Raw genomic sequence first — 144179 nt, 5'->3', positions numbered from 1 at the left:
AAACGACCAAAAGCCAACGCTAAACGCCAGCCTTTTTTTTGTATCGAAATATTCCAATGCCTTTCCAGGCATAAACAAGATTCTGCGGAAATACTACTCCATGCTAACGTGTAATAAATGCCTGAACAAAGTATTACCTGATGCACCAAGGGCAACATACAAACGTAACATAAACCGATATCCTAGTACATTCTAAACTCGACAATAAGCACTCAACACAACCACATCCCTGATCTCGTCCCAGGTGTAAGGCGTGCAATCATTTGCAAAAAAAAGATACCACAGTTAAAAGTACTGCAAGCGAATTCGCGTGTCACAAAAACACACGATATAATTGCATATCGTAAAATTGTTGCCTATTTTCTAGAATGTTCCTTCTGTAATAAACAGTACATCGGAGAGATGTTGCAGTCAATGAACATAAGGCTATATCCCCACCGGGCAGATACAGGCAAAAACCACGCGAAAGTAGTTTCCCAGCATTTCAATCACAAAAGGATCATTAGTTCGAAGAAATTAAACTACTTGCTCTCCAATCAGGCTTTAAATGTTCAAGTGATAGAATATATAGAGAAGCATATCTAATCTACTAATTTAGAACACTGGAACCAGCAGAAACAACAATTTCTCAAAAGGACCAAAAGCATCCCTTAAGTTTCCTCTGTGCCATTACTAGTCTGGAAAACGATCCCATATGGCATTAATTGTACAGTTTAGAACGCCCCAGTTTGTTCACAGCACCTGTACGCTGTACCCCCCCCCCCAACTCCCCCTCTGCAATAGCATAAGCTGCAAGTGAGTTTCCAAGCATGTTACCGTCTTATCACTTCCAACTTTGGTTGGCCATTGAACCCTTTCTTCAGGACCTGACAGATGTGGTTCAGTTGACCTGTGGTCTTTGTCCTTCTGTCCTCCTTGTGGTATGCCTTTGAGAATTGTTCCCCTTCATCCGTATTCTTTATTAGGACCCTTCGGAATGCCTGTTCCTTTTCAAGGAAGGCGTGTCTGCATCGAACTTGCTTTAGGTGCTGACTCATCATCCACTCAACATTTTAGTTTTTCCTGGTACTGCCGCGTTTTATTTTCTTTTTCAGGTCAGGGGACCACTGGTTCCAGGCTGGGAAATACACACGGAACGAACGTTTTTTTCACTCCTTGACCTACTTCCTCCGTCCCCCGCCCACCCTCTTCCCTCCCCCTAGCTAGGTTTTCTACTTCAGAAGCAAAAGCGTATGTTTGCGCTGCCCAGACAAAGACAAGTCCACTTGTGGAAACGTTAGCTGAACTTGCGAACTGAGGCCTTTGTTCAGGGCTCTTTCATAGCTAGAAGCTAAATAGGCTTAGCATACCTCTTGTAAATAGACGATAAGCTCAGCCTCCAATTCCTGTGTAGGCGGTTTCAATCTTTATCTGAAATGGCTTCATAACAATCACCACAAAAGCTGGAAAGTATCGGAACAAACAGGAAAAGGGACAGAAGTGAATTGGTTGGCGCATACAAGAGACAACGCCGGATACGCCCTCTTTCGAGGAACCAATAACGGTTCACTGTGGCAAGAGCTCTGTCACGTATAAAAAGGTTCGGTTTGTGGTCAAGAACTAGTGACTCGAGGTTATCTCAGGAAGTTGAGCTTTCTTGCCGCGTCTTGAAAGTTTAACATTCACGGCAGAAATGCGCATTTTCGTCAAGGTCAGTGCACTGCTCAGATGTATACTTTTTTTTTCTAGATTAAATGGGAATCTTCACGTCATTGGAAGACTTGATTAAGTGATGACCCTAAGCGCAGTTCTTTTTGAGACATTACTCACATTTGGACGCTCGTTAATATATTTCCTAATTTGGTTTGTAGTGCACAACATGCCCCGCAGAGATGCGGTGCTACGTCTGCCATGGAGAGCACCACGCCTATTTGCAAGTTTGGAATGTGGAACCAGGGGATATCGTAAGTGCACCCTCACCCTGATTCTGGTCACGTGGATATTCTAAATATCTGAGCAAAGGCACTGTAATTCAGGACGCTAATTGCTGAACCCTGAATTGCAGCCGAACACCTGACAGAAACCTTAGGCACATTTAATCATAAAAAAAAATCACATTTCCGTTTCGTTTGAAAGAGTGTGCGTCAAGGAGCCAGACTTCGTTCAAACTATTCTTTCTTTCGAGCTAATCATAAGCCGTTAGTGTCTTTTTTCATTCCGATCAATAACAGCCTGGCTCACTTGAGCACCACCATGAAGACATCAGAGTCTGTGATGTGTTATAATTTTTATTTGTAACCCATTTCAAATAAACAACAGAAAAATATTCGGGACAAAAACGTTACGCGCTATACAATCTGCTCTTTCAGACGAAGCTGAGTCTTCCCTTTAATTATTAACTTTTTTTTCTAGTGTTCTTCGCTCAACCCTGGTGCACCTGCGTTTTTCCCGAACTCTGCAAACTGCCGCTGCACACGGGAGACGACTTCAGATTCAGTGAACGGGGTAAGTACTCGGTTTAGTTGTGTTTTTGTCACCTGTCAAACGCTCAGTGGTCATTGTTTTGATAGATTTAATGACAAAACAAAGTGCTTGCATTAAGTGGCAGAGCTAGGCTTAGTGCCTTTTCTTAGAGGCCTTGATTGTGACAGAACAAGCTGCGCGTCAGGTCGGAATGGAAGGGCTCCCTGGACACTTTTGTAAATAAAGTGGGATAGCGGTGATGATATAAATGAGCGCGATCGGGGCCGCAGCTAGTGCTGCTAGTTTCCTGTTCTGCTTTTTACGCTTTCTTTTTTGCATGCCGAACATAGTGGAAACTGTAGATAGGACAGTGTATGAATTACGCTGCGGGTATTAATCGAGATTTCTAAGGGAATGGTTCTGCTTTCCAGGCCGAAGTTCTCACCGCTGTCGATCAGGGTCCGCGAGGGACTCCGGGCATCGATAGTAGTGGCAAGCCCCCTCTCCAGCCGGCTTACCACCTACACATCCAGCCCGTCTTAATTGTCGGTTATCCAGGCCAGTTCATCTTTTCAAATCAGCTCCGTCCAGGTGGTATGGTGGACACGACATAGGAGGGCCTGAGAATACTACGAATTCCTGGGTCGGGAGCGAGACGGCGCCCGACTGCGAAGCTCTCCAAAAGCTTCACCGTGGTCTTCAAAAGGACGTCGGACGTTTTCATCCTAATGGACGCTACCCGAAGGCACACATTCGACCGTCAACAGCGTCACGTGCAGATCGAAAGAAGGTGCTGAATTTAAAGATGCATTGTGTGTCGTAGTTTTAAGGCATTTTAATAAACTCTCGTATTTTTTACTCTACCCTTTTGTTCCAGTGTTGTCTAGGCAGCCCTCTTGCTCCTACGTTTTTCGTTTGCATGACCTGAATGTTAAAAGAGGCGACATCATTTCCAAGGAAGTGAACGGAAGTCGATGAACAAACTCATATAGATGTCTATCGCTCCGCCATCCTGCACCTGTATATTTTCACTTAAATGTCGCATGTTGATGAAGCCTCTTAAATGTATTAACGAAAGCCAAGAACGTGCCGAACCGCGTAAGCCTTCTAGTGGCGGTATGTGGACGGCAGTAACTCTCTTATAGAAGGCTACTGAAAGTGCCGACGAGAGAAGAGGTAACAGAGTTGCTCATTTCTTCGATCCGCGCACTGCTCTATCTTGCCTGTGGCATGAAAGGCTTCCAACGTGCGGCGCCTGACATATTCGCCGATGCGCATAAGCTGAACGTGGAAATCTTTAATTATTATGTGGTGAACTGCGAAGCAAGTCCTTTTCATGTTCCGAAAAGGTGCTGCCCGCCAAGAAAAAAATCCTGCTGCTACAATTCCCATACAGTTTTCTCTGAAAGTTCCTGTCATTATCTATAGCACGTGGCTTAGCGGCTTTCCAGGAAAGACCCTGATCCCAACTCTGCTATCTTCTTTCACCCTTTCCTTGATAGCTGAACCTCACCTTTTCATGCTTCAGTCACCGCCGATCAGCACCGGCTGACTATGCTTTCTATCCTCTCTTCCTCAGAAACCTGTTCGTTGTTCCGTTGTGACCCTGTTTACAAGCCCCCTCACTCCCCCTATGAGATATTTCCTGGGATCCATCCTGATCCCAGGAAATCCTGATTTGTCCGCTTTGTCCCTATCCTGCTCCCTCTCTAGGCTCTCAATCGTCCCGAAGCCGTTCTTCACCATGTGGAGGGTGCTTCTTGTTTCGAAGACAGGGTCCACCATTTTGTTTTCTCCACATCGGCCACTTGTCTCCTCGGCCTACCATTTTCCGCTCTTTCCAGCTCCATTTTCCTTTCCATGGCAACCAAACGTGACACCAGTGAGGCATTCTCCGCATCTGCTCTTCCTAGGTGTTCCCACACCATACAACAACGGGATACGGTGAAAACGACCCCGGTAAAAAAACTTCCTGGATAAAATGTCCCCGCGAAATACGTCCCTGTTTGCGAAGTAGGAAACAAATGCCCCCGAACGGGGATGAAGCCTTGAGCTATAGGACGTAGACAGCGTTTCCCCGTGGCGAGCTACAATGACGAATGATGTAAGTGAACTTTATTACAGCGGTTTCACCGGTCGGCTTGGAAGTGACCGCGAACATCCAACTGATGCGGACGTTCATAACAAAAAAAAAAAAAAAGAAATGCAGTGGTAATACAGTGACAGCGCCTTGTCTTTGCTTTGTTTGCTGAGAACGTCGAGCTGACCTCCGGCTTTACCAGGCCAGAAGCTTGAAGCGCTGATTTAGGGTGGCCATGATGCACCACCGGTTAAGCCGGGTCCTATTTACACCATCAACACCCTTATCACCATTCTTACACCACCATCAGAGAAAGGGTTGAACCTCGTCGGTAGAAAGTCTGGGAGGTAATTTTAGTGACGTCTTCTGCTTTGGGCTGTTCCCCAAGACTGCCACGCGCCGATCCGCTTGCACCAAGCTTATCAAACATGTCTTAGTGATTGCTTAACGAGATGCGGAGTTCGGAACCACGCAGCAAAACCAGCCATGGCTTTCACTATGCTTTTACGCAGTTCTTGTAAACATCTCGGGTGCCCACAGCATACAGGTCCGAAATGACGATTACATTTAACTCAAATTCAAGAACTAATAGCATAAAATGTGTCATTTTCTTTTTTCATATGAGTTTCGGGAGAAATAATGTTTAGGGCCAGTTTTTGCTTTGGGACGGTTTTACCTACACCGCGCAACGTCTACACTTGGAACTGGTTATCCGCCGCTTCTACCGATTTGCACCGCGACTCATCAAAAGTCACCCACACCTCGCATTCCGCGCACTTAACCTGTATCTTTTTAATCATGTCAACGTATAAAAACTTCAGACCTGAATTTAGCAAATAACAAATTTAAAAATAATTTAAACACGGATCATTCCAGCAATGCCGAGTGACCAGTTCTAGTAATGTATCCGCTGTGACACACAACTCCTTAGTTTACAGGCAACTGTAACAAAATAAAGAAGCAACTCCTCCTCCATTTGGTGCTATCCTGTCGTTCCGCTGTCTCCAGAGCACCTTGTCCCGGTCATCAAATGGGGAAGTGCCTAAAGGGAGATGGATAAGATAGTGCACATAAAATAATTTTAAAGGAAGCCAGTTTGTCTGGGGGCGGCATGCACAATACCAGCGCCGATCCCTGAAGGGGCTGGAAAACACAGACAGAAAGGTGGACAGGTGCCGGAAGGTGAGAGAGAGAGAGAGAGAAAGGGTTGTAGGTGAAGTTTAAAGAAGCCTACGATCTAAAACGCAAAACAAATTACCACCCCAATACCGCTCAGGCGATTGCGCTAGCACATTGCACATCTTCCTTATCGGAGCAGAATTTCAAAAAGATTAGTGAAGGATTACATGTAAAGTATAACCTTAATAACTACTTATGATCACGTTGATATGATGAGCACAACCTAAATATGCGTCTCTACGATATTATAGATGATCAAACAAAATAACAGCCCTTTAGCATGTTTGTATTTGTTTGCTTAAAAATTTTGAACCCATCCTAACCATGAATTTTGAAAAATTCATAGTTAGGATGGGCAAAAGCTTCAGCTGGCAGGTCGTTCCAATCTTTTGCAGTCTGGGAAAAGAATGATTTGAGATGTGCACAGATGGATGCTCGAGATGTGTGGACGGCGTTCGGGTGACTAGTGCGAAGTGAAAAACATGCTAGGGTGATGATGGAATGACTCAGAGGGAAATTATAAAACCCGTGGAAAAGTGAGTCTGGCCATTTTACAACGGGATTCAAGGCTGGGCAGGTTAGCTCCTGCTTTCAATGATTTTGCGCTCGTATAATATGTGTAATCCGAAAAAGCGAATCTTATGGCGCGGTTTTGAACGGACTCGAGTGTTTTAGAAAGGTTATTTTGTTGGGGGTGCCAAATAGAGCATGAGTTTTCCAGTTTAGGGCGGATAAGAGTTAAATAAGCGGAAAGTTTTACTGCAGCCGGTGCTAGACGAAAGTTGCGTTTCAGCAAGCCAAAAACACGGTTAGCATCGTTTATTATGTTAATAATGTGGGTGTTCCAAGAAAGGCCCCGTATTATGCTGATTCCTAAATATTTATATGTGGATGCAATAGATATCGATGCGCCGCAAATAGTGTAGTTTGGGACAGGGTTACGTTGACGGCGATGAAATGAGATTATAGTTGCTTTATTAGCGTTTAAAGACATTAGCCAGTTAGCCCACCACTTCTCCCCAAGTTTTAGGTCGCATTGCAGACGGTCAGCGTCTTTGTTGTCAGTGATGCTCCGGCAAATGACGTAGTCAGCGGACACACGAACAATAGGAGATAGATTATTTGGAAGATCATTAATATATATTAAGTATAATAGAGGACCTAATACGGTACCTTGCGGCACTCCTGAGGTAACGGGGGACATGGACGATGTGTTGTTGTTAGCAAATACAAACTGTGTGCGATTAGCAAGAAAGTCGCGAAGCCCGTTAAATACCAGTGGGCTAAGGTTTAGGCGAGAAAGTTTTAATAAGAGTCGTTGCTGGGCAACATTGTCAAAAACTTTTTCAAATCTAAGAACACAGCATCTATCGATGTGTTAGTATCCATTCCAGAACTGATATCGTTAGTAGTTTGGTCTGTGGGATTTAACGTCTCAAAGCAACTCAGGCTGTGAGAGACGCCGTAGTGGAGGCTCCGGAAGTTTCAACCACCTGTGATTCTTTACCGTGCACTGACATCGCACAGCACACGGGCGCCTTGCTTTTCGCCTCTATCTAAAAGCGGCCGCCGAGGCCGGGATTCGATCCCGCATCGTTGGAAACAGTAGTCGAGCGCCGTAACCATTGCGCCACCCCAGCGGGGTGATATCGTTAGTAAAGAGAGCTAGCTGGGTAGATCAGTATAGGTTTTTCAGAAATCCGTGTTGACAGTTGTGAAAAAAGTTGACAGACTGCAAAAAGTTCATGAAGTGTGAGTAAATTACGTGCTCTATTAATTTAGAGGAAACGCTAGATGTTATATCGAGCTGCAAGCGCGCTTCTAACAATCCACGCGTTTCAAGCCTCGAGTGGCAAGTATGGGGGCATCTCACCCCATCTCAAAGGCGTGCCAACCGATTAAGGAAGACAATGCGGAAATGATGATCTGGTGGTTAGCGGAAAAGTAGTTTGCGCCGTCTTAGCCTAGACACCATTCATATTTGAGCTATTTTAGCAATACTGTCACGTAGTGGTGACAAGGCCGTAGACACCAAAAGAACACATAACTTCAGGTTACTGAAATTAACTCTTTATTGGGCTTACTTGCGCCCGCAAAAAACTAAGCGATTTGGCGGCGGCGATAGCAGAAAACGTGCTCGTCGATCGTCGAACAAAAAATACTCGTCTCACTCGTCAACGCTCAATTTAAAGACTACTCGGGACGATCTAGATAACGTCGCAAAATGCTACTAGCACAACCTGGAACATTGTAGAAACATAAGCAAGTGATCAGAATCTTCGAGAGAGATATCGGTGCATCGTTCGCGACAAAGAAAGTGATAACGCGTCGTATCGCAACAACGAGCATGACCAAATACGAGATAGAGAATTGATACGCGTGCCAGAATCAGTGATAAGGCCGCATGCCGGCGGCTGTTAGAAAACAACAAATACAGTTTTGAAGGTTTCGCGACATTACTCTCCCCTTAAAAATAACCTCGATGTTCCAAAATAAACAAAGCAACTTAAATAGAAACATTACAAAGTGTAAAGACCACAGATTCTTTAACGCGCATAATAAGGCTTCAGACGAACAACATTCACGATTTCTGGGTGCTCGTGTCGCCGTTGTGATGCTGTCGTACCGTCGGGAATGATTCATAGTCCAGTTGTCCGACGCGGCGAAGGGTTCTGTATTGCCCAAAGTATCGACGCAGAAGCTTTTCACTTAGTCCACGGCGGCGAATTGGAGTCCAAACACACACTCTGGATTGTACTCTGAGAGGCGTCGTCGTAAGTTGTATCGTCGGGTCACGTGTCGGTGCGCTGTTGGTCTTTAATACGCAGCCGTGCGAGCCATAGGGCCTCCTCTGCACGCTGCAGGTAGGCGACGACCCCGGTCAGACGAGCAAGTTTAGTGTCACTTTCAGCGAGTGCACTCAACCTCTGAAAGGTCACTTTCGGGGTGTGCTGCTACACGGCAAAATGAAGTGTCATTCGAAAGTGATGGCGATGACAACGGCTCTTCAAGCAAGAACAAAAAAATATTAGTTTCTGCATCTAAAAGCCTTAATATACAATTTTCTTGTTATTATAAATTATGTGGACTATTTATTTGCGATTATCAACAAGTATTGTGCAATTTCGGGGATTACTAAAAGGCATGGCAAAACGAGACAAGCCAGGAGCAGATCGATCAGGGCATTTTGAAGCATCATGGCGTCGCGCAACGACGATGTTTCTGTTTCTGCGCAACAGACAGAACCTGATTGGAAAAAAGTGCTCGCGGCATATTTGTGTATTCGTGCACATCGTCACTCTCAACACAGAGCCTTGCAGCCATCGACGAACAAGCGGACAGAATAAGGGACATTGATCAACAACTGCAAGTGAACACATTCTGCATCGTCGCTCTCGCCGCTGGCAGCTCGTCCACAATACAGAGGGAACGGTGGGCCTTTGAGAGGAACGAAAGGTGGTTCGAGGAAACATTGCCCAACTTAGGCGAATTCCACTTCAAACAGTGCTTTCGTGTGTCGCAGAGAACCTTCAAATACTTGGTGGAATCGTGCAGGCGTGACTTGTCTCGACAGGACACGAACATGCGGGTTGCAATATCAGTCGAGAAGCGAGTGGCCGTCGGACTGTACCGTCTGGGGTCAACCGCAGAAGATAGAACCATTGCGCATCTATTTGCTCTCGGCCGGTCAACCGTAAACGAGATCTACAGGGAGTTCTTCAAGGTCCTCCTCGAGAATCTGGAGGTCAAATGGCTACGAATGGTACGTCGCGACGAGATGGCAGAGCACGTGCAACAGTTTCATGCTATTCAGGGTTTCCCGCACGCCGTCGGCGCCCTTGACGGCTGCCACTTCGCGATTTCGCCACCAAAAGACCATGCTGCCGACTACTTCAACTACAAGGGGTGGTAAGTTTTTTTTCAATTATGATCTCTTATTTTCAACCAGTTTGATTTAGATTCTCAAAAAGATAAAAAGAAGAGCCAGTTGCATGATTTTTCGTTTGAGGTTCTGAAAGGAAATTTTACCTGTGCAGTCAATTCCCTAACTAGAGTTATTTTATAGAAATTTCATCAAAATGTAGAAACTCTGCAACATAAATTTTATGATTATTGATTTAGTTGTAGAAAATATGTCTGTGTACACGATGAAGCTTATTTTTTTTTATTTCCATGCAGGCACAGTATTATCCTCCTGGCACTGGTTGACCATCACTACCGCTTCCGTCACATAAATGTCGGAAGCCCACGACGCCCATGTGTACGGCCGCTCGCGCTTCAGAAAAGTGGTTGAAGGGGAGCTGTTTCGTTCTCCTGTGGTGCTGATAGGAAACACACCTGTGAAACCAATAAGCTTGTGTGACCAGGCGTTTCCGCTCACAGCCAACTTGCTGAAGCCGTATGCAAATGCAGGAAACGGCACTCCTGAAGCAGCATTTAACTATAACCTCTCCAAAGCTAGGAGAATTGTAGAAAATGCTTTCGGACGGTTGAAAGCTCGTTCACGTTTTGTTCTCAAAAGAATGGAATGTAGGCTACAAAATGCAAAGCAAGCGATCCGGGCTGCCTGCTTGCTTCACAATATTTGTGAAATGTTGAAGGACAGTGTTGAGCTGCAGTGGGAGCAGGACGCCAGTGGACATGATGCCATCAATGGGCAACCATCTCACATCACCACAGTGAGTGATGTACAAGGCGAAGTGGTGCGAGATGCTCTGGCCAGCTTTTTCTGGAAGCAAGCACAGTTCACAACTTGACGGGCTGGTAGTCAATGATGCCTGTGTGTGCTTCTGCGATGCACAGGTTTGCCTAAAGGCACATTCACGTTTTTGTCACTGTATTGTGGCGAGCTGCCAGCGGCGAGAGCGGCGATGCAGAATGTGTTCACTTGCTGTTGTTGCTCATTGTCGCTTATTCTGTCTGCTTGTTTGTCGACGGTTAACTGCAAGGCTCCGTGTTGAGAGCGACGATGCGCACGAATACACAAATATGCTGTGACCACTTTTTTCCAAGGACCTCCTCCAGACAATGGTGTTGGCAGGTTCTCATGACTCCTTGCATGACAATTCAGGGAATGGCACATGAAGCAAAGATACTTGCCTCAGGACAGTTTTCTCTGTGTAATGTCATGCCACTCCCTGCATAACATGGTGTGAAGCTCACTAGTGTAATAAACATTTGAAATGATTTGCCCCCTTACAGCTGGCTACATTTGTTTATTGACAAGTTTTTCGAGGATGTCGATGAGCCGGTCTTCACGTATGGCAGCACGTTCTTCCAGAGCTAACTGGCGCTCCTTGAGCGCTCTATCCTTGCTTCTCTCTGTTTCTGCTGCACAGCGTAGCTGCCGTTGCTCTTCAAGCAGCTGCTGGAGGGCAGTTTGGACAGCCAGCCCCTTTGCAGCAGCAGCCCGCTGCCTTTTAGGTGCATGAGGCAAGCTTGCCGCATTGGGGCTCTCCACTGCTGAAGGCAGCGGCGAAGCCGTCGTGCATGGGAAGTGCTCAGGCTCTTGTGGAATCGCAGCTGGAGAAGGCATTTCTTCATTTTCATGACACACCGCGTCTGGTTCCGCGGACTCCCTTTCTGTTCCCTCCAGCATGCTGAAGAAGATCTGAAACAATACACATGTTCTGCGTTAAAGTAGCAGATATGGTTCTACATGCAGATGAAGGGTACTGTAATTTAAAAAATTTTGAATCGCGGCATAATGGGGTTTCCTTAAGTATTGCATGATGTTACTTAGTATGGGCTGTATACAGAGAAAGCTGTTTTGTTAGTCATTTTGCACACTTACTCCACACAAAAAGTTACCACAACTACACACCTGCTCAACAGATTCGTTCTCGTTCTGACTGCAGCCTGATTCCTCCATCAGGGTGCAGTCATTGACTGGCAGGGAGCCCAGAAACCGGTGTATGTCCCAATAATAAGGCCAGGAAATACCTCCTGACCCTGTAGTCTTCCCACGGCTGATAAATCTGCAAAGAAAAAAGCATAAATTGTGATCTACACCGCTTGACCTCATGGACTATTGTAAATGAAGTGTTAGAAAAATATGGAAATGTGGCAACCTTAATGCATGGACTGCCCTTATTGCTGGCTATTAATTTCTGAATTGAAGATGTTGCTGCAATGTAACGTGTAAACAAGGGAAGGAACGTTTGCATGACAAAGGTTTCCTGCAGTTCCATGTTCAGGGAAATTTATGAATGCATATACAAGCAGAAACACCTTAGATAAGTTGTACATACAAGCAGGCGTGAAGCACTTGTATTTGCCGCGGTCACTCGGTGCCTATAGCAGTGGATTGCTGAGCCCAAGAATAATGGAGCATTTCAAAGCCGTAATCGATGTTGAGTATGCCCGAGGGTGATTATGACCATGATAGAATATAGAAAATAGGCTAGCTGACCACAGTCTGTGGTGTGCAGCTTGTTCAAAATCACGCAAAATAACACGCGGGAGCATTGCATATCATGCCAATCTAGGCGAAAAAATAAGCTAGCTGACGCATGTGTCTGGCTTGCACGTGCAGCGCGCGAGGTGACAGAATATAGAAAATAGGCTAGCTGACCACAGTCTGTGGTGTGCAGCTTCTTCAAAATCACGCAAAAGAACACGCGGGAGCATTGCAAATCATGCCAATCTAGGCGAGAAAATAAGCTAGCTGACGCATGTATCTGGCTTGCACGTGCAGCGCGCGAGGTGACCGAATATAGAAAATAGGCTAACTGACCACAGTCTGTGGTGTGCACCTGCAGCATGCGAGGTGCGCGGCTTGTTCAAAATCACGCAAAAGAACACGTGGGAGCATTGCATATCATGCCAATCTAGGCGAGAAGATAAGCTAGCTGACGCATGTATCTGGCTTGCACGTGCAGCACGCGAGATTGCATCAACAAACATGGAGACAAGATTGCTCAAAACCACACAGACGTTTACGCGGGAGCGATCCAGGAAGAGGGCTTAGTCGGGCTGGTTTGTTCATATTGAACGGAACGACGAAACTGCTGACAGACGGGATGCGAGTGAAGAGACAATGTGCCTCTCTTCGCCCTCGTCCCCGTCTGTCAGCGCCGTTTCGTCGTTCCGTTCAGCAGAGGCGATGCAAATCATGCCATTTTATGAGAGCGTTCAAAATATAAAACTCACCTATATTTGTTGCCCAAGTTTTCTATCTTTTTTCACTTCCTTTGCTGTTTTGATAATTCCGGCGACTTGCAGTTTCTCGGCGATGGCCGCGTATATCTTTGCATTGCGCTTCGTGCGCCGGAGGTCGCCGAGGCTGTCTTCCCAAAGCCTTATCAAGGCATATGTATCTGACTCCGACCATGATGTCCGCTCTCTTTTTTCCTCGGCCGCTGGACAGAATGCCATCTTGTAGTCTGCTAGAAGCACGCTGCCTGGACAGCAGACGGAGCAACACTGTCCAAACATAACTATTCACGGTCGCCGCCATGAGAGCCATCATAGCAATGTCACTGCGGCTGCCCGACGACTATTGCAGTTAAATGTAAGAATACTGATTGCAACTTTTGCTATATATATACCCTACGGTAAGTGCAAACAAACTTTAAAAGTTCAGAAAGGTAAAAAAAATTAGTTAGGTGAAAAAAAATGTTGTTTTTATTGGCAACGTTGCACTTTATTTTTTGAAAGCTGCTATCGAGATTACACACTCGCCTGCCGGACAAAGTGAAGTGAGCATGGAGGAAGAATTCCTCCATGGAAATGAGTTCCCCAAACTCACTTTGCGCTGAGTGTGTCCGGCAGCGAGTGTCATTAAAGTTCATCGTGTGACACGACGCGAATGACACTAAAGGCGAGTGCACTCGTTGAAAGTGACACTAAACTTGCTCGTCTGACCGAGGTAGAAGTCAAAGTTGCCCCCCTTGGTTACGTGCGGCAGCATTGCGTCGAGCGTCGTCGTGGGCTCCCTGCAGTACACAAGCTTGAACGGGGTCGCTCTGGTCGTCTCCTGGAGGGCGTGTTATACGCGAAGATCACGTACGGCAAGATGGCGTCACAGGTCTTGTGTTCAGCGTCGACATACATGGCGATCATGTCCGCGATCGTCTTGTTCAGGCGCTGCGTAAGGCCATTGGTCTGGGGATGGTATGCAGTTGATCGTCGATGGCTTGTATGACTATATTACAGGATGACTTGCGTCAACTCTGCCGTAAATGCCGTTCCCCTGTCCGTGATGAGCACTTCTGGGGCGCCGTGTCACAAGAGAATTTGCTCGGCAAAAAATTTGGTAACTTCTGCCGTGGTACCATTGGGCAGTGCTTTTGCTTCGGCGTAACGGGTAAGGTAGTCAGTGGCCACGATGATCCACTTGTTACCCATAGACGAAGCTGGAAAGGGGCCGAGGAAATCCATCTCAATTTGTTGAAAGGGCCGGTCTGGGGCCGGGATCGGGTTTAGTAGTCCTGCTGGTCTGATCGGCGGCGTCTTGCGTCGTTGGCACTCACAAAATGTATTCTCGTAGTGGGCAACTTCGGCAGGCAGTCGCGGCCAGTAGTACTTCTGCTGGATTCGACGCAACGTGCGCGCTAACCCGAGGTGGCCTGCTGTAGGCTCATCGTGCAACGCCTGCAGAATTTCCTGCCGGGGGTTTTTAGGCACAACAAGAAGCAACGCGGTCCTGTTGGGTGCGAAGTTCTTAACAAAGAGAGCATTGCTTAAAGCAAACTATGATAAATGTCGCCTGATCCAGTAACAACTGAGTGTTTCCTTCTATAACCCTTCCGTGATTTCGACTGCTGTTGTAAACACAGGGACGATGACACTTGATCGGGGCGGTACGGTCAATTCTCCGTCGAGGACGGTGAGAGCGATGTGATTCGTCGAAGTTCTCGTAGCCGGTATGGCTTTGTCGGTCGAGTGCTTGATGAGTTTGGATCAGAGGTCGATTATCGCTCCATGTTCGTTCAGAAAATCCATGCCCAGAATCACATCGCGGGAACAGTGCTGTAGGACGACGAAGCTGGTAAGGTAGGTACGTCCATTTACTGTAACCCTTGCGGTGCATCGCCCCGACGGCGTAATAAGGTTATCACCAGCGGTGCGGATTAGCGGGCCGTCCCAAGTGGTCGTCACTTTCTTAAGCTTGGCTGCGAAAGCTCCACTGACAACAAAGTAGTCGGCACCGGTGTCCACTAGGGCAGTAACCGCGCGTCCATCGATAGCAACCTCAAGGTCGCTTGTTCGCGTCCTAGTATTGCACGTTGGCTTCGGTGTTCGATCTCTGCTTCGTTTTGTGCTGAGGTCGCGGCTGGGGCCCACCGTCGTAACATCGCCGGGCGGCAATTTCAACCTGAAGTCTGGTCGTGACCTCGTCGACGTTGTCGTCTTGTGAATCGGCAATTTAATGGCTGCGCTGTCGTCACTCATCGTCGGCGATGGAGGATCTTCGTGTTTTCGCCGTGAATCAACCTCACCTCCAAAGGTTGCTCTGTTTAGTTTCCCCTGCGCGGACTTGTGGACCTTCCGCGCACACTCATCGCAGTTACGGCTTGTCGACGCAAAGCGGACCCTGTACAGCGGCGGAGACCTGAACCGACGGTTGGGTGGCGCGATCTCACCGCTACGCAGATAGTTGTCGATTTCTTGCGGTCGCTCACCTGGGCGTGGTCGTGGAGCATCGACTGCAAATCCGCGGAGACCGATTCGTCGGTACGGGCAGTGGCGCAGAATGTGGCCAACCTCACCGCAGTGGAAGTATAATGGCCGGTTGTTCGCTGTCCTCCAGGCGCGTCGCACTTCCTGGGGCTTGGGGGTCGTTGGTAGACTTGGCGGGCGGGGGCCAAGGGGCGGCTTTCAGGAACAGCACGGTAGCGCGAGGGCTTGGAAAGGCATCACGTCGGGGCGTGGGGCGACGCAATGCAGCAGCGTAGTTCATCGCTGTTGCCTCTTGTGCTGGAACTGTCGCAGCCGTCGCTTTAAGAACGCCCAGCACCTGCTGGACTTCTTAACGGCCTACAACCGCGAGCGTCGCCACCTGGGGTTGTTCCGCTAATATATTCATAGGAATTCAAGAATGCAAAATACTAAATCACTTGCTGGAAAAACCACTCAAATACCTTCGCTATATTTTAGATGGCTTCATGATATGGCAACAAGGATCATAATACTGAAATATTTCTTCTCTGATCTTAATAATCATCACAGTGGCATTAAATCCACTTATTAAACCACGGTGTCGGTGGAAAATGGAAAACTTAAAACATCATTGTGCAGAAAACCAAAGTATCAGCAACAATACCTAGATTTTACCAATCACCATACGAGACATTGTAAGCAAACAATATTTTTTATGACAGGCGGCACGGCTAAGAATAATAAGTAGCGATGATAGTGACTACCTAAACAAACTACAATCATTGAAATCAACACTAATTCAAAGAAACTATCCCGGTAACTGCCTTAATACGGTCCTTGAGAAAGCAACCACTTTAAACCGCAACGACGCGTTCAAGAAACGATCAAAAGCCAATGCTAAACGCTAGCCTTCTTTTGTATCAACATACTCCAATGCCCTTCCAAGCATAAACAAGATTCTACGAAAATATTACGCCATACTAACGTGTAATAAACGCCTGAACAAAGTATTACCGGATGCACCAAGGGCCACATACAAACGTAACACAAATCGATATCCTAGTACATTCTAAACTCTACAATAAGCACCCAACACAACCACATTCATGCTCTCGTCCCTGGTGTAAGACGTGCAATCATTTACAAAAAAAAAAGATACCACGGGTAAAGGTACTGCAAGCGATTTCATGTTTCACAAAAACCACGATATAATTCCAGATCGTCAAACGCTACCTATTTTCTAGAATGTTCCTTCTGTAATAAACAGTACAACGGAGAGATATTGCAGTCAATAAACATAAGGCTATATGGCCACCGGGAAGATGCAGGCAAAAATCACACGAAAGTAGTTTCCCAGCATTTCAATCACAAAAGGATATTAATTCAAAGAAATTAAACTACTTATTCTCCAATCAGGCTTTAAATCTTCAAGTGACAGAATATATAGAGAGGCATATCTAATCTACTAATATAGAACACTGGAACCAGCACAAAGATTTTTCAAAAGGACCATTAGAATCCCTTAAATAAGTTTTCTTTGCGCCATTACTAGTCCAGAAAACGATCCCATAAAGCATTAATTGTACAGTTTAGAACGCCCCAGTTGGTTCACAGCACCTGTACGCTGCTGTATACCCCCCCCCCCCCCCCCCCCCCCCCTCTGCAATGGCATAAGCTGCACGTGAGTTTCGAAGCATGTTTCCATCTTACCACTTCCAACTATGGTTGGCCATTGAACCCTTTTTTCAAGACCTGACAGGTTTGGTTCAGTTGACCTGTAATTACTATGGCTCTTTGTCATTCTGCCCTCCTTGTGGTATGCTTTTGAGAATTGTTCCCCTTCATCCGTATTCTTTATTAGGACCCTTCGGAATGCCTGTTCCCTTTCAAGAAAGGCGTGTCAGCATCGAACCTGCTTTTGGTGCTGATTCATCATCCACCCAACATTTTAGTTTTTCCTGGTACTGCCGCTTTTTATTTTCTTTTTCAGGCCATGGGACCACTGGTTCCAGGCTGGGAAAAACACACGGAACGAACATTTTTTTCACTCCTTGACCTACTTTCTCTCCCTCCACCCTCTTCCCTCCCTAGCTTCTCTACTTCGGAAGCAAAAGCGTATTTAAACCCCTTCCTATGATGCTCGCCCTATGGAGACAAAGACAAGCCCACTTGTCGAAACATTGACTCAACTTGCGAACTGAGGCCCCTGTTCAGCGCTCTTTCATAGCTAGAAGCTAAATTGGCTTATCATACCTCTTGTAACTAGACCATAAGCTCAGCCTCCACTTCCTTTGTAGGCGGTTTCAATCCTTATCTCAAATGGCTTCATCACAATCGCCACAAAGGCTGGAAAGTGTCGGAACAAACAGGAAAAGGAACAGAAGTGTATTGGGTGGCGCATACAGGAGACAACGCCGGATATCTTTCAGAGAGCCAATAATGGTTCACTGAAGCAAGTGCTCTGTCACGTATAAAAAGGTTCGGTTAGTGGTCAAACACCAGTGACTCGAGGTCATTTCAGGAAGTTGACCTGTCTTGCCGCGTCTTGAAAGTTTAACATTGACGGCAGAAATGCGCATCTACGTTAAGGTCAGTACACTGCTCGGATGTAATACTTTTCTTTTTTAAATTACATGGTAATCTCCATGTCTTTGGAAGACTTGGCTTAAGTAATGACCCTAAGCGCAGTGTTTTTAGGAGACATTACTAACGTTTGGACGCTCATTAACTGATGTCTTTATTTGGTTTGCAATGCACAACATGCCCCGCAGAGAAGCGGTGCTACGTCTGCCATGGAGAGCACCACGCCTATTTATAAGTTTGGAATGTGGAACCAGGGGATATCGTAAGTGCACTCTCACCCTGATTCTGGTCACGTGGTTATTCTAAATATCTGAGCATAGGCACTGCAATTTCGACGCTAATTGCAAAACACTGAATTACGGCAGGACATCTGACAGAAACCTTAGGCACATTTAATAAAAAAATACAGATTTCTGTTTCGTTTGAAGTGAGTGTGCGTCAAGGAGCCTGACTTAGTTCAAACTATTCTTTCTTTCTAACTCATCACATGCTCGTTCGTGTCTTTTTTCATTCTGATCCATGGGAGCCTGGCTCACTTGATCACCACCATAAAGACACCTGAGTCTGTGATGTGTTAAAGTTATAATTTTTATTTGTTACCCATTTCAAATAAACAATAGAAAAATATTCGGGAAGAAAACGTTACGCACTTTTCAATCTGCTTGTTAAGACGAAGCTAAAGCTTCCCTTTAATTATTTTTTTTTTTCAAGTGTTCTTCGCTCAACCCTGGTGCACCTGCCTTTTCCCCGAACTCTGCAAACCGCCGCTGCACACAGCAGACGACTTCAGATTCAGTGAACGAGGTAAGTACTCGGTTTAGTTGTGTTGTTTTTGCACCTGTTAAACGCTTCGTGGCCAATTTTTTTTATAGATTTCATGACAAAAGAAAGTGCTTCTATTAAGTGGCAGAGCTAGGCTTAGTGCCTTTTCTTAGAGGCCTTGATGGTGATAGACCAAGCTGTGCTTCAAGTCGGAATAGAAGGGCTCCCTGCACCCTTTTGTAAAAAAGGGGATAGGGGGGGATCTGAATGTGCGCGATCGGGGCCGCAGCTAGTGCTGCTGGTTTGCTGTTCTGGGTTTTACACTTTTTTTTTTCGCATGCCGAACATAGTCGAAACTGTAGTGAGGACAGTGTATGAATTACGCTGCGGATATTCATCGCGATTTTGAAGGGAATGATTTTGCTTTCCAGGCCGCAGTTCTCACCGCTGTCGATCAGGGTCCGCGAGGAAGTCCGGACATCGATTTCCCCTTAATTGATCTGCTTGTAGCTTACGGGGGTCTCGGTTCTGGCAGTCTTGAAGCCATAGGTAGCGTAAGAGGGTTCTAGCACAGCTTTCACCCTCGCTTTTGATCACGTTCAACGTGACGCTGGCGGTAACAAAGGACGTTCCATGTCCGCCGCTATGGTTGAGGGTGGCGCTGATGAACACTCTCAAGGTTGACAGTTTACAGCCGTGTGGTGCGGACGCGTGTTCCATCGCTCTCCGATTGCACGTGGCTACCGGAAACGGACGGACTGGCGACAGCGGGAGCTTCCGAAGCATCAAATAGATTAGTTCTTTCTTTTATTAACTTTATTTAGTTTTCAGCTGGTTATGTTAGGTGCAGCCTAAAGAATAGATTTTAGCTCTTGGTCCTAGCGGCCTGGTTTTTCGTGCCGGCAGCTAGGTTTTCTTGGCGTCCATTCTTTAACTATCTTGTTTAGATAAATACCTTTTTTCTAGGCTATTGGTATTCGCAGAATTGGTTTTTAACACGTGTTTGCTAGTCGTTTCTTGTGTCTTCTTTTAGCAAATTGTATATTCTGAGAATTCGTAATAGATATAGTTCAGTCGATGAGCGCTTAAGATGTGCAATCAAAAGAAAGTAAAGTGTACTCAGTGTGAGGCGCAGGTTAATCGCAAGGAAACGCGTTTTGACTCTGTAGGTGAAGCGGAAGGCAGCGACTTTTTGTGTCGGTGTTGCGTACTGAGTGCGCGTCTAAATTTGATCAAGAAAGGGGCAGTTTAGTGTCTCGTGTGGATGATTTAGAAAATGAAGTATGTTTGTTAAGGGCGGAAAATCAGAAACTGCTTGGACAGCTTCCTCAAATTGAAAAAAAAAAAAAAGGAGCCGACTTTACCCTTGGAACCAACGAGGACGAACATTCCAATGCGGACCACGTGGCTGGGGCCAGCACTGACATGGAAGGCATAAGCAAAGTAGGTCAGGCGGATCCGAACCGTCAGAGTTATTTAGAAGCAGCTAAGAAGCCGGAAAAAAAAGAAGTAAGGAAGAATGAAAATTCCAGCGATAAGGACACAGATAACCGAAGGCAGGAGCCAACAGTTGGGAGAGGGAGAGAGAAGGCCCAGGTGCTTATCGCCGGAGATTCTAACATGAACAGGTGCAAGCGAGATATCTTGGAACGTGTAAAGGGTGATAAGAGAGTGTTGGTTGGAGCCTTCCCAGGGAGAACAATGAGGGCAGTGCTGAAAGAGAGTAAAAATAGGCTGTTGAAGAATTCCGCAGAGCGCAGTATGGTAATAGTAGCCGCGGGGCTAAACGATGTCCTAAATGGTGACGCTGCAGGAGTGGTGGAAAATTTAGCTGAGGAAGTTGACGGGATCAGGGAGATAGCACAGCAAACGCAGATAGTTGTATGCACAGTACCAGAGGTGCTAGGATTGAACAGAAAGCTGGAAAAGGACGTGGTGACAGTTAATCAGGACGTAAAAAAGTTAAGCCTGGAGAAGCGTATCGAAGTGGTTGAGGTAAACAGGGAGGTACATAAAGTAGGTTTTGGTAGGGCTTTTCAGCGAGATGGCATTCATTTTAACAGAAGGGTGGGAGCAGAGATCGGCTGGCGCCTGGCAGGCAGGGCTGTAGCTTTTTTAGGGGGCCCGCGAGGACTCCGTGCACAGAGGTAGTTAGAAGTGAAGCAGAAGAAAGTGTAATAATGGAGGCTGAGCCCCCAAAAATGGCAAAAAGTAGGTCGAGAAAGAAAAGTACAAAAAAGAAATTTAACACTAGGATCAACTACATAAACATGCAAGGAGGTAGAAAAAGAGCGAAATGGCTAGAGATAGAACAGCAGTTGAAGGATGACAAAATTGGTGTGTACGCTCTTTGCGAGACATCTCAGGGATCTAGAAGATCCGCCGTTTATAGAAGGCTACGTCTGGGAAGGGTGCAACAGAACGAGAACGGAAAAAATGGGTGGAGGGGTAGGTATGTTGATACACCAGGGAACAAATTGGCAAAGAATTAAATCATCTTGTAAAGAACATATCTGGGTTTCAGGAACAATTGCCGGCATAAGGACATGGCTAAGGGTAGTTTATTTAGGAACAGGACATCAATGCAGGCAAGAAAACAAGGATCTTGTTGAATGTCTCAGTGACGATATAAGCCAGTTTGGAAACGGGGCCAATATTATTCTACTGGGGGACATGAACGGCCACATCGACGATCTGGATGGATACACGGATTGTAACGGGAAGCTAATGCTAGATTTCTGTGAGCGACACGATCTAGTTATAGTAAATAGAGAAACAAAATGTGAAGGCCAAATCACGTGGGAATTCCGCAACAGGCAGACGACCATTGACTATTGTCTAATGTCGCAGGAAATTTATAGCAAGGTCACAAAAATGGAAATAGACGAAGAAGGGGAGTGTAGTCTGGGAAGTGATCATAAACGTATTAGTCTGCAGATGGGGCCCTTGATGAAAAGAGAAATGGAACTTAGACAAAACGTAAACGCAAAATTAAACGACGATCAAATAGCGCAGATAGCAGCAGACATAGAGGAAGCAATAGAGAAAAGCCCCATGGAAGACTGGGATTATGAACAGGTAGAACTACTCATAAGGAGGAAAATTCAGGAGGCTAAAGTAGCAAACCGCTGGAAGGGCAAGAGGAAGCCACGGAGCTGGTGGAATAAGGAAATCAGGGAAGTTATTGAACAAAGACGGGCTGCTTCAAGTTAACACCGAATGGCAAAGAAAGCACAGGTATCTCAGGAGGAAATCGACCAAAAATAGGAGTCATATCGACAAAAGAAAATTCAGGTGCAGGCCCTCGTCCAAAGTAAAATAGGGCAGTCCACCGATCGCTGGATGGCTGACATACACGATGCCTCTAGAGGCGGAGCAATAAAATTCTGGAACCATATAGGCTGGCTAGGGAAGAAGAATCAAAAAGAGCAGGTTCGGACTCAAGATTACGAGGGAAATTGTTTAAGGGATAAACGCAGTGAACTACATTACATCAGTTATAACCGAGTCATTTAAGAGCGACGATAGGGTAATCTCCGCAAATCAGGAAGCAACACAAGGTAGCAGAATACAAAGCAGCTTAGAACTGACCAATCTAAACTGGAAAAAGGCAGAAAAAAAAATATACCTAAAAACACATCTACAGGAATAGATGGAATTCCGATCAAGCTGACTAATGAACTCGGTCCAAAAAGTAAGGAAACGTTGTTAAAATATCTGGAAACAGTCATAACGAATAAGCAAACTCCGGACAGCTGGCGGCAGAGTAAAATGAATTTGATTTATAAAGGGAAAGGAGACAGGATGCACATAAAATCCTACAGGCCGATTACTATAACATCTGTTATGTACAGGTTAGCCATGCAGGCGGTTAAATTAAAGGTGCAAGCATGGGTAGAAAGTAACAAGATACTCAGAGAACTTGAGAACGGCTTTAGAAATTGTAGGCGCTTAGATGATTGCCTGTTCGTGCTTACCCAATGCATCGAAATATCTAGAGCGGAAAATAGACCTTTGTATTTGGCCTTTCTGGACATAAACGGGGAGTACGACAACGTAAACAGGGAACTCCTGTGGAACATATTAAAATAAGAAGATACCGGTTATGAAATAATAGAGTTCCTACAGGAAATATACCGGGATAATTAAGTAGAAATTACGTGGGAAGGGATAAGAAGTACAGAGGATGTCAAAGTATGCAAAGCATTAAGATAAGGCTGTCCTCTATAACCGCTGCTGTTCATGATTTGTATGATAAACCTGGAACGGAGGATACAAGACAGTATACTAGGTTTTAACCTGTCATATAGATTAGGTGGAAAGGCGGTAGAGCAGCGCCTCCCCGGTTTGATGTATGCAGACGATATTGTGCTGCTAGCTGAGAGTCTGGAAGAATTGCAAACTCTAGTTAAGTATTGCGGAGACGAAGGGGACGCTCTAGGCTTCAGTTTTAGCGCAGTTAAGTCGGGTCTGATGATTTTCAACTGATCAGGGTCTTAAAATACAAGGCCTTGAAATACCTAGAGTAGCAGAATATAAATATTTGGGGGTATGGGTAAACGAAGGATTGGCATACATTGGAAAGCATGAGGAATCACTTAAGGCCAAAGGGCGAAGGAATGCCGGGATAATGAAGCATAAGGCATTGTGGGGATACAATAGGTATAAGGTATTGAGGGGTATTTGGAAAGGAACGCCTGAGGAAATTGGACAGTAACAGATGGACAGCTAAAGTATTTAAAACCTGCACCTAAAAAGCGTTGACTCACAATGGAGGAAAAGAACTAGGAAACTAACTAGTCAGTATGCTAGTCACAAGGACGGAGAAATAAAGAGCATTAAGCAACAGGTGAAAAACACAGATGGTAAAAATTGGATACATTCGATGGAAAAGAAACAGAGTGTGGAATTATACCGAAAGTAGAAAATGCAGATCAGGAAGGAAGATTTCTTTCATAACTCAAGAGGCAGTGCCCTACTTTTTGAAGCTAGATCAGGGTGCCTTAGAACACGCAGCTACAAAAAGAAATTTAACAATGGAAATGACGCATGTGCTGTATGTGGAAACTCCAGTGAAACAATTGACCATGTTATACTCAAATGTAATGGTATAGTGTTCTAGAATTGAGAAGTGTGCCGTCTGTCGTCGGCGAGCTGGTCGTTTCAGCGATGACAGGAGAGAGGGCGCTGTGTGCAGGAGGAGCGCAGTGAGCGCGGAGCAGACAGCTGGGAGAACCGTCACCGCTAGTTCAATCGGACTCCGGAGGCGCAATAAATTGTGTCGCTTTAGCTCCCACACGCTTTCTAAATGTATTGAAACGGTTATGTTCATGAACAAAACAACTAGTTCCCTATAAAATAAGCGGCCGTCGTCAGGGAACGGCAATACAAATACAGGCAATGTAAGATACAGATTGCCGACGAACTGACAAGCAACGGAAAGATATATTTCCTGAACGTATTGGGTGCTTTATTTCTCGAACACCAGCGGGAGGTGCAATGACGAATGTCTAACGTATTTCTATGATCATGTAAATTTTTAATATTGGTTACACGGTTTATGCGGGCTAGACTGAAGTCTTCCATCAACGCTCGCACGTACTGAAAACGCAGTGAATGGTGTTTTAGGCTAGGCTAGCGTACTTTTTGCGCCACATGTAAATAGAGGTATGCGAAGATTGCTTGAAGACAGAAATTATGCCAGCGCTTACTGATGACTTTATTTAAATGTGGGCGAATACATATGAACTAGCAGTCCTACTCAAAACGAAATGAATGAATGAGAGCACATATAGCAATGAACGAAACCACATAATGGACGACGTGAAAAAAAAAAAAAAATCGCGACTTAGTGCAAGAATATGGTACAAACGTATAAAACTGTACAGAACTATATGAGAATATTAATTAACTGTGCTAGGCCGTGAATAAATTAAGCTGCTAAATTTGAAAACACACTAGAAAGGCAGAATGATTAAAGTCCTCAAACACGATTACTTGCACCTCCTCAGCTTTAGGTGCTTTACCTGCTCTGCTTTAGAGGTCTGCTCTTGGTTTAGCGACTTGCCATAAAACTCAATTGCATGAAGACGTAGAACTTCACTATGTTAAGTGTCATGAGTAGGGCAACCAAACTTGGAAACCTCAGCGCTTTGCAAAAACAAAGCAAATTCACGCATGCTATTTGCGTTAATCTTTCTTGAACTAAAAAAAAACCGTGAAAGACTCTTCCAGCGTGTGCACGAGCTTTGCAAGCTCCGAGGACGGATAAAGAAGAAAGTTTGAGATAAATTGATTTTCTTCTTTTTGTGCCGCGCACGATTTGCTTGAAATGAGATAAGAGGAGCAAGTACTGTATTTTGACTTCTTCACGAACTTTCTAGCGACATATCCTGCAATATAAGCTATGAGACGGCTAGAACTGTGCCTAGTGACGTATCTGTGGTCATCTGAAGGAAGGGAATTCAAATTAGCTTTGACGTCCTCGAGCCTTCCCTCGTCAACCAAACGGTCAAGCTCATCAATAGGATTTGAAAGAAGCTGGGTAGGTTCTCGCTTGTACGGCTAATTCCAAGTAAGGCATTTACAATTTCAGCATTACAATTTCCTGTCTTTGGGGGCTTCGCTAAGTTGTAAAATGCCAGGGCATTGACTGTCACTAAAAATTGAGCCTGCGTGGGATGATCGTTGCAGCCATTAAATTGCCTCACGATGCCGAAGAGGTTCTCTAGTTTGTCTTGGCTTAGTCTCGATGTGATAATGTATGTAAAACCGCATTTTGCAGATAAGTAGTCAACGAGGTCGACTGTGGACTGCAAAGGTACCCGAAGGCCTTCCGCGGTGCTGTTGCTTAGGAAACCATGCTTTGAGTGTATTTCGAGAAGGGAAGGGTTCGAATAGGGAAGGCAGCAGAAAGAGCGCGCAATGAGCAAGAAGAAAGAACGAAAGGAAGGAAAAGAGCATTCAGTAAAAGAAGGGGGGGGGGGGGGGGGGGGGAGTCATACGAAACGGACGGAACTGTTACTGTGCTCTCTGCAAACATGTGTTTTCCTGCTTGACCAATCATCGCTATTCGCTCAACAACGCGCCATAGTACAACAGCCAGAGCCGCAACGCGATGCAACAAAATTCACGCAAGAAACGAGCCGCAGAAGCAGACGCCCCAAGCGTTTCCTCTGAGGCGCGCGCGCTTGTGATGCGCTCCTACGGCTGACAGCGCCACCTACGCTTTTCATCGCTCCGGCGACCACGTCGCTCCCATTGCCGCGCGCCGAAGACGGCACACTTCCCAATTCTAGAACACTATAGTAATGGTATCCACCCGGAAGTTGATGCAGGCGCAATCACTGTTCCTGAAGCTCTGGGGTTTAGAGATAACAGTGGCTGGGTGAATAAACCTGCGCTGGAAACTAGGAAAAAACGACTGGAAGATTGGTGGCTTAAAAGCAGAGAAGTGACATAATGTTAGTAATGTAGGAACAAAAATTTAATAAATAGAATGATGGTTTAGTTAACCATTCTAAATTACTAATTAAAATATAGGGAGAAAAATGATCATGATAGCTATACTGCTACCACCCCGTTTCAAAGGGGACGCTCCTATATTCCATCCATCCATCCAAGGTTCGTATACAGACAACATAAATACCCTAGCAAGTAGCAGGGGGGGGGGGGGGGGGGCAGCGGCCGATGTAGCTCAGTTGCAAGAGCACCGGACGCGATATTCGGAGGTCGTGGGTTCGGTTCCCACCATCGGCACGTTGTTTTTTCTTCTACTTTGTGTTTATTTATCTTTACCCTAAACAGATTACATTACTAATTTCTGTGATTATCCAAGTAAACATTAAAAAAAAAGTACCATCCCCAACGCTTTCCTTGGCATCGCCGACTGTTGGCTTCTTTCCTTCATGTATTATAACGAGTACCCTCATTTCCCCTTAATTGATCTGCTTGTAGCTTACGGGGGTCGCGGTTCTGGCAGTTTTGAAGCCATAGGTTGCGTAAGAGGGTTCTAGCACAGTTTCGCCCTCGCTCTTGATCACGTTCTACGTGACGCTGGCGGTAACAAGGGACGTTCCACGTCCGCCGCTATGGTTGAGGGTGGCGCTGGTGAACACTCTCAAGGTTGACAGTTGACAGCCGTGTGGTGCGGACGCGTGTTCCACCGCTTCTCCGATTGCACGTGGCTACCGGAAACGGACGGACTGGCGACAGCGGGAGCTTCCGAAGCGTCAAATAGATGAGTTCTTTCTTTTATTAACTTTATTTCGTTTTCAGCTGGTTAGGTTAGGTGCAGCCTAAAGAATAGATTTTAGCTCTTGGTCCTAGAGGCCTGGTTTTTCGTGCCGGCAGCTAGTTTTTCTTGGCGTTCATTCTTTAACTATCTTGTTTAGATAAATACCTTTTTTCTAGGCTATTGGCATTCGCAGATTTGGTTTTTAACACGTGTTTGCTAGTCGTTTCTTGTGTCTTTTAGCAATTTGTATATTCTGAGAATTCGTAATAGATATAGTTCAGATATAGTTGAGGGTGGCGCTGGTGAACACTCTCAAGGTTCGTATACAGACAACATAAATAACCAAGCAAGTAGCAGGGGGGACAGCGGCCGATGTAGCTCAGTTGGAAGAGCACCGGACGCGATATTCGGAGGTCGTGGGTTCGGCTCCCACCATCGGCACGTTGTTTTTTCTTCTACTTTGTGTTTATTTATCTTTACCCTAAACAGATTACATTACTAATTTCTGTGATTATCCAAGTAAACATTAAAAAAAAGTACCATCCCCAACGCTTTCCTTGGACTCGCTGACTGTTGGCTTCTTTCCTTCATGTATTATAACGAGTACCCTCATTTCCCCTTAATATATATATTGAAAAGGAAAAGAGGGGCTCGTTATAATAGAGTTTAAGGGAGTTGACAGACTACAGGGCCATTTTTTTAAACTACACCAGTGCAGCAAAAATCCATTATAGGCATAGGAAATTTCCTACACTGGTGTAGCTGGTGTAGCTGGTAGGCCCTTACGAGTCCAAGGCAAATGTTGGGAAATTTTTTTTATATTTTGATGTTGATATTTGACAAAAATTACTTGTGTTGATTATCGGGTAAAAAATATAAATGCAAAGCCGCAGGGAAAAAAAAGTATATACCTATATTGTTACGTGATTTATTTACAGGGCGGGTGTTAGATGCGCTGGTCGTTAGCACACCCAGATCAAGCCAAACCAGCTTCCTCTTCCTCTTCAGCTTCTCCTGCAACCCCTCATCTTCCTCCAATACAGGACCACCGCGGGACGTTGCGTGACACTGCCCCCTTCGCAGACGAAGCCCGCCGGGCGAGTCAAGGTTCGTCACGCTGATAGCAGTGCTTCATGCGGGCCATGTGGACTACTTGAGTCTTCCGAGAACGACGACCTTGGGTGGTCAGGCGAGATACTACAAAGTTGACTGCGCTGATGCGTTCCAGCACAAAGAAAGGACCACTATACTGGTGCAACAGTTTCTGGGACAGGCCGCGCTTACGTAACGGCGTCTAAAGCCACACCAAGTCACCAGGGGCATAATTAACATCATGGTGACGCTTGTCGTAGCGTTGCTTGTAGCGTTCTTGGAAGGCTAAAGTACGAAGTCTAGCGAGTCGGCGAGCTTCTTCAGCCAAAGAGAAAGTATGCGCTAATGAAGTTTCAGCTGGGAGCAAGAAAGGCAAAAATGTGTCCAGAGTACTTCATGGAAGTCGAGCGTAAAGATGAAAAAAAGGACTGTAACCTGTCGTTTCGTGCTTAGCAGTGTTAAATGCGTATGTTATAAACGGCAAGACTTCATCCCAGTTTTTGTGGCGGGAATCGACATACATTGCGAGCATATTGCTAAGCGTACGATTGGTGCTTTCGGTAAGGCGATTTGTTTGTGGGTGGTAAGGAGTTGAATGGCAAAAATGGCTTGAGCAGAGACGAAGAAGTTCTTCTACAACTTCTGCCGTAAATCGTCACCCCCGGTCACTTATTAGCACACGAGGAGGCCCATGTCGAAGAATGATGGACCGTAGGAGGAAGGCCGAGACATCAGAAGCAGTGGCTGACGGTATGGCAGCAGTTTCACAGTACCGCGTCAGGTAGTCTACGCACACGATGATCCAGCGGTTACCGTTGGTGGAACGGGGAAGTGGTCTATAGAAGGTCAATTCCCGCCTGTTCGAATGGAGTTCGTAGCGGCGTTATAGGCTGAAGATGACCCGGCGGAGAGCAGGTTGGGTGTTTGAAACGCTGGCACTGGAGGCAGATGGCCACATAATGTTGAGTAGTTTGACTCATCTTCGGCCAATAAAAACGTTCCTTAGTCCTGTGCAATGTCCTGGCAAAACCCAAGTGTCCAGCCGTGGGATCGTCGTGCATTACACGAAGAACCTGACACCGAAGGTTTGTAGGAACTACCCGAAGAAACCGTGCACCTACTGACGAGTAGTTCTTTTTGTATAGTAGACCATCACGAATAGAGAATGAGGTCGCAGGATTCGGGGAACTTGCCGCATCAAAAGGCGGTGCCAACTCGCTGTCGTTCCTCTGTGCCATCTTGAATTCACCAACATCGGGGAAGCTTGTAGAGGTAGCAGCTATATATTCATCCAAGATCTCACCCTCGCAATCAGTACTTTGAAGAGGCAACCGTGACAGGCAGTCAGCGTCACCGTGTTTACGACCACTCTTAAAAGACACAGTAAAATTGAATTCTTGAAGGCGCAAAGCCCACCGCTCAAGGCGTCCACAGGGGTCACGGAGGTTTACAAGCCAACATAAGGAATGATGGTCCGTCACAATTTGAAATGCACATCCATAAAGATATGACCGAAACCGTTGCACACCAAAAACAACAGCTAAGCATTCCTGTTCAGTTACTGTGTAATTGCGCTCAGCCTTGCTTAAAGAACGGCTTGCATATGCAACGACATGTTCATTGCCACTGTGGCGCTGTATGAGGACTGCACCAACTCCGACTGCGCTAGCGTCCGTGTGAAGTTCTCTTGAAGCTGATGGGCAGAAGTGGCGTAGCACAGGTCCTGATGTCAAAATAAATTTTAACTGACGAAAGGCGGAGTCACAACCAGTAGTCCACTTGAAAGGCGCATCTTTTTGTAGAAGACAAGTAAGTGGATGCGCTAGATCAGCAAACTTCAGAACAAAACGCCGGAAGTAGGAGCAAAGTCCCAAAAAACTTCTGAGCTGCTTTAACAATTTCGGTGGTTTAAAACAAGTGACAGCTTCAATTTTTTTCGGATCAGGCCTGATCCCATCCTTGTCTACAAGATGGCCAAGTACCACTGTCTGGCGCTCTCCAAAACGACATTTCTTGGAATTGAGTACCAGACCAGCTTTTTCAATACACTCCAAGACAACCTCTAGTCGACTGTTGTGTTCACGAAAGGTAGTTCCGAATAGTACTACATCATCCAAATAGCACATACAAATGTTCCACTTCAGTCCGCGCAAAACTGTATCCATGAATCTTTCGAAGGTGGCTGGAGCGTTGCTTAATCCAAACGGCATCACATTAAATTCATATAGTTCGTCTGGGGTAATGAATGCCGTCTTTTCTTTTTCTTCCGGGGGCATGGGAATCTGCCAATAGCTTGATAGCAAATCAACTGAGGAAAAATAGGAGGCAGAATGCAAACAATGAATGGCGTCATCAATGCGTGGCAGAGGATACACGTCCTTCTTAGTAACAGCATTCAGCCTTCGATAATCGACACAAAATCGCCATGTGCCATCTTTCTTTTTGACTAATATCAAAGGGGCAGCCCACGGACTAGATGATTCTTGAATGATGCCCTTATGCAGCATATCACAAACTTCTTTTTCGATCGTCTGACGCTATGATGGGGATACACGATAGGGCTTGTGACGGATTGGATCAGCAGTCCCAGTATTTATTCTGTGCTGAATACGGGAAATGGGAATCTGTGGTGGCGAGTCTCGAAAGAAATTGAAAGACGAAGCATGTTTTGACAGAACTTCCACTAAACTGTAACGGTCACTTGTTGGCAGGGATTTGTTAATCAAGTCAAGAAATTTTGTTTAATCTACTTCTGAGCATGCGGTAGGCTGGGAATTGTCTTTGCTGAGCACTGCCACTGATTCAACAGCGTCTTCGTCAAAGTTCGCAAGCTTTAGGCCACGTGGTAATACAATAGGTTCACTAGAGCAGTTAGTCGTCCACAAAGAAGAATGGCAATTCCTGACCGAAATGATGCAACGGGGAATCAGAACATTTTTCTTCGCGCAGTTGAGAGTGAGCGGTTCAACTACAGCGTCGAAGGCATCACTGGTACAGCTTGAACAAACAACTTGTATAAACTCTGCTGACATTGCAGGAATTACTATATCGTCCGAAACAGAAAGCGTGCTAGGATTGGTCGGCGAATTTTCACACAAAGCATATTGAAAGCGAGTATTCACAGAAATGTCCCCATTGCGAAAGTCGAGGGTGGCCCCACATTGTTCCGGAAAATTGAGACCAAGAATGACATTATGTGTTGATCGACCAAGTACTGCAAATTCGGTTCGGAATGTGCAGCCGGCGATTACGAGGTTCACGGAACAGACTCTAAGTGGGTTAAGGGGTTCGCCACCAACACCACACAGTGTCGTCGCTTTATCCCAACCAAACATAACTTAATACCAAGGCAGTTTTTAAAAGCGAGGCTTATAATAGAAATGGTTGCACTTGTGTCCACCAACGCCATAGCCCGTACACCGTCCACAAAAACTTCAATTCTGTTCTTTAACATTGAAACGGGTAGAGGTATAGGTAAGCTAGAATAATTTGCGACCTCACCTCCACCGGTCGCACTGACTAGTTTCCCGGAGGTGGCGACCATCGTCGGGGAGAAGGTGAGCGTCGTAAGCGCCGAGATGGTGGTGTCAGGCTGCGGTCAGAGGCCGGGGATTCATTTCGTTTCAGCGCCGTTCTGTTCTCTTGTCGGCTAGGTGTTTCTCGGTACTCATTACGACCAGGTGTTCCTTTATATGGATCAGCATTGTCGGCGGGAAACCTTACACGGGAGTTCACCCACTGTCGGCGATACCGCCGGTATGGACGGCGATTGCGGTAAAAACGCGAAATGTGGCCCATCATTCCACAAATATAGCACACCAGCGGCTCACATTCACACGATGAGTAAGGCTCATCGTGGCTTGGGTCGAACGTTTCGTGGTCTGAATGTCGACGAGGAGGACGAGCGTGCTGGCTGTTGCAGGCATTGATAGTGGCAGGTTGTTGGCTTCATGAGCAGCAGAGCATCGGATATCCCAAGGAGATGTATCAGAGGGAGCATAACAGGCAGAAGGTGGACGATCGTCTGCCGAAGAGATTCCACTGTAGACGGATCTGCCATGACCCCCAATATCGTGATGCCTCCGAAGCTCTTCGCGGATAATCTGTCGAATTGTCTCTGCCATACTCGTCGCTTCAGGCACATCCACACTGGCGGCAGTTGTGACATTTGGCAGCCGACCAAACTTCGGGATGATGCGGCGTCGCTTTAAACCTTCAAACGTGCGTCAGTGTCGGGTAACATCAGCGGTAGTATTCAAATCATCCTTGCAGATGAGAAAACTATACGTCTACCGCTATTCCTTTGAGGAGGTGGCCCACTTTATCTTCCTTAGTCATGCGAGCATCAACTATTCTACACAGCTTGAGGACTTCTATGTAAGCTGTGCAGGTCTCCCCCGGCAATTGCGCTCGCTGAGCCAGAGTTTGTTCGGCGCTCTTTTTTCGAGCATCGGCATTGCCAAATCCCGCTGTCATTTCTTCCACGAAGCGATCGCAGGTGATAAGGGATGCTTTATGATTATCAAACCATGTTAGCGCCGTTTCTTCAAGAAAGAATACTACGTTCGCCAACTTGGTCTTTGCATCCCAGCGGTTGTATTCGCTCACCCGATTGTAGTGGGTGAGCCAGTCATCCACGTCTTCCCCGGGCTTGCCATAGAAGTGTTGAAGTTCCCGATAGGGCTATGTGGTGGTCGTTTGAGCTGTTGGCATTGGCTGCGTCGGAACATCTGCTTGTGCCATCTCCGTCCGTAGAGGGGGTAGCCCAGCTATTCTTCTGCTTCTACGGGGTAGGAGAGGTTCCGTGGTTATCGATACCCCGAACCTCCACCACAGTTGTTACGTGGTTTATTTACAGGGCGGATGTTAGATGCGCTGGTCGTTAGCACACCCAGATCGAGCCAAACCAGCTTCCTCTTCCCCTTCAGCTTCTCCTGCAACCCCTCATCTTCCTCCAATACAGGACCACTGCGGGACGTGCGTGACAATATATATACTCCTGATGAAGGCCAGCTTATGGTCGAAACATCGCGCAAAGTAAGATAGGTCCATTCGTTTCACCTGCACTACGTGAACTGGTTCACGTGGTGCTGCACTTCGGTATTCGTTTCAGAAATGCAAGATGGCGCCCTCTTCACCACGCCGTTCGTTTCATGACGTGCAGACGTCGTAGGTCGAGTTCACGAAAAGTTCAGCAAAACTGCACCTCCTCAGCGGTCAGTGCCGAAATGGTGCAGCTGCAGCCGCCGCATGAAAGCAGACGAAAGCTTGCGCTACAATGGCTTGCGTGTTATGATAAACAGTGAAGCGACCCTAGTTATTCTACTCGTCAACGAGAATGGTGCCCGTGTTTGCCAAAGAAGCTACGACGCGTGCTTCAAACCATGTCTAAGAAGTAGGCACGTGCGTGCGTTATGGTTCATGCTGACTTCAATTGCGATCAAAGTTTGTTTGCGCTTCGTGCCAGCTGCCGCATGGTATACAGAAATCGAGGCTGGTTCGTGTCAACGCTTCATTTCGATGTGCTATTTGCAAATTGATCTTATTCGGCATGTTGGCGCCGGTTGATGTGACTGGCAATCAATTCACTGAGCCGACCAAATGTGGTCGGTTTGTGTACATATATATGCATCGCATATTCATGAATGAATGAATCCTATCGCCTGTGTATATGCCGCTCAGATCAACGGCGCTAATCATCCCAAACATGAAGATTTTCAAATAGCTCATGACATTAAGTACGTCATGTGCAAATGTAGTTTATATCTATATATATTGTTACGTGGTGGCATGACAAGCGATGGAACACGAGAGATGAACCTCAAAGAAAGAAAAGAAGAAAAAAAAGAATATGGGGGACAGTAGAATGGTGAAATACTTTCAGATTTCACCAAAGTATTTCACCAATCTTTATTTTTTTTCTTTATTTCTTTCTTTGAGGTTCATCTCTCGTCGTGAGTTGCGTACCGCTCTAAGCAGGCTCGAACTTTGCTCGCCGCTGTCAGGTTCTTCTAACCAGCAATGTCCACCCGGTTGTGGTTCTTTTTTTTTTGTCTTTTCATCCTGTTGGGCCGCGGGTCGAAGCAAGGGTGGGGAGGATAACAGGTACAGCAGAGAAAAAGAAAAAATCTTTAAAGCCAAGGCCTTGACCATTGATAGTTGACCACTTCTCGCAAAAACCTCCTTCAGGCTTGGCGCTCCCATCTTTTAGTGAGAACGGCAAAACATTTTTCACCATGTGCAGCAAACACGTTTCCCCACCTGGTTTTTTTTTTCCCCGAGGTTGTTCCGCGGCTGCCTGTATTGTATACAGATGACTCCCGGCGGTCGGTGCCTTGGGTGGATGACTTTTTGGCCCTAGCCTACTCTCCGCACCTGTGTGTGTATGTGTGTGTTGTGCGTGCCCAGCTGGTTCACCTGTATGTGCCCATATTCTGTTTGTATCACCTCTTGCCAACACTATAGACCCTTTACTGCCTTTACAGCGCGAGCGCATGGGCGCTGCCATATTTGATCATGTGACCCTTCCGCCATCGCTGGCCTTCAGGCCTTCTGGTTTGACGGCTTTCGGCGCGCTAGTACTCGGCTGCACGGTGCGGCATACCCGCTATCGCTGGGGACAACGAGCTTGTAGACAGGCAATAAACTTCATGTGAATGCCTATGGTATGTGTAGGTGCTAAAAAAATTTTTAATTTAACCACGTAGTTCATTTATTGCGTCCTCCTAAATGTCTGCATTGGCTAGAACGTTTCGACAAACCCATCAGCCGTCGACTCTTTTTTTTTGTTTTGCTTTTTTTATCAATTCCCTTTCTAGTGATCTTTGTGGAAAACGTGACTTTCTGTAAAGCTGAATATATTACAAACTGATTATTCCCTCAAACTTATTTTTTTTATTTTCTTGCGCAAAGGGCGAACGCATGCTCAGAGTATGCTGGCTGAGACGCATTATGAATGTTCATTTAACATTGTGCACAATACTTACTGCTCAATATGGACGCGCGTGTAATCCCCGACAATTGATAAGATATAATTTTGTCTCCTGTAAACGTCCTGGCTTCAAAAGGCTATTACGCTGCTTGAAGGCCTCATCAGGCGCTCAGCGGCGTTCACCTGCGCTCGGGCGAAGGTGACTGGAAACTGCACCGGAATTCAGAACGCACAGTACGCAGCCCAAGCAAGCGGGAATATAAAAAAATCTTATCATGGTAAATTTCATCATTGGCCCGTGCATTAGTTTCATAAAAGCAGCAGTTATTACATGTATTTCAGCAGTACTTGTCTAAGTAAAGTTTGGTTTTGTTTGTGCGGTGTTACGTCCCAAAGCGACTCAGGCTATGAGTGGAGGACTGCGGAAATTCCCATCCCCTTGGGGTTCTTTAATGTGCACTGATATCGCACAAATCACGGGCGCCTGGGTTTTTGGCACCACCGAAAAGCAGCCGCCGAGGCCGAGATTCGATCCCGCATATCCTAGGGAATAGTACTTAATTAAAGTAAACAGATTCACTTACATGCCCACACTAACTTTCCTTCTCTGCGCAATCAATTCGTATAACTGCATAGACATTAATAGCAACGTCAAGGTACCTTTTAACGCCCTGCGAAAAAAACTCGGCAGCAGTGCAAAGACTCAATATCCAAAGCTGAGAAAACGTCAGGGTCGTTCTCGCATTGCCATGGCTACTGCCGGTGCTAAAACGAGCTGGGGCGTGAGGTATAGCCATTCTCTTCAATTCACAGGCGCTTTCTTGTCCCAGAAAGGAACATGAACTCGTGATACATCTCCCAGAAAAACGGTCCTAGCTCATGATGTGCATCTTATGTAGAAAGCGTCTTCTGTTCTTCCGCCAATAAACAACAGGGTCATTAGCTCTACTTCCTCGCAGAATACTTCAATAAGACAGATGACACCTGCATCAAAGCAGCGCTGTTTAAAAGTCAGCTGGTATTCTTACACAAGATACACAGCAGCAGTTAGCACTGCGCGCCGATGCGTTCCGAAGGCCAGCAATGACGGCCGTCCTAGTGGCGCCACCTGTTAGGGAAGAGTTGAACTACTCGCTGTAAACGGTCTATAGGAAGACGAACAAGATTCATGTTCCCTCAGTCTTGAGAAAGGCAGGGCTCCTGCCGAAGCGTCGACTCCAAATAAACTTGGAAACAGTATGAAGCAATTTTTCACTTATATATTGTAACCTCTAGCAACCAAGTACGTCTATTTGCTTATGCTATATGTATGTATATATATATATATATATATATATATATATATATATATATATATATATATATATATATATATATATATATATATATATACACAGTCGTGCCTCGTTAATATGTACACTTTGGTTTCCGACCAAAACTGTCCATAAAGCGAGTCATCCATAATAACAAGTCATGAATAAAAACAAAAAAGATTTTATTGAGAAAAGAGATTTGCAAGTAACGACTGCTTTTGTACATAACGGTGCGCACTGGACTCAAAATTTCACAGAACACCGGCAATTTTGAGTGCATTATCCTTGCCATTGTTGTCTTCGAAAAATTGTAGTGCAGTCTGAAGCGACTCGCTTACCATGACACCCGTGATGTTGGGCTTTGTGTTGGTCGAACTTTCGAGCACGAACTCCTCACTGCCCGATGAATCAGCGTCCGATTCTCTACTCACCGCCACTTCCAAAATGGCTTCTTAACTGAGCAAAGTAGCCGCTAAGTAGCTGATTGAGATTCTCCTGAGGTGAGGAAACAGCTGAGCTGTCGATACTAGTCCCTCGCAGCTTGGATTGACTGAGATGGCTTTTGCCACTTATATTCACAGATTTCTTCGCGCCTGCATTCAGCTCTATTCTTTTGCGTTTAACTCCCGCCATGCCAAAAGCCAGACTCAAGTTGAGGGTTACAGGCTCCTGATGCTGTGCACTTTTTTGCCTAGTTAACCTTTCTGCCTTTTCGTTCCTCTGATTCTTTTTTTGCCTTGTACTGTTTGTGTAAGGAAGCAAGGGAGTCAAGTTGGCAAGCTGCTATGCAGAGGGTTATCGAACATCCCATCTTCTTGGCGCCGTTTTTATGTGTTCCCATAAAACAAACACTACAAGCTGAAGTATAGTTTAGAAAGACAGCTAGCCGACTACGAAGAGCTCAGACCTTGTCAAGGCCGCATCGTTGACTCAAGGCGAAGCCGACATACGGACCGCCTAGTGTGCATAGTTTGGCAGTCCGGCAGCGTAACAGGGACGAAAACCAGGAGCATGAGAGGGAAGCGCGTCCAGGACGGGGCGCCCGGTCCCGGTTTCGTGTTCGTACGTCGCCTTTCTTTTGTCGCTCTACTTTGTGAGTGTGTCAACTCTCACCGAAAAGCATTACCGGCTTCATGGAACACACATTTCGCTTTGGGAAAGAACACTTCAGTTCCCACCGCCACTGTAGGCACTTGCCTTTCTTCCTGTCATTTCTTTCTTACGCTTTTATCGGCCTCTCTGTTCACGTTCAGCAGGATTTATTGCAACCACATGTTGCTGTTTTCCCGACTGCGGCGGTACTTCCGCTGCACCCAGAAATCTCTTGGTTCCCCCCGTTCGAGGTCTTTCTTACGCTGACCCTCGGTTTGCTGTGTACGTTCTTCTCCGCTCTTGCGCTCCCCCTCCCTTAGAACGGCGACACGCCCGCTTTGGTTATTTGCAACCCCACAGGACTCGTTCAGGCATCCCGCCGGCGCGTGCATTCTTCCCCTGTCCATTGTCCGGACAGCGAGTTTCCATATTAACGGGGCACGACTGTGTGTGTATATATATATATATATATATATATATATATATATATATATATATATATATATATATATATATATATATATATATATATATATACCTATATATACGCACTTTTAGCGAGAGCCGGCGATTCAAGCGCACATGGTCATGATTGAAGTATACGTATAATCAGCATGCATATTACCTTGGCCAACTCGATCGTGTTCTCGTTAACAAATGCCGTTTATTACAACGTACAGGCAAAAGCATCGCGGCTGGATAATGGCAAAACTTCGTTGTCCGGTACTACTTGAAAATATATCAAGTTAACCGGGACGTTGGCGTCGGCTAACGCGATGTTGCACACAGCCGACCGCAGCGTGTTGGCGACACCAAGGCTAGAAGAGGGCGGGGCCTGCACTGTATACCCTTCGTTTGGAAGCAGCTGGTGCTGCACCTGAACCGCTGGAACTGGTGCTGCACGCTTGCGGCACCGCCGCAGAACTTTACGAAACTGGTGCAAAGAGTGCAGTTCGGACCACTGACCACACCGCTGCGAGCCATAACATCTACGACGGGCAGCCAGACAAGTCAGCATTCCAGCAACGCCCCACGGTACGTCCTTCTCGCACCTCGATCACCGCCATCATTCCACAGTTACCGGTTCGAGGATGTCGAAGATAGGTTGGCCACTTTTGACCGTGTAGCAGCATTCAACCAATGGGACGACGAGCGAAAGCTAATGAATATGTACTTCGCGCTACAAGACTCGGCCAAGACGTGGTTTGAAAACCCCGAGGCGTCCTTTGTCAATTAGGCCGTCTTTCGCCGTGAGTTGCTCGAATGCGCGCAAAGAAAACGCAGAGGTAGCAATTCGTTCGAGGTCTCAGCAGTCAAATGAGAGCGTAGCCATGTTTGTCGTGGACATGAAGCGACTTCTCAATCGGGCCGACCCTAACATGCTCGAGGCAACGAAAGTATGGCACCTCATGCGCGGGGTGAAGGAACAGTTGTTCGCTGGCCTCATTCGCGACCCTCTAAGAACTGTCGCAGATTTCGCGAGAGAAGCTACGAGCATGGAACGTTCACTGCAGGAACGCTGTACCCAATACGGCCGTCAGGCAAGCGTAGCGGCAACACCCTACTGCGCGTCCGTGCCAGCAGCTAGGGACGAGGCATTGCGGGAGCTTGTGAGGAGCATTGTCCGCAGAGAACTGCAGAACCTCCACTTGAATGCACCACCTGCAGTGAATTATTCTACCGGGGACGTCATTCGTGATGAAATCTGGCGAGTGGTGCAGCCACCACCAGCACCACAACCGGAGCCATGCATTATGACATAGTGATGTGCTACGTCGACCTGCCCCCGAGCCACATTCATTCCGCCCCGTTGCCGGACCACCGCCTCGCTACCAGCGCTCCGTTGAGCAACAACAAGATCTGCGCCCCGTCGAGCCGCAGCAAGACCAGCGTCCCGCCATCAGCAAAGCGCACTTGTGGCGCACACCCAACACACACCCAACAGACGGCCGCTCTGTTATCACTGCTGCGAGCCTGGCCACATTCTTCGCAATTGTCCATACCGGTTTAAGAGGATTTCCACCAAACGCGCCTTGATCCCGCTAAAGCGAAAGACCACAGGAGATTGAGGAATACCTGGCTGCTAACGAGATGTACCCGAGGTCACCGCAACGGCAGTCGCGATCGTCATCACCGAGGCGTTTTGCGTCACCCAGTCGATACTCCTCCTCTGGGCAATTCAGAGGCACGTCCCCTCGACGGGAAAACTAAACACGGCGACCTCTGGGAGTGAGGCCACCACAATGTCTCAGATTAAACAGCCTCCACCCGACAATTTGACGCGACGTCCCGAGCAGCGACGACCCGATCCGACAAACGTACTGACGTGCTGCGAACGCATTGTTTCCGGGGAAATTTTTGTAATCGCCAACAGTTGGGATGTGACCGCACCTGTGGATACCGGCGCCGATTTTTCCGTCATGAGCAGCCAGCTGGCCACGGCACTCCGTAAGGTTCTGACGCCTTGGTCTGGGCCAATGATGCGCACTTCCGGTGGCCATGTGATGACGCCGATTGGCATGTACACTTGCCGCATAGAGATCTGCGGTTTTACTTTCACTGGCACCTTTGCCGTATTACAAGACTGCTGCAAAGATCTGATTCTAGGCATGGATTTTCTTCAAGAGTATGGTGCTGTTATAGACCTTCGGGAGCAGCTGATGGTACCGTTATTATCCTCCCAGGGTCGCGAAATTTCCGCTCTTAAAGAGCAGCTCCAAATCCTTCTAAGGCGTGAACGCTCCCCAGTTCCATTGCCCCCTGTGGTGCAACTCCCGACAAATCCAAACATTCCCCTTTCCTCCTCTGTCTCTATCCCCTCCGCCTCCTCCTCACTCGCCACGTCACCAGCACGCGGGCTCCCCGCTAAGCGGTGTGTGTGTGAACAACTTTTATTTCCACCAGAATGGAGGCCCCCTACTCCCAGCCCCCGGCACGCAGGCCTAGGGGACGGGGGTCGGGACCTCCGCGATTAGAGGCAGACAAATAGGTCTTGGTTCCTTGCGGCCTCTTCCGCCAGGCGGATGGCTTGCTTCTGAAGAGTTGGGTCCTCGCTCCATAGGTTTCCCAGGCTTCTCTACTAAGTATTTTGTCTTAGCCCTTGGGGAGCTAGCGCATTCCCAAGTTACGTGGTTGAGGGTCCCTCTCTCCCCACATTGCTTGCATTTATTGTCCTGTCGCTCATCTATCTGGGCGTGATAGGCCCAGACCGGGTGGATGTAATTACCTGCCTGTAGACGCCACCATGCGGTCGCCTCTTTGTTGTTCAGACGCTTATCTGGTGGTGGCACCAGTTCTTTGATTTGTCTATAATTTTCGACTATTTCTGTGTAATTTAATAAACGTTCGTTCATGTTCTGGCAATCAGACGGCTCCACGGTTACCCGGAAGTAGAGATCTCGGGCTAACTCGTGTGCCGCCTCGTTACCAGGAACAGACGCGTGCGCTGGAGTCTATATTAAGCTGACTTTTCTATTCAGCTGTTTTCCGTTAAGGATTCGCACCGCTTCTGGTGCGATCCTGCCCTTTGCATAATTGTAGATGGCTGTTTTGTTGTCACTAATTATGAATTTTGCTTCCGTTTCTACGCAAGCGAGCACTATCGCAACTTCTTCAGCTGTTTCGGAGTTGCGGCTTCTGATAGTGGCTGCCGATATTGGGGCGCCTCGGCCGTCGACTACCGAGGCTACCGCCGCACCTGACGAATTCCCACTAGCCGCAAAACGTATGCAACTGCATTGCTTTCCAGTGGCTCGAAGCGCTTTCTGAGTGCTTCTGCTCTCTTTTGCCTCCTTTCCTCTTTGTATATAGGGTGCATGTGTCGAGGAAGAGGCGAAATGGTTAGCTTAATTATCTCGGTATATCGGTGGGATGCTCGACTTTTGTTGCATCCCTCTATCTGTCTGCAGGCCTACCATATTTAAAATGGCTCTTCCTATTACTCTCTGGCTTAGCCTTTCGAGTTGCGACACTCTGACTGCGTCTGCTATTTCTTCCCACGTATTGTGTACCTCCATAGCGAGCAGCATCTCTGTTGGCGTGCTCATTGATAGGCCCAGGGCCCTCTTTATGCATTGTCTAATGAGTGCGTCTAATTTTCTTTTTTCCTCTGCTCTAAGGTTTAAATACGGCGTAAAGTAGCCTATGCGGCTTATGACATATGCCTGCATACGTCTGATCAAGCTCCTTTCTTTTAAGCCTCGGCCCATCAATGTTATTCTCCTCAATATGCCTAGGACTTGTGTGGCGTAGCCTTCCAGTTTCTTTAGTATTCCGTCGTTGTATCCATTCTCTTGAATGTATACCCTACTGAAAAACCAAAAGTTCTACAGGGCAATAACCTCATAAAATCTCATTTAATCGCATAGAGTCTCATACGGTGCACATCATTATCATAAAATATCGTACATAATTTATGATAATGTGCAAGAAACTTTGAGAACTTATGCAATTATATGCGACTTGTACGTGATTTCTTATGTGAATTGAGTGAGATTGCGTGAGAAAATGTGAAGTTATTGCCCCTTACAGATTTTTAAGTAGGGTAGTCCTAGGATTCGTATTTGATCAACCTTTGGTACGGACATTCCTTCCACTTTGATATCGAATTCTCCGATTTGCTTGCGCCTCAACAATTTTGGGTTGTAGACTAGTACTGATTTCTGCGGTGAGCACGAAAGCCCCCTACTAGCCGCGTAGTCCACTACTGTCTGCCGCTGCCTGCAGTCATCTCTCTATGCTCACATCCCTCCCCTGGTTTATCCAGAGATTGATGTCGTCCGCGTACATGCTAAATTAGAGCCCCTCAATGTTGCTCAGCGCTTTTGAGAGACCCTTCTTCGCCACGTTGAAGAGGAATGGGGAGAGAACCGATCCCTTCGGTGTGCCCCTGCTTCCTAGCTGCAATGTAGGAGACTCAATGTCTCGGAATTTAATGCAGGTTGTTCTGTCTGTTCAGAAGTCTCTTAAGTAGTTATATGGTCTGAATCCCACTCCGATCTCGTGGAGAACGCTGAGAATTGCCTCATGCCTGACGTTGTCGAAGGCTTTCTTTAAGTCCATTCCCTAGATTACTTTGGCGTCCCTAGATCGTAAGTCTATTATATCGTGTTTTAGTCGGAGCATCACGTCCTGCGTGATCAAGCCAAGTCGGAAGCCAACCACCTCGTGCGGCTACAGGTTGTTTTGCTCCATGAAACGCGTCAGTCTTGTTTGTATCATGTGCTCCATTAATTCCCCTACGCACGAGGTTAAGGAAATGGGTCTTAGGTTTTCCAATTTCGGAGGTTTGCCCGGTTTTGGTATTAGGATTACGTTTGCCGCGTTCCATTTGGGGGGTAGCTCTCCTTTGGTCCAGATTTGACGCACCCGACGCATCCTGGCCTTTTGAGGACTGAAGATAGGATAAAGTGGTCGCTGCCAAAATTTTGCTCCGAGTTATACCAATTTAGGTTTGTAACTTTTTTTTTTGTAAAGACTAGGTCTGGGGAGGTATCTGCACATACGCTATTTCCCGCTCTAGTCGGACACCCGGGGCCCGTGTGCAGGGTGAGTCCTAGTTCGTACGCGTCCTCCCACAGTTGCCTGCCTTTAGGGTCGTGTATCGCGTAGCCCCATTCTTGGTGTCTAGCGTTAAAGTCTCCCATTATTATCAAGGGATTGTTTCCTGCTGCTTTGATCGCCTTGCGAAAAAGGGCCCTGAACGTTACCTTCTTTTGCTTCGGGGTAGCGTACATGTTTAAAAGGAATAAACCTGGTTCCTCCTTTTGTCCCGTTAAAATTTCTAGCAGTACTGCTTCTATGTCTTTCGAATTGACATCGTGTTCGATTGCTGCGATGTTCCTTTGAATGAGCGTGGCGACTCGTGATTTCTCCCCCTATCACTGTGAAAGGCCTGATAGCCCGAGAGCGTGGCTGCTTTCCCCTTCTCTTGTGAGGCTATGGCTAGCGGTTTTTCACTTATTAGCGCTAGGTATTGTTGCAGCAGCGCTCGCTTACGCTGGAACCAATGGCAGTTCCACTGCCAGATGATGGAATCGTTAGTTGCGTTTTTGGCCATTTTGAAGCTGTATAATTGTTTCCTCGGTGTTTCGCTGCCACTCTGCATGGTTAATAAGTTCTGTTCTTTGCAGTTGCAGTTCAGCTGCCATTTGTTCCTGCCTTTGCTGTACCTGCTCCAGCCTTTGGTGCGTCTGTTCCTGTCTCTGATGCAATTGGTCAAATTTTTTAGTCATCTCTTCTCTGATCACATTAATTGCACCCATGATTTGTGTCATATGAACGTTTTGACCTCAGTGTGATTAGCGTCTACCTCCTTTTTAAGTGCCGCCACCGAGTCAACGTCTCCCTCCCCCTTACGTTTTGTCGGATGTGGCCTCCCGTTAAGCGGAAGCCCGCTTATGACACCAGTTCTTCCTCCCAGCCAGACAATGACAACCTTGTGCACCAGGTCACGTAATTCATGAACGATTTTCAGAAACGCATGATGGCGACGCTTAATACGTTCCGTTTTAAAACTCAAACGTGGATGAAGAGTATTTCTGACCGCGTGGCGGCGCTCGATACTCGTCATAGCAATCAAGAGGCCTCTATCGCGCAAATCCAAACGCAATTTCTCGAGCCTCCCCCCAGAGGTCATATATGCCACCGGCTACATATCTTCCGCACTCTCCGTCATTGTTCAAAATGGCGGCGATACCCCAAATCATTAAAGTATGGCAGTGGAACTGCAGGGAGTTTCGTTCAAAACGAGACAACCTGCAGCTTCACTTACATAACCTTTCCAACTGCGACACCCTCAATGTCATTGCGCTTCAGGAAACTCTGACGTCAGTCAAGCTCCGTAATTACACTACACATGAACCATCTACACCACAGACCAGGGTCGCCACACTCGTCCATCGCAATCTTACTGAGATAGAGCACCCGTTAAAGGTAGACGACGTGAACGGTCTCTTGCTGGAGCTTCTCCCCGCACACGCAAATCACATAGCCTTTTCATCCTAAATCTATATAGCCCCCCCCTCCCTCAAAGGTCCTCCTGCCCCCCTTCTTGCTGTTGTCCGCAAGACGCTATCGATAAGTTCGAACAACTCACTGCTGATCGTGGATGACCTCAATGCCAACCACATCAGCTGGGGTTACCGCAAGAGCTGTCGTAAAGGCACCTCCCTGTGGTCATTCATTAAGGACGAGGGCCTCTCCCTCCTTAATGACAGCGTTCCCCATGCGGATCGGATCCAGTGTTCAACACAACACCAGACCAGACCTCACACTTGCAAACTCATCCGCGACAGCCGATGTATCAATACAAACCACGCACTTGGTAGTGACCATTACATAATTTCCACAGAGCTCAATATCTCTTCCACTACCCCGCTAAAACGATGAGGAGTTAAGGTGGTACTCTGGGACAAATTCCGCCAGGTTCAGAGCCTAGTCCCGGACACCATCACAGACCTTTCTGAATGGACTAACACTCTCAACCGCGATGTCGCCCGTGCTACTTCCACCGTTCCAGAGCGTGAGGACACGTCGAGTGCTGATAACCGCCTTCTCCATACGTGGGAAGCACACGCCAGCCTGCAACGGCGCTGGCTATGTCAAAAGCAATAGGCCCCTCAAACGACGTATCACTGACCTTGTAGCGAGATCGAAGCGCATGCACGCGACCTAGCCCATAAACAATGGAGACAAACCTGCGGCCGCATGAGTGGAAATTTAGGCCTCAAAAACCCTTGGTACCTCCTCAGGCATCTCCTGGACCCGGGTCACACAACGGCTACCCAAAGCAAGAATGTCACACGCATCTTGCACCAACTCCCCCTCTCAGACGACGCACTTCTCCAAGCCCTTAAATATCAATATCTAACCACAACACCACCCACACCTCTTACTCCGTATACGGGGAACCCTAACACAGACCTCGACGAGGATATCTCCCCAGCGGAGGTTCGCGCGGCCATGCACAAACTCCGAACCACCTCAGTCCCCGGAGCTGACAGAGTCACTAATAGGACGTTCCGCAATCTGGACAGCTCGTCTGTAGAGGGTGTTGCGGATCTGTAGAGGGTGTTCAATCTGTGGCCAACGGGAACCCTTCCCCCGCAGTGGTCTCATGCCTGCATAACTTTCATCCCCAAGCCAGGCAAGCCTCTGGATATCAGAAATCTGCGCCCTATTTCCCTTACGTCTTGCCTCGGGAAGTTCTTTGAGCACGTTATCCTTGCTCGCCTCCAGGAACACATGGACGATAACCTCCTCTTTCCCCCCACAATGGTAGGATTCCGACCCCACCTCTCCACTCAAGATATCATGCTGCAGCTCTCAGTAGACATACTTCACCCCCGTAACACGAAGCGGACGCGCGCGGTGCTCGCCCTCGACCTGGAAAAGGCATTCGACAATGTACTCCATTCGGTCATTTTCAACGCTCTGTCGTCTCTACACGTCAGCCATCGTATCCATCAGTACATCTCAGCTTTTATTTGTCAGCGCACAGCTGAAATCACCTTTGGCTCCCTCTGTTCCCCTGTTTTCATCCTTGGCAACCAAGATACCCCTCAGGGATCTGTGCTCTCTCCGCTTCTGTATAATATTACTCTCCTCCCCATGACAAATGCTCTATCAGCCATTCCCGCCCTCTCGCACTCTTTATATGCTGACGACATCTCCCTATTAACCTCCACAGGGAATGTGGGAACCATTGAAGAGACACTGCAAGCTGGCGTAGATGTGGTGTCCTCTCATGCTCATAGGGTCGGTCTTGCATGCTCACCTGCCAAATCTGAACTTTTGGTCCTTCATCCGCATCGCGGAAGAATAGACAAAGCTCCCCCGCCTAGCGTCGAGGCCACCATTGGTGCCGTCCGCATCCCGGAGGTGGAGAGAGTTCGCATCCTGGGGATGACTCTTTATTTCTGTCCTAATCCATTATATATATATATATATATATATATATATATATATATATATATATATATATATATATATATATATATATATATATTCGAAGCATGCGTTCCAATCATGTACGTAATCATTTAGAGTTGATTTTCTTTTCTTTTTTCTAATATTTTCCTTGAATCCATTGTTTTTCTTCTCAGGTATCCTTTATTTCCCCTTTTTTTCTGCTGCCTTATTACTTGGGTGCATTTCTGACCTATTTCCTGTTGTGGCGTGCACGCTGCTGCTGCCAACAGTCCATCCTTGGCTTTACAAGCAGGAGTGGATTTCCGTTAGATCCTGTACTTGAGTCTAGGGATGAGGGACTCCTCGGAGTATCCTGCCAACCCCCTGTCTAATTCGGACGCGCCCACTTGCTTGCATGGAGGAGCCTATGGCTGTAGTGCGCAGGTCACTTATGCCTACTGGATCATGTTTCCACGTGTTCATTGGTATTTCTTCGTGGCGTGCCCTTCGATGCCGCCAACTCTCCCTCTTTGTTTTTACAAGCACCAGCGGATGACCTGTTGATCCTGTGCTTGAGCCTGACGGTGGTGGGGGCGAGGGTCTCGTTGGAGGGTCCTGAAGATCCCCTACAACGCTCTGCACAGGGGAGGGCTCTGTGCTCCTGTGTTGAGCAGAGTGCTTAAGGCATGCCTTTCAGTTTTCTGGATGTGCCCGTGACTGCAGGCACTCTTGCCTACAGAGCCAGGTCCACATGGGCAGCATGCATACTGCTATGAAATGAGTGGTGGAGGTATTTTTTTTTCTTATTCCTCTGTGATATGTTACCTTTTTGCCTTTTCTGCTGCGGTTGTCATATGAGTCCGGTATAGTGGTGCAATAATTTTTTTATGTATTTTTCTCCATCGTTTCTCTTACCCGTGCATATTGTGGTTAACATAATCTGGTTTAGTGACGGACGTCTTTCGCATCAGACTAGCTGCTGCTGGACCCAACAAATTCAAAAACCCAATCGGGAATAAGATTGGCAGGTCAGACACGCCTTTGAAGGAAACGATGCGGCGTTTATGAATAAGTTATTAAAAACGTATGTTGCAGACAACCAGCGTTCCCCACTCCCGAGCTGCGGTGGCACGCCCAATGAGGCGCTTGACGCCCCCTTCACGGAAGCAGAGGTAAGGGCGGAAATTGTAAGACCAAAAACTAAATCAGCCCCGGGCCCCGATGGGATCACCAATAAAATGCTAAGGAATCTGGACGATGACTGTATTAGTCTACTAACGGAATTCATTGGAAAAGTTCGGGAAACGAGCCAGTTGCCAGTTCAGTGGAAAACGGCAAACATAATACTAAAACCCAAACCGAGAAAATCCCCGCAATTGGAAAATTTCAGACCGATTTCCCTAACCTCATGCGTAGGGAAGTTGCTGGCGCACGTAATACAGACGAGATTAACGTGCTTCATGGAGCAAAACAACCTGTGGCCGAACGAAATTGTCGGTTTCCGACCACACTTGTGCAGTCAGGACGTAATGCTCCGACTAAAGCATGATATCATAGACTCGCGATCGAGAGACGCCAAAGTGATCCTGAGCCTAGGCCTCACCAAGGCCTTCGACAATGTCAGGCACGAGGCTATCCTCGAAGGGCTCGAAGTGCTCGGAGTAGGGGAGAGAACGTACAACTACATAAAAGACTTCTTATCGGGCAGAAAAGCCTGCATGATATTTCAAAATTTAGAATCTCCTACGATAGAGTTAGGAAGCAAAGGCACACCGCAGAGCTCAGTGCTATCGCCGTTCCTATTCAACGCGGCAATGAGAGGCCTCCCGGGTAAACTTAACCAAATCAAGGGGCTAAATTTTAGCATGTATGCGGACGATATTAACCTCTGGATTAACCATGGGAGCGATGCGAGTGCGGAGGAACGCCTGCAGGCAGCGACCGACATCATTGTCGATTACGCGGCTAAAAGGGTACTTTCGTGCTCCCCGCATAAATCTGAGTTGTTCGTTTATAACCCAAAGTACCTCCGCTGCAAGAATAGCGGGGAGTTTCATATTCAGGTGGAGGGCAAACCGGTGCCAAAAGTAGATCAGATCAGGATTTTGGGGATGGTCATTCAATCCCACGGCCATAACGGAGAGGTCCTGAAAAAAAATTAGAAAGTTACGCGATGTAAACCCTTGGGCTCTTGAGGATGGTCGCCACTAAAGGAAGAGGCTTCAAGGAGAGAAATTTACTAAAACTAATCCAGGCATACGTAATTAGCAGAATCAGTTATACGCCACGACCTACCTGGACATCAAGGCCGGCGAAAAAGAGAAGTTAGACTGCCTGATTCGAGGATGCGTTAAGAAGGCGCTAGGACTGCCCATGGGTACCGCGAGCGAACGACTGCTCGAACTCGGGGTGCATAACACGTGGGCAGAATTGGCGGAGGCAGTGCGAGTCTCCCATATTAGAGAGGCTAAGCACTACCGAGACGAGCAGGGTCCCAAGCAAAAAAATGTGTGTGGCAAAAGACAGGGCCGACCTTTCTCGCCGACCAAAAAGTGGCCGGCCGACCTTCGGCACCCGAATGAGGGCCGGCGTCGGGGATTGACGCTGACCTAACGTTGGCCGATTTTAGGCAATCGACTACGGCCCGACCTTTTGGCCCGACGTGACCGACCACCTGCCGCACGTGGGCCTGCCGTCTGCCAGCGTTACTGAATGGTCGGCCGCTCGTCTGCCCTAGCATTTTGCTGACGAAAGACCGTACGTCGGCCGGTTGCTTCCCGACGCCGGTTAGTGGCCGGCATCGCCCCTCGTGCAGGTATCATGCCATGCATTTAATATATCGTGGGCCATGCATATATAACGGGGTAGCACATACAAATGCATCAAGAAAAGCAGTAGCTTTTCCGATGCCATGAAGAAACAAAAGCTGCAGTATTTGGTGAAAAATTTATTTGTCAACAGCGTTCAGAAAAAGCTCGCGATTTGCTTTTTAATAAGCGTGGATATATGACTGCGCGTGTGCCACATATGGAAGATGGGCTTGAGGCTTGGTCTCCTCCTTTTGGTAGCCTGTCGATCACTTGATGTCTGCGACTGGTCGGATCTGCGGCAGGTTCCATCTTGGTCAGCTGTACGAAGACAAGTGTTAATTAAATATTTCCTTTTCGCTTAGACTTTTACATTGCAGGCAAATATAGGGTGAAAGGTAGAAAAAATGTCTGCTCACTGCCACCAACTGCACTATCACATCAATATATTTTATGCGCTTGACTTCATGCGACCCTACTGAAAACGCATTAGCGCAAAGCCGCAATACGTAATCAGGATCCGTGAATCCGCGAGAAAGGCGCGATCACTTTATTTTGCTGGAGTCATGATGTTGCAATTTGAAATCGTAGCGCAGTCAAACCTTATCCTCCCGAAGCGCGTTCTTGAATGCTAATGCTGCAATTTAATAATTCTAGCAAAACCAAGTGTCCGCGCTTGTAATAGAGCGCGTATGAGGGATTCCAACGCGGCTGAACAAACAGTTTCCGCGATATTTACATGAAACCTACAATAAGTTTATTCCGTAGAATAAAGCTTAATTTTCTCAAACTAGATGGAACTTTTACAGCAAAAGCGACCGGATATTTAACGATAAGTCATCTGATTTATTTTCGTTATTTAACAACCGAGCATTATTTTTAAAATTGTCTCATCAGCCAAGACGGCTATTTACACAGCCCAACTCTTAGAAGCTTATAGAACCCGTTGTAAATTTTTAAAGCTCGAAACAGGTTAGCTGAACACCTCATGAGCATGTAAGCACCAGGAAATAATCCGCACGATGAAAATACAACTGCTTGCCCAGAAAGCAAGCGCACAGAGCAAAATCAATGTGAAACGGCTCAGATCTGTGTGCATCACATATATAATTCCAAAATCCACAAAATGAACGCACTGGCTCACTTACCTTGCCAGCATACCGCATCACTCAATCATCAATTTTCACGTATAGACATCATTACAGCAGCAAAAAAGAAATAATAATAAACACGACATAAATATTGTACTCAGTCCTGGCACGAGTTTGCTTGGTAGCAGCGATGATGCTTGTACAGCTTCTGATCGCTCCTATGGCGAGGGGTGCTGCAATATTTATATCAGTGATAGCATTTGACATTTAACTGGGTTGCATGCGTCCCATCGATGTGAGTCGGATAATCGAATTTTCCGAACAAAATCAGCGCTAATACCTGTCCGGCAAGTGCACCGCCATAAAGAAGTGAAAGGCCAGCGTTTTAGTGTAGAGGAGACCAAGGACTTCGGGCTTCGGCGAAACGAGCTTCCACTGTCGCAGCCAGTTTCCAGATCAGCTGATATCGCCTCCCTGCACGATCAGCGCAAGGCGCGCACACCAATTACAAAATATGCATTTACAGTAACAAGATTCGCATAAGTCTCAAAACAATACATAATTAGTTGCAGTTCATTATCGTATAGAAAAAAATCAGCGCTAATTTGACTTACCTGATGGGTATACATGTCAGTGCATGCACTTCGATATGAAGAAGTGAAAGACGGGCGTTTTGGGGCAGAGGAGGTCGGACCTCGGACTGCAGCGAAAAGAGCTAATTCCACCGCCACAGCATCGTTTCCAAGTCGGCTCAGCACGTATTCCTGCGCAATCAGAGCGAAATGCGCACACGTCGATTATATATTAAAAAAAAAATGCACGTAGTAACAAGATGCGCATATATATACGCGCTCCAGAAACAGTTGCAGTATATTGTCGTATCGAACAAAATATGTGCTAATTGGACTTACCTGATCGGTATAGTGAGTGTCCCTCCATGTTAAAAGGCGAGCATTTTGGGGCAGGAGATACCGAAGGACCCAGACTGCAAAATGAGCCAATTCTGCCACCGCAGCCAGCCGCAGCCTTGTTTTCGAACGGCTCAGCAAGTCTTCCTGCGCGATCAGCGCCCACGCCAATTATATATATATATATATATATATATATATATATATATATATATATATATATATATATATATATATATATATATATATATATATATATATATATGTGAAAAAAGATGCAAGGAGTATATAACAAGACGAACATATGCTCCAAAACAATACATTATTATGTTCAGTATAATATCGAATCTAGCAAAAAGCTCCTCTGATCAAGACCGAAAGATCATGTATACTTACGCATCTTTTGGTGAACTTCGGCACGATGAATCTGTACAGAGCGGCTGCAATCATCAGCTGCATATATGGGCTGTTCTTTTCAAACGCTGACTGCTGCAGGAGGTTGAGACAGATTGAATTTGCGCGAAATAAAAGCGGACGATAAGATTAGGCAGTACGCATTGCGCCCACACGGAGGCTGGCCGTCGACTGAGTGACGCCGCGCATCTTAGCTCGCGCGGGATGTGTTTTCCCGCCTTTTGGCCACGTGACCTCAAGAATGGAGGAGGGGGGGGGGGAGAGAAGCTGCAAAAAGCAGCGAGAATCTCCCTGTGTGCGGTGCATGCAATTCTTTCTTTTTTTTTCGCCGCTATCTCTCTCTGCTTCGGCATTCCTGTCGCCCCCCCGCGGTAGGGTGCCTCGATGCCTTTCGCCTCCCCGTGGTTCTTTCCGCTTTGCCGCAGGGAAAAGAGATGGACCGATGGGGGGCAGCGGGTCCCGCGCAGCGAAAAGCAGTTTTCTTTCTTTTTCACGTACGCCCCCTCCCTCGTCGTTCAAGAAGCGTCGAGGTAGTTTCTTTTCTTTTCTTTTTTCTACGGCTTCTGTAGAGCCCTCGTCTTGATACCAGCGGCTGTAGTTCTTTGCATGAAAAAAATATGGCTTGGAGTGAATGTATGTAATGTTCTTTTATCCGAATATCTTCCACATAAACCAAGTGTGGGGCAGTAGAACACCTGCAGCTTTATTTAGCCAAAATAGCAAGACCTAGCTACGTATATAGTGTTCTGCAACTTTATCGGAACCGTCTTGGAAAATTTCCAAGACAGTTAAGTTGCAGAACACTGTATATTATGAGTGCTTTTGCAGAGATTACATACTCCATGCGGATTTATACTTCCCAAAGCAGTACGTGGGTTATTTAGAGCCCCTCGGGCTGTCATACTAATCGCAAACCACATTTCCGTTTTCGCGTTTGGTTTCCATCATAATGCGGCTTCTGCAGCTCGACTAAAGCCCGTGACTTCGAGCTCAAGCTGGTAAATACCGATTAAACCACATAGTAACTGCTGCAAGTTTCTGACAAAAATATATTTTGTCCATTTGTTCTAGGGATGCATGAAAATCAGTAGAAGGTCGCAGGGCAAAGTGCATCGGATCCGGATGAAAGCTCATAAAAGCTCACCGCCTCTTTTCTTGACCCCGTACGAAATGTAAACTCACGGAGGCTGCGAAACGAATTTAAGGGCGTTTAGGATTGATAGGTTTCGAGGGCACTGGCAAAAGTACTTGACGGTTAACATATAAACCTTAAAGGCACGTGATCTCTTCGGTTTACCGTGGCTTTGCTTAGGGTTATGTTATAGGTTAACTTTATGATGAGGTTGTTTAAATTCAGAGGTTACCATTTAACCATAAAAAAAATGGACAATTCGTAGGTTCGTAGCAGTTACCGCGCAAATCTTAGGCACTTAATACTAAGTATGCTTCAAACAGACAATCAGCGCCTACCAGTTCACAAATTCAAGCATAATTGTTCATGACAACTCGCGATCAACTACAGAGTGTACCATACCCGCCGCGGCTCAATTAGGCGCGGTTAAAGCGTTGTTTCAAAATATGTATAAATAACAGTTAATTTCACCTTCTGTTGCGCAATGTATAATTCTATCAGCAGGCTCAAATGATATAGTGTCAATATATATCATGCACGCGGTATAACTCAATGTTGCATAAAAATAGCTGTATCAATGATACGAATTTTCCACTTTTCTCCTGCTAAGCCGACTGCCTCATGGAACGTAGAGGGGAAACCTGCGGTATTGCAGGAGACTTTACTTTGATATGCACAGTTATTTAATGATATATTATAGCAGCAGTGAATACGCGGCTGGGGAAAAGGGGATTCGAGGAACTTTATATATATTCTGGCATTTCATACCATATTTCTGCGTGTGAGGCTGACGTTGAAGAATTTAACACAATGTAGACCACCACTGGTGCAGGAGCCGATCGATCCTTGTCATGTTGCGCGGATCCCTTTGAATTTTCTCAAAAGAACCAAAGGTTACTTCTTGCACAATGCTTGTGTTCGCAGGAAGTTACGTTCGACAGGCGAATCGTCCGGGCGATCGGCTCTTTGCGTGCCTTTCATTTTTATTTGAAAACTATCAGGACCACATTTGTGTTCTGGATAAAGACAGTCGGCCTCGGCATATTGATATATCAGGAATAAAGCTTTCCTAATCCCCGTGTTTTAGCTGAGGCGGGCAAATATTTGTCCCAAGCTGTTCCATTTACCCTCATGTCGGCAATATACCCGAGTTTCGTCTATCGAGAGTGCAGCATATATATGCGAAGCGTTACAGCTCATTTGGTCCAAAAGCCACCTCGCTCCCAGTTTTCGCTTGAGTATCGTCGAGTTTTGTCTGAAATATTCGGAATGTGGTAGCAAATATGCAGATGCGGTCCAGGTTCCCACCGGGATCTGTGACAGATGCTGCGCCTTTACTTTCCTATAACCAATTTGCAATTAACTCCGGTTGTCCACCGAAATAGAGAGATAGAGAGAAGAATGAGAAGGCGTTGTATCCCGTCAAATGTTAAGGGGAAGCTTGAGCGTCCCCCTAATTTTTATTTCCTTCTTTCAATTATTGTTAACTATTCCATCATACCACTGTGTAAGGTCGTGGAACAATTTACTCTGTGCGACTGCAGACGTGCGTAAGTGCGTGCGTGCGTACGTGCATGCGTCACAATAGTCACACTAGGGATAGACTATTAACTCAATAATCTCGGACATCTTGTTCATTCTAAAGTTATAGCTAATTAACGTATGCGCGATACTTCTGATAAAGCCTAGTGCACACAGGTGCCAACTTTCCCACATCTGTGTTCCTTGATTGTTTATTGATCCAGCCTCCCAATGATACGACCCTGCATGGCTTAGCACGTGTTTTCTTGTGTATTCGTCTTGCAAAGTCAATCTACTTTGATTATATTTTCTCTATAGCTAGGTGGTGGCGCCTATTTGGGTTCCGCCTTGTCTTCATTATGCCCTTTGTTGTGCGCTATTGGGTATCCGAGTTAGTGGATCACATAGATTACGTTGGGCGGCCTTAACTTTTATACTGGCTTGGAAGTAGAAGGCAGATGTTTGTAGTGCATGGTCAGGGGAAACAGGCGCACGTGTTCGCATAGTTAGAGGAGATGTTCGTAGACGGAGCATGGCAGTATCTAATCTCTGCGAAGCGCTCTGCTATTCTGCGCCCCTAGACATATGTGCCAAAGGTATGCGAAGTGGGGACGCCTGTTGCACCCAATCTCCCGCATGCTGTAAGAGACTTTCGGTGGCGCACTGAGTGTGGCGTATTCGATCCCCACCAAATTAAACAGGCTTTACAGCTGGCATATTGATCTGCACTGTGTCAACTTTGGTCAGGTCGAGTCTCACACACGTGTCCTTAAGGACTGCGTCGCAGCTTGGACATTCCGCTGCCTAGCGCCGTGAGCTTTTTCGTCGCACAGTGGAAGGCCGCGCGAAGCGTTCGAACAACGTGTAGTGAAGTCCATGGGATTGATCATTTGGCAGAATAGGAACGCGGTCGATCGTATTCTTTCGGTGACCCCGTTGTCTACTGTTCCCCATGCTAGTGCGTCTCACCTAGATATAGCCAGCTGTTAGTTCTTAGAGAGCAAAGCTTTATCCGGAGGTTGTTGACGCGGCACATCCAACTCAGGAAGGTCACTTGTACATCGAAGTGATTTGAACTCGGTTCTTGTCTTGAAAGACGTAAGCCTGCGGCTCACGCGTATATGTGTGAGCACAAAGGATCGAGCAATCGACTGTCTGGAAATTTGTTAGGTGGTCAGAGCTCCCGAGGGAGTTCTGTTGCAGCTGCGCATTATTGATATACAACGTGTGACCAGAAACTCACTGCATTATATATTTCTTGCCGCTATCTTATATGTTCGGTACTGTTTGCTGTTTTACTGAAACATTATTTATTGTCCCAGTGTGCTTTGCTATTTCCATGTTTATCAATAAGATTTCTTTGGTTCCCTGCTATGTAAATGGTTGAAGTTCACGCCTATGACGTCATGATCGTTTCTACTCTCTTATCCCGGTACTTTTCAAGCAGAAGTCCTAAGTTTCTGGACCTATGCAGCATTCCTTCCATATTGCAAATTACGAGCGCTGCGACGGAGAACAACAACGAGAGAGTAAAGACAAGGACAGGCGCTTTACTCTCTCGTTGTTGTTCTCCGTCGCAGCGCTCGTAATTTGCAATCATGTACCAACTAGCTCAACTTTCCGTATTCCTTCCATATGCAGGGCTATTCTACAAGCGATCTCTCGGCTTAGTACGTACGACAGATAATTCGCTTTAATCACTTCCGATACATGTTCACGCCTTAAAACTAAAAGTTCTCCATATTATTAGTCTGAAGCCACAACAAAAACCCGAAATTGCGGCAGCTGCTTCAGGAAAGAATTCTTTTCAATTAGCTTCTTTTATTGCGCGTACCTCGTGTAGCTCTCAATAAATATTATTAATTTTCAATCACTCTGTATAACATAGGGGTCTCAAACTCATATTGATATGCAGGATGCGTTGAGAAAATATGTCTCTCGCGGACCAGGAGTGGACAGTAACAAGCAAGAAAATATAGAAGCCATAATTCAAAACAATCTGTAAAACAAAAGCGAAATACTAATAAAATAAATAAAAATCAACTGTATCGTTCCTATGAAACCACACTCCCATTATTTGAGCAAAAAGAAAAAAAAAAAAGGAAACAAAAAAAACAGAAAAACAGAAACAGCGGAGCATTTCCGATTTTTTGTGTCCAAACGCGCCGGAGGAGCGCGTTACTTCAGGATGGCTTGGCGGAGTTACTGAAAGGATACAGCGGTTGAAAACTACTACAGTCACTTGTCCTGACAATATATAAATGCGAATGAAAAAGAGGTCTGGTTGTCCAGCGCCTAGTTATTGAAGGTAACAAAGTTGACTGTCTTGTAATTTTAACTAATAACGCGCAACTTTGGAAAACGCGCTTACATTTCCAACATTTCGTTCGCACGTACAGCGTCCTCGTGCGCTCGAGATCGTCTCTTGGTCGCGCTCTACACTTCTGCAATGAACTTGAAAGCACGCACGCACCCACGATCACAAGCTGCCGAGTCTTCCAAGAACTGTTGACAAGAAGCGGGGGAGGAGAGGGGGGTAGTTTCCGGTGTAGAATCGGACCGCTCGCTGCGAAAATGCGCCCCTCCGACTTCCGAAAAAAAAAAAATGAAAAGAGCCGTTCGTCCCACCCCGGCAGGTCGTAAAAGAGGATGAATTGGCCACACGCAAAGAAACAAAACCAAATGACAAGGACGCTGGCCCGTTTTCTCGCGGCTTTTAGCTTTACCAGACTGTTTTGAGAAAAAAAGTATGCGATTAACAACCTGGACAATAATCATTTTCCTTCGTTTTTTTTTTTCTTCATGTATTTGATCGTAAGACAACTTTGTTCGAAAAGAGCTCCTTCAAAAATAGTATACAAATACCACAAAACTGCGTGCTCTCTTCAAAGTCGGCGTGTGCACATCTCTTCTCTCGCCCAGTCAGAAATTCGCTCGCCACCAACTTTCGAGCTGCGGGGGTGACACAGTTGCCCCGCCCTTCCCACCATTTCCCCTCTCTTTTCCGCCCTTCCTTCGAAACGTCCGAGCGCGCGGTCGGTTTGTTTCGTCCGGGTCTCCCTCCGTGTACGCATTTCTTCTCCAGCTGCGAAGTCGTGTTTTTAGAATTTGTCTCTTTGCATGCCTGCCGGAGCGTTCGCCGCGGCCAAGGCTTGCTAATGCCCTACGCATAATGTCTGCCCCCGTGTGCTTTTTCTCTTCTGTCCGCTTCTTTTATTTTACACAATAGCCTTTTCCTCCCTTACAATGCGAAGTTGCGTCTACTCAAGTGCCCTGCCATATAGCGGACGAATTTCAGTGAGTGATACGGGCTAAATGGGGGTGTGCGGGAGCTTGTGCGCCAAAATATAACTGATGTTACATCACCTACCGCTGCGCTTCGTAACAAGCAAACAGTTTAATGACATGATCTACACATGAAATCGCGGTCACCTTGTGGCTTGCTGTTTATCAGAACTCGGTAAATAATTTTACTACCAGCTATAGGGTTCACTAAAAATGTGAGCGACAAGGTAAACAAACAATAGCATTACTTAATGTAACAAAACATTTACACTAAATAACATGTATCATTTTGTTCCATACTAAGCGCAAATTACATAACATCGCGAAAAAAAGCCAAGTAACAGGCAAAGTTAAAAAAAGTAGCAGTCGTGCTCTTCATAACTTTTTTTCAATGTACCGCCTCAGCAGTCGGGCCGACGCATTGCCGCACTCTTGCCATTAACCTGGCGCCGTGCGCGGCATTTAGTCTGCCCGAAAAGTCGGGCCAAAGCCCGCTGCGAACTACTTGCCGTAATGGCTGGCGGCCACCTCCGGTCCGACCGCTTGCCGTGGTTTACTAGCCGACTAAGTAGGCTGCCGACCATTTTCCGAACGTCGGCCACAAGTAAATGGTCGGCCAAGGATGCTTGGGGTAATCCTTGCAAAAGTAGGCCTCAACCCAGACGTTCAAAAAAAAGTCACAATTAATAGTGAAATCAGGAATGCCTTGGTAGTCCCCCCTTTCCCTAGGAATATGCATCCAGAATTTAATGTCGAAAGAAGGGCCAAACGAGCCGAAGCTCTAGAGCGACGGTTCAAGAACATGGGAGCAAAGGAGGTAGTCTATGTTGATGCGGCAAGTGGCAGAACAGGTGCGGCGGTAGCTTCGGTAGTCGATGGCCGAGGGGCACCGGTATCCGCGGCAGCCATCAGAGGCCGCAACATAGAGACTGCGGAGGAAGTTGCGATAGCGCTAGCTTGCGTAGGACAGGAAAACTGCCATTCAAAATTTTGGGAAGGGGAGGATATCGCCGGAGGCGGCCAAAATCCTCACCCAAAGAACGATAAATAGGAAAATTCAGTTCATTTGGACACCCGCTCACGCTGCCGTCCCTGGTAACGAGGCGGCTCACGAGCTAGCCCGAGCTCTCTACTTCCGGGTAGCCGTCGAGCCCCCCGAACACTGGGCATACGACGAGCGTCTGCAAAATTACGGGGAAATCATCGACCCTTATAAATTGGGACGTAGACTGGTACCCCCGCCAGATGTTAGACTGAATAATAGAGAAGCTGTTGCGTGGAGGCGGCTACAAATTAATACGTTCATCTGGGCGTTTCACGCGCTACCACACCTTAGGCACAATGATCTGTGCAAACACTGTGGGGCGAGAGGGACCCTCGACCACATAATTTGGGAGTGCCCACAATCTCCAGGGATAGGGCAAAATATTACAAGTAGAGAAGCCTGGGATACCCTGCTGCGAAGCGGGGACCCTGCGATCCAGCACCGCACCATCCATCTGGCGGAAGAGGCCGCAACAAGCCAAGGGCTACCTGCCGGCCTCTAATCCGCGGGCGCACGACTCCCCGTTTCCGATGTAATTAAAAGTTGTACGACCAACCAACCAATAGTTTTTTTCTCTTAATGTTTTATCTTTCTCATCCCCTCCCTCTTGTCTGTGGTGTCGGCACTTTCTCATTTTTTTTTATTCTTCTGCTCCTAAAATTAGTATTTTTTTTCTGTGAATTTGTGGACCAACGACTACAATGCCGTAGGAGACTGCAATTGTCTATTGTTCACTCGAATTTTATTTCTCTGTTGGGGACTGTCCTGTTTACTATTCTACCTGTCTCCCTTTGTTCTTATGTTTTGGACTTTTGTGCGTCTTCCTCTCTCTCCGTGCGTTATTTGTCATTTTTGTATGACTGTTGTTTTGCTGCTGTTCCCTTCTTTTCTGGTTCTGGCTCCTGTTTTTGTTTCATTTGCAGGTCTGGATGCTGCCTTCTGGTTTTTTCTTTTTATTCTTCTTTAAGCCAGCGTGGACCACCTTGCATCACGGACATCAGTTTTTTTATACCTTCTTTCGCTTTTAAAAGTTTTTTTTTATCTCGATCTTCTGCTCTCTTTTAATTGGTTTAATGTTTAATTGGTTTTAAGCCTGGCAAAGCTTTTGCTGGTCCGAGCTCCCTCTCCTTTTTTTGTGTGTCTTTTTTTCAGTTCGAGAGGACGAATAAAAAATGGGGATGACTCTCCAGAACAATGGCAAGAACACTGCCATGATCGCCAAGCTCACTGTTGCCGTTCAGAAAACAGTTCGCCTAATTAGACGAATCGCTAATGACATGGCATGCAAAAACACGACCTCCGTCGCCTGATCCAGGCTTTCGTCCTAAGTCGAGTAGTCTATTCATTACCCTATCTCTTCCTCTCTCGAGTAGAGGAGAACAAAGTCAACTCTTATCCGTAATCGTATACAAGACGGCCCTCAATCTTCCCCGCTACACGTCGAATGAGCGCCTTCATAAGATGGGTGTACACAATACCCGCGCGGAACTCACCGAGGCTCATCGATCTGCCCAACTTGATCGGCTCTCCTCCACCCTAGCTGGCCGTCACAATCTTGACACTATTGGCCTACATACCCCTGGACATTACTCCCTTCTCACCATTCACCCCCTCCCCAAGAACATGCACCCCGAACATCACGCGGCTGTCGTGCTGCTAGGCTGCTGCAGCCCTATACAAACACTATGGCACACAGCCGGAGACCGTCTACGTCGATGCTGCCTTCCGCCTTTGCCTTGGCGGTAGTGTCAAACTCCTCCACCCTTCTTACAGCAGATAGTACTGTCATCGATTCCACTTCCGCTGAAGCGGAGGAGGCGGCAGTAGCCTTAGCAATCGCTACTACATCGGCGACCCTCATTTTTAACGATTCGAAGATAGCGGTACGAAACTTTGCGAAAGGCCGTATCTCCGAACCCGCGTTCCGGCTTCTTAGCCGGTCTCCCGTCCCTATCCGACCTATTCAGCTTCTTTGAGTTCCGGCCCACGCCGGCAACCCAGGTAACGAGGCGGCTCATTCTTTAGCGAGCAGGAGCCGCCGATCACCTGGAGAGACGCTCGAGATCGTATGGTCGCTTACCACGAGATTACTATGCACTACCGCGAACAAGATAGATAGAGAGATGGATTTATTGAGAGGAAAAGGCAGAGTTTGGCCGGAATAATTCAAATCTGGCCTGCTACTCTACACTAGGAAAGGGGTAGGAGAGAAGAAAGACGATCATGATGGGTGACGATATGGGAGAAGGCATATGAAGTAGATATCTACAGGCACAGTGGCTTGCTTTACAAGCGCGAATCAAGTCCGCTGGCGCACAAAAAACGGCAAAGAGCACGCACTGCCTGGACACCCTTCCCCTTGTCCTGCCAAGCGCCCATCAGCCTATCCCCCTCCACACAAGTCTCTCACTAAATTGCAGCAGGTGACGTGGTGCCAGCTACAATCCCGCACCTTCCTCTCCCCTGCCGACTTAGCCCTTGTTCACCCGGGACTATTCCTGCCGGAGTGCATCCTCTGCGGTGCTCCACTTTTGCACTTTCGCAGGTATGATCGAATCAGCATTGGGTAGCGTACCGCGTGATTGTACTTGATCTAAATATGAATAACGCACAATCTGAGATACGCACTTCGCACCATCAGACAGCTCCAACGGCACTCAGCACACCATGGGAACGAGGAGCGGCATTCCGTTCCCAGACCTAGGACGCTTCTGCCCGCTGGGAGCGCCTGCTCACCTGCGTGCATTCTTGACGTCACACTGTTTGCACAAGGATATGGGCGATTCACAAACGCGTACAATCATATCTGCATGGTGTCTATGCCTTGCACAAGTGCATTATTGAAGTGGCCATAATTACTAGTGAAACAAAATTATGCAACATGTTATTAATGATTTCGAAACCTGAGGTAGAGGAGAATAGATGTCTAAGTTTAAAAATATCAAAAATGTTTTTTTCTTTAAATTGTCCTCAGAAGATTTAATTGTTCGCTGTTTTACATTAGTGCGATCGTATCTCTCTATTGAAACATTGTATATATAGATATAAGCTTTAGCTGTTGATAGATAGCTATGTCCTGCAAAGTAGGTAAAATTTCATTTCCTAGTCCAAATTTGAGAATTGTTTTTAAATAACTACGTTCCAGAGAAAAGGGAGAATTGAGTACGAACAACAATATTCTGATTCCATGGCACGCGTTTGGGGTGCGGCCACTCCTCAGATAGATGGCTGGTCGCAGAAACAAGGCAAATAATCTTTATTTGCGCATTTTACAACTTCTAAAAATGCGGTGCTGCCGCAGTAGCGCAGCGCGGTTAGAAAATGAAACGTTTCTGCAGGGAGGTTAGAGACAGAGAGAGAAAGCGCGTGGGAGAGAGGGAAGGCACGTGGAGAGGAGTCCAGAGTTTCCAGAACTCAAACTCATGTAACAGCACACTCCCCGTCTGGTTATACCACTATATGGTGTTTCAGTCCTCGCGCGGAATAAGCAGGACCGTTTCAGTCACAAGACGGAGACATGTCTTTATCGCTCCCTGGGTTACCGTTATATCTCGACCTTTCGCACATTGCCGTCCACACATTCGATAGCGTTCACAATGAGTCCGATGGGCCATTCGTTGCGATGAACCTGGCTGACCCTCGGAGTTTGCAACATGTAACACAATTGTGTATGTAGGAAGCAATGTTACGCTTAGCTCCGACGATTCAGAACCCAGCTGCTCTGACCACCAACTCAGTGAAGTGGCGTCTTTGATGTCTGACCTGCTCGTGGCAATGCGGCACAATCAGGGTTGTGACGTGGTGTCGCCCCGGCACGATGATGGGTTTCTGTTGGTCGAAGTGGTTGGCTCTGTCGAGGCGGCCGCCAATTCTCAAAAGGCAGTCGGAATCAATCTATGGATCCAGTCTCCACAGAGAGCTTGACTTCGAAAGTCGCTTTCCTTGTTGCAAGCTCTTCAACTTGCCTGAATAGACTTCTTTCTGCACAGGCAGAATAATGACTGCTTTCGCTTGAGTCAGGTGTTCTGCCGAAGGTCGTAGTTGGGAAGTGAGAAGCGCTTCGAAATCTGCTCTCCAGACGTATGAGCACTGCGATTGCACGAGTCAACCTAATCCAGCTTGAAAAGCGCTCGAACTTAAAACAGCCGAGTTCTTACGTATTTACGCAGGTTGCGAGAACATTTGCCTGGGGCCGCACATCCATGTCAGAATCAGCACCAATCAGGTCGAACTTGCTCTTCAGTACCCGTGGACAGTGTTCTTGATGATACAAGAACTTCGGGCCCGTCAGCCAGGTTGATCCTGCCATTTGGGCTGCAGGCATAAACCTTGTTCCGAGATCCGCAGGGTTTATGTCAGAAGTAGCGTAATGCCACTGTTCTGGACGTGTCGAGCTTCTGATGCGTTCCACCCCGTTACTGACATACATGTAAAAATCTTCGGGTCTCATTATGTATGTAGCCTAGGACCGCCTTGCTGTCGGTATAGAAGTTTACAGCATCAAGACCCATGTCCATTTCACAATTGATGAGCTCTGCTAGCTCTACAGCCCACATTGCACTGCAAACCTCCACCCTTGGGATAGTGTGTTCCGGATGTGGTGCTAGCTTAGCCTTTCCGATGGCGAACCCGACGTAGCACGCGCCATGTGGTACTCTGAGGTAAGCCACTGCAGCCACAGCCTTGGTTGATGCATCTGAGAAGATTTGCAGTTGCTTGCGCTGTGCGGTGGTGAGTGAGGTAGTGGCATAAGTGCGGGGTATGGCCAGCTGCTCGAGTACTTGTAAGGAGGCTTTCCAAGTGTCCTATGTGGCTCTCTTGTTATCAGGAAGTGGACAGTCCAGTCGCATGTCTCGGCGACTAGCTTTCGGAGGAAGGACTTTCCTTGAGCGGTGACTGGAGCAACAAACCCAAGTGGGTCATACAGACTGTTCACCACTGACAAGACACCGGGCCGAGTGAATGGTTTTCCTTAGATTGGTGTCGTGAAGGTGTCCTTCGTCAGGTCCCAAGAAATTCCCATACTTCGTTGGATCTGCGGGGCACCATTATACAGATCAAGATCCATCAAATCCTTAGCGTGGTCTTCCTCAGGAAATGCTTCTAACAAGGTTGGGCAGTAAGAGGCTATTTTGTGGAGCCTAAGGTTTGTTGCTGCCAGCATTTGTTGTGTGCGGCGTATCAAGCTGATGGTTGCTTTGTCTGTCGAGAGAGACTTCAAACCATCGTCGACATGGAAACTCTCTCGACGAACTGCCTGACGTTGCTGCCAAATTCTTCCTCTCCTTCTCGTGCTGTTCTTCGAAGTTCATAGGTTGCAACTGCTGATGAAGGGCTATTTCCAAACACATGTACCGTCTTTGCCATAAGTAACCAGGCTACGTGTTCCGCTTCTTTGCCGGATAGTAGAGAATTCGTACCCCTTCTGAAGTTGTAAATCTGTGTAAAGTAAAGGTGAGTTCTTGTCCTCACTTCTTAACAAGTTGTGATGCTCTGGGAATCCATGCTGGTTTTAGAATTCAGGCTAGAAGCGAAATATGCAGCCTGGTTACTTTTTGCAAAGGCGGTACCTTCATTCGGTACTCCACTATGTCATCTTGGATGTCGTTATTGCGGAACAACAGAAATCTTAGATAATTCCGATGGTCGTCTCGCACCAGGAAGCAGTAGAACATGTGCTGAATGTCCACGGTTACGGCCACAGGTTCTTTCCAGAATCGGATGAGCACTCCAAGCAGGCTGTTCATCAGGTCTGGTCCAGTAAGCAACACACTGTTCAGTGGAACGCCCTTAAACTGTGCACTAGAACCGAACACGACTCGCGTTTCACTGGACTGTCGCAAATGGCAAACACCAAAGATGGGGAGGTACCAGCATTCTTCTCCATCTCGAAGCGGTGGGGCTTCCTCGGCATGGCCGTTCTTGAACATCTTGTCCATGAAGTTCGTGAATTATTCCCTCAGTTCCGGTTTCTTCTGCAGGGTCTGTTGGAGAGAAGCGAGACGTGCCTGGGCCAGGTTCTTGTTATTCAGAAGCCTAGGTCTTGAGGAACGGAAGAGAAGAGGCGCTACTCAACTGTTTGATTCGTCCTGCGAGAACTCGTCATCCATTATCTTCAAGAACTTCTTGTCCTCCACGGAAAGGGAAGGTCTTTTGTCATCCTTCGCAGTCTGGAATAGCTTTTCTGCGATTCCATTATCATAGCTGTTGTTCCTAGCAGCGTGCTGAGTAGGTTGGAAGCATGTGTATCAACTCAGGAGTGCTTGCGATCTTCTCCTTCACCAGGAAGCGATTCTGGCATGGCTCAAAAAGGGAGGGACATCTATTTTCGAGGACGTTTGTCTTGAAGTTGTTGACACAGTCTGGTGTGCGGCTTCGACTTCCGCAAACATTCCCTACGATAGCCCATCCCAGGTCCAGTCTCTGAGCAAATGGTGCATCAGCTGGCCCATTGCGCTGTTGTCGAACCTTGCGTACTCTGAAGATGTCTCTCCCGAGGAGAAGTAGTATTTTGGCCTCAGAGTCCAAACAAGGAATGAATCTAGCTACAGATTTGAGATGAGGGTGATGCAATGCCACTTCCGGTGTAGGAATCTCGCTCCTATTGTTAGGCATCTCGTTGCACTCAATGCGTGTTGGTAAGGGCAGCTTCAAGGAGCCGTGAATGTCGTCAATGAGAAATCCGGATGCCCTTCTTCCAATTGTTTCCATAATTCCAGCACACGTCCTTCGAGTGTAGGCAGAACTTCCAGTTGTCCATTGGCACCGACAAGCCGCCTTCATCAAGCACGGCTACGGTCATCACGGCGCGAAGTGTACCAGCACATACGGCCTTATTTGTGCCGCAAAATGAGACTGACAACCTGAACCATCTAAACAGGCAAGCTACCTCCATGTATCTGGAGAGTCTTGTACCGGGGGCCATCAAAGATGTGAGGATAAATCCTTACAAAAATATTCCTGCCATTGATGTCGCTGAGCGAAGCGCACTCGACAAATTATCCGCAATAACCACTCAGAAATATCAGGGTTCGCCCTCTTAGTTTCCAAGGCAGCGGGACTACGGCTGGTGTCATTTAAAATGTTGACATTGGCATCAGTGAGACTGACTTACATAAGCTGATCAAGCCGGTGACTGATAGCATTACCATAGTCCAAGTTCAGCGCCTTGGAAAGTCAAAATGCATCAAACTTACGTTTAAGGGTGACTGCATACCAGCGCATGTCAAGGCGGGCAGTTTCGACATTCAGTTCGACCATTCATGCCCAAACCATTACAATGCAGAAAATTCATGAAGATAGGCCACGTGAGCGCTGTGCGCAGCAACCCCATCGTGTGCCCCAGATGTTTTGAGGCACACAGCGCAGATGTCTGCCGAACGAACGCCTTGAAGTGTGCCAACTGCAGTGGCCCCCACGACTCATCTTTGCGAGACTGCCCTCGGCTAAAGACTGAGAGGACAGTACTGAGGCAAATGGTGCGAGGTGGTTCCACGCACAGAGAAACCCCTGCAAAGGTGCACTGACGTCGCTCGCACCGAAAACGATCGACAAAGAAGGCAACCACAGTTGAAGAGAAAGCTCCAAGTGCTGCTATGGCTTGTCCAACTCCGCGACCACCTACAGTAAATGCAGAAATTCCACCTTCTACTGATGCTAGACCTGGAGCCTGCCACACCTCTTGGCCATCACTACCGAAGCCTTCTATGCGCACTAGGTCAGAAACGTTGCTGTCATCCAAACGTCCAACACCTATAATTGAGCCAGCGCAACGACAAGACTGACAGCAGCCAAGATCTGCAAGTGATCGTTATGCTCACGTCCCTGATGAATGTCGTGCGCAGTTTGCTGAAGAGCCTGAAACACCAGCAGCAAACAACGCTCTGCAATTGCACTGGACGCACTACACCCAGTTCTTACGGCCTTACAAAATTAGACACCATGGCTCCCCCGGACTTACCTCTTCAGAAAAAAAGTCAAGCAAGCTTTCAATTCCCTATTCTCGTTATTTGTGAACCTAACATATAGAAAATTTTGCGATTTTCCGGTTACGAGGCATTTTCTTCGCATGCGTGCACCAGAACTAGCAAAGTTATCGTATTCATTCGACGTGAGCTAACATACGTGCTTCATCCGGTTCCTCCGAACAATGATAACCAGTATGTCTGCATGACCGTGAAGAGCCGCGCCTTGACGTTTACACTTGTGGCTGTGTACCTGGCGCCATCAAGCCGTTTTGACACCGAGAGACTGAGTGACCTGATGGAAGTCACAATAAGTGGTCCATGGATTATCAAAGGAGATTTCAATGCCCATCACCCTTTGTGGGGAGGTGTTAGGATGAACCTCAGGGGCAGAAAGCTCGTCTCATTTGCCTCGGAACATAACCTTTAATGCCTTAATGACGGAACACCGAGGTATATTAGAGGAGTGAATTATAGCAGCTGCCTGGACTTGCGTTTCGGAATGACTTGCAAGACGCGTCCGCTTGTTTTCAGATATTGAAACCCATGAAAGCGACCACATCTCGACCTACCTTACCATTACCGCCCATATCACATCTTCCTCAGCACCACGCATGCGCTACATTGACCGGAAAGTTTTCAAGGAAATTATGGAAGATGCTTGCGTTGAAGGCTTCTACACGAATATCGAAGGAAAAATTAAGAAGGCTATGGAAAGATCAAACCGCTTCTTCAACCTTGTGGCAAACTATACCCATTTTGATACTGAATTACAGCAACTGCGATCGCTACGGCGGCGAGCAGAGCGTAGATACCGTCGCATGAAGTCGCACCTAGACCTTGGTATGCCAGGCGCATACAAAAAGATACAGCACAGAATTCAGACACTTGAGACGCAACGCTGGCGGACTTTTTGCGCAACACTGGATCCACGGAAGTCTTTGTAGCAAGTTTGGAAGGTCATTCATGGCCTCCGAACATCCCCTCAACAGCGCTACCTGTTCAAGTCCCTCGCGCTGCACCAGCGACGCAGCGAGGTTGATGTAGCCGAAGAATTATGTGCAAAGATGACTGGCCTCCCAAATGTGATGTTCCACCATCGAGGTATTCCCGTAAGGATCTGTTATTTTCTTTAGAAGAACTCGACGCCGCGCTAGCTTGTTGCAGACAGTGACGTACGCCGCGCTTACAAACCTTGGCCAGTAGGCTCGTCGGGCTCTTGTGGACCTTTACAACAAGTCACGGTTCGGCGCCACAGTTCCCAATGACTGGAAGGCCAGCCGGCTCATTTCACTGCTGAAACACAGAAAATCACTCCTCGAGCTTTCATCATATCGTCCGATAGCACTTGCCAGCTGTGTCGACAAAGTTATGGAACGAATGCTGCTCACGCGCATTCATTGATACTTGGAGAGATGCCAAATGCACCCAGGCTTTATGTCCGGTTTTCGACGTGGCCACTCGTCTATCGAGAACATGGTTGACTACATCCGTCAAGGTGCAAAAAAGTTTGAAATGATTGACTGCGGCGTTGTTTCTGGACATCAAGAGCGCCTACGACAACATTACACATCAGGCTACTATGGAGGCATTGCAAGCCGCTGAGATTGGAGGCCGTCTGTTCAGCTGGATACGCAGCTATTTAACAGAGAGGTCGCTTTTTATCCAGACTTAGGACGAACCAACCTCTTTACACCGGTGCTCACGCGGAGTTCCACAGGGTGGGGTGTTGAGCCCAACCCTGTTCAACCTTGCGCTCATCGGTCTGGTCGATTTGCTGCCGCAATCTGCTCAGATTGACTCGTCCCCAAGTCCGTGCGAGACTTCAAAGAGCAGCATCAATTGTGACGTTTTACCTACATTTGCAGGGACTTAGCATTTCAAGTGAGAAATGCTCTCTTGTGACCTTCACACGAAAACCAATGTCACACTATACCATATCTATAAATGGGAAAGCCATTCTCTGAAAAAAGCCATCGCTTCCTGGGAGTCGTCATCGACAGGAATCTCTCATGGAGCCACATCTGAATGACATGAAGAAGAGGCTACTTGCCATTGTGAATGTTCTCTCCTTCCTCGGGGGAAAGCCATGGGGCGCATCAGTGCACTCGATGCTACAACTTATCGATCGTTATTTATGGAGTACATGCGGTACAGCCTTCCAATATTCAACAACATCACGAAGACGAACATTCGGACTCTCCAAACTGTGCAAGCGCAAGCTGTCCGCATCTGCCTCGGTTTGCCTAAATGCATCTCAACGGCAGCAACTGTTCTTCTAGCCGAGGAACATCCTGTCACTACCTATGTTGGTGCCGAGACTCTGAGAACACACATTAGACACCTCGCACGAGTTCCCAATCACAACCTGACAAATCTCCCAGCAACTAGACCATGTACTGCCTTTTCCAAAACCATTGAAGCTCACCACATTTATCTTCCATCGCAGTTCACCCCTGCTTCAAGACCGTGCGCACCCATGTGGAGCCTACATTAACCTCAGATTCACCTATCAATTCCTGGCATAAAGAAGAAAGCTGGGGTACCAATGCTTGCCTTGCAACAAATGATGCTGGATCACCTTCACTCTAAGCACAATCGCCGAATACATGTGTACACGGATGGCTGTTACGTCAGCCAGCTCCGCGGGGTCAATGGTAGTACCGGCAAGGTCCGTCTTGATAAAGCTAAAGACAACACATCTCACCTCTTCGACTGGCGCGGAACTACCTGCCCTACGGGCTGCAGTCGAATACATCAGCCAGGAACTCCCCCAAGAATGGTCAGTTTTCACTGACTCCAAAGCAGCGCTTCGAGGCATGCAAGCGGCACTACGCCACTGCTCGAATGAACAACTAATTGCAGAGATCCGCACGCTGCACCACGCCGCAGTATCCAAAGGCCATGATATCATCTACCAGTGGTTGCCAGGACACTGTGGCATTGCAGGAAATAACTGGGCGGTCGATGCTGCCCGTTCTGCCCACAACGACGCACTTCCAGTCAAAATTCCGTTAACGAGAGCCGACGCAGCGAGCGGGCTTCGCCGTTTGGCTGTGGAGCTGACACTGTCAGCGTGGAACACCAGAGAGTTATCCAACCGTCGCCTCAAGATATTGGACCCCGGACTGCGCCTGCGTATTCCCCACCACATAACACGTCGTGAAACAATGTTACTGTACCGCCTATGGCTTGGCATTGCTTTCGCAAACGAATACGCCTTCTTGATCGGAATGGCTGACAGCCTTGCTTGTGAACGATGTGGCGTTGATGAAATGATTGAGCACCTCCTTTGTGATTGCCCTATTTTTGCAACTGAACGACACGCGCTGTGTACTGCGCTGGATCGTCTGGATGCTCACCCCTTAACGGAAGAGATCTGGGACCATGGCCACAAAAATCATCTGTGCTCAAAGCCTACAAGGCACTTCGCTTTTTAAGACTATCCTGATTGACAGACAGTGACTTTCTCACCTCCTCTCCTCTTCTACCCTTCCCCTTTAATCCCCCATTCCCCTTCCCCAGTGCAGGGTAGTCAACCGGAATTCATTCTTTCTGGTTAACATCTTTGCCTTCCGCCCTCCTTTTCTCCTCCTCCTTGTCCATTAAGACCGAAAATGTCGAAGAACTCTGTTCTTGCAAGAGACCTGTTGCCCTGGTCGTCTAGGATGGCATACATTTTTGCAGTTTTGTGAGGCTGGCTCGGATGACTGACTTTAACCAAACAGATCTTTGAGCACGACTTGTCACTGTAGCCTTATCCGCACACTTCTGTACACTTAAATTGAGGAATCCTGGTCTCCTCTGGCGTCCTCAGTACTGTGCTCAAGGACAGAAGGCCCATGGGTGACATTTCCTGCGTGGAGTGGTGTGGCATGCCTATCACTACAACAATCGGCACACTTGAGAACCATTTTTTGCAGTCTCTGGCAAAGTGGTCTGTAGAAGCGCAGCACCTGAAGCAGATCCCATATTCTTTCAGCAGGGACTTCTGTTCATCGAGTGGCTTTTCTCTGAAGGCGCGACACTTCCGGAGAGGGTAAGGTTTCTTGTGCAGAGGACAATGCTTGGTTGCATCCTGCAGCTTCGGCGTGTTTGGGAGTGGATGCTCAGTGCCTGCCTCCACATCAGTCAGTTGGACTTGGGTGCTCTTCTCATGCCCTCATTCGTTGCCCATCTGTATGCTCTTGGGAGACTTGAAAGGGTGCTACTTGCTGAGCTCAATTTGAAGCTGGGGTCGTTTCTCCTTTTCACCTGGCCCCTGACAACCTGGAGAAGATCGAGAAGGGGGGAAAGACGACTTGATGATCTTGCTTGTACTTGGAGCCTTTTGTGATCCACAACTCCTGCAAGCGGTGCAGCAGCTTTTATATGATGAGATTTACCCTTCCTGCGGTGTCCAGATAAGCTAGCCCAGTCAAGTGAGGGTCCTCTTTTGCAGCCTCAACCTCAAGAAGCAGACCTCCAAGTTCTCTCAATTTATGGGTGTCTTTCTCGGACAATCTGGGGAAGCTCGAAATTCTCCTGAAGATGGTCTCTTCTACAATCTCCGGGCGGCCATAACATTCCTCGAGTATTTCCCAGACTATCTTTAGCCCGGTCTCCGGGTTGTCCACGTGCACTTAACTTAGTCTCTTTGCATAGCTTGACGACTCTGTCCCAAGCCACTTCACGAGAAGGTCAAGTTCCTCGCTTGCCGTGACTTCCTTGAACGTAGATTTCCACGACCGGTAGTTTTCAGGGTAGTCGTCGAACTTCGTAAGGGCGGTACTCACAAGATCGCGTCGAATCAGATACTTCGCCATGGCAGTCAGCTCCGGATTATTAGCTTGATCAACTTGCTGACTCGCAAAGTTCGACGTGACCACTTGGTTGCGAGCGCTTGGTGTGTATGGAGGGAGGCCCTCAGGTGCCGTTGCAGCGTTCCGAGTAACGTGGTGCTCCCCCCAGTCATGCTGCTGCGATTGCGGATGCCGGTTGTTGCGCACGTGAGGCTGGTCAAGTACGTAGTCCAAAGTGCGTTAAGTGCAGTCTTCGGATGCCTCGGAGACAGTCCGACAGATGTGATGCACCCTGCCGTGCGGATCTACGGCAGCTTCCAGGACCTCCGCTTGTGCTTCCGCAGCGGCCGCTTGCCTTTCCAACTGCCTGACTTCTAACTCAGTATTCAGCTAGGCTTTCTTCCGCTCGATTGCTGCAGCTGCGCTCTTTTCCTGCTCTTCGAGTCTTGCTTTTTCCAGCCTCACAGCCGCTTCTTTCTTAGTCAGAGACGCTTGCACTCGCGCCGCGGCGGCCTCCGCCCTTGCTCTGGCGGCGAGCATGCTCGGCATGGTCGAGGCGGCCGAACACTCCGAACGAGCTGACCGTGACGAATTCCGTGACTATAGAGAGCTTTCCGTTTTCTCAGAGCGTGTAAAGAGGGGTTGGTATGGACTCAGATGAACAGGGGACGACTTGCGGTTGGGAGACGCCATATCGTCCATGACTGCAACGTGAAGTGGCGAACCTCTTCAAGAGCGGTGCGGTGCCAGCCAGCGGAGTGGCGATGCCTAGGTGCTAACGAGACGGCGACAGGTGATATTGCAATCGTATGGTTCAGAAGTTCCATGCAACTACAATTTTTTAAAGTGCGAACACAAACACAAAAATAAAGGCTGTCGGTCAGAATTTCAGGCTACAAATAACAGCATTGCTAAAGAAAAAAAATATTCCTTGGCTCACCGTTCGTCGGAAAGAGGTGGTACCACATGCGTCGATCATCGCCAATTTTATAGTCCCTGACGAACGAATTTAGCACTAAAGCAGTGCTGCCACAATAACGAATGCCAGCAAGGTTTAGTTCTCTGTACGTGCGGGCCAAAGAGATTGAATCGCGAGCGTATAAGGATCAAGATACGAGCACGTAACTGACAAACGTGGTGCAGCCGTGGAAGACAAATACAGGCTATCCCAATGTGATTAGCACCACCGCTCAGTGTTAAGAAGCGTAAGCAACTGAGCTGCATCAATGGCCGCGGAGGGCGCACACGGTAGTCACATAAAAATTAGAGGAGGATATGGTCGAGTCGAAGGGCGCCAAGCAGGTGCATATACTCTCGTCCAGCAATGAGAAAGACAGGGTGACGACGATGCTGTGCTGCACAGCAGATGGACACAAATTGAGTCCGTATTCAGTCTTCAAGCAGAAGACTGTGTCAGCAGACATCAGGTTTCCAGACAACGTGGGTGGTAGTTCACGTGCGACCGAAAGGCTGGATGGATACTGATTTCGTGATCACCTGGATCGATTTGGTCTGGCAGAAGAGGCCTGAAGCCAGCAATAATGCACACGCTATGCTGCTGCTTGACTCATTCACGTGCTTGACTCATTCATACCGACTGCGTCAAGAGAAAGCATAAAGCCTACTACACAGACCTTGTGGTTATCCCAGGCGAGCTTACTTCACAAATCCAGCTGCTTGATTTGTGTTTAAATGAGCCCATAAACGGCCGCGGGAGTACAGCAACTGGCTCTAAAAGCATGCTCTCACGCCAGCAGCGACGCTCGAGGACACTGCGAGGTGGGCCCATGACACGTAAAAGGCCCTCCCGCAGGCAATAGTTGTGCGTGTGTTTAAAAAATATGCTATTTCCTATGCTTTAGATGGTACTGAAGATGACCTTTAGGGGTCAGTGGACAGCAAGAAAGAGCTGTCTTCAGACTCTGGGCGAATAGCCTATACGTCCACGCCTCATGGTGGTGTTTGTGTGTGCCCATTTTGTTCAATTAAATGTTTAAAGCAATTTTCAGATACGGAACCCGGATATATTGAACTTGAAGGGGATCGCGAAATAGTTCGGTATATCGATAATTCGATATACAGAAATCGGCTTGTGACGGCACTTTCGATGCGAAAAAACGATACCGTATTTGTCGCGTAATCAATCCACTCGCATAATGAACCCACCCTCCACCTATGCACCTGAGAATTTTGGAAAAAAAAAAAAAGCTTTAAGGCCAGCTCGCTCACATGCAAGCGATTGAGCGATCTGAGCGACGAGCGGCAGTGATAGAGCGAAAAATTTCCAACTTCTTGGAACTGCGTCCCTCCCACCGCTCGAGCCACCGCGGCAGCTCAAAACAAAGTTTCTGTATCGCCGCGGCAGAAATCGCGAGCATTTTCGCTTGCATGTCGATGGTGCGCGCCACTCCGTTTGGGTCCTCTCATCCACAGCTCATTTCTTGGCAGCGTGCCAAGATGCTGCGCAGCGATAACGTCGCTGCGTGTTTATCTTTTGATAGCCCCTGCAGTGGCAGGGAGCGAACTTGGCAGAGTGCCCGTGATGGCTTGATTGCACAAGCCTGGTTCGATTTATCACGCCGTGCTTGGGCGGCGCAGTCTATTGTCACAAAATCATTGGAAAACTCGATAGCTGCAAATGCTATTTCAAGCGAAAAATGCTAAAAGCCGGTGTCATGATCGCAGCTAACCGCGTGCTTTCGTTGAATTAATATGCAAGAATAAACGAATCCCGAAAAAAAAAATCTGCCGCTTCTTAACGTCCGCAGCCGCCATATCTTACGCTACACCGCGCGTACAGCACGATAAAAACGGACGACTCTCGCGAAAAAGAAACAAAAACGAAAAAGAGATCTGCCGCTTCTTAACGTCCGCAAGTGCCATAGAAACATCAACCGCCGCGCGCAGAGGGTTCGCAGCACACGCTGGAGAAAGCGTTCGAAGTTCTGTCTGAAAATGGGCTGAGCTGGCTTGGCGTATGCGTAGCGCGTGCTACTGCGAACGAAGGCCGGGAGAGAGGAAGGAAAGATAGCTCGGCAAAAGAATGGGCACACCCTTGTGCTTCGCTCTATCACGTTTTCCCCCTCTTGTTCCCACCGGTTTTTTATGGTTCATTCACGCACATAGCTTGCAAACGTCACGTGCTGGCGCGTGGGAAACAATAACCGCAGATGCGCGCGCCTTTGGGGAATGGGCACGGTGCTGCCCTAGACCAGCCGTCGCCGAACTGTGTCCTCTCATTCCTTCCGCGCGTGGCTTGAAAACGTCACGCGGCAAACGGCCGAGGGTGATGCGATCATCTTTGAGGAAGGCACACTTTCCAGTGCGTGGTGGGGAGTTCGATACATCAAACGACCGGTGAAATTGAGTTCGATATATGACGCGGCCTTCCTATACATTTACATGGGATTTTCAAGGGGATATTCAGTGAGTTCGATATAATCAAAATTCGATATATCCGAGTTCGACTGCACTTGTTCGTTGCATTTGTGCCCGGGAGAATTGGCGCCAAGTTATTTTCGCGGTTTCTGGTCGCTTGAAATATTTCTGCACGGGGGTGTGTTAGAATCGTGCATATACGGTAAAGCAGGGCTGAACAAGGGCAAACGGTGCTACTGCAAAGCATTCTACACTTAGATATGCTAAAACATCTTTTAATTTTCTGACGGTACATAAAGTAGAAGCAAACACAAGGACAGGCTGCTGCTATGCAGCATGCCTTGCATCCGCAAAAAATAACATCATAAAATATTGCCACATTCTTATGCTATGGGAAACAAAACAACATGCATACCACTTGAGTTTCCAACAGGATCAATCTATTTCAGAAAAAACTTGCATTACTAATTACATTCAGGCTCTCGCAATGATGATAGCGATGAACACATATTACACTAGCCAGCAGTGAGTGTCACCATTCATCATACTAAAACAAGTTCATCCGCTTCGGCCTTCAAGCCCACATGCTACACCATCTCAGAGCCTTTCCAAAAGGACACTGAGAAGATCATTGAGCTCCGAAGTGACCTTCCGAGGATCATCCACAAGGCCTGCAGTCACCATAGCATTTCCAAAAATCTGCCGAGCCAGTTTCTTGGCCAGCTCGGGTTCTGATGAGCGAAGCCCAGCGAGCTTAGCAATAATGGGGTGGTCGGGATTGATCTCCAATGTGGGCTCCAGCAGCCGATACCGTTCTTCTTCAGAGAAGCTCTGCAGCGATGTCTTCACGAAGTGCCGCGCAGCAGCCATCTCCTCAACGGACACCAGGCAAGGGTGCTTCTGTAGCCGCCGAGTCACTTTGACCTGCAAGGCAATCAGACATGTACTGCACTACACCTGGCTGCAACTGAAAGTGTCTAAAAATGCACTATTTCAAAACAAAACACAACAGAAAAAACTCTTAAGACTTTACCAATGCTTGGCTAGTTGTGGCCTATACTCACAGAGAGCCTATCTTGGCTCTGCAACAAAAGCTTAGCTGGAGAGGGAAGGAGATGAACCTTTGTATTGTCCCATGGCATGTATGTGTTTCCAAAGTAGGGTTGCAGTCCGGTGAAAGGGGGACAAACAGTGCGGGGCGAGTAAGACTGAGGTAGCCCATTCATCATGAAACGGACAACAAATGCCCTTTTTCTTTTCCCTTTCCTGATTAGCCTTTGCTGTAGAGCAACAAAAAATTGTTTCTTAGTTCTCTCAACCTAGTACAGTCGAACCCGGATATATTGAATTCGAAGGGGATCGCGAAATAGTTCGATATATCGAAAATTTGATATACAAAAGTCGGCTTAAGACGACCCTTGCGATCGTGAAAAATGATACTGTATTTGTGGCGTGACCAACAGACTTGAATATTAAACTCACCCTCCACTTTTGCCGCCGAGAATGTGAAAAAAAAAAAAAAAAAGCGTTAGTCGGTGGCGCATCCTTCTATTTCACTCCACCACAGGCCACAGCTTTTGTTAGCAACGCACCAAGCTGCTGTGCAGACGTCACGACATATTATTTTATACTTTTGGCGCTAGCTCCTGCAGTGGCGGGAAGCGAACTTGGCAGAGTGCTCACCACTAGTTCGATTTAATCACGTCACGCTAGGGGTGGACAATGTCACTGACACAAAATCATTGGAACACGTGACAGCAGCAAATGCCGTTTGAAGCGAACAATGTTAAAAGCCGGCGTCTTGATTCCAGAGGGCCGGGTGCTTTCGTTGATTCATGGCCGAATAAACGACTGTTGCAAAAAAAAAAAAAAAAGGCCGCCATAATGAACCCTTCCCCTCAAGCTGATGTCAATTTAAAAAAAAATTGGGTTCATTATGCGAGTACATATACCGGCAGCTTACCATTCGGAGCATTCAAGAAAAGTTCGTACACACAACATGACGATGCACTTTATTTCAGACAAAAAAAAAATCACTAATCTTTGACTGCATCTTCCTCTGGGCAATGAAGAGGAAAGCACTGGTCTCGATCTTGCCCAGATTGTCCAGATATGAAAGGCCGGTGCCCCCCATCTCACCACAACAGCGCCGAATCAAATTGAACGCCGAAGCCAGCTCTGCGGTTGTGTACGGGTGTGTTTCATTGAGATCACAGTGGTGGTCATCATCACTTAAATCGCCGTCCTCGTGAGTGCCCACTACTCCAGCCAAAATGTCTTCGTCAGCCAAGATGGCCACAGCTTGAATGTCGCTGTCGACATTGACAAAATCATCAACTGTGATTTCGGGTGGGACGACACCCGGAAAACGTGAGAGATTGAGGAATGCCGCATGCAAGCTTCTGTCTTCATCCGAGGCTTCTGGAACTTTTGGACAGTCACCTGCGGCCACTGCAAGACCTGCCTTGCAAAAACTATTGACCACTGTGTTCTGCTTTACGTCGTTCCAGGTGCCAGTGACCATTTGAATGGCCCCCAGCAAGTCAATCTTCAGATCAACTCCCACTCTAAGATTAATTAGGAGCCGCGAAACAAGTCTCCCTCTTTAGCCGACCTTAAATGCCTTTATAATGCCCTGATCAAGTGGCTGCAACCTCGCTGTCGTGTTAGGCGGAAGAAATTTCAATGCAGCTCACACGTGGTGTGATGGGCCGAGCAGCTGTCGACGAGAAGGCAAACTCGGTGGACTGACTTGCTTAACTCCGTGTCCCATGCCTGAAGCCATTCAGAAAAATGTTGACGCATCATCCACGCTTTTCTCTTGAAGCCGTAGCATACTGAAAGCTGCTTGCAGTTCTTGAAACACCGAGGCGACATGCTTTGCCCAATCAGGAATGGCTTTAACTTACAAGATCCATCCATATTTGCCGCAAGCAAAAGTGACGTACACTTTGCTCATCTTCCCTTCGTGACATGTGCTCCCTCGGAGGTCGAGCGTCTTGCTTAGCAACATCTGCCAAAAAAGGCCAGTCTCATCCGCATTAAAGATTTCTGCGGGAGAAAACTCCTCAGCGATCTTTGGCCGCTCCTCGGAAAGCGGCTGTCGCATTTCTTGGCTGCTGACACTTTCACTCTCGCCTGAAATCGCTTTTCCCACGATGCTGTGGCGGGTTTTAAACCTGTGCAGCCACCCAGTTCCACCGCAAAAGTTTTCCTCGCCAAAAACAGTGCGAACCATTTCGCCTTTTCCATTAACATGGGCCCATTTACGGGGATGTTTTTAGCCCGGACCTCCAGAAACCATGCATAAAGGGCCTGCTCAACTTTCTCAAAAGGCGCAGGGCACACACGACACGCTCCGGAGCGACTTTGCTCACCTGCTTTGAGCTTAATTTCTTCTTTGCTTTTAGCAGCGTGCTTAGAGTGCTCCTTGAAATGACAAATGCATCTGCCACCGATGACTTCTTCTTGCCCTCTTCGACGTTCTGTATGGCCGCCAACTTGGTTGCGAAATACAAATTCTTCCACTTTTTAATGTTCATAGCCGACATAGCTTATGCGACGCCGCATGCTCCCCGCCGCGGAACAAAGAGAAAGAGAAACGCGTGCTGCAGAAAGCGTCTGACACGATAACGATCGGACGGTGGTCTGACTTTCTGTCTGTCACGCGCCGAGCTGGCCTGCCGGCGCATGCTGCGCTGCAGCGAATGAGACCGAAGAAGAGGAAGGAAAGAATGAGTACATGGGCACACCCTTGCACTTCGCTCTATCCCGTCGTTTCTCCTCGTCTCAACGCCACGGCAGCATTGGCTGTGTCTGCTCCGTACCGGCCGCCCGTCGCCAAAACGGTTCCCTCTCGTTTTTCCCGCTCATGGCTTGCAGACATCACGTGATGCTGCGCGGCTTTGGGAAAAGGGCGCTGCGCTGCTCTAGATTGGCCGTCGCCGAACCGGTTCTCTCTCATTCCGCACCTGGCTTGAAAAGCGTCATGCGGCAAACGGGCGTGAATGATGCGATCATCTTTGTGGACAGGGCGCCTTCCAGTGCGTGGGGCGGAGCTCGATATATCGAACGACCAGTGAATTGGAGTTCGATATACGACGCAGCTTTCCTATACATTTACATCGGATTTTCAAGGGGATATTCTGCGATTTCGATATAGCCAAAATTCGATATATCCAGGTTTGACTGTATGCTTCCCCTTTGACACGGGCAGAGGCATATAATTTTATTCTCTTTTTGGTTGCCTCACCATATTTGATGTATGCTTCCCCTGATGCTGATCACTGGCTCCCGAAAATTCAGCCTTTGTTCTGACAGCTTATTGAGTCGGCACTGCCATTTCTGACTGAAATCAACTAAAAGGCCTCATCCCAATACATTACACATTCTTTGCAGAAATGAGGAAAGAGACATTGGCCCCCTAGCCCGCATGAACTTTGGATTGACATTGGCTGCCTTCGAGAGCAAGACTGACTATGAATAACCTGCTCTCTCTTTCATCTTCAAGTCTGCACATTTTAATGATAAATGGTATTCATCAACTGTTGTACACATTCATCTTCCTAGTCATCTTGAAATGGTGCCCATTTGCTGTTTACGGAGAATCGCACGTGCACCACTCTTTTTTTCCACAAAATATGTACGGTCTGGGAATTAGATTTATTGATTCATCATTAGTCATCGGTTTTAAACTTTTCCTTGAGTTTTTATTGCTTCTATTTTTATATTTGTTATTTTCTGGCTTCTGGACTGCAAAAAAAAAAAAGCATTTTTCCAGTATGGCCCACATAGCAACATGAGTTTGAGACCACTGGGCTAGGATGTCACCGATTGTGGCTAGCCCTCTAATCCGCGTTTTCTTTTTAGTCCCAAAAGGATGCCTCCTCATTTTCCTTTTTCACAATCTGTGTTATGCTTTCCACAATTCGTTTTTAGGATTTTCCACTGGCTGCCAAGCTTTGGCTGCATTGGTGACAACTGGTAGGAAGCACTAGCTTTTTATTACAGTGGAAATTCAACATTCCCCTCGCCTGCACGACGCAGCGTACGCCCTCTCTCTCACTCTTTAACGGGGAGCTCTCGTCTTTCCCCTCCTGACATCCTTCCCTCGGAGCTGTGGCAGAGGGGGCGGGGGATGAAAAAGCTGGCTTAGCGTGCCAGGCGGCCCCTCCTTCCCCCTCCTCTCTCATCTTGGCGGACAGCATCTGCATCCAGAGACGACGCCGCGTCACTGAGTACGCAGATGCTGCTATGACAGCGAGGAAGAACATTGGGCATTCCCAATAAACAGCTTGGCCCGCAGGCTGTGCCTCGGTCACGCCCACGGTTGTGGTCAGAGCTAGCGATGTGGCTAGCTCTGCAAGAGTAGCAAGCGAGCACACTTCGGATGTCGTCAGCCGCATTCGTCACGATACAACACTTCTGACGCCTTCTGATCTGGCAAATGAAAAGAGAAAAAGAGAAAAGCCGACGCCAAACTGCGGGAGTTGGATTCAACGCCAGCAACGAAACGTAAGACAGACTTTGCCGCCAGCGATGCCGCAGTCTGTCCGCTTGATGAGACGAGCTTCGCCGTGATTTGCATAGAGTCGATCAACAGCCTTCTTGACGATGCAAAGTGTAAAACCTGCGGAGGGAGTGTTAAAATCGGTCGAGGTGATCGCGAATACGGCCTCGCTGTCAAGCTTTTCTTGACATGTGTCAACTGCGGCGACAAGGCCTCAGCGTGTAGTTCGCCGCATGTGGACGGAAAGCAGTGTAAATCCTTTCACTGTGAACATTCTGGCCGCACGCGCGATGCAAAGTACCAGCAACCGGCGGACTGCATTCAACAACATCTTTGCCGCGATGAATATTTCCCATCGTGGACTGTACACGAAAACGTGGCAGAGCTATGTAAAGGAAAAGCTGACGCCTGCCGCGAAGCGTGCAGCCGAGAAAGTGACCGTTGAATGCGCGGAGTCAGTCCGGAAGCTGTACGATGAACTCAGCGTTGACAATCCTGGCAACGTAGCCGTGTCCTATGACGGGATTTGGATGACTCTTGGGCATTCTTCCCACATCAGAGTCGGCACTATCATTGAGCTTTTTACAGGGCTTGTCCTAAACTACGTTGTGCTGAGCAATTTTTGTGCGACTTGTGAGCGGGGACCGAAAGTGGACGACCCCACATACCAAGAATGTAGAGCAAGCCACGTCTGCCAGAAAAATACTGATAAAAAGGCTGGTGAGATGGAAGTAGAAGCAGCCCTAATCCTATTTAGAAGATCGCTACAGAAGCACAACCTCAGATACACAACGGTGCTGTCAGACGGCGACAGCCGGTCCTTCCTCGCCCTGAAAGATGACCAAGTGTATGGCTACATTCAGGTCACCAAAGAAGATTGCATTAACCATGTTCAAAAGCGGATGGGGACAGCTCTCCGCAATCTGCTGTCAAAACAAAAAGGGTCAGGCTCGGAACCACTTGGTGGTAAAGGAAGACTAACTGGTGATCTGGTCAACAAGCTAAGTTCATACTATGGCTGGGCACTAAGTCCCACAGTGGTAACATAGAGGAAATGGCAAAAGCGGTTATGGCTACCTATTATCATGTGACATCAAATGATCAGGAGTCAGATCACAGCCTTTGCCCAACAGGTTCAAGTTCCTGGTGCCGGCAAAATGCTGCAAGTGCCAAAGGAGAGCCAGCCCCAACGCACCGCTACAGCCTTTCTAGTCATGTATGCAAGGCACTGCGACCAATTTATGAGCGCCTCTCTGACAAGAGGCTCCTTGAGCGATGTGCAAGGGGAAAAACCCAAAATAATAATGAGAGCCTGCACTCTCTCATATGGGCACTGGCACCAAAAGAAAGGCACGCATCCCTCTTCAGTGTTGAGACCGCAGTAGCAGAAGCAGTCCTGAAGTTTAATACAGTAGAATCTCGGTGATACGAAATTCAAAGGGAGACGAAAATTTTCTTATCAACCGAAATTTTGTATCACCAAAAAACGAGCAAAATCCGTTTTCAAGCCTTCCAACAGGTACGAAATATTTATTTTCGTTGTAAGAAATCGCGTATATCCTTCTGCAACTTCTTTTCCACGAGATCTGATAACAGAGAGTTTTGAAAACTGAAAAATTGGGCCGCTGTCTTCTCCCGCACAGACTCGGAGGTCACGGCGCGCCGCAGAACATCGATGGCGTGCATCGTTTCTGCTGCGGTCGGCGGTGGGTCATCAACGCTTTGGTCGTCGTCATCTTTGTCACTGCAAGGAATGCCAGGCTGTGATGACGCTTCCTCCGCAATATCTTCAACCGTGCGGAGACCACAGGTGGCGAGGTCGTCGTCCACGGTGACGAAATCGTCGGCGCAACAGTCGACGTCAAGTTGATTCCAGACATCGATGGGAATCGGGTCAGGCACTTGCGAGGCAGTAGCCACAGCAGATTTGAAAACCCCACACTTCGCGAAACAATTGGCGATGGCCGTAGGAACGACGCGATCCCAGGCAATTGCAAGAAAATGCACAGCGTCCAGAAGAGTTATCTGGAGATTCACGTCCTTCCTTTCAATCTTCGCGAGGAGGCGGCGCACCAACAAAGCTTTGAAATGGTGCTTAACATTCCTTATAATCCCAGCATCCAGTGGTTGCAAATGACTTGTTGCGTTTGGGGGCAGGAACATCACCTTAACACTCTGTAGTGTCATTTGTTTTGGATGGGCAGTGCACTGGTCCAGCAGCAAAACTATTTTTCTGTTGTGGCAAGACATCTTGCGGTCGAGGTACGTGACGAATTCCATAAACAAAGAAGACGTCATCCACGCTTTTTTGTTCGCCTTGTAGACGCAGGGCAATCGACCGGCTGCCTTAAAGCATCAGGGCTTTAGATATTTGCCAATGACTGTCAGCGGCATCTTTTCCGATCAGTCGGCGGTGCAACAAAACAAAACTGTGATACGTTGTTTGCTCTTTTGTCCGCCCCGGCAGGCATCGCCTTTAAAGCACAAACTTTTTTCGGGCTGGAGATTGTAAAACAGCCCTGCTTCATCTACATTAAAAACATCACGTGCCTCATATCCCGCTATGTAAGACGGCAGTGTGGTTGTCATCCAGTCTTCCAAGGCGGAGGCGTCGACTTTTTTTCCTTCGCCACAAACGGTCTTGTAGGAAAGATTATGACGCACCTTGAACCGGTGAATCCATCCACCGGAGGCCTGAAAGTCATCAATTCCAAGTGTGAGTGCGATGTCCGCTGCCTTCTCACGAAGCACTTTTCCGTCGATGTTGACGCCGGTCGCCGTGACCTCTCTGAACCACGTTAGAAGAACCTCTTCCAACTTCACATGGTGGGCAGTTTTGGCTTCTTTAGAATTCATCGCGAAGTGCTGCACATTCTGCATAATTTGGTCGTGCTGACCAACGATTGTTGACAACGTTGACAGCGGCAGCCCTAGCTCCTTGGCCATGTCAGTGCGCCTTTTCTTGCGCTCTTTGTCCACCTTATTTAAAATTTCCAAATTTGTCTTTAAAGGTCAGCGCCTTTCTCTTCCGTGACATTGCAGTATGATGTACCTTTTCGCGTTGCCGAGATGAGCACAAAACGAAGCGCTATCAACGCGGTGTCAGCCTCAACAAACGAGAAAGTGAAGCAACGTGTAGCAACGTGTTGCCGCTGCAGCGGAGACTCCGGAAAGCGGAAGAGCGTGGCCTGCGGGGCGGCGGAGAAATGTGGAGAGGACCGCAAGGCCGTGCGCACAACTAAAAAAAAAAAAAAAAAAAAAAAAACAAAATTCGGGGGGAGGGGAGAGAAAGAGAGAGAGAGAGCGGGAGGGGGGGGGGGGGGGCAAGATATCGCCGCCTTCCTTCGCCAACTTCACTGCTGCCGCGGGTTGCCAAGCCGGTTTTTTCTCGCTGTAATTTTATTTTTTTCTTCTTTCGCGCGCGTGTGCGTGATCCGTGCTATCAGTGCTGCGCCGCTGCGCACGCTTTTCTCGCTGTGCGTGTGTGCGTGGGCCTCAACCGGTTGTGATACCGAAGTTCATATCACCCGTAGCGAAAAGAAAGAATGTTCGGAACATTCGATTTTTTGCCCACTGAACGCAATGCAATTCGGCCGGGGAATTTTATGAATTCGTATCACACCGAATTTCGTATCAGCCGAGTTCGTATCACCGAGATTCTACTGTATAGGGTAACAAAGGACCTCGGTAGGAATTTTGAACGAGCTGAGTTTGAATCCTGGCCAGAGAAGCGTGAGGCGTATGGCAGAAAAGGACAAGCATCGGTCCGTTGCATCTACAAGCAAGCGTGCATCGGCAGAAAATTTGCAGCGTGCTCTGAAAAAGCGCCACAAAGGTAGTGCTCAAAATGACTATGCCCCTAGGGCATATAAACAATGTCTGGTAGTGGACATGTACATATTTTTACTTTTATTGATTAAAAATGACTTCCGTTTGTTTTTCTCATTTTCTCAAGATGTGAATTTCGGTCTCCTGTCAAGTTTGTGAATGCGATATCTCAACGCTTATTGCAGATACAGCAATGATGTTTTTTTCAGCATTAAGTCAAATATGTGGCGCACACAATGTTGCAAGCAGATTTCTTAATTATTGCTTTGAAATTTTCTAAAATAGCACTTTTTGTGACTACTGTGTTTTCATGTTACGACTACTGAACTTCAATGTGCAATAAAATGAAAAATAATCCAATCAAAAATATGCTTGCAACATTGTGTTCCTTATTCTAGTATATAGCTATATGCTAATAAGAAGGTTTTGTGAAATGGTTTTTTCCTATTGCTCTCACAGCCAATGCAGCATTGCTCTTAATTATCTCAACACCTAATTGGTTCACAGAAAAAAATTATTATATTTTTGGAATCAGCACCAGGAACTGCACAAGTATGCTAAGTTTGATCACTTTAGTTCAAAAAATAAAGAAAATGGCTTCAAGACCAGTGTCCCCCCTTGAAGGTAAAAAATGGCACAGGAACAATGGTGTTTCACAGTTCCATCAAAAGCAGCAGCATGCACAGCATCAGCAACGTCGAAACAGAGATGCCCCAAAGCAGCGAAAACCTTCGCAACTTCTTTCACGATGCCATGCGGTAGAAGATGAGCCACCTCAAAAGTGGCGCCATCCTGTATGTGGAGGCTTCATTGTATAAATGGCACATGATGAGCGCGGTTTCAATCCTCTGAAGGAAGGGACAAACCGTGCAGACAGAAATAAGGAAAAAATGCCGGAACCAGAATGGCGAGCTTCTTAAAACAAGACCCCAATCAGCATGCAAACTGGCGCACAGCTGCGCTCGGCTCAATGGCTGACCAGTAGCTAATAACTACCACAGGATGGCACGATGCTCTACAAAGTGACAACAACGCGGCCAGACCACTTTCCAGCTTGATGACGAAGGCCCTCCGATCACTGCCACGTCTACTGTAGCAGTCACTAAATGGAATGCGGCCAATAATAAGGCGAAAGCCTTTCTTGGCTCATGGTGAAAACAGCGTGTGTGCGAGATCTGTGTGCAAGATTCCATGAGATGTGTTTTACTTGTCTAGCTTTCGTGCCATCTCCATGGCAATGTAGAGGACACACTGACGAGCGACGCCATACCGCCAATGCCACACTTGTAGGAGCACTGAAACAAATGCATGCCAAGGAAATAAAATTTCCACTTTGCGACACAAGGCCTGGCATTGCTAGCAAAGGCTATACAAGGGGTGTACAATGTACCTTGTGCAGCAGCAACACTTAGGCGTTCGCGTTTCCCCACTGCAAATTCTGCAGTGCTCTCGCAAGTTTTGTTAGAAAACATTTATTGCGTGACTAGTAATCACAACTGCAGCTACGACAATGGTCATGAATGTCACAATGAGCCTAGTCTCAGCTACTCTCGCTCACCTTGTGCACCATGGGTCCTAGCTCAGTCTTGAGCCAATCGGCAAGGCCGCGCACCTCCTCAGGCTCCTCGTGGGCCTCCTCGGCATCCCTGCGCATCTCCTTCTCGACCGAGGTGATGTTCTTACGGCCAAACTGGCGCAGCTGTGCAAGCACCAGCTCGTCATATGGCTCCAGGCAGAACAGCACCTCCACGTCACGAGAGCGCACTGCCTCAAAGTACGGGGACGCCTCGGCCAGCTGCCGACTTGGCGCGGCCAGATAGTAGATGTCCCGCTGTCCCTCCTTCATCCGGCTGCAGTACTCGGTCAGGGTCACCGTGTCGCCAGCTGGACGCTGAGAAGACTCGAAACGCAGCAGTTGCGCGATCTCCTCCTTCTCAGCCTGCAACCGGATGCACCAATCAGATTGCACTACTCCCGCACTGATGTTCATCACACCATATTTGTGCATGCCTGCTATATGATGTGTTATGCAGTGCCAAGGATCATCACCATCAATGTTACAATGCATCATGAGAGAAGGTAACGATCCTCATTGGTTCCTCAAGTGTCGTCCTCAATGCACATCTAATCAAAGCCAACACTTTCGAGTCGCCCAACGTGAAGAGATGCAACACATAAGACTACCAAAGCCTGCAACATGCCTCGTGCAACGAGAAAAAGTTGAACAAATGCCATGGTGTGGTCACAGTACAAGATGGACAAAAGGAAACCAACGTAACCATGACAGACTCTAGGCTAGTTTTCTATTCATCCAAGTAAAGCACATTTACAGCTTCATCATCATCATCATCAGCCTGAATATACCCCCTGCAGGGCGAAGGCCTCTCCCATATTTCCCCAATTAACCCGGTCCTGTGCGAGCTGCATCCACCTGACTCCAGCGAACTTCTGGGCCTTATCCACCCACCTAATTTTCTTCCGCCCCCTGTTACGCTTTCCTTCCCTTGGAATCTAGTTTGTTGCCCTAAGCGACCATCGGTTATCCTTTCTTCACACTACATGTCCTGCCCAAGCCCATTTCTTCTTCTTGATTTCCACTAGAATGTCAGTGGCTTATTTCTCTGACCCACTCTGCACGTTTCCTATCTCTTAATGTTATCCCTACCATAGAACTTTGCATTGTCCTCAACTTAAGTAGAACCCTCTTTGTTAGCCTCCATGTTTCAGTCCCATAGGTAAGTACAGGTAAGCTGCAACTGTTGTACACTTCCTCTTGAGCGATACCATGTCTTACAACGCCTGTCTTAGAGCACCCGCCTTGCCTTCGGCAGGCGGTGGGTTCGACTCCCACTGCTGGCCGGACACCCACTGGTTTTCTCAAATGGGTACAAGCCATTACCCGGCCTGGTGCTAGGCTTACTAGGGCCCATGGCTTGGGAAAGGAGCCTGCGGCCTCAAATCCCAACCACGTGGTGGGCTCACTACTGCGGCTCGATCTATACAACTCAACGTCAACCACCCAGAGGTAAGTACAGGTAAGATGCAACTGTTGTATACTTTCCTCTTATATACCTGTCTTGCATTTACAACATACTCTGTTCCAAATGCTCTTGCACATGCATCCCGACAAGAGCTCAAAAACATCGCAAGCAACAACGCTGCAAGGAATACAGTTCACTTCCTTAGTACAATATCCAGTATGTGTGTGCATGCGTGTACGCGCGCGCGTGTGTGTGTGTGTGTGGGGGGGGGGGGGGGGGGGGGGGTAGTTGACTTTGAAACCAAAGCACAAGGCAGCATACTTCAAACAATGTACAAATTTTCATTCAAAGGAACTGTGAAGCAGGTGATACGGCTTTATTTGAAATATAAGAGCCACTGGCTGTACGTACAGGCCATGTGCCTAAGGTTGGCAGAGTCTCACACACCTCTGCCCACAACTGCGAAAGTTTAGCCGACCAATACTGCCACCCTGTGGTGACTTAGCCAAGAGGATGGCAGCAAAGCAGTGTGTTCCGGCATATAAGATGTGGCTTTTTTACAAAGCATTTGCTGGTGCATTTTTATAGAATAGTGCACCTTATGCATTTTTTTCCCTTCACCTTGAGCAACATTCTAAGGTGATATTTATCATGAAACTGTGGCAGTAATGACTTCTGCGGCTGGGAAACCTATGGTCGCCTCAGAGGCCCAAGTATTACTTATGTGAAACGAAGCAATATGGCGACAACTGCACTCCTAGCCCGCCCACACTGCCAAAGCAAACCAGAACAAGTCGGCCTACTTTTCCAGTTGCCATTTGAAACTGTATCTGCTGGATACTGCATGTGTGTTCTCCCTTTATTGTGTGTACTGCATCTAACACCTCAACACTTGAGCAGGGTAACAGAGTAGTATTCCTGAGTGAGAAGAGGATGTCACTGTAGTACTGCCGCCAGAAATTGGCAAATATTTTGATAGCACGTTGAAAGATGAACCTTTTGAAGGCTTTGAGTGAAAGTAATGTTGCTTCGCTGTCTGTGCGAAAGTTTTTTGCATCCAAGTGTTGCCTCTTTTATCTTTTCTTGACAGATAAAGAGTGGTCTCACAAGCACAGGACATTTCGCTATGGTCGCACAAGCATCGTGCATTAAAGTCCTGTTACCCTAAGTAAATTGAGGTGCGTCTTATCTGCATACTTTTTCGCTGAAAGCCTGTAAATATGAAGGAGTGCGCGTCTTATACACTAGAAAATACAGTACCTGCTCGTGAGCCGCCAAGATGCCCTCCTTGAGGAAGACACCATAGTCCCGGTAGAAGCGGCCATAGCTCTCGGGCTCTTTCTCTGCGCTGCGTGCCAGATGCCGGATGAGCCGGCTCACAATGACCGTGCGGATCTTGCGGATGAGCGCACTGTCCTGCAGCAGCTCACGGCTCAGATTCAATGGGATGTCCTCACTCTCCACTACGCCCTTGACAAAGCGCAGCCACTTGGGCAGAATCTCAGCCCGGGGCTTGATCAGCACCTGGACGCAGCAGCGCGAACACACCGTTAGGAGTTTGTACAATGTATAGTTGCAGGCAATGAACAGGGAGGAGGATAGTGGACACCATAATTTCCAGAATACATATTGTAGGGCTCTAGGTGAAGGATTGCGTGGGGAATGGTGGATGAATGCAAGGGCAGCAGGATAAGGCTGTCTGTTTAGAGGTTGCAACATGCCAGCGCCACAGTGCGACACTGTAAACCTAAACCCAGCAAATGGCTCCAGTCATGCACAACACACTATCGAGGCTTGACATGCACCCCTCATAAGTCGTGGTTTTCAGATGCGTTGCAACAACCCAGCTACAGTAATCAGGCCAAGTGTCATTATATGTTTATTTGAAGGCAGATTTTTACTCGCAGTACATACGCGTGACTGCTACTGATCCACCTTATTCCAACCCTTAGTCCATCTTAACCCACCTTAACCCACCTTGGACTAAATATACTACAGAGGTAAGCCAAAGGTTTACGAAAGGGTGTCCCTCGTCGCCACTGCTGTTCATGATTTATATAGCAAGCACAGAATGCATGCTCGAGTGTTGTAGAGTTGGGTTTCCACCTTAATCTGTTCTTTTTTTAATGGTTTAGTTTGGTTTGTGGGCTTTAACATCCAAAGCGACTCAAACTGTGAGAGACGCCGTAACGGAAGGCTCCAGAAATTTCGACCACCTGCCGGGGTTCTTTAAGTGCACTGATATCACACAGCACACAGGTGCCTAGCTATCTCAGTCTTTTCATGTTGAAAGCACATAAGCAGTATTAAGTGGTCTCTAACTTTCTGCAACGTCTTCGCCAGGAAGCAATAAATACTTTCATTCTCAGGAATATCACCCCTGCCTTCTGTAGGCTTAAAGTTGCAAAAATACATCTTTCTTTTACAACTGCAAATGGCTTTCTGCAGGCACTTTCATTCGCAAAAGGATGTCACCTGCTTCACCTTTGTTTGCAGAGCACTCTGCAGAAGACTGTCACCTCATACCGCCAGTTCTGGGTGGGATTCCAGCACTGCTGTCAACATAAACATTCGTATTGTGCCAATCTTTCTGATTACATTTGTGAGCAGTTCATAGTTTGAACATTTACACTGCCCTCGCCGTCTGGCTCAAATAAATAAGGTTGGACTAATCATCTCCGTTTTCATTAGGCTCCCTGTTTATATCTGACAACGCTTAGCTAACTGAACATGCATCCAACCTCTGCATTCCACCAGAGCAGCGTCAAATAAATAAGGTTGGACTAATCATCTCCGTTTTCATTAGGCTCCCTGTTTATATCTGACAACGCTTAGCTAACTGAACATGCATCCAACCTCTGCATTCCACCAGAGCAGCGTCAGCAATGGAAACAGCAAGCCAGACCAGCTCGAAGAAGGGCTTCTCTTTTTGTCAGAAGCATCCCTCATTCGTTCCACTTCATCTCGAAATGCAGCTTATCAAAACTTAATACTTCTGTCACACGGGCAAGTCCCAACTCCCTCGAACTTCTTTTCCAGATAGGACCATGGAGGGAGTTCAGCCCTAAAGGAGTTGTCGCCGTGTCACACGGCTAAGAACCAGCTTCTCCGAGACGCCGTCGGGGTCCCATTAGGCGCTGTTCGTTTTGTGAATGCATACAAAAAATCAAGTTAAAAACATGTAAAATAATTTTTAGCTGCTTTCTTTTCAACAGTTTGAATTGACTTTAAAATATAAATGTATCTTCATTTATGTGAAAGGAATGCGCTGTTACTTTTACTAGCATATCGGGTTTGTCTGTTCTACTGGCCACAATGTGCTTGTGAAATTCTTGCGTGCATGCTTGGATATTTGCACATTTACTTTTTTCCATGCTTTGCGTTGTGCTACAGTATTAAAATTAGTTATAAACTCAAAATTAATGCATATGTGTTTTTTTAACACCTGCACTGAAGCTCACAGGGAACCAGAGTATTCCCTTTACCTGCTCGAGGGAGATGATCAGAACTCCTTACGCTAGGAACTTCCTTAAACTTCCTTTCCTAAAGGACTGCCGTGTGACACGGCGCATATCTCCATTGAGATAAAGACTACCTTGGTTGAAGGGAGTTAAAAGGAGTCCAGCTGTGCCCGTGCGACAGCAGTATAAGAGCCCTGCAGCCACTTTTCCCTAAACTTCTGCACATACCTAGACGTCTGCCGGACCTCATATCCGGCATGAGTGGACTAGATGATTGCCTCAAAAATGCCTCATAGATAAATTCAACGTTCGGATATTCGCCACATTGACATCTCAGTAACGTCCTGCACTCACGGCGGCGTACCGTTGCATAAATGAATATAACTTCAACGAACTTGCACTATTATAGCAAAAATTGTAGGACCATGAAAACAGCCAATAAAATGAAGGTCAACAGGACTTAAAAATCGTTAATAAACCCGCTTCCCGTAATGCAACATTTTTGGCTGCTAAACAGTATATAAACTCACTAAATTTAGCGGGAAGTGGAGAAAACTGCTAACCTTGAAACACTGCTTCGGTCATCAGGTTAACTTCATGATATGGCTAGACTAGCACTGTATTGAATGCTGGCTTCCCTACGTGGCAGCAAGCATTGAGTGGAAAATGGCGCCACCACACAGAAAGCTACCACCAACATGGCACATTCCTCTCGTCATGCAATTTTATGGCACCTTCATGTGCCCAGCATGGTCAGTAGGTGCCCAACATTCTTTTTATATCGTTCATGAAATCCCATTTTAAAACCGTAATTTAAAAAAAAAAAGAAATGTGTGCTTTACGAGTGTAAATACAGCATACTCAAGCTACACGAACTTTTGCAATGGATTTCAAACATCACTCAAGTGGACTGCCATCTTTGTGTTCCTGCAAGAGATGTTCCAAAAGTATTCAGGTTTAACGCCACTGAAACAGTGGAAATACTATTCAAATGCCTCAGAAAAACAAATGTATACCTTTCCTGATGCATACATAGTGTCCCTACATCATTAATTAGGCAAAACTGAACAAGATGTGCTCTTCAATCCTTAGTGTGACCAACGCAGATGTGCAACAAAATGACCCATGACTAGCTATGCAATAAAAAACAAATGCAGTTGCTCTTCATTCATTCTCTTCACAACCTCTGTTGCATCAGTTTATGAGTCTACGTGCACAACAACAGCCATAGCCAAAAAAGTTAAAGCGTTCCCATGTAAGGCTTTATATCCGTAAAATAGCAGATACGACACAAATATAGAAAAAGGCCTAAAAAGATAACAATAACAGCACAAAGAGAATAATGAAAAATCTACATTGCTTGACAATATTGCCAGATGGAGGGGCACTTAGCCTGCACCAAGACTTTCACTATATAGAAAGGTGAAGACTGTTCACCATGTTCGTGCTCATAAGGTTCTATAACCAGACCTTTACGAATAGCAGTTCTTTTCTCTTCATATAATTTTGAAGCAAAATATTTTGAATACTTCTAGCGCACAAAAAAAAATATTTTCATGACAAGCGAAGCCATTAAATAATAATATAAATGAAGTTTGCCACACATACTGAAGCTGTGCTAATGTTTAGCAAAAATGGCCACTGGAAATCGGAGGGCCAACCTACCTGCAAAGCTGGCCTTCTTGGGGAGACCTATTTATGGAACCTCTAACGATTGGTTTTAGTTGCAACTACGCTGCTGTCGCTTTTGGGCGGTGATTCCATGGACACGTGCTAGCCATACGCACCGCCCATGCACGCCCAGAGCCATCCAGTATTATGCTTCAAAAGGAAGCACCAATCTAAACGTGCCTCATGTTAACTCCCTCTCGCGCTGTGCCATTTGATTAGCTAATTTCATACAGTGAAAAGCGCCAGTCGCTATCAGCTCAGATTCATTCCGTGGAAGCCAAGGAAGCCTCACGTCTTCCAGTTGGTATGCGCTGCAATGTGAGGTTCGACGCCTGCGCAGCGCACGTAAATGTGCGCCCGCATGCAGCATGTACGCTTATAAAGTGCTAAACTTCAATGCCGCCCCAAAGGTGGTACTTTAAACCAAAATGCCACCAAGCGAGCCTTAGTGACTTGAAATGAATACTTTGAAATTTCGAATACTAAACATTCGAGCCAAATTGAACGTCGAATGCTTGGCTATTCGACTGGACGTTCGAAACTATGCAATGCTTGCACAAGCCTAGTAATAACATCAAAAGAGTTGCTCCTATGCCTTTCGTGCTGTGCTCTATTCACCGCAAAACGCCAGCTAGTGCGACATCAGTGTAAGCTGCTTGTACTAAATATATTTACGAAGGTTCTACCAATATTATGAAAATGCAATCTAAGCACAGCAACATTACTGAAGCACGGGAAGTGAACTAGAAACTGTTTACCTCGTGGCTACTGCTTTGCATACAGGCCACGTACCCGACCTCATGGGGTAGAAGGGGCCCACAACTAACCTTGCGCGAGTAAAGGGCCACACCGGAGCCCTCACTGCCCATGTCAAAGAGGCCGGGCTTGCCCTCAGGCACGTACAGTAGGCAGCGGATGGAGAGGGGGACGTCTGTGCAGAAGTGCACTGTGAAGCGGGGCACGTCAAACGCCCCCGAGAGGTAGCGGTAGAACTCGTCATGTTGGGCCTGCGTCACGTCTCGAGGCTCCAGAAGCCACAGCGCCTGCCGAGCGGGAACACCACACAGCAACAGCAAAGATTTGAATTTTTCTTTTTTTCATGAGATGTGACTCCCTCTCCAGAGCGCACAAAAATCAGTCAGCTATGCACATGAAAACTGGCTAAAAATAGATGCACCTGAACGTAACGGGCAATCTGGTCCAGCAGGGATCTGTTTACATGCACACAGTAGAACCTCAATGGCACAATCGCAGCTCATACAAATTTTTAAATACGAATGTCACATTCTCTGGCAAAAGAGCAGTACTTAACGTGTACAGAACTTTATATGCTACGCAAGCTCTCAACAGCAATTGCAGATGATACGAACGCAAGAGCAGCAATCGACCTTAGGAATACTAGACATCAGCCACACATCATCCATGAACGATCCCAGTCTCATGACCCACGGTCTGGAAATTTCCATTGTAGCAACCGCAAGTCGTGCAATACACACTGCCAGCAATACTACACACGCACAGCCATAAACAGGTCTGCGCAAATGCATTTCCCAGGCTTGTGAATGTCGATTTCACTAATTTCTGATAATATGAATATTGGATCATAGAAATACTTACTGGCACAAAGCAAGATTTTTATCATCATAATTTTTACCCTATAATGGAACCATGCATATACATAATGCGAGGGAGAGAAGGGGGGGGGGGGGGGGGGCGTTGCCACCTCATGAATATGGAAAAAAAAAAAAAACAGCATTATGTTAATGTGATCACAGGTTGTTCAAGCCAGCTACAACTGAGACACCGAGAACTAGGAAATAAACGGTGCTAAAAAGCAAAGCTAAAAACATGGTCGTGATCGCGGCTGACCGTGTACTTTCGCTGATGACTGATGGCTGTAAGGATGGCCGAATATTGAGAAAAAGAAAAGAAAGGTCAGGTAATGAACACGCCTCCCAAAGAGGGCTAAATTAAAAAAAAAGAATAAAAGTGGGTTCATTACGCAGTAAATATGTCATGTAAGTTATTCATTATGCGGTAAATAAGGTACATATCTATCCACATCTGGCTATCTCACAAATTTAAGCATCTCAATGAAGAGATTTGAGTCCAAAGATAGACAACGGATGTGGGATACAGTGATAGGCGGGGATGCTGTCACAAAGGACCATTGCAAAAGGATACTTCTGTGTCTTTGAGGAATGGGACAAACACTGGGCTATGTGTTCGAGCTCACAAGGAGTGTACTTTCAAGAGAAGTAAGGTACCACTGCACTACTTAGCCAAGCACTGATTAAAATGTTTAAACCGCTATGCATAATCCATGCAGGCCTCGTATAAACAACACGAAGTACAATAGATTCTTTGAAGTATTATTATGTTCAGGAATTAAGGCAGAGTCATACGCTGAATTTTCAACATACATCTTGTGTACCTTGCATGCTATTTTCCATGCTTGTCGAGCACATTTTTCAAGCACATACCCTACACCTCCAACAAGCAGCCAAGAAAAAAAAAATTTGAAGCTGTCAGTTTCTACACTGCAGTCCTTCAAGATGTGGCAATCCTTGCTATGCCCACAACTGCCATTCCCAACTATGCTAGTCTCAACATTCATTTGTTGCCTTAGAATAAATTCTAAGGGCTGGTGCTAGCTAGTCTGCTCTCTTCATTCCTTTTTCTCCTGCTCTCCAAAACCTGAAATTTCAGCGCCAACAACCGATGTACAGAACAAGTGACTAGTGCTGGCCTTGGATGCAATATGGTCACTGTCATCTGTGCTAAAAGTTTCAAATATAAACCACTGTAATCCAAACCATAGAACTAGTATCACTCAATGAGGCATCTCTGGTGGTGATAAAAAAACCCAAAGGCACGGACATGCCGGCCTCCCTTACCTGAAGTGTGTTGGCCCGCTGCCCATTGAGGTAGATGGGGCTGCCCACAAAGTTGCTGTACTTCTCAATCACCTTGCGCACAAAGTCGGCATCAGCAAAGTCGGCACAATCCGGCTTGAGCGTGAGAACAATCTTGGTTCCCTCCTGGACACCCTCGGCCTCGGACAGCTCGTACTGGCCCGAACCATCCGAGCTCCAACGCACCGCTTTTGCGCCCGCACGGCGTGACTGCGAGAACACCTCCACCCGGTCGGCCACCATGAAGGCCGAGTAGAAGCCGACGCCAAATTGGCCGATGATGGAGCCGGCTGCTCCGTCATTGGCGGCCAGCTTCTGAAGAAACTCCTTTGATCCCGACCGGGCTATGGTGCCTAGGCTCTCCACCACCTGCAGCATCCAAACGGAAGAAAATGCCAGCCCAATGAAGATGGGAAACATACTTCCGCCTGAGACTGGCATCTAACCACAAAAGAAGGTCAGCCTGGTGAAACAATGGGGAACATCCTTCCACATATAAAGATGCCATGTTCCTCAGCTGAGCTATGGAAGCCTATGCCCATGCATGACCCCTTCGGATGCTGTGGCCACATTTGCGTCTGCATCTGTTCACCTTGTGCTTGCTCTGTTCTTGACCAACACACGGAAGGGCCTTCAAGTACCAAATTTTTTTAAAATGGACAAAACACTTGATGAGGTGTTTGCTCAACAACAGAATTACCTAATAGTAAAGGCGTACGAACATTTGTAATTTCAAATATGAATTGAATATGCTTGTGCAATTCATATTCATATTCAAAAAAACTCATATTCAGGATTTCCTAATATTCAAAAATTATCGAATACACCAAAAAATTCACTGCAGTTTCTCTGCACTGCATGCTTCACCGCGTATGCTGGGCACTGAAGCATCCTCAAAACGCAATGAGGCCGTTTTGTGAGGATGGATCTTCCTTTTTGCGTAGAGGACTTTCCCTACAGTATGTGCACATTGAAGCACTTGACCAAACCTGCTAAAAACTTTTTTCTCACTAGAGTTTCACCTCAAATGCAGACATTAATCATACAAAAGTTCACCATATAAAATTACTGTGATGCAAATGGTTTTCGCCAGTTTTTTAGGGCCCGTTTGATAATTTGAGCTATCAGTTTTTTGGGACATTTTTTCTAGTCCCTTGAAGGCCAAATTAGCTAGAATTTAGTGCATTCAGCAGTAATATGGCAGCTCCATCTGGCTTCCATGCCATCCTGTACAAAAGAAAATGGTATATGGAATTTTGTATAAAATTTATACTAAATTATTCAGTAAGGTATAGACAAGCATCGTGTTTGCAAACAAAGGTGGCGCTGCAATCAGCAGCGACGTGGAGTGTAGGCAAAAACGCAGCGTGCCTACACTGCACCAAGCGACGGTGCCTTCGAAACCAGTTCGTACGTGGGAATATTCTGAAGCGTAAACTTCGCTTGTGCGTAAAGTAGTTTGGTTTATTCTTGAAGAGTAGTTCAGCACTTTATCAGCCAATTACTGCTGGAATTACCTGGCGAAGAGCACTGTCTTCTCTGTAGCCTCAAAAGCGCGTGGCTACGGTGGGCAACTGCAGTGGCTGATTAAGTTAAATGAAAACGAGAAAGCGCCATGTATAAGAAAAAACAATGGTCAACACTATTCAGCTCCCAAGCCTGTTGCTAGCACATGCAAGAAGGACAACGATATGAATGACTGTAGGGTGTTTTTCATATGACGACTCCTTTGATGGGCTTTCTGTTGCTCCAAGCACCTTCACTCTAAAAAACAATATTACCGGCAACTAAAGTAGACTAGAAATCATATTTCTAGCTCACTGTAGTGACAACTTAAGTAATAGAATTTCAATGAATAAGAACTCAATCATTTAGTTTTTTGTAACATTCGCCTCGTGCGCAGCCAACTTGTTTTACCCTGCACGATAAAAAAGACATTTGACGTCTGTTTCATCGTACCAGACGTAGCCAAGATCATTCACAGGTTTATATATACATGAAGGCATGCTCTCATTTTGTTCTTCTTGTTCTATAAGAGAGGTGCATGAGCGAAAATCTAATGTTCTCCACGATCACTTGCAACGAAATTTGCGTGATCTGGTGAGCTTTCTTAATATACGATAAATTCTTATTCAAATGCGCGTCATCTCATTCTGCTTATTTTGCACTTCTAATTGCCGATTCCACTTTAGGACATAAATCTCCTTGTACCATATGTATATACCATACTTAAATATTCTGCTCGATCAGAGCTAGGATGTACACGGCTATTTAATTTGTTCGTAAGAATCTTAATGAACTTCTAAAAGAAAATTTAATAATCTGAGAAATAATGCTGCGGGACTTTGCCCGGATCCTAACAATGTTTACGCGCTTTCTGGGATTGGTAATGAGGAATCACTCATTGAAACTCGCAAAAGTGATAACAGAGAAAAGCTAGTTCACAAGGATCCGGACTTGTTTCAGTGCTGGAGAGACTGCTCAAGGTAACAGCAGTTACCTTTGCAGCAACTTTTGTGTCTTAGCGTTTTTGTATGAACATATGCACGGGCAGTACTGTAGGAGGATGGAACTCATAGAGAAGCTTCTTATGATTTGATAGTATATGCAACAAAACGTGCATGAGCTGCAGGCGTTTGTTATTGTGCGGTTCTTCGTTCAGACGAAAAGCAATCACGACAATTAAGAGCTGCAGAACTGAGCAGATTTCAGTGAAGATGCGCAACGTTTGTTAGCCACTAAGTCAATCCGTCGCTGAAGGGTCTACTTGTTGCACTCAATGCCGCTGCCCCTCGCCCTCATATTTATCCAACCGAAAGAAACGTTTAAATAGGTGAAATTTTCTTTTTGTGCCTCGTGGAGCCACAGCTTGCAGGAATATGGGGAATTATGCCCGAAAACACAGCAACCGCTGCAAATCCAATGCGGGCGGCCCAGGCTTTTGCCTACACCACGAAAGTCACTGCTGTCGCCAGTGCCACTGCATCTCCACAGACGCCACAGGCTAACGTTCATCTATACACTTCTAGGCAGTTGTAGTTCAATTTTATTTGCAAATACCATGTGAATTCTGAAATAAACCTCAGCAATGCTAGCTACTTTTTAACTTTTGGCTTTCTTTCACTAATCAGATAATGAATATTCAAAGACATTTTTTTCCCCATGTTCTTATTCAATTTGTGTTCGAAAATTTCAATATTCACACACCCCTACATAATAGTATTCTATTAAATAGTACAAGAGCTTGTCATTCTACTTCCAATGTTTGAGCGGTTTGGACGTGCCACACATTTCGAAAGAAGTGACACACTAAAACAAGCAGACTGCATGCACCGACTGTGACTGCCACGCAGAAATGCTATTGTGCTATTGTGATGCCACATAGATGCAATGTAGGTTAAAAAGCTGGTGAACATGGCTCTTGCCCTTTTTAGCAGAGGCTGTCGTCCCTTATACATACAAGTGATATGCAACATAAGTAAAAACAGTAGCACAGGTTTTGATTTGTAGGTTAAAATATATATAAAGACATTCGGACATAGCAATTAAGACGGAAATATTCGCGGCTTACTTCTTTAAAAGTAACGGAGTGCACAAAGCAATAAGTGTAAGTGTGCTGCACTTGTACACAACCGCTGTGCAAACAAGGGCAAGAAACGAATAAGAGATTCAAAAAACAATTTTACCCATAAGAAATTACTGGCATGTATAAAAGATAGATTAAAAGTGCCTGTCTCCCACCACTTGACCCACAATTCTCCATGTGTATTTAGTGTATTCAGCAGTAATATGGCAGCTCCATTTGGCTCCCCCCCCATGCCATCCTGTACAAAAGAAAACGGTATATGGAATTTTGTATAAAATTTATACTAGATTATTCAGTAAGGTATAGACAAGGAATAAGAGATTCAAAAAACAATTTTACCCATAAGAAATTACTGGCATGCATAAAAGATAAATTAAAAGTGCCTGTCTCCCACCACTTGACCCACAATTCTCCATGTGTGTCATCCTTCATTTCCCAATTTCTAAAATCTCTCATTGAAAAAGAACTGGGTGTCGCTGCATAGTTGGCCAACTTTGAAGCTGCTTGGCTTGTTATAAGAAATTTTGTTTGTAGGAAAGCCCAGTGCGCAGTAACACCGAAAGTAAATTCAATGGGAGAGCAGAACCAACAGCGAGCACATATTTCACAGCACATTACATGCACATTTTATTACACAGCACATTAAGATTCAGGGACACCATAAAATGCCACACAAACAGGAGGACAAGTGCTTGCAAGATGCGAAAATGCAAATTAATGCTTGTTTTACAACCTGTTGAACAGGGTTATATCAACCAATTGTATGCAGCAGCTTTGGAAGATAACAAGCACAGCTCCTGAGGGCTGTTAAGACTCTTTTCAATATAGTACGGCTACAACACACTGACATGGCAGCTGGATAAAATGACGAGGAGTCGATGACGATAATGATGCGCTAATAGCACAGTGGCACTATCTTTGACAAGAAAAAGGTAAAATGACAACTCAATCGCCTTGTTACACTGTTTCATTTTTGTTTGCCCACATCATAAAGATGCCACAGCACTCTCCTCCTGCTATTACACAGTGCGAATGTAAATGTATTTATTTAAATAAATTGAACATTTACACACTGAAAGTACCCACAGCAGCCACGCTTGAATGAAGGAGAAATGCAAGGCGTCCGTAAGCAGTGTGATGTCACTAGACGTCAAAGACCCCCCCTCAGGTTATCAAAACTTCTGGAGCCCTGCTAAGCATCTCTCATAGCCTAAGTCACTTTGTGATGTTAAACTCTATAACTAAATCAAGCATGTAGTAGCACTGGTAGTAACCGTAATGTGGTAACCACTATTTGGGTGGTTACCATGAAATGACGAAGAGGTTTGCAATGTCATCGCTCATAACATCACTGGAACGCACCGTGGCAACGCACCAAGCTGAGTGTGTCTGAACCCAGGGATGTCACAAGTGACTGCCTAGTGTCTCTCCCCCTGAATTACTTCCTCAGCTGTGACAAACTCCTGAAACAACCTTCAGAACCTGGCCTTTCTCAAACATCTCCTGCCACTTCTCAGATTACAAGTCTTCATTCATGAGTACCACAGACTGGGAGAGAAGTGCTACTTGAAGAGCAAGGATGCATGAAAAGCCAAGAATTCTGTATACCTGCATATTATATACATGTCTCTCCCTAATTCTTTAGTTCACAGAAGCAGGAACATGTTCCCTGATGCGACAAAATATTCACAGGGACACCTTTATCACATTAAATGCTGGCAATGCAACAAAGTTGACTCTCACTAAGTTTTCTTACATGTCCCTCAGCATACAACTGGACAGATACAGATCATCTAGCTGGTTGGCTTCCCATGTTTCTCTAATGACATCTAGAGATGGCAACTTTAGAGGTGTGCACAGGCTCTGCTCAGCCCAAAACCCTGCTTGGACCGCTCTGAAGCCCTCTGCATCAGGCCAAGCCGGACCCACCGATCCCACGTACACGCAACTTTTGCGAAAGTTCAAATTATAGCCATGGCGCACTAGGTGTCTTGAATGTATAATATAAAGCGTTTACTTGCATCCTCCCACCGGCACAGCGCCCGAGTTCTTAACGTCATTCAAACCGCCCACCTGGCGTCTTACCGTTAACAGAAGTTTCATTATCTGCTTCAAGATTTGCACCATGCTATCACCTCTTACATCTCTGTTGTGGCTTACTCCTGGCCTTGGTGGAAATCGGGAATAACTTCTATAGTCAAAGCATCTGCCATGCTAAAGTTGCCCCGTGACTGCTCAGTCCAGACAATGCAGTTGCGGCACACCTCACCAACACCACAAAAGGCACATAGTGCACGACAGGAGCTCACTGTGCCACAGAACTTGGCCACACATACTAAGCAACGAGTACTTGGCCACAGAATTAATCCTTTGCTCATATTTATAGCCTGTACACAAGAAACGAACAAGCTGTGTACAAAAACTTGTCCTTCTTGCTAAGAACGTATTAGTCATACCAGCCACAAGAGAAGCAAGAGAACATTCAGGGCTGTTGGATTCATGATCCAGATTCAGGTCGGGCCGGACTGACCTGAGGCCCTTTCAGCGTCGGGCCAGGTCGGGCCGTAGTGGAGGGCCCGGGCCGGACTCAGGCCGGAAGTGACCAGGCTCGGGCCCACGCACACCTCTAGGCAACACTGAGACATGAAGGACTCCGAAAATCATAGCTGTCACTGCCGGTCTGGTGATGCCATTTCCTTCTATCCAATGGGCAAATTTTATGCTCGATGACACAGTCTTTTCCCAATGAGACTAGTAATGATTAAATGTTCAGTTCCCTCACAAAAAGGCTGAAAAAGTCATGACGCTCGTATGGTAGCCTGCACGTTCTGTGAGCAATTTCTGAGCAATTTTCCTTTAATGCCGTCCACAAATGTCTCCTTGCAAACATGCCTTCAATTCTGGTTGTCTAAGACCCCATCAGCTAATTAATGCTGCCTACCTGCCTGAAACGACACTTACCATTTGGAATACTTATCCTGCATAAAATTTGTGCTCAGCAGGTGTGAAAAGCCCTATGAAATTTTTCATAAAGAGAGCCTATAACTCACAAGCTGTAGGACTTAGTATGTGGAGTTTATATACAGATTGTTGCAGAAAGCTGCACGATACACTGTATTCTTTCACCCTGCTGACAATTGAATATATAGTGCAAATTATGTGGTTTAATACCCCAAAGCCATACACAAACTAGGGAGTTCCATAGTGGAAGCTCCAGGTTAATTTAGACCTCCCTGTTTCCGTTAACGAGTACTGACATTGCAAACGGATGTTTCTGCACATCACCTCCATTCAAATGAGGCCACACCAAGGGTAGGATTTTACTTTGCGACCTTGGAACTATCGGCCAACCCCCAAGGCCATTGCTTCATCACAGCCGGTCCCCAACTCACCCTGGCAGTTTCCCAAACGATTACTGTTCATGCAATAAAAGATGGTATGGTTGGTTTGTACGGTTTAATGTCCCAAAGCAACTCAAGCTATGAGAGACACCTAAAGAAGAATGAAGGGAATATGTCTGCAAGAGCTTCGTCAAACACTGCATAAGCCCTCACGACTCCCCACAAAAGAAAGGTTGATTTGGTTTGTCAGGTTTAACATCCAAAAGCAACTCAGGCTATGAGGCATGCCAGAGTGGAGAGCTTTGGAAATTTCGACCACCTAGGGTTCTTTTACGTGACACTGACATTGCACAAGGCGCTTTGCTTTTCGCCTCCATCAAAAAACGGTCGCTTTTCGATCCCACATCTTTGGGCGCAGAAGTTGAAAGCCCTAACCACTGCACCACTGAGGCAGACAAGAGAAAGGGAGTAGGCACACACCTCCTCGCGGGTCATGCCGACCCCCGTGTCCTGGATGGTGAAGGTGTTGGCCAACTTGTCTGTTCCAATGTGGATCTCTAGAGGAGTCTCGGCCGAGTCTGCAGACATGGCTTCGGGCTCCGTGAGTCGTAGGTAGCGGAGCTTCTCCAGCGCGTCACTCGCGTTGGACACCAGTTCGCGCACAAACACCTCCTTCTCCGAGTACAGGGAGCGGGCCACTATGTCCAGAAGCATACGCGTCTCTGCCTGAAACTCGCGGGTCTCGCTCGGCCCACTGCCGCGCTCTGCATTCTGAAAGGAGAAAGAATAAAAGAGGGTGAATGCCCCCTCATTGGACACCACAGTGTAGAGCTTCACGCACGCTGTCCAGAAAGAACCCTTCTGAGACAGCCTGGATTTTATGCTGATGTGTGGGGTTTATGAAAAGTAAGCAACTCAGTCATTGAAGTGACAAATATAGGGTTTAGAAAAATCTGAATGTTGTGCTAATAAACAATTAGTAAGTAAAATAACATAGCTTGTTTTATACGTAAGTATATTTCCTTTAGAAATCTGACAACTCGCAGCAAGTCTACAGCTGCATTGTTTCGAAAAGCAAGTCTGAGTGCAAAGGAGTGGATTTGCTGTAATTCCCTTTGGGTAAGCCAGTTTGAATGATGCGTCCTATTTACTCCTCTATGCTCCTGGCCTATCGCTGAAGCAGACCTACCCGAGTCAAATGTTTTTTTCTTAGTTTCTAAGTGTTTCAAGCTCAGACATGAAATGTGGCTTACTGTAACAATTTTGTAACCAAATTGCGGCTCTATCTTGAGTCACTGATCATCAGACAACTGCACATACACTTAATCGGAATGATGGGAATTAGTCCCAAATCTACGAAAGATGCCTCAGCTTGCTCATGCGCCGGGTTTAAAAAGTGGCGCTACTATGTTTTTCCCTGTGTGGGAACTGAAACTTTTTTCCATCCTCATTATTTTGGCTGGCGTCTTGCACTTTGGTTATGCACCATCTTGACTAGACGGGACTCCGTCAGAACCTTGACTTCATGCAACTATTTTGCAATATATTTTGCATTTGCAACAATGTTTTTTGTTTCACGTGTGTAGAACTGCATGTTAGGTGAGCGTGTACAAAGACGGAAAACCATCACTTGAACATCACTTGAAGAAAGAAACTTCCCCGATTTTTCCAGACTCCCACATGCCCAGATTCAGCCCTACGAGGTGCAGTTTGTTGCAGGTCACATTATCCAACTTGCTATGGCATTTGGTTGCAACCTCTTACGTATCCCACAATGCACCTACCTACGAAACAGCATGCATAGACACAGCAGAACATATGTGGTCTACTCGGTTTGGCTGCACTTACTGCACTAGTGCTGGCAGGATCCAAGGGGGTGCAAGAGCGTGCTAATGGCTTGCAGTGCTAGTTCAGCTAGTTCAGGTTTGGTTCAGGTGCAGCGCGACACTAGCACCGCGCATTTGTTGCACTTGGCAACCGGCCAGTTCAGAAATTCAGTGAACTCGCGCTAAACTAGGCCTACACATGCAGGGGTCATGCGCTGCACTGAAAGAACGATTACGAAGGTGCTGCACTAGTTCATCCCAGCCAAATCTAGTAAACCTCTAGTGTCTGAAGCACATTTCTAGGCTAAATGAGCCACAAAAGGTATGCAAACTATGCACAAAAATAAGTAAAAGGGTAACAGTCCTGCCAGTGAGAATTTCACACTAGTGGGTGTCATTTCTAAGCCTCCTTTTTTCACTGTTTTACCTTTCTTACTGAACTTAATTATGATGAAGGCAAACCATAGTGGAGTGATTGATATTAATCTCAGCCATGTGTGGTTCTTTAATAAGCAATGACATCACAGAACAGCTTTTATAATTTACTCCTATCTAAATGCAGCCACTGCAACTTGGATTCATTCCTGCATCCTTAAGAATAAAATGGCCTCAAACCCCTCCTAACATGAATCATTTTGCTTGAATCAACATACTTTTCCAGGGTGCAAGAAGAAGTTAGTATAGCTTAGTTTAAAATTTCTTCAAACATGAAATTAACAGCTGCAATCTTTAGACATTACCTCGATGGCCTGATCGCTGTCCCCAAGATCACCTCACACAAAGCCTAAATATGACAATTGCCAGCCTAGAATAAATTAAGTACACGGGAATAACCAAGCTTTCTTCCTGAACATTTAAGGTCAATATTACCATGTAATATAAATTTTGCCGCAGATGGCTTTGTGATCAATGGAGTGACGTACGGTCTTCCAATGTCAGTAGCTCTCCGCGTATACAATCAGGGCAAATTTTAATTCATCGTGGCTTTTTTTATTATTATTATTATTATTAACAGTGTCCACACAATATTAAGCACTCTGCACCGCGTAGCAATAAAGTTGGCGGTCGAAAAAGTTGAATTAAATAGGGGCAGCTAGGGTCCTGAAGAAAGCAATAATTACTCAGGCAACTACCAAGCAGGCTGTTTTATCTGCTTAACTTAGTAATCGCCTGAAACAACCGGCAACTCTCCAGAGCGACTGACTTGAGCAACGAACTATTTCGAACAACTGCCCCTTGCCTTGATGATGGTGTGCAAGTCTTCCTTGGACTCAGGCTGCGTGGAGTACAGTCTCGATGAGCACACGACGCTTCGCCTGCCCGTTGCAGGCAGTTCAGAGACGGAAAACAAGGGGCGACGCAGAAGCGGCGCGCTGCCAAGCATCCGCCGAGCCGGCCGGGCGCTCGAGAGCCGGCGTCCGGCCGCCGCTAGCAGCGTACGCGAGCACAGCACGCGGCCGGCCATATCAGCGCGTCTTCGATGATGTAGACACAAAGAACTCGATCGCCAGCAGAAACCAACCGGTATGTCGGCTGGCTACTGCATGTGGCCGTCGCAATAGCACGCAAATAGTACTGGCAGACTGCAGCACGTGGTAAATAGCCGTGTAGAGATACGTCTAGCGATTTCGAACGGGTGACACTGGTGACGCCTACCGTTGTCTTATGATTTGAAAAAGAAAAATTAGCAAAAACTCTTTTGGTTAATATTGTCGTCTGCCAACAAAAATGTTCACATCCAACCTTAATAGCAGTATTCTTTTTTACAACGCAGCGCTGTACTGACCAATACAAGGAACAAAAGCAATTGCGACGTTCACAAATTAGGTTTCACATTATTTGTACTAAAATTGTGTTTTTGTAAAATATAGGGTGCTTATTAATAAAATAATTGAGCTAGAACGATCTTATAAATTCACTTACTTGTCTATCCATTCACTCACTCTTGCACCGACTGAGCGACGGCGCTACGGTCGACAAAAGCCATACAAACCAGTAACGTCAGCGGCACTTTCAAAGAGTGCACGAGCAGGGGCTTGAGCACGAGCGGTCCGAGAGCGCCAGAGGACCACGGCACCACGGCTGCAGGCGCTGTTTGGACGTTTGAACTGAAAAGTTTAGACCTGACACGGATATGGCGAGTTTCGGGCGCTCGGCACGATGGGTGAGTAATCTGCATGATAGCAATACTGGCGAATGCGTGATGCGGCTGAAGTGAAACGGTAACCCTTGTTTGTCGGGTGCCGTTGCGCCGTCATTTTCATCCGTTGTGACAGCTACGCCGACTTTGGTATGCGCCGCTTATTAATTCCTCTGCCCCTAGGAACGGGTTAGCTTTTCGAAACGACTCGGCACGAACTCTGCAAATGCAGCTTCGCATGTGGGGCTCCAGACAAGTGGTGTTCGGCGTCTGGCGAAGTCACTCGACGCCAGTGGGGCTAGTGGGGCAGCCCACGCTCAAGGTTCGCGACGACTTTTCGTTTGCCGACTCCAATAGGCATGTCCCACTTGTCGCAATTAATGCAGGCATTTACGTTTTGTTTTGCGCAAAAGGCTAACACTAGCGCTGGCCGTCATGTTCCGCCATCAAGCTGACAGCTCGTAGGTCAAATTTTGGATTAGTCAGGTCACGTGCAAATAGTTTTGCGCTTACCTTGCTTGTCTGAATACGCGTCTGGCGTCCTCAGGACCTTTATATGTTCACTTGGTTCCATCTGGCCGGCGTAGGCCTCGTTCATAGCCTCCTCTATTTTTTCGTTGAATGAGGAATGCACCAAGCTGGGGACCTTTTTGATTAGCGGTGGTTAGCAGCTTTTGTTATTCGAATGCAGTTAAAATATTTACATCTCCTGTAACAGTATGCACCTGCCGATTTAGTGTGATGTAGCGCTTGAGTTTAGCTACAAAACGTACCGACCCGGCTCGGGGCAGTTACTGCCGGCAAGGTCCTTATTAGCCACCACTCTCAGTTCCCTAGGCCCATGTGGCGAGAACCCGCCTGTCGAACAACTCCGCCAGTTTGTCACCATGGCTCTGGCTGCGGTACGTAGTTAAGTGTCCCCTTTATGCCGTGGTGGAGGCAGTTGTCAGCTGTCACAAACTGTGCCAGTATCTTGTTTAATTAACTGCTTGCTCGCCCTTCTTCGCCACTCTGCTCGCCTCTTGCCTCCGTTGTGAAAATTCGTGCACACCCAAACGTCATCGCAGCTTTTGCCCATCCCTGTCATGGATACTTGAACTTCGGCAATGCGGTGAGATACCTGAAAAGATTTGTAAAGAAAAGGGTATGTCCTAAAACTGGTGTGAGTTACTTTTTAGCTATAATATTGCTACCGCAATATTTGTTTTGTCAGTGCTGATCTGTCTAGATTATACTTACAAATTTTAATTGCATTTTTTTTTAATATCCTTCTTTCTTTAATTACTATTCCTATTGCCTCAAAATGTTTCCTGGTTATTTTAGCGACACTAATGCATAATTAAGTTATCTATTATATGTCTAAATTGACACTATGAATTCTTTTCTTGCACATGCAATGAACTCTGGCTGATTCCCCACTGTGGATATATGCCATGCATTAGGGCATGCAAAATCATTGCTGCTGCTGCTATGCTCTTCACCCCTAACAAACAACTTTCTATACCTACTTAGCCACTCCATTAAGATTCCATTGGCATTATTCTACCTCCAATGCTACCACTCGACAGTGCATAATTGTTTGGAGTCTGGTATTGGCGTCTTGCGGCATTTAGGTTAAAATTTGGCACAGCCTTATGATTGGCTGGTTGTGTGACGTCAAACCAATGAAATCACTCACATTACCTTGTGATGCCATCGAATTATGACTTCGCATGACTTATGACTATGACAATGTCTCAGTGACATCATCAAACCGCTGACACAAGCTATACCCGGGAGCAGCTTTCTGAAATTTTTATTCATTTTAATCTTTTCTTTCTTACTGCTGCAGTTTTCGTTTTTCTTGGCGTCCTCACGCTAGGTGAGAACTATAAATTGTACTCACCGTGGCTTAGAGTAGTGGCTAGCTTGCTCGGTTGGGAATCGGAGGGATGATGGTTTGATTGCCGGTGATGGCCCAACTTTTCTTTAAGTGTCAATGCGAAGGACATTTCTAGTCACACTAAGCAGGTGGCAAAATGACATCACGAGGGGTCTCAGCAACACATTTTGCGGCTGCACCATAGGCTATAGGTCTTTCTCTTTAATAAACATGGAACTTAAGTAGCTCATGAAGGATTTGGTGCCGCAAGTATGCCATTGAATGTGTTGAATTACTGATGCATGCATTTAGTTTCGTAAGGGAGAGTAGTGAGAATTAACTCTTTCGTTACGAAAAATTCGCTATTTTTTGTAGGTCTCTGAAGATATTTTTTTGCCAGCACATGTTACAGCATACAAAATTTTACATAATGGAATGCTATTTCCAAAAATGTAACTTACAAAGAAAAAAGTTTATTAGGGAAGATGCAAAAAATTGGAAAATGGTCATTTCTGAGGCAAGTTGATAAAAATAAGATAGAGGAAGGTGCAATATCTAGACATATTATAAACAAAATTTAAAATATACATTTTGAAGATAAATGACCAAGGAACACTGTAAAAAAATAAGCTATCTGTACAGTGCCATCCTTCAGTTACATAAAAACAAAACTACAGGTGGAAACAGCCTCATTTCTCGTGCCATGAGGTAAAACAGTTCCTGGTTTTCGCAACAAACCGAAACTGCAAAGTGCTATAATGACAGGGTATACACGTTGGATATGCGGCGGAACTTCAGGACTGCGTTTTCATAGAATCAAACCACCTGGACTCTGAGTCAAAGCTTGCTAGTGAATAGCTGGCGCCATTTTCGAGTAATTATCATCTCAGCACTGTCGAATGACAAAGCCGGCAATATGATTCGATATTTGACCTGCTGGAAGTCTTTTGATCACAAAAGTTTGATGTTAGTGGTGGATTACCACGAGTGAAGGTTCCTTTTTTTTTTTTTTTTACATGCGGCCATCATTCCCTTTCTCGTAACAGTACGTGCACATTAGTTCTCGAAAAGGTCCATCAAAAATCAGAACGTCACCAAAGTGGGACAGTTTAATCTGGTTCTACAAGGGCAGTGCCTACACTAACCACTGGGTGGCGCTAGGTGCACGAAAAACAATTCCAGCATGTCAATCGGCGATGTAAAGCGTCGATCACTGGCGATAGATTTTAATATGCGTGGTAAGTCCAGTTGGTTCGATGTAAGGAACATGATGCTAACTTGAGCACTGAATGTTTCCAGTGCCTTTTAGTAACATGGTATATTTGTAGAGTTGCCAAGTTTTGTTGGTAAAATCTGTTTAATAACACGCTGCATTGAACTGAGGTGGTTTAAGTTCAGTACCAATCACTACACTTTCTCTCGTACGTCTCATATCTTTTGGGCATTCAACCTCACAATTTACCATTAAAGCAGTTGGGACATTCGATTATTAGCTCCGTGCCAGTTCAAGGTCTGTGCATACAGTTGCAGTTAGTGTCTCTAATGCCCTTGCCTGGCAAAGTACTCGTGTGCTTATAAAGTGAGTCATCCTTTATATGCACTTGGCCAGGTTTACATTTTGCCCTGGCATCTTGTTAGTCTTAACACACACTGTTAATTTGTTTGCAAGCACTGTACACAATGGTCAGAGAGATTATTAGAGTTAATGACATTCTAGTGAAAAATCGAAAATAAATGGGCTAGGTGTGTATTGCGAAGACATCACTGATAGTCGCTATGGGTAACAAATTGGGTACCAAGGGAAGGAAAACGTAGCAGGGGGAGGCAGAAAGTGGATGGATGAGGTTAAGTTCACAGGGATCAAATGGATGCAGCTACCACAGGACCGGATTAGTTCAAGTAATTGTGGAAAGGCTTTTGACCTGCTGTGGGTATAGTTTGGCTGATGACTGTAAGGAAGCTGCCATTGCCGCCACATGCATATTGATTGCTTGAGCAACTAAAAGTGACAGCACGACACTGATGCTGGAGCCCTGTGCCGTTATCTGTTGTCATTTGCCTTGCCTAGGCGTTTACTTCTGTTGGTTTCTTGCACAAATATTGTATGTGTGACCCTTGTGAAGTACATGCTTCTGCTATAGTATTAGCTGAATTATCCTGGGATCATGACAGTAGGTCTTGGCACATGGTGGAAAGACTTGGAAATGGATTTCCTTCTGTGGGCTGTACGGTGTTTTTGAAGCAAAAGCTTCACTACTTTAGGTATAGTTGGTCTTTGTGTGGCACTAAATTTGACCTTCACCGAGCTAGAGGTCATGCATGTCTTACCACAGCTAATTCCTTCAGTGTAGCCTTGCAGACCACCTTGGTGTCTGTTTCACTTTTGGGCGACCTTTCAACTTGAAGCTGAGGACAGAGTGGAAGAGGGTGGAGCAAGTGATTAATCACGTGGGTGACGTCGTGTCTTGCCATCACGTGATGGAAACGGCCATGAAGTCATTTGATGGGTAATGGAACGAGGAGCAACCGTGCCTCGACAGAGCCAGCCATTGATGCCAGTGGCAACAATGCTGCACTTGGCATGTTCTACCGATGCCAAAAAAAAAGTTCTGCCAAGCATAACCATGCTGTGAAGCTTTCACTGAATACCATATTTAACTATGTAGACCTCTTTTTGCCCAAAGTAATGTACATAGTTATGTTAGGAGCATCTGTAGACTTTTGCATTGTGGCACCGCAGACCTGCTGAGAGCATGATGGCGGTCCCGCCTACACCTGCCCAGTCACTTTTTTTTTTTTGCAATGAAGGGAAGGCTACAGTGGTGGAGCATTCATATTCTGCCAAATAGTTTGGCACACCTGCCGAAATTCTTGTAATCGGAACTTTTTTTTCTGATTTTAAATATTCACAACTGTTAGAAAAACTTTAATGAATGTTGGCAACACACTGTGTTTTAGAGGAAGCCGAACTCTTAGTGGGGACCACATTCCGCTGCCTAGGAAGAGTTTTCACTTCACTGCCTAAAAAAATTTGATGGAAGTCATGGCTGGTGTGTGGCTTGTCTGTGTTTATACGATGGTTTGTTTTTGGAGTGGCCCATTTTTGTTGGCTCTTGGATTGCTTTGACATGTTTGTGTGGTGAAGTGTAAGGTGGCTAAAGTTACAGAATGAGCACATTTTCTAAAGCAGCTGCCTGTAGGCACAAACACCAGTTGAAGTTCGAGTGCTTTAAATTCTTTGCGCAATTGTGATATAATGATGGCTTTGGTTTTGTTCTCCAGATCGCTGATAAGTCGACACAAATTGGTGCCAGGCACCGGGAAGTAGCAGTTGTACGTCTGGTGCTAGAACTCGATATCCACCCTATATAGCAGCTGTGTGTGACCATTCAATCATAGTCATGGCCTCACTTGGCTCTGGTCACGTGCCAGCCGGAAGCATTGTGGATGGTGAAAGCTGGCGTTGCCGTTGAGTTGGAGTTGTCGCAGATTGGGGTGTAATAGTACTGATAATAGCATTGTGGTCGTAAGGTCGGAGTGTGTGCCTGTGGCTTCTGTTGTAGCAAGCACAGATCCTGTTTCTCTTGGCATTGAACTGTCGGTGTAAGCTCCACACCTGCGGCTAGAAACTAATTTCGCATATGAGGTTTGTAAGCTCGGTGTGGTTGGAACAAGTACCTGGAGCAGTAGCAGGGCCAATAGTGATTTAATACTGCAAATTTTCGACTTGTACATGTACAGGCTGATCCACTTCTAGCTATAACACGGCCACTGCTTTCAAAGCATCATTACGTCCGACCCAGCCATTCCATAAATCTAGGCGGCAGGCCGTGCGAAGCATCAGCTCCGCGTCTCGCTGTGCATATGTCGCTTCGCTTCGATAAGCGCCTGCATCCGACGCAATGCTGCTTTGAAAGCAGTGACCATGTTATAGCTAGAAGTGGATCGCCCTGTACATTCATCATCTTAGGTCAGGCCGAAAGAAGTGCCTCCAATATTAGTGGCAATGAAATCTATTGAAGCTATGCAGTCATGGCTGCATTGCAGATGTCTGTTAGCACATACAGCTGGTATGCTCGCATGAGAACCCAAGAAGCTACATTTTCTACAGCATGCGTGAGTGTTAAAGGACAGAACACTGCACTTTAACCACCAGTTTTTTTTTATTTCAGCGAATATGAAACCTTCAATATGGCCATTATTGCAACTTGAACAATTGATGTAATGTAATGTATGTACTTTTAAAGTAATTTTGCTATGCATAAAACAACCCATGCTTACACAGACGATTAGCAGTCATCACCGACCTAGCAAAATATATTTTTAAATCAATCTTCGTCGTGTTCAGGAATACCGCTTGCGGACAGCCTGTCAACTTGCAGTTGTACACCTCTTCCCATTTCGTGATCACATAATTTGTTCACACACTGTTGGAGGGATGAGTATGCTACACTCTTTTTTACAAGCTTAGATTGGCATGTGTCATATCTCATTATTGGCTTTTTACCTTCAATTTTCTGTGCATCCAGCATGTGTGGTCCGGGTACAAGTGTATTTCAATGTCGAGTACCAAGAGGCAAATGAAGTTTAAGATTACCTTTAGGACCAAAAATAACAATTCAGGACTACTAAACCTTCATGTCATGTTTTGTTTTATTGTGAATAATGGGTTATGGTATGGTGAGAAACTCTGTAGAAAAATTTCGCCAAGAATTTTCAGTCTTTGCATGTGCCTGTTTTTATGTAGTCCGATGCGGGAAACAATCAGTAGCGGCCACGACAGCTGTACTTCGACAAAAGTGATGTACCGAAAATTAATATACATATCACCTGCCAGAAAATACTTGCAGGTTTTCTAGTGCAGAGTAGCGTCCATTTTAGGTTCTACGTCCAAGCCCGCTACAGCACAGGAACATATGTATAGACGAATGTTAGGGGGCTATGGTCACTGCTTCATCCGAGGAATTCAAAACACTCCTGTGTCATTTAGTGAGAACTGCTAAAAGCAGGTAGTAAGCCCTGCGAAAGAATGGTAGTTATTGCTGATAAGCACGCGGGAGAGAGTGCAAAACATAACTCAAAGCGAGCGCTCTTCAGAGAATAAAGGACACTGTGCAAATATGAAAACCAGTGACGTTTCCCGACATGCGGTCACGGGGGTTGCTACAGTGATAACTACAGCGTTTTGCCGCAAGAGGTTAGTTCAGTAGTTTTTGTGTAGTGCTTGATCTTATGGAACGGAATCCTGTGCGCGAGAGTTGTGTGTGTGAAATGTCGTATTCCACAAGATGTGCTCTTGTCTAGCATTCCTGCCATCTGCAATCCCACGCTTGAACGTGTGCCATGAAACGCCACGTGACAGGAGCGATGGTTTGCAGTCCGTGAGCACTTGCCAGAGAAAGTGCGACAGATACTGCGCCTTTCCTGTCAACCAATTACATAATTGTCTCCTTCAGGCACTGCGTTCGCATATGTGGACGCAACCCAAATTTTATTATATCCGCGCGAAGTGTGAATTTCCGCCTTAAAAATTTGGCACCCATAACATTTGGACCCGCCTTGTCAAGTGCGTGGTGCCATCCCTTCTTGCTACAGCGAAATGTGCTTGTAAACGGCAAGTAAAGATGGACGTTGTTGCGTTCTACGGCAGGACAAATCGGTAGCTTATTTTTGCATGCCTCTTTCTAAACCGGTGCCTAATAATACTATTTATTGTAATGAATGTGTCAATAATGAAATCTGGCATGCAACGTCTACATTCCCTTATTTTAGACATAGAAAAAGTGCTTCAGTGGAGTTTTGTGTCCATAAGTGTGGACGCGGCAGTACATAATTCACTGACTGCATGCAGATGTCCCAATCTTGAAGGCGTCAAGGTATTCTCAGAGGAAACTATTTATTATGCCTGATGATTGGTTAGAAAATGCAGAAAATGTTGCAATGTTTTCATTCATGTAGCAGATTTGAGGCACCATGTCCACATATGTAGACGCGAACAAAATATTAACATTTTTTGCATAATCCTTTATATTTCAGTTCTGCCTGGCCTACTGATCACGCAGGGTGCAAAAAATTGTTCCTATCAGAAAATTTAGTTTCTGCCTGAAGGACATATGTAACACTACAACGAATGCCTATGAGAGGCAAATGATAGAAAAGGAAGGGTAGTCTTTCGCCATTCTCCTTTTAAGAGATATCTGAGAGACCCTCTAATTTTTTATACAAGGCAAGACATTTTCATTTCCGCCACAATCCCATAACATAATTTAGTCAATGTTCTTTCCTTTTTTATACAAGGCAAGATATTTTCATTTCCGCCACAATCCCATAACGTAATTTAGTCAATGTTCTTTTCCTTTAAAACTGTAAAGCAGGCTCCTTCACCTATTGGCCACTTCTGTGCATGGTGTTCAGGGAGCAATTTTTGTATTTTACAAGGTGACAGGTCTCATGCCCAGGCTTTTTTTTTTTTTCTTGTCATTTGGGTCTACTTTGGTGGCTAGGGTGCTTGGCTACACGAGTTTCGATGGACGAGGAAGGCAAGGCACCCGTGTTTGTCCCACATTGCCACTGTAGCCCTTTTTACACGGACCCGACAACGGGGGTCGAGCTGAGTGCACTCAACCTACCACGTTTACGTTAACCCGACTCGTCGAGCAGCGATTACAGCAGTGCCTTGCGTTAAGGCAAAAAACTAGCAAACAGCACCTGATCCCGTGTTTTTGTTCCTTTCGCATGCATTTCGCATTTTCCGTACTGCTCTCCTCGCCCCTCTGTGCCCAGACTCAACTAGTGTTTGCATGCTTCCTGCAGCGGGGTCGAGCGGGTCAACCACCCCTTGCAGCAAAGTTAACTCGGACTTGACCCCTCTACTCGTCGACCTGTACCAACAGCGATTATATGAACCCAGTTGCCGGTTTTCGACCCGATAACTCAACTCAACCTGGTCTTGCCGGGTCCATGTAAACCACACTTGTAGCATCCCTTGTAAATAACTTTCAAATGTTAAACCCCATGAATCAAAACCTCAGCTCTGGCAAGTTCTGTCTGTCTTGTTGTGAAGTGCACTTTATCGTGTTGCACTGGCAGGCGGATGGAATGAGTTGGCATTGTTGCAGATTAAGGGTGGCCATTGATCTTACTACTGATAATAGCATGATGGTTGTATGTCGAAAAAGTGAACTCTCCTTACACTGAGCACAGGGAAACCTCAGCCTGGTGATCTGTTCCAGAGTGATCTAGCTATGTATATGGTGGCCTGCGTTATAGGCCTTATTCCCAAGTCTGGCGTCAGTCCCGCAGCTGTCATGCTCAGCCACAAAGGGCAGGACAGGGAGTGGTGTTTGTATTTGTGCCCCTTTGTTCTTGGCACACAGGCAATCAACCCTTGACCGACAGCGCCCTCTTGAACTGGTTCTTGCTCTGCTGTGCAGGGTGGCTCGGAGAACCTGGCTGCCACCAAGAATCTAGCTGTAAGCCTGAAGTCTGAGAACCTCATGGCTGCCACCAGGAATCCAGCTGCAAGCCTGAAGTCTGAGAACCTCATGCCTGCCACCAGGAATCCAGCTGCAAGCCTGAAGTCTGAGAACCTCATGGCTGCCACAAAGAAGACAGCCACAGTCCTTGGCCAGAAGACCACTGTGGGCCAGCTGTCTCAGAGGCCACCACTGCGGCAGCCAAACAGGGCTCTTACTCTAAAGGTAGGACTGATCTTCCTGGGTGCCAGCTAAGCTGCGGTTGCAGTAAAAGGTGGGGGGGGGATTTTTATTCGATTAGAATATTTTAAACTGTAGGTTATTTCTTACTTCGGATATGCCGATTTGGCTAAGATGCATCTGATTCGCTTTCAGATTACCATGCACAGCCTTCCCATTTGACACTTTACCACATCACTTGTTTCTGTTTTTATTATTTTTTTTTTTTTTTCCTTCTGAACAGTCATGCTTTTGCTTGACCATACTGAGAATATTGAGCTAGAGGATAGTTTTAGTGTACAAGCTTGTTGGACGGTACTTTTATTTTCTGCTGCCTAAGAAGGCAACCGCGATTTTAAGTTATGTAATGTTTCACGTTTTTGCTAGTCCAGTAAACCAGATTCTTCATACGGATGTGAAATGGTAGTTAATTCAGACTGGAGATAGACAAACCTTCAGCACTAGCTGAGCAGGCTTTTCAGAGTTTGGTTCATCAGTTGTGCAGAAGTTCCTAGCAGAACTGTAAATAAGAATTGGTCATCTGTACTCCAATTCTTTTTCTGCTGCACACATTGAGAATACAGTCATGCACAAGTGAAAGACCTGTGGCACTGCCATAGGAAAGGGATTTTGCAGCTACCTAAAGGTGGTGACATTGGGGTGTGGCATTTTTGTTGCGTCCGTTTACCTGGGACAGCTGTGCTCAAGTATTCCTCGTGGTAGGTGTATAGAAATGCGACAGTGCTGGTATGGAGCAACATAAATACTCTAACCTCGCCATAATGAACACTGATATAGCGAATTATTTTTGGTTGGTCTGTGGTTTATTTCTAAGAGAGTTCCTTCTGTATAGACATTTGCATTTTGGGCTCCCTGGGCGCTGCCTATTGTTCACTGGACAGACGTGTTTACTGCGCGCAAGCACTGTGGAAGCTGCAGCAAAACCGGTTTACGACTGTCCAAAAAAGAGGAATTTCGACAAATCCCTCGCCCGATGCAAAGGTCTATAACAAAAAAAAAATTCAAAATTTGACGCTATATCAATTATATAACTTTTCTTTTTGCATTATAACTGCAGAAAAACGTGTAAAGGAGCCGGAATAAAAGAAACGCAATTTTCAACCAATCGAATCGCCCACTGCAGAAGTGTTTGAATCGCCCGCGCGTCATTTAGTGGCGGCAAAAAAAACTGCCACCAATGGCTTATGGCCTCGGAGATCGCACCCCCGCGCGCAGTGACCTCTGTGATCACTCAAGTGGTTTAAGGAGCAGTGTCTGACTTCACTTCCATGGCCACTTTCTCATTGTGGTTTCTTTACTTAACGCTGATAACTGCATAGTTTAGTGGTTTAATTTTGCGAATTAGTGGCCCTGATTTAAATGTGACAATCTTGGTCCCTGTTCAAGTCCTGCACTACTTTCCCATTCACTTTGCTGTTTAAGCTGGTCTTCCTTGCAGAGTTTCAGCAGCTGTGGCTGCTTCACCCACAATTCGGTCATCCTCCAGGTGCCTTGCAAGACAGACGACGTGGCCTCTCTCTCCAAGAGCCTCCAGAAGACCACAATCAACGAGGAGCCCCAGGAGAAGCCTACCGTTGAACACTCTTACTCTGCTTCCCTCCTGCCACCCGGGCTGCCCAACATTGATGCCGAGGATGGCCATGAGCCCCAGCTGTGCTCAGAGTACGCCCAGGACATCTTTGACTACATGGCCTCGCTTGAGGTGCGCCCTTCATTGCCTCTCTGTGGCGAGCAGTATTCTGCAGTTTGCTTGTGTTTGCTAGTTTGTGGGAGAAGTGTGTTGCACTGTTTTTTTGCCTGTGTCCTTGAATAGATGCCGGCTGAAGGTTTTCACCTATGGTGTTCCTCTCATACATGCTTCTGATGCTTGCGTTCGCTTTGCCTTGAGGCAGTGACGATGTGTGTGGTGCACTGGTGTGCAGGTTCGATGGCCTGTGCAGCCAAAGTTTCTGCGCCTACAGCCGTCGGTGACTCCAGAGATGCGCTCCATCCTGGTCAACTGGCTGATGCAGGTGCACTCGCGCTTCCAGCTGCTCCCAGAGACCCTCTTCCTCACGGTCTCTTTGGTCGACCGCTTCCTGCAGGTGTGCACTGCAATGTCTGCTCATACAACTGTCGGTAGGAAAATGTGGGCAGTGATCACGGACACTTCTTGGTCTGGCATGCCTGGTTTCAGTGTGGGGCTGATGGCATGCTGGAAAGCTGTTGTTGCAAGGCCTACTTAGATGAAGGCTTGTCGCAGCTTGTCTGGCTGCTTCGCTTTTGTATAGGATACATTTACTTGGGCTAGGAATATCGTTTCTGCAAAGAGAATGGTCGGTGACATATTTAGTCATTTTTCTATTGATCTCATTTACCACTAAATGCACACTGAGCTAAAGCAAGGAACATGAGTCTGAACAAATATTGGCATAATTACAGCTTCCTCAGCCTGATTAGACATAGGTAAGAATGCAAAAAACTTCTAGCTCTCACAATTTGTTTTACTCTAACAATTCACTTCACAGTGTAGGCCTTCAGCAAGACAGGATTGCGCAACTGAGACTAGCCTTGCAAACTGTTCTATGCAGGCTCAGAGTGTGAGCCGTTCGAAGTTGCAACTGGTGGGCGTGTCGGCCCTCTTCACGGCCAGCAAGTTTGAAGAGATGATGGCCCCCACACTGGGTGATGTGGTGTACGTGACGGACGGCGCGTACCAGGGGCGCGAGGTTCTGCGCATGGAGCAGCAGATCCTGCGCGTCCTTGACTGGTCCATGGGCCGGCCCCTGCCCCTGCACTTTCTGCGACGAAACTCTAAGGCTGCCCAGGTGGGAGGACAATTGTTGCTTTGGAAGACACATTACCGGTGCACATTGAACGCGCATTGATTTCAGGCTCCTGTTGACAGACCATTGGTCCGGTTGAGTGGTTTAGCTTTCGGGACTTTGACGCTCTCTTGTGGGAACAATAGCATATCAGACAGCCTGCAATGCCTATAGCAGCATGTCATTTAGTACGATCTCTCTAAATCTGCCTAGCAACCGGGAATTGTCAGGGAAATTTTGTGCACAGGAATAAAATAGGTGAAATGTCGAGAAAACCATCAAAAATATTCATACCTGCCAACTCTTCCGAATTTTTCGTAAAATGTACGAATTTTGATCAGTCTTACGATTTTACGAATCTTGCATGAAATTTTATGGAAAATGTTTTATTAACACTATTATAGTACCTTCCGCAGCCACGAGAGGGCAACACATATTCGTGATATCAGCAGCTGCAAATGTTGTAGTGGCTTCTGTTGTCTACTCGGGTAGACATAAATCCATATCCAAAACTCAATACTGCCTGCGGCCTTTGCAAACCTTTGTTCATGTGTTTGGACGACTTGGTTGTTGGCCTCTGTTTTTGTTTGATCTGCGGCCACATCCGACGCAGTGCGACTATAGTGTTTTTAGCAGTAGCGGTGTCGCGGTGCAAAGGCGGGCTCAAAGCCGCGACAATACTTCCAAGTACAGTTGAATCCCGCTATAACGAAATTCACGGTGCACGAAAAAAAATTCGTTCTCGCGGAACTTCGTTATCGCAAAAATTTGACGTGAAACGCAGAAAGAATTGCCCAAGCAGCAGCAAAGGCGTTTAATGCCAAAAATCTGTAAGCTTGGTTTGCTTACGCTTCACGGCGAGCAACGCCGTCACGCGATTTTCGCACTCGGTCAGCAAACCCATTGCAACATCGTCGTCTCGGACAGCAACGAAATTCCTGATGACATCAAAAGCGTCCATCACCTGTACGGCGGTTGCCGCAGCCGGCGCTTCCTGTACGTCGTCGTCTTCTTCATCGGAAGAGTCCTTATCATTCCGGGCAGCTTTTATGATCTGCTCATCACTCACATCTTCGTGAACAACAACACAAGCGTCAGCGCCGATGTATTCGTCGAGCTCGAGATTAGGCGGCACGGTTCCTATTTCTCCCAGCGTTTTCCAGGCGGCCGCGATCCCCGGAGCTGGTGACGCCTCTTCGTCGTCGTCTGTAACGCCTGGTGTTAGGCCAGCAGAGTGTACGGGTCGACCTTCGGCAAATCCGGCGTGCCTGAAACAGTTCACAATTACTGAGCGCCCCAGTGTGCTCCAGGCAGCAGACATAATCTGCAGTGCCACGTACAAGTCCACCTTCGTGTCTCGGCCGGTTTCAGTGTTAAAAAGCAGCCGCTGAATTAACCTCCCGCGGTAAGCGTGCTTCAGGCTAAGAATCACGCCCTGATCGAGAGGCTGTAAGACAGACGTGCAATTGGGAGGGAAAAACCTCAGCTCCGTGTTAGTGAGCTTGACTTCGTCGGAGTGATGCGCTGAACAATTGTCCAAAAGCAAGCAAACTTTACGGCCCTGCCGCTTCATGTCGCGGTCGAATGCCATCATCCACTCGGTGAAAATAGCGCGGGTCATCCATGACTTGTTGTTCGCCTTGTACTGCACAGGTAGGCTACGAGTTCCCTTAAAACAGCGCGGCTTGGCACTTTTGCCTATGACTAACGGCGGACGCTTGTCCGAGCCATCCATGTTTGTGCAAAGCAGTACTGTGATGCGTTTTTTGCTGTGTTTGCCGCCGTGACAGCGCTGCCCCTTGAAGTCGAGCGTCCTAGCCGGCAACATCTCGTAGAATAGCCCGGTCTCGTCGGCGTTGTAAATGTCTGCAGGCGCGAAGTTGCTTAAAATTCCGGCCATGTTACTCGCCTTCCAAGCAGCTGCTCCGTCCACGTCTGCTGACATTGACTCGCCGCACAACACTTTTCCAACGATGTTATGGCGGGCCTTGAAACGGTTTAGCCAGCCAATGCTGGCTTTAAAATCATCAATGCCAAGTAGGCATGCATAGTTCAAGGCTTTCTGCTGGACGATGCTTCCGGACAGGGGGACGTTGCTGGCTCGTGCTTCCACAAACCACGCATGCACTGCTTTGTCCAACTCTTCATGGAGGGGCCGCGTCACCTTTTTGTGCTTCGAGGATGTGCCTGAAGCAAGTGCCATTCTCACGCTGTCCTTATTGCCTAGAATCGTTGACAGCGAACTTGCAGGAATTCCGAAGTCTTCAGCAATTGCCGCTTTCTTCCTTCCGCTTTCTGCTTGGGCGATTATTTGAGCTTTTTGCTCAAGGGAAAGAGTTTTGCGTTTTTTCACTTGCGTTGCCATCGTGTCCTGCGGATGAAAACTCGTCGTTGTCGAAGAGAAAGGCAGCGAGTGAAGAACGCGACCACGACACAAAGCCAAAATGGCGGAACTGCAATCACGTGATTTCATGCTTAATGTGGCTTTGGATTTGACTTGGACTTCTCGCCAATAAAACTAGTTTCGGTTTCGATTTTGAACGCGAAAATTTCGTTGAAGCGGAAACGCTCTGCAAAAATGGTTCGTTGTGCAGAGAAATTTAGGCCATTAATTCTTATAGGATACTCGCGGGGAATAAAAAATTATTCGTTGTCGCGGAAATTTCGTTGTGGCGGTATTCGTTGTGGCGGGATTCAACTGTATTTTTGAAGTTGTACACGTCAGAATTTTCATGCTTCGTGCAGTCTAAGAAAGGAGAGAGGTTCGGATTTTGCACCATGTGTGCCTGTGACGTTAACATTTTACATGGTGCCAAGTCCGACATCAAGCTCCGCGTCGCTTCGAAAAGGCACGAAGGATACATGTGAGCCATGGACAGCCAGCCAAGCCTGACAGGTTTTGTACGCAGCGATAGTGACCTCGGTGCGATTCGTGCAGAATGCCATTTCACGGCGTTTTTAGTTCGACACATCCTGCTAAATGTCAGTTATCAGTAGGTAAAGTAGCAACCGTAAAAGTATTGCAAAAATAAATCGTGACACAATAGTTTTTGCTCAATACTCTAAAAGACACTGATTTCGCTTGTGGGTGAGTGAGCAAGCTTGTTGCTAAAGAAGGTAAATTCTTAGAAACGAAGGAAAAAGTCCCCCACCTCCTTGGTCGCGAAGGGTTTACGAATTTTAAAATTTTCCGGTTGGCAGGTATGAAAATTATTGCAATGTCAGGAAAAATGGCACAATATTCTGCAGTGAATTGCAGCTGACTCGCAGCAATTAATGTTATCCATGCAGGGCGATATTCTGTCTTGCCAGCGCTCAGTCATGCCGCAAGGCGAAGAGGAATATATTACAGTAAAACCTCGTTAATACGTACCCACATACCAAGTAGTTGCGGTTAAAGCGTAGTTGTGAGAATTCTGCAGCCTAGGCACGATTGAAACACATGTATTGGCTGACTGCTTAGGACATAGTGGCTCGTGAAATGCCTACCGCTTAATGTGTTTGCTGTAGCAGCTTTGCTTCCACCGTTCTGTGACTTTAAACATTCTCCGCTTTTCCGAAAAGCATCATCAAAGTACAGACCGTCGGCACAGCCAACTATAAGACATTGTGGCCATGTTCCGATGAGTGCAACGATGTTCGTGTCAGTAGGAAGCCTGAGAAGCATCGCTGATTCTGCACCCTTGCCTGTGAACCAAAACGCTGACGCGAGCGCATCGCTGGGTAATGGCCAGTCCTATTTCAGTAACCACCATCATCATGCCGTAAACCCTATCACCTCAGTGTATTAGCACTATGGCTACCGCCTACCAGCCTATACCCATGTGACTGCTCACGCCGACCTCTCACTGCGTGTGCTGTGCTGTTAAGATTTGGCAACATGTTTTTTGGAGGGTGACTTGTTTGGAGGTGGTTCTGTGCAAAGCGTCAGTGTGTGTGCGCGAACAGTGGGCACTATGCCAAGGCCTAGTCGACCTAAATATCGTATACTGACTGTTAAGGAAAAGTTGGACCTCATTCATTCCATAGAAAATGGAACCACAAGAGCGCTCTAGCGCGTGCGTGGTACTTGCTCTTGACAAGTCTGGCATATGGAATACTCGGGAGATGCTGAAAGGTGGGGCCGCATCCAAAATGAAGAGGTGCTGCTTGAGGGATTCTGCTTTTCCTGATGTTGAGAAAACTTTGGTTTTGTGGCTGAGAAAAGCTAGATCACAAAAATTGCCAGTCACCGGACCTCTTGGCAAAAAAACAGAAGCGTTTATTGGTACTACTGACAAGTGATGATGCCTGCTTCCTTATTCAATGCGTGGTAGGAGTTGTGGTACGCTGGTGATGGCTGAAAACAAAATTTGTTTGCAGTGCCTTTTGTCATTCCAATTCAATTTGCACCCAAAAGGTTCCTATTCCCACAACTCCCCTGACGTTTTCCAGTGGTTGTGTCCCACCTTTTGGTAAAGTTTTGTGGAGCTGTTTACCTTGGAAGTGGCGCCAACCTGCAGGCGGACGTGATTGAGCACTGCGTGGCCAAGTACGCGCTGGAGCTGAGCCTGCTGGACTACTCCATGTCATGGGTGCGGCCCTCGGAGCAGGCTGCCGCTGCCCTCTGCCTCTCCCTCAGCCTGCTGGGAAAGGAGAACAGGTGGGCGTGCGGTGCCACAATTACTTACTGGCCCACTTTGTCAGGAGCCATTTTCTTGGTACGCTCTCTTTCTCTCCCCTCCCACGGGCAGTTTTTATGCTAAGCTGTAATCTGCAGGAAGCCAGAAAGAACTGTCAACCTAACTGTGGCAGTGATGTCGCTGCAGCGGGGAAGTATGCAAGGAGCACAGATTACTATGTCCGCTAGCGGATACATTTGCAATGCTGTCATCAGCCAGACTATACTCACTGCAAGGCGAAGGCCTCTCCAATATTGCTCCATATAACTCAGCCCTGTGCTAGCTACATCCACTTGACCCCTGGTAACTTCTTATGGGAAATTCGAGTGGGAGCGCAGGTGCACTCGAGAGCACTTCGAAAGTGCTCTGACAAGTGGGCGCCATCCAGTGGGAGAACAGGAGTACAATCATTGGCTTCCAATGGTAGAGGAGGAGGGTTTTTCCTCCGCTGAGAGCAGTCTAATGCACTCCCAGCTACTCTCTCGTCTAAGCGAGTGCAGAGGAAGTCGCATGGCATAAAGCCCTTGAGGCGGCGACGCTCAAAATGGTGGCTGCAAAGCGTCTGCGCTCAGCGAGCTCTTTGGAATCAAGAGAATTTGCGTCAGAAGCGGAAAGCATTGCTCAAGTGCTGTATGCATGTTTGAGAGTCGCTGCTGACGTCGAAAGGGTCGAAGGAGGGAAATCGCCGCGCTGTGAGAACAAAGGCATACAAAACAAGCAGTTCTTCACGGAGCGTTGGCCTCTCCTCAGGTTGCAACTCTGCCACTGTGGGCAGGTGGAAAATGCTGAGAAGTGCGGTCACGTGGTCGTGGCGCACTGCTCTCAACACGCAGAGAGCGTTCCCATGGGAGGACAGTTACACCCTCACTCAATGTGCTCTTGTACTGCTGTGCCAATGCTCATCGCCTCTGCTCTCGTCCCCCCCAACCGAATGTGCCATTAGCCTCATCTACCCACCTAACCTTCTGCTGCCCCAAATGATTTCTACTAGAATGTCAGTAACTCTTATTTCTCTGATCCACTCTGCACGCTTCCTATCTCTTAGCGTTACACCTACCACATTCCATTCCATTGCTCGCTGCATTGTCCACAACTTTAGAACCCTTTTCAATATTAGCCTCCATGGTTCAGCCCCATAGGTGAGTACAGGTAAGATGCAACTGCTGTATACTTTCTTCTTGAGCGATACCGGTAAGCTGCTAGTCATAGTCTGAGAGTACTTGCCAAATGCACACCATCCCAATCTTATTCTCGTTATTTCCCTTTCATGATCCAGATCTGCAAATACTACCTGTCCTAAGTAGACATACTTGCCAGTACTTCTAGTGCTTTGCTACCTAACGTAAACTGCTGTTCCTTCCAGAGGCTGTTGATACAGTCGAACCCGGATATATCTAACTCTAAGGGGATCTCGAAATAGTTCGATATACAGAAATCGGCTTGTGACGGAACTTACGATGCGAAAAAACGATACTGTATTTGTCGCGTAATCAACCCACTCTCATAATGAACCCACCCTTCACTGAACCCACCCGTGAAGGGTCCGAAAGACCCGTGAAGGGTCTTTCGGACCAAAAAATCTCAAAATCACTTTTTAGAAAATGTGATTTGCGAAATCAGTAGCTCTTTATCTACCTATCTGCTAAGTTTTTCATCTCTAGGGTCTGTATTTTAGTCACAATGCCAATTTATATAATCGATGTTGCCCAAATTTGGGCCGAAAACGACCCAAGAAACAACCATTTTCCGCGAGGCGTAACTCCCATTTTGTGCGCGGCACCGTAGCCATCTTGGTCTCATTCCAAAGAGCAGTCTTTGTCTCAGTCTTCAAATTGCCGCCTCTGCTGTTTACATTCGCCCATTGGTCGCATAAAAAATAGCAAAAAAGAAAACGCGGAATTTGCAATTCCATTCGGGGTGCACGTGACGATAAGTCGTCACCGCATTGGTGGAGCTGGCTGACGGCGTCTGCTCGGCGCGCCCGAGCCGCGGGGAGACGGCGGAAACGTGACGCCGCCGGCCGCGCTTGGTTCCGAACCGCGAGGTGCGTTCACGGCAAGAATTTGTGAAAAAAGTGAAAAAAATAGTTGAGTAATCATCTCAAGTGATGCCCTGCCCCGGCTCTGCGCGCTCAGGCCGACGAAAGTCGTGCGCCGAACGATCGTGTGTACGAGCCTGAAGTAGGCCTAGCGTGTTCCCCGGCACGGGAGACTGCTACTGCCAGCGCTGGCACCCGCCGCGACAGTGATATCGCATGCTGCAGATGAGGAGAAAGATAAGCTCAAAACAGAAAAAGCTTTAACTCTCGCCAACTCTGGCAACGAAGCGGTAGACGGATTGTTTTCGTGACTATGTCGGCAGCGCGGCGGGCTGTCCGCTTGGCGAGGCGATATCATGATCGTCAGATCTAAACAGTTTACCGAGATTGACGAAGCGTAAAACATACGGCGGCAATATTGGCATTTAAAAAAAGTGAACGGGGATAAGAAATCGCCGTCAAACTTATTCTCCAATGCGTAAACTGCGGGACATGTCGTCTTCGTAGAGCTCGCCGCGCGTTTGCGCCGATCGGACCTCGTTCATAGTCCTTAGTGAATGCACTTGCTTCCAGTGCAATGCAGAGCACTGGGAAGCAGCAAACAGCTCCAAATTACATTTCTTTTTCGCAATAAACGTTCCTCACCGCGGTCTTGATGCGAAGACATAGCAAAACCACGTACGTAAAAAAAAAGAAAAAGCCGCTGCCTGCATGTGACTCGCGCAGCCGAAAAAGTGACAAATGAATGTGCTGCAACTGCAAATCAAAATGAAAGAGGCGACACTGGGACATTGGAAAGCAAAGAGACTACATTCCTGGAGGTTTCTGGCCATTTTAAATTGTAAATGTGTGCATTACACCAGTGAATGTCTGTTAAATAATCCCCTGTTTCTTTTTTGCTCTTTTCTCAAAACATGCATTGTCGACCACTTGCAGTTTTGCGGCCTTAATATCTCGGCACCTATTGCAGATAGAGTAATAATTTTTTTTTTGCAGCATGAAGCCAAATATGTGGAGCACACAATGTTGCAAGTAGATTTTTTAATTTCTTGTTCAAAATTTTTAAAGTGGCTTTTTTTTTTTGTGACCATTATATGCTGTATTTTGACCTTTGAACTTTGTTATGCAATAAAACAAGAAATAATTGCTTAATCAAAAAACTGCTTGCAACATTGCGTTCATCATTCTTTTCAGTGTCCAGCAATGTGTTCATTTGAAGTTTTTATTCATTGGTCATTTTCTATTTGTTCTTGTAAGAATTAGACTAATTGATGTAATTATCTTGTGAAATAATTGGATCACAAAAGAAATAATTGCAGTTTTGGAATCTGCACAAAAAACTACACAAACCCACCAAGTTGCATCAATTTTGATTGGTAAATAAGGAAAATAGTTTTAAGACCAGTGTCCCCCCTTAAGGCCAGCTCGCTCACATGCAAGCGATTGAGCGATCTCGGCCACGAGCGGCTGCGACAAAGCAAAAAATTTCCAACTTGTTGGAACTGTGTCCCTCTGGCCGCTCGAGCCACCGCGGCAGCTCGGAACAAGGTTTCTGTGTCGCGGCGGCAGAAATTGCGAGCGTTTTCGCTGCATGTCGAAGGCGCGCGCAGTTTCGGTCGTCTCTTCCACAGCTCATTTCTTGGCAGCGTGCCAAGATTCTGCGCAGCGATAACGTCAAGGCTCGTGATGGCTTGATTGCACAAGCCTGGTTCCATTTATCACACCGCGCTTGGGGCGGGCGTCATGATCGCAGCTGACTACATGCTTTCGTTGATTCATGAGTGCAAAGATAAATGACTCGCCCCCCCCTCTAAAAAAAAGAAAAAGGAAACCCTGCTGCTTTTTAACGTCCGCAGCCGGCCATATCTTACGCTACGCCCTGCGTACAGCACAGCGATAAGAATGGATGACTCTCTCAAAAAAAAACATACACAGAGAGGGAGAGATCTGCCGCTTCTTAACGTTCGCAGGCGCCATAGCCACGTCAGCCACCGTGCGCAGAGTGTTCGCAACACGCGCTGGAGAAAGCGTCCGATGTCTGTCTGAAAACAGGCTGAGCTGGCTTGACGCATGCGTAAGCTCGTGCTGAAGGAAAGAGATAGCTCGGCAAAAGAATGGGCACACCCACGCACATGTCTTACAAACGTGGTGTACTGGCGCGCGGGAAAGGATAACTGCAGATGGGCGCTGCCCAGACCAGCCGTCGCCGAACTGTTCCCTTCCTCCCTCCCTCTGCGCGTGGCTTGAAAACGTCATGCGGCAAATGATATATCGAAGACCGGTGAAATTGAGTTCGATATATGACGCGGCTTTCCTATACTATAACCGGGTTCGACTGTGTTACCTTAGTGTTCTGCATATTGATTTTCAGGCCTACCTTTCTGCTATTCTTGTCTAGGTCATCAATCATTCTTTGCAGTTCATCCCCTGAGTTACAAGCAAACCATAAACCAGCATTGTTGCATTGTTCATATATTTTAATTGTTAGCGCTCGTTTGTACCTTGGTGTTTTTGCTCCACTTATTTCAAGGCTCTGGAGAACCTGGAGAAGTCGGGGATATTGAACATAGTAGTCGTGGTATTTTACTTGGAGACAGTGTGTGCACAAACTTCGTCATTAGAACTCAAGACTGTGTGTGTTTGGGACGGGACACCTTAAATTTAGAGTGGCTGAGCTTGTCCAGGCTGAGAAGACTCCTGGCCATTTCGTTGAGGTGTCCCTGGCGCCCTCTGCCTAGGAGCGAGCGTCCCACAGTGTTTCTTCCGCACTTGCAGGTGGGGTGCCCTGCTAACCCACTATGGCCGGTACTCTGAGCAGGACCTCCAGCCCACCATGCAGCGCATGGCTGCCCTTCTGCTGGATGCACCCAAGAGTGCCCACAAGGCAAGCTGAACAGCTGTGACTAAAGTGGGCGATAGGTTTGGGGTGGAGGAACATGCTGTGTTTACTCGTGAGTCTTAAGATGGGACATGAGTCTTAAAGCTAATTGTGTGTGGGGGGGGATTTGAAGCAGTGAAATTTGGTTTTGTAAGATCAGTCCTGTAGAACATGTCTCACTAGGTACAGTTGGCCATTCAAATTAAAAAAACCTAAATAAATTTGGAGAGATGTGTTATAGGATGCCACCTTGCACACTACTGACCTGTGCTGTGTCGGGCTGCACACCCCGGTCATGAATACGTGCAACTTTTGCGAAAGCGCGTATGCGGTCATAGTGCGATACATGTCTACAATGCACAGTATTTTAGGACGCCTTCACCATGCAAGAGCTTCAGAGTTCTCTCCCGGCATCGACCAGTCTTTCCTCGCCGCGAACGGATCTTTGGCAGCCGCCAATGAAAGAGCAAAAGGGCCGCATGTGGGCTATTTAGTTTCGAGTTTTATATCTCCACTTGGGTAACACCAGCACTGATGTTTAGGTATACATTTTAAGATTCATGCTACGCTGTCACCTATCAAATATCTGTTGTGGCTTACTATTGCCTTGACGTGGCCTCGTTTGAAGCGGAACATAGCTCAAAGTTCCAAAGGTTCCCTCTTGTTTCTCTTATTGCGAAAAGTTCGCTTGAAAGGCACACAGTGAGCTATGCGAGCTCAGTATTTAGGCACAAAATCAACCTTGTTTAGGTTTAGAGCTAGCGCCCTTTTGGGGAAGCAAACAAGCTGCCTACCGAAAACTTGGCTTCCTATTAAAGAAAGTGTTAGTCACTCCAGCCACAAGTTGTAGTACCAAAAGAAACTTCAGCGCTACTGGGTTCATTATCCAGGAATGCCTCATTTCAATACATACTAGTTTGTTTTTGCACAATACCTTAATTTTATGTAGTCGAACCCGGATATATCGTACTCGAAGGGGATCGCGAAATAGTTCGATATAGTATCGATAATTCGATATACAGAAATCTGCTCGTGACGGCACTTACGATGCGAAAAAAACGATGCCATATTTGTTGCATAATCAACCCACTCCCATATGAACCCACCCTCCACTTTTGCACCCGAGAATTTGAAAAAAAAAAAAAAAGCGTTAAGGCCAGCTCGCTCACATGCAAGCTATTGAGCGATCTCGGCGACGAGCGGCAGCGACAGCGAAAAATTTCGAACTTGTTGGAACTGCTTCCCTCTCACCGCTCGAGCCACCGCAGCAGCTCAAAACGAGGTTTGTGTCACCGCGGCAGAAATCGCGAGAGTTTTCGCTTGCATGTCGATGGCTCTCGTCACTTAGTTTCGGTCGTCTTATCCACAGCTCATTTCTTGGCAGCATGCCAAGATGCTGCGCAGCGATAACGTCGGACGTGTTTATTTTTTGATCGCTCCTGCGGTGGAGGGAAGCAAACTTGGCAGAGTGTCCGTGATGGCTTAATTGCACAAGCCTGGTTCAATTTATCACGCCGCGCTTGAGGCGGGCGTCATGATCGCAGCAGCTGACTGCGTGCTTTCGTTGATTCATACATGCAAAGATAAACGACTCCCGCCAAAACAAAAAAAACTGCCACTTCTTAACGTCCGAACAGCACAACGATAAGAAAGGATGACTCGCAAAAGAAGAGAGAGCTGCTGCTTTTTAACGTCCGCAGGCGCCATAGCCACCGCGCGCAGAGGGTTCGCAACACACGCTGGAGAAAGCGTCCGACGCCTGTCTGAAAACGGCTGAGCTGGCTTGGCGCATGCGTAGCGCGTGCTGAAAGAGATAGCTCGGCAAAAGGAAGGGCACACCTACGCACATGGCTTGCAAACGTCATGTGTTGGCGCGCGGGAAACGGTAACTGCAGATGCACGCCTTTGGGGAATGGGCGCGGCGCTGCCCAGACCAGCCGTCGCCGAACTGTCCCCTCTCATTCCTTCCGTGCGTGGCTTGAAAATGTGACGCGGCAAACGGCCAAGGGTGATGCGATCGTCTTTGGGGAAGGCACACTTTCCAGCGCGTGGTGCGGAATTCGATATGTCGAACGACCTGTGAAATTGAGTTCGATATATGACGCGGCTTTCCTATACTTTTACGTGGGATTTTCAAGGGGATATTCCGTGTGTTCGATATAACCAAAATTCGATATATCTGGGTTCGATATAACCGGGTTCGACTGTATGACGCGGTTTTCCTATACTTGTACACGGTATTTTCAAGGGGATATTCTGCGAGTTCAATATAACCAAAATTCGATATATCAGAGTTCGATTGTATATGCTTTGCCTCTACATGTTCACCAAATTTGGCATTTTAACCCTGAGAACTCTCTATTTTAAGATCTTGGATGAAGTTTTCACCCGGAAATTATTTGCTTCTGTATCATCGCTTCAACTGTGATTATAGCATGATGGGCTGGGCTCGGGACTGTATGATCGGACCTGGGCTGGACTCGGGCTCAAAATTTCGGCCCGTGCACACCTTTAGTGCTGTCTGCTCAGATTTAATATAACAACCATGTGATTAGTAAAATAGCACGCAATAATGTCTGTCCATTGGTTTGTGAGCAGGTATTGTCCCTTTGCAGGCCCCATACGAGAAGTTCAAGAGCAGCCGACTGGAGAGCGTTAGCACGCTGATGATGACCTACACTGCTAAGTTGCGCAAGATGGCCGGGCGGACCTGAAGACAACCGCGGGCAGTGGACGAGTGTCGTGCTGAACAGATTGACACTAGTGTGTGTGTGTGTGACAGCCATGTTGAACTGGCAGAGACTTGTCAGAAGAGGGCAGGCATCTCTACTCAACGTGATGCATGCTCTTGATTGTGACAGCGTTGAAAGCAGCTGAATTTTTTTTTTAATGTGACAAAAAGCGTTGTGCTGCTTGAGATGATGCGCTGACACAACTTGCTTGGTGTTGTCTTTTTTTATTGGGTTCTAGAGTTGTGTTCTAGAATTGTGGCTCTTCGCCGTGTAGGCAGGTGCAGTTGCTGCACGTTTGCCATCTGCCTAGTGTATCTGTCAACGGAAGGACGGGGGGGGAAACATTGGCTTGCATCGTGGCCTATGAGGGGGTATCCAAAAGTTTTATCATCACGAAATAAAAAGCATACAAAAATCACTTGCAGTAGTCATAGTTCTCATGTAGTCTCCCTGCAGAGTAACATTTTCGCGAACATTTATTCACATAGTTCGAACCCTCTTTCTAGAAGTCGACCGCTTTGTCGGAAAACACTGTTCCACTTTGAAAATGACATCCTCTCTGTTTTTAAATCGCCGATCACAAAGTAGCTTCTTCATCTCGAGGAAGAGAAACTAGTCGCGTGACAAGTTTAGGCGAATAAGGTGGATTCTACAAAAGTTATACCCTAACTGGTGGGTGCCAACAGCGTATGCTTGGCTGTTGTGGAGGAGTGAATTGCCAGCCAGGAGACTGACGCCTTTGCTGATCATGCCATGACTTTGATGATGGATATATATTTTTTCTCCTTGCTCATTTCTTTGGTCTCCTGATCGTAGAGGTATACCCAACACTTGTTCATAGTGATTAGACCTGCGTAAAAGTTTTCCTTCTACTCCAACAGAGTCTACATCTTTTGGGAAATGTTGACAATTTTGCTTTCGAAAAGGTGCTGACAAGCGAGGTACCCAGCGTGCAAACACCTTATTCATGTGCAGTTCCTCGTGAATAATCCTCTACACAGTTCCGTAACTTAGCCTAATCTCCACCATTGCACTAATGGCCTCCACTTCACCCTGGTAAGATCATCCTTGATTGAGGGTCTACCTGCCCATGGTTAGTCTGTTGGGAACATATGACAGCTTTTAAACTTCCCCTTCAGTCTCTCCACAGTGTCATATGATGGACTTTCCTCCCCTTTGGAGTGTTGTCGTCAAATGGAGGAAGTTTATAACACTGCGGACTTCAGTTTGTTCATCAGGAAGGTTGGTATTTTTGCAGCCTGTGGAAAAAAAACTACTTCAGAGAAAGACCTGATATTTGCTCAAGTATGCATGGCAATGACACTGATTATGCGCAATGTTTTGTGTAAATACCTATATGACATATTCGACATAATCAAAGCTTTTGGATACCCCCTCGTATCTGGGTATGCCTTCTCCAGAAGCTGCCATTGCTTGAATGGATGGTAGAGCTCACAGTAAAGCTATTTATCCCCTCATCTTTCCTTTTCTAGTCTTGCATGGGCTGGAGGCTGTGTAGTCACATGCTTTCTCAGCAACCGAAACAGTGAAAGTGGTTCAGGAGAGTTTGCAGTGTACAGTGCTATTGGTCATAAGAGCACTTATCTGTGTACTGACAAACTGCTCTCACCGAAACAAACATTTACAGACAGTCAATATTTAAGATATATCAGTCTATTGTGGGATAGAGGGATGTATCAATAATGTGACATATAAAACATGCCAACAGATGAGCTTCTGTGTAACCTAAAAGTAGGGTGTACCCACGCTAGCGACGCGCAGGTGCCTGCATGTCTAGCCGCCATAAGCCTTCAGTTGGCAAGGCTGGTTTCACAGCCACTGCACAAAACTCTTCTCTGTACGATAACAGGGTCACATTAAAAACTATCATGCCAGGCTGAAGGCCACTTTCGGACTTTATGTTAACCTTGTTCATCGGTTTTACGGGGTTAACGCCACCAACAGGCGGCCAAAGCAAGGCTCTGCAGCAGACCTGGCTCGGTGCACGAAGTATCTGACCGTTGATTAGGAGAAACTCCACTTCCAGGGCCACGGCGGGCACTTCCTTCAAAATAGTGAGTCATAGATTTGATAGTAGGGAAAGAAGTTCCATTTATAAACTGAATTTTCTATCTTTTGCTGATGAACGATTCCAGAGAGGCAGAGAGTTTATTTTTGCCCTACTTGGATGAAACTCCAGGTCTGTAGTGGCTACCACACGAGTTATTCCTATTAAACAATTGATTTTGTTTGAAGTTGCGATTTGTTGCCTCAGAAATAGTAATAGTGTCCACTGTTGTGAGCTTGCCTTTTTAATTGTCTGAAGTAATTTTAGCAGACACTTAAAAGTATGGAACACTGGATAAGCATCGCAATTTTTTTTTGTGCAGTGAAGTTATCAATCTAAAATGGCCAATTTCTTACTGGTTTTGTTAGAAAGGCTGTAAAAACTTTGCCTAAAATTTTCCTCTTTGTCCATGGCTTACATGGTTTTGCATAGTCTGATGGCACAGTTGTCAGCAAGCGTGATTGCAATGCCACGTCGGAAAAATGTGATGTACCGAAAACTTGGATGCAAATTTCGTTCCAGACCAGTGTTACAAGTTATGTTTGCAGTGTTGTAATGTTTACAGACTAAACAACAAAATAAATCTCCTGAATATTAGGTTTCTAATGCTAATATTGAAATAAAGGGTTTTGGGGCCTCTCATTGCAGGTTTCCTATTTTTTACTTGGAAACTGTTCCAGGCTGTAATTGGGCATCTTCTATGCAGACTAGCATCAATTTCAGTATCTACATTCATGGCTGTTGTGGCAGAGGCCGCACCTGAAGTTTTAATGAACTACGGTTACCATTCAAGAAATTGAACACATTGCCGCCATCATCAACCCGGCTATACCTATTGAGGAGCTTAGTTTCACCTTACTTCCGATTTTTCCAGTCCTGTGCTAGCTGCTTCCACTGGATACCTTCAAACTTCGTAATATCATCTGCCTAACTTTGCCGCTCCTTGCTACGCTTTTCCTCCCTTAGAATCCAATTTGTTACCCTAAGTGACCATCAGTTGTCCTCTCCACGCACTACATGCCCTGTCCATGCCCATTTCTTCTTGATGTAAAATTGAATCTCATTAACTCGAGTTATTTATCTGACCCACTCTGCACACTTCCTATCTCTTAATGTTACACCTGCCATTCTCCATTCTCTAACTCTCTCATTGTCTTCAATTTGAGCAGAATTTGTTAACCTTCATGTTTCTGCCCCATTATTGCGTGACAGTAAGATGCTGCTGTTGTATACTTGTCTTTTAAGGATGCTAGTAAGCTGCCTTTCATGAGGGTGCTTGCTAAATGTGCACCATCCCAATCCGTTTCTTCTATGCAATTCCCTTTTGTTGTGGTCACGATCTGCGGCTACTGCCTGCCCTAAGTATGCGTGTTCTCTTCCACTTAAGCTTTGCTGCCTATTGTAGAGGGCTGTTCTTTTTTGAGGCTGTTGAACATTTGTGTTATTTTTTAGGCCCAACATTCTGCTTTGCCTCTCTAGATCATAAATCATTCTTCCCAGTTCGTCCTTGAAGTTACTTGGCAAGCAGTGCCATCAGCGAATTGTAGATTACCGAGATATTCTCCATCAACCCTTATCCATAACTGTTCCCGAGCCAGGTATCTGAATTTTTCCTCTAAGCAAGTGGTGAATAGTGCAGGCAGGATCCTGCCTCCTAGGTCAACCCCCTTCTTTTATAGTAATTTCATGACTGTCTGTGTAGATATTTTCCATTATTTTCTCATATGGCTTATCTACACCCCAGTTTCGCAATGCCTGAATTATTGCTGAGGTTTTAACTAAGTCAGATGCTTTTTTGTCAGCTATGAATGCTATCATGTAGCTACTCCTGTGTTTCGTACTGGTCGAAATGCTACTGCTACTTGCTTACGAAAAATGAATATTCTCCAGATTTTGTCTATAGCTGTTCTGGCTTAATATTGGCTGGTTGCTGGCAAAGATCGAGACAACATATATAGGGTTTTGGTTATGTTCAGAGCAGTTTTTTTTCACCTGGTTGATAATGTGGACATGATCCATTATAGAGTTGCTTTTGCGAAGCCCAACTGATCTTTTGGTTGATTGAAGTCTAAGGCTGCCCCAATTCAATTAGCAATTACCTCCTTAAATACCTTGTATGTAATGATTAGTAGGCTGATTAGTCTGATACTTTTTTTTTATAAATGAAGATAACAGTATTTTTTAAAGATTCTGGTGCAGTTGAGGTCACGAGGCATTTGCTTATATGATATGGCCAGTTTTCCTAACACTATATATACCCACAGTCTCTCATCTTCCCCTGCTGCTTTTCCCTTTCCATAGTTTCTAAAGCTTTCTTTACTTGATTCATTACCGGCGGAATGTGTGCTCTATCCTACTGCCATTCTCATCGTCCTGATTACTTCGCCTACTGTGTAGAGCTCCTTTGCTGCTTTGACAATCTTATCCAGGGGTCTCAAACTTGTTTTGCTCTGTGGCCAGGAGCTGGAAAATGAAAAAATAGTAGCAACAATAAGAACATTAAAAACAGTGCAAAGCAAATAAATATCAACCAGAACGTCTTGTTCTTATACCACACCCTTCCATTCTATGACGAAAAAGAAACGGTACATGCTCAATTCTGCCTAAACGCTATACAGGCACCACTTCAGGATGGCTTGCAGAGAGCTTGCGAAAAGGCGCAACGGTTAATAAAAACCAGTCTCTCATTCCCAAAAGAAAAAAAAAATGCAGATTGAAGCCGACAAGTTGTCCAGCACCTTGCTCTTGAAGGCAACCATCCAAAGTCTTTATTCACTATCATGAAGAATGCCTGCTGGCTGGGGACTAGGCTTTTAATTGAAAACAAGTCTGATTGCAAAGGAGACTGAAGAACATGCTTTTGGAATAAAGGCTGAAGTTTTATAACTGTCGGGCAGCGTGTTTAGGACCAATTTTACCCATCTTGGTAATGACACTACCCTGTCACTAAGTGCATACATTTGATTTTTCCTTATGCCTAGTTTCCTCTTAATTGCTTTTTGCTTACCACCATTCTTTAAAACATGCTCAATTCTCTCCATGTTAAATTTACTGTTGGAGGCTTTACTCTTATTAATTAGCTTTTGTAGCTCTGCTAGTTCTAACCTGTCTATTGTGTTTAAGGCTTTCATGCTTTGATGTTTCTTAATCAGATCTTTTGCCTCCTTGAATATCTTACCAGTATCTTAACTAACCTACCACCTTCTGTGCACTCAGTAACAATACCTCAAGTTATTATTTCTACACTAAGATTGTCTTCTTAAGTTAAAGCCAAATATCTATTCTGCAACAAGATCCTCCATTCTTTCTCTTTTACTGCTAATTTGTTGATGGCCTTCTGTACTAGTTTATTCCATTCCTTTTTCAATCTAGACTAATTTGAGACCTTGCCATCCCATGATCACTGCATTGCATCTTTCCGGTGTCTTCCACTTCCTTCTTAATGCCAGAGTTAGAGCACAATATTGACACATGCCATTCATAGACGACGAAGATTTGAACGGGCGATTCGGAGAAGACGACGAAGCAAAAACGGTGCTCCGCTTTCGTGCTGACCTGACTGGTTGTTGGTGTTCTTCGGTGCCAGAGCGCCTTCTGTGTAACGTTACGTTACAAATCTGGTGGAGGAATTGCAGGGTATCGATCCAGTCCTGCATAATCAACCGTCGCTACGGAGCTTACCCCCGTACATCAACGCCTCGGCCGCCGCCTACGTGGAGAGCCCCCTGAATTGGGATCCCTTCCGGCCGCTACCAGGACGACGCACCCTCAGACGGCCGTAGAACCTGCTGCAATGACATCTGAGAGCGGGCTTCCCACCCACATCCTGTGTCATCAGCCGCGAACACCCCCCTCTTTTCATGGAGACATGTTCGAGGACGCCGAGGACTGGCTTGAGACCTACGAGCGGGTCGCTCGTTACAACGGGTGGACTGATGAGCGTAAGCTCCACAACGTGTACTTCGCTCTTGAAGAGTCTGCACGGACATGGTTTGAAAACCATGAGGCTTCCTTCCCATCCTGGGCAGCCTTCTGTCGTGATTTGAAAGCCACTTTTCCTAGCGCCGTTCGCCGGGAGCGAGCAGAAGCTGCGCTACACTCGCGCAGTCAGCGCCAGAACGAGAGCGTGCATATATGTTCTTTGGGGACATGACACGCCTTTTTAAGCTTGCAAACCCACAAATGCCAGAAGAAGAAGCTGCGTCACCTGATGCGGGGCGTTAAACAAGAACTTTTCGCTGGACTGGTGCGCAGTCCACCGCGCACTGTGGCGGAGTTTCTCAGCGAGGCAGTGACCATGGAGACAACGCTGCAACACCGGGCCCGTCAGTACAACCGTGACGTGAACATCATTGGGTCCGACGCACCCCCTGTGCATGTCGGCAGCGACATGGACGCACTACACAATCTCATCCGTTTCTGTCGTGCGGGAGGAACTGCAAGCGCTCCGGATGCCTTGCAACACAACATCTTTTCATTCACTGGCTGAAGTCGTCCGGGACGAGGTGCGTATGGCAGCTTAGCAAGTTGTTGACGTTCCCCACCAGACGTTCGACGCGAGGCCCACCTACGCGTCCGTCCTACGTAAGGCTCCCCCGCCGGACCATATAGTATCAATGCCAGCTCCAGCAATGGAGCCGCAGGGTCCTCGCATGGAGCCTCGATCGCTACTCCCCTCCGCCAATCTACCAGCGACCCCGTAAAAGTCAAGTATGGGGCCCGGGACCGTCGGCCCCTGTGCTATCATTGCGGGGAAGCCATGTGACCTTTACCGGGCGTGCCCGTACCGCCACGTCAACATGCGGGGTTTCGCCTCGGAGGACCTCTACCCTCGGAATGCCGAAAGGCCTACTGAGATTGCAAGCGGCCTTGCAGCGCGACAGTATCCCGTCACGTCCGGTTACCAAGAGCGTCGGTCTACGTCCATGACGATGCTACCATTCGAAAGTCCCCACTCTTTCCGACGCCGCTCCTCTCCCAGCCCTAGCCGGGAAAACTAATACCAGCGGCCTTCGGAGGCAGGGTCACTGATGTCGGGAAATGTGAAGATCCTCCGTCATCGTCACGAGATTTCGCTTCCGTCAGGTAGCGACAGCATCCGGCATAACCTCCGATTTATAACGATTGATGGAGTGGATGTCACCGCTTTACTCGATACATGGTGCCGATTATTCAGTAATGAGCCGTGGTCTCGCCCGAGAATTGAAGAAAGTTTGGCACATTGGTCCGGCCCTGAAAATTCGCACGGCGGATATAGTCACTTGATTGAACCTGCAGGCAAGTGCGCGCGGGTCGGCATCCGTGGTTTGTGTATGTCGGAGAATTTATCGTGCTTCCTGAGTGCGAAAGACTTGATCCTTGGTCTAGACTTCCTGCAGACCAACGGCGCTGTCATTGACCTGAAAGAAGCTCGTTTCCTTTTCGACGAAACGAGCCGTGGCGCGCATTGAAAATGAGGATCCGGGTCTGAACGTTTTGCGTATAGTCGACGATGACGTGAGGGTTCCGGCACGTATAGTGTGTTGGTTCTTGTAAAGCATGTCTTATTCCACGATTACGAGGGCATCGCGGATGGGCACCTCCCGCTACTACTCGAGAAGGAATTAGCCGTTGCTCGAGGACTTGTACAACTCCAGAACAGTTGTGCTACTGTCCTCCTGACAAATTTTGCTAAGGAGATGCGGCATCTCGCCAAGGACACGGCTGTAGCCGTCCTTCACGATGTTACTGCCTTCCTCGTTTATGCACCGCCGGAGCGAACCCTAAAGAAGGCCGCATCTTGTCATGCTCTGCAAACCGTTAAAATTAACCCCGACTTGAGGCCCGATCAGGGGAATCTTCTCTCGGCTCTTCTGGGTGATTTCGCAGACTGCTTCGCCACAGCTAGGAAGGTCGGTCGTACTCCTGTCGCCATGCAAGCACCTCATCATCACCGCGATGAGACCACGTGTTACCGGATATGCCAGCGCCTGTACCGGGTTTCAACATGCCGCCATTAGAACGCAAGTGGATGAAATGCTTGCGGGCGACGTGATCCAGCCTTCGACGAGCCCATGGGCGTCGCCAGTGGTCCTTGTCAAAAGGAAAGATGGCACCTTGAGATTCTGTGTCGATTACCGAAAGTTAAATATAACGTAACTAAAAAGGACGTCTACCCGCTGCCCAGGATTGATGATGCCGTCGACCAACTACGCGACGCCAAGTACTTCTCCTCATTACACCTCAAAAGCGGATACTGTCAAATCGAGGTGGATCAGAGAGACCGAGAGAAGACTGCATTTGTGACGCCCGACGGCCTATACGAGTTTAAGGTGCTTCCGTTCGGTCTTTGCTGTGCACCGGCCACGTTCCACGGTTTTATCAGGTCTGAAGTGGCAGCCGTGCTTGATCACGGCCGGTCTCGGGGGAGAGCGCGCGCTCGCTCTCTCCCTCGAGACCGGCCGTGGCTTGGTGTACTTAGATGATGTTGTTATTTTCTCGCCTACTTTCGAGTAACACTTGGACCGGTTGCGCATCGGGCTTCACTCAAAGGCGCGCAACTAACGATCAAGCCTGAGAAATGCCACTTTGCTTTCAAGGAACTACGCTTTCTCGGCCATGTTGTCAGCTAGCTTGCGTTCTCCCTGGTCCCAAGAAGACTACCGCAGTGTCAAATTTTCCACGTCCCACCGACAAAAGGGCGCTTCTACGATTGTATAGGTCTTTGTTCATATACTACCGACGCTTCCAAGATTTTTCTAAGATAGCTGAACCACTGACGTCACATAGCCAGAGAAGACATACCCTTCCTGTGGGGAGACGATCAAGAACGTTCCTTCCAGGAGCGTATAGAAGCCGCCTACACAAACCCCCAATACTCACCCATTTCGACGAAGACGCCGCAACCGACGTATAATACTGATGCCAGCAACGTTGGTCTCGGCGCGGTACTCATTCAGTGGCAAGGCGGAGTAGAACGGGTTATCGCCTACGCGATGCCGAACACTCTCGCGATCGGAGGCGAACTATTCGACAACGGAGAAGGAGTGCCTTGCGGTAATCTGGGCCATCAGCAAGTTTCGACCATATTTGTATGGACGACCCTTCCTTATTGGCAGCGACCATATCATTCCTTGTGCTGGCTGGCAAGCCTTAATTAAAGACCGCTATAGCTCATTGGAGCCTCCGTCTTCAAGAGTATGACGTCACTGTTGTCTATAAGTCGGGACATAAACACCATGATGATTGCTTGTCATGCGCGCCATTGGACTCCACTGCGGTGGAAAGCGCCGATTTTCCCTTTATGGGGGCCATTACCCAATCCCATATGGCTGACCTTCAACACAAGGACCCGGAGCTGGCGCCGCTCATCGATTATCTGGAAGGACGCGGTGGTAGAGTACCGCTTGTTTTTCGTCGTGGCTTGCAGTCATACGCTTTACGAAGTGGAGTTCTCTACAAGTGCAATTTTGAAAGATCAAAAGAGACATTTTTACTCGTAGTACGTATACGCAGCTGACTTGTCACGACGAACCGTCCGCCGGCCACTTGGGAGTTAGTCGTACGTTTGCAAGAATTCAGGAGAAATAGCATTGGTCGAAATTATTACCTCCAGTACGATCTTACGCTAAAACCTGCCGTGATTGTCAACGCCGAAAGGATCCACCCGTGAAACCAGCTATTTCTTCAGCCGATCGCTCCACCGAAAACTCTTTTCCAACAAGTGGGGATGGATCTTCTTGGTCCTTTTCCGAAGTCAACTAATGGAAAGCGTTGGATTGTTGTCATGACAGACTATACTTGACCCGATATGCTCAGACCGCGCTTCGCTCACAAATATGGAACTGCCACCGAAGTAGCAGAGTTTTTTTGTCCACGACATCGTATCGCGTCATGGCGCTCCGGCTGTTATTATTACCGATCGCGGGGCAGCTTTTACGGCCCGCCTGACTAAGGCTGTACTGAACCTTGCACACACTAGCCATAGACGGGCCACGGCATACCACCCGCGCAAACTAATGGCTTGGTGGAACGGCTAAACAGAATTCTGGCCGACATTCTATGTGGATATAGAGCATAAGACCTGGGATCAAATTACTTCAGGAGACGACGCGGCTCACACCCTTCGAGCTTAATTGTCTTCGGCCGTCGAGTGGACCACTCCATTGGATACAATGCTGCCCGTATACACCGACGACGAACATGAGCGTGACCTAGACATTGCTAGTTTTACCCAGCGTGCGGAAGAAGCGCGGCAGCTGGCAAGGCAGCGCATATATCTACAACAGAAACTAGCGCTGACCGTTACATCAAGGGACGGCGCTTCGCTGCCTACGAGCCGACTATATCTGGATTTGGATGCCCGTTCGATCGTCATCGTGGGCTCTCTGAAAAATTGCTGCGCCGGTACTTCGGCCCATACCGTGTCCTCCGCGCCGCCTCAGCGGTACGTTACTTACGAAGTTGAATCCGCGACCCAAGATCCCTCAAGCCAGACGACGCAAGTTCACTGATATGTTGTACACGTCGTCCGGATAAAACCCTACCACGATCGCCCCGCTGACTATTCTTGATACTGATGGTGCCCCGTTTTGTGTTATATGGTATCCATACCAACCTAGCTTACTATCTGTCAGCTCATCGCATCAAAGCATTTGCAGCATCGAGGCAATGCTGCCAAGAAGGGGGGGGGGGGCAATGACACATGTCATTCACGGACGACGAAGATTTGAGCGGGCGATTCGGAGAAGACGACAAAGCAAAAACGGTGCTCTGCTTTCGTGCTGACCTGATGGTTGGTGTTCTTCGGTGCCAGAGTGCCAGAGCGCCTTCTGTGTTACGTTACAATATAAAGTATGTCATTTTTGAGCCTCCCCATTTGGACTTTTCCTTGTCCAAAGCTTTCAGTTCTTTCCTTTGCAAGGGAAGGCGTTCATGATGCTGAAGTTATTGCATATTCTGCGGATTCTACTATTAGCTCCGCTGCTGTGTCTAGAACGAATGCCATACTCGTTTTTGTTTTGTTTTAGGCTTTAACATCCCTAAGTAACCATGTGGAGGACTATGGAAATTTCGACTACCTGGAGTTGTTTAACATCCGCTGACATCGCAGAACACATAGACGCTACTCCGTTTCGCCTCCACCGAAACGTATCTTGCTGGCGGTTGGGTTCGAACACTGGTACATATCTTGCACAGTAGTCAGCTGTCTTCTGCATCGTCGTGGCGGGGCCATACATTCATCCACTGCCTGGTCTCCAGCCTGCATTTTGCCTACCTGGCATTGAAGTCGCCATAAGTACAGTATACCATGATTTTACTTTACCCATTGCTGATTCTATGTCTTCTTAGAAGCTTTTGACTGCGCGTGATCTTTACGACCAGAATTAGGTCTTTACAGCCTTCAATTTATATTGTCACGCACTTCCCGCGGTCCTTATTGAAGGAAGATGAGGTTTGGCGGAATAAGGAGAAGAGGACGAGGAAGCTGGGTCTGTCCGCTGTAGTGTGCTAATCTCCAGCGTATCCTACCATCTGTGTAAATAAACGTTGTAACAAGTGTGGTGGAGTTTGCGGGCTGCAGATCACCACGGAACCTCTCCTACTTCGCCGGAGCAGAAGAATTGCTGGGCTACCCCCCCTTCGGACGGAGATGGCGCAAGCAGATGGTTCAACACAGCACACGCCAGCAGCTCATCCGACCACCGCACAGCCTTATCGGGAACCCCGGCACTTCTATGGCAAGCCCGGGGAAGACGTGGATGACTGGCTCACCCACTACAATCGGGTGAGCAAATACAACCGCTGGGATGCGACTACCAAGTTGGCGAATGCGGTATTCTTTCTTGAAGAAACTGCGCTAACATGGTTTGACAATCATGAAGCATCTCTTACCACCTGGGATTGCTTCATGGAAGAAATGAGAGCGGGATTTGGTGATGCCGATGCTCGAAAAAAAAGCGCCGAACAGACTCTGGCTCAACGAGCGCAAGTACCGGGGGAGACCTGCACAACTTACATAGAAGAAGTCCTCAAGCTGTGCAGAATAGTTGATGTTCGGATGACTGAGGAAGACAGAGTGGGTCATCTCCTGAAAGGAATAGCGCAAGACGTGTACAACTTTCTTATCTGCAAGGACGATTTGAATACCACCGCTGATGTAAGACGACACTGCCGCACGTTTGAATCTTTGAAGCAACGCCGTATCATTCCGAAGTTTGGTCGGCTGCCTAATGTGACAACTGTCGCTAGTGTGGATGTGTCTGAAACGACAAGCCTGGCAGATACAATTCGCCAGATCGTCTGCGAAGAGCTTCGGAGGCATCAAGGTATTGGGGGCCACGTCACACCCGTCTACAGGAGCACCTCTTCGTCTGACAGCCCATCTTCTACCTGTTATGATCCCTCTGCTACGTCTCCTTCGGACACCCGATGCTCTGCTGCTCATCGCCCGAACACCCAGCCTCTCAACATCAATGCCTACAACAGCGAGCACTCTCGTCCTCCTCGTCGACCACATCCAGAGCATGAAACGTTTAATACAAGCGACGACGAACCTTATTCATCGAATGAACGTGAGCCGCCAGTGTGTCATGCCTGTGGGATGATCGGCCACATTTCCCGCTTTTGCCGCAACCGTCGTCCGTACCAGCAGTATCGCCAACAGTGGGTGAACTCTCGTACAAGGCTTCCTGCTGAAAATGATGATTCATATAGAAGAACACCTGGCCGGAATGAGTACAGATCAACAGCTAGCCGACAAGAACGCAGAATGGTGCTGAACCGAAACGAATCACCGGCCTCTGACCGTAGCCTGACACCACCATCTCGGCGCCTACGACAATCCCCTTCTCCCCGACGACGTTCGCCACCTCCGGGAAACTAGTGAGTGCGGCCGATGGAGGTGAGGTCGCAAATGATTCTAGCTTACCCATACCTCTGCCCGTTTCAATGTTAAAGAACCGAATTGAAGTGTTTGTGGACGGTGTACGTGCTATGGCGTTGTTGGACACAGGTGCAACTATTTCTATTATAAGTCTCGCTTTTAAAAACTGCCTTGGTCGTAAAATTATGTTTGCTTGGGATAGTACGACAACATTATGTGGTGTTGGTGGCGAACCGCTTAACCCACTTGGAGTCTGTTCCGTGAATCTTGTTATCGCCGGCCACACATTCCGAACTGAATTCGCAGTACTTACTCGATCAACGCATGACGTAATTCTTGGACTCGATTTTCTGGAGCAATGTGGGGCCACTCTCGACTTTCGCAATGGAGACATTTCTGTGAGCACTCGAATTGAATCTGCTTTGCGTGAAAATTCGCGGACCCATCCTAGCACGCTTTCGGTTTCGGAAGACAGTCATTCCTGCAATGTCAGCACAGTTTATACGAGTTGTTAGTTCCAGCTGTGCCAGTGATGCGTTCGACGCTGTGGTTGAACCACTCACCCTCAACTGCGCGAAGAAAAGTATTCTGATTCCCCGCTGCATCATCTCAGTCATGGATGGCCATTCTTCTTTGTGGACGACTAACTGCTCTAACGAACCTGTTGTATTACCGCGTGGTCTAAAACTTGCCAACTTTGACGAAGACACTTTTAAATCGGTGGCCGTGATCAGCACAGACAATTCCCAGC

General features: G+C 46.9%; 2 protein-coding genes and 1 long non-coding RNA gene across 4 annotated transcripts; 1 reads left to right on the top strand and 2 right to left on the bottom strand.

The window, feature by feature from the left end:
- Positions 1–49118: 49118 nt before the first annotated feature.
- On the bottom strand, positions 49119–51795 carry LOC146177484 (uncharacterized). Its single transcript, XR_014701324.1, has 4 exons — positions 51426–51795; positions 50736–51176; positions 50462–50595; positions 49119–49351 (listed from the first exon to the last, which is right to left on the bottom strand). It is a non-coding gene; the product is annotated as an uncharacterized LOC146177484 (long non-coding RNA).
- A 23172-nt stretch (positions 51796–74967) lies between these two features.
- On the bottom strand, positions 74968–105307 carry Trap1 (TNF receptor associated protein 1). The gene is made up of 7 exons (XM_084580471.1): positions 104908–105307; positions 102322–102612; positions 94897–95283; positions 92827–93042; positions 88128–88391; positions 85445–85825; positions 74968–75473 (listed from the first exon to the last, which is right to left on the bottom strand). Exons 1-7 carry the CDS (start codon positions 105130–105132, stop codon positions 75147–75149), a joined length of 2091 nt encoding a protein of 696 aa, XP_084436597.1. The 5' UTR covers positions 105133–105307; the 3' UTR covers positions 74968–75146.
- A 325-nt stretch (positions 105308–105632) lies between these two features.
- CycB (Cyclin B) lies at positions 105633–133206 on the top strand. 2 transcript variants are annotated; one of them, XM_084580473.1, is made up of 8 exons: positions 105633–105831; positions 115102–115368; positions 116870–117085; positions 117306–117467; positions 117954–118190; positions 122690–122829; positions 127662–127770; positions 130380–133206. In XM_084580473.1, the coding sequence occupies exons 1-8, from the start codon at positions 105802–105804 to the stop codon at positions 130476–130478; spliced, it is 1260 nt and encodes a 419-aa protein (XP_084436599.1). In that variant the 5' UTR covers positions 105633–105801; the 3' UTR covers positions 130479–133206. The 2 variants fall into 2 exon arrangements, with proteins under 2 accessions (XP_084436599.1, XP_084436598.1); XM_084580472.1 differs by lacking the exon at positions 105633–105831 and adding an exon at positions 106019–106129.
- Positions 133207–144179: the final 10973 nt, after the last annotated feature.

This window comes from Amblyomma maculatum, chromosome 10, assembly GCF_055883805.1.
Source record: "Amblyomma maculatum isolate TAMU_Amacu chromosome 10, ASM5588380v1, whole genome shotgun sequence".
In the NCBI taxonomy this organism is placed as follows: domain Eukaryota; kingdom Metazoa; phylum Arthropoda; class Arachnida; order Ixodida; family Ixodidae; genus Amblyomma; species Amblyomma maculatum.
Note: the sequence above shows the minus strand (reverse complement) of the source record. Positions and strands in the feature narration are given on the sequence as shown.

What these genes read in the sequence shown, in the direction of transcription:
- CycB (XM_084580472.1), top strand. Translation starts at nt 106,034, where the DNA reads ATGCAGCTTCGCATGTGGGGCTCCAGACAAGTGGTGTTCGGCGTCTGG. An exon ending in ACAGGGCTCTTACTCTAAAG is followed by an intron (nt 115,369 to 116,869) that starts GTAGGACTGATC and finishes GTCATCCTCCAG; the next exon opens with GTGCCTTGCAAGACAGACGA. An exon ending in TGGTCGACCGCTTCCTGCAG is followed by an intron (nt 117,468 to 117,953) that starts GTGTGCACTGCA and finishes TGTTCTATGCAG; the next exon opens with GCTCAGAGTGTGAGCCGTTC.
- Trap1 (XM_084580471.1), bottom strand. Translation starts at nt 105,132, where the DNA reads ATGGCCGGCCGCGTGCTGTGCTCGCGTACGCTGCTAGCGGCGGCCGGA. An exon ending in TCGGCATGACCCGCGAGGAG is followed by an intron (nt 95,284 to 102,321) that starts GTGTGTGCCTAC and finishes TGGATGCTGCAG; the next exon opens with GTGGTGGAGAGCCTAGGCAC. An exon ending in TAGGACCCATGGTGCACAAG is followed by an intron (nt 75,474 to 85,444) that starts GTGAGCGAGAGT and finishes ATTGCCTTGCAG; the next exon opens with GTCAAAGTGACTCGGCGGCT.